This window comes from Calypte anna, chromosome 6, assembly GCF_003957555.1.
Source record: "Calypte anna isolate BGI_N300 chromosome 6, bCalAnn1_v1.p, whole genome shotgun sequence".
Lineage (NCBI taxonomy): Eukaryota > Metazoa > Chordata > Aves > Apodiformes > Trochilidae > Calypte > Calypte anna.
The window spans coordinates 280,248-421,819 of record NC_044252.1 but is presented as its reverse complement, the minus strand read 5'-3'; the positions used below and the strand labels follow the sequence as shown (position 1 = coordinate 421,819).

Here is a 141,572-nt window from a genome sequence, read left to right as displayed (position 1 = left end):
TTGACTAAACAGAATGAAGTAATTTTAAAAGCACTGTGAACATTTCACTTTGGCACAATCGAGAGGGGATGATTCTGAGAGCTTTCTGTATCCTGACCTTTTACAAACAGAAGTTAAAGAGAGAATATTTGTAATAAAAGTACAAATATGTGTCAGAAAACAAACTGATAGTTTTTGCTTCCAGATTTTTAGTTTAAACATTCCACTGCCACGGTGAAATTATGAATACTTTATTGATATGGAAGCTGGGGATGGAGGGGGAGTACATGAGCATTTCTTCCAACTTCAGCTGTCTGCATCTGGGCTCTGGTTCCCAACTCACTGCATCTTTACTGCAGCCCTTCTTCAGTGCTTACTGGTCCCTTATAAATATAATAGAAGGTGTGCTCTACTCTCTGCCCCAAAGGTCTTGCAATTTAAATTGGCAGTTCAAAAGAAATATCTCCCTATTTCAGGAACTGGAGCATAGCAGGATCCCTGATTTTTTTTTTTTTTCTCAAGGTGACATGGATAGTATAAGAACCCAACACCAGATCTTCCAATTGTCTGGGTGAGATCTATCCTCAGGGTAACCCCTCATTTTGGGAGCCCACTTGGTAGCCCCAGTGGGCAGGAGTGGAGGTGGCCAGTGGCTGGGGACAGGAGTGGCCATCCAGCCCTGCTGCAGCTGTCACTGTGCTTTGCTGACAGATACTGTAATACATGCTGCCTGCTTTTATGGTGCTAATTAATCTCTTTTAATTAATGGAATCCTTCTACCTCGTGTTCCTCCCCTTCCTTTCCTCTTTGCCTCCCTTCACCTTCCTCAGCTGAAACCTCCAGTGCTCCTTCAGCAGGGGCTGGCACAGCACCCCTGGGTGCTCAGCTCTGCTCCTGGCTCCATCTGCTCTTCTCCCTTGGTGCAGGAGCAGCTTCCTCTCCTGGTGGCATTGCAGCACACTTTATTTCTCAAAAGAAAAACATCTCAGCATTTTAGTGCCTGCTGCTTGCCTTCACAGAGTCACATCTTTATCCCTGGCCTGAGCTGCCTGCACCATGTGTGTAATGGTGCTGCTTTGAGTCAACTGAGGGGCTTGACTGGGACAGCACGGCCAGGTAATGCTGCTTTGCCAACATCTTTGCACTCCAGGACTGCTCATCTTCAGTTCCATCCCTTAACTCTTACTTACAACCTTTTCTCTCTTCTCCTTGGGGCACAAGGTCCAATTCTTGTCTATGTGCAGTTCTGTGATGGGTAAATTGAGGAGCAGAAAAGAGACTTGGGAATTGCAGGACTGGCTGTACCCAACTTCTCCACCCCTATCCCAGGTTATCACTTCAGGTATTCCTGAAGAAGCAAGGGCCAGAGCCCTACACCAGCCATGCACAAAGCAAAACAAAAATATGTCCTGAGGGACGTTCAGTTCATCCCGGGACAAAGAGCCCATCTCTGGAGGCACAGACAAGTTGCTGCTTGGCTGAAGGGTGACAGAAAATTCTGGGGAGCAGAATCATCAGCACTACAAGGGCAGTTTCCATCCTCTGCACATTCAGCTTCAAATCACAGTGTGGTTTTTCCCTTCAGTAACCCTGCCAGATACCTCGTTCTCTTGGCTTCCATTTTTTCCAGCAGTTTCTTCCCCTCTCTCAATACCCAAGTTTCCAGTGCCTCTCCTCCTGCTCTGATTTACATACAAGGGGGTGATCAGCTGTGGGAAGAACAGTCTAGCGGATCAAATACTAAGTGACATTAAGTGGCATCTAAATGACATTACTTCGATTCTCTGCTGAGCTCTGAGTTGCAGTGTGACCATGCACACAGTAATTAATTCCTCTCTCTCAGCTCCCCAGCTGGAGAACAGGCATGGTGCTGGGGTCCTGGAAGTTCTGTGTTAGCTGAGAAGCTCTGGTGGTGGGATCCCCTCAGACATGGCCTTAGGAAGCTGCTAGAAGGGCAGGTAGTGCACGTGGGAAGGATTGTGTTGGGTCTTGTTTGTATGGCAGAGCCAAAAGCTTGGCCTCACTCAGTGCCTCTGCTCAGACTCACTCTGGTGCTCACGTTCCTCATGGTGCTGTAAATCCAGAACTGGGCTGTTAAAGTCCACAGGAATAAGTTTCTTTCCAACTTCTGTTCTCCATGTACTTGGACAAAATGAAGCCATTGGTGTAGCAGCAAGTCCCTGCTGCACTGGAAACCACAAGTGTTCTGTGGCATGGAGAGACCTTGTAGCTTTAGAGGAGCAGATTCTCTCCTGGTTGGGCTGCAGGAATGGCAGATGGTCCTGTTCAGGTCAGGGTGAAAGCTGACAGGCTGAATACAGCCTGACACAGGATGCAGAATTACCTGGAAAAGGAAAGCAGGGAGGCCCCAGAGGCTCAGTGAAGGCTCTTGTCATCCTCTTCCCTCCAGGCTGCACACAAAATATCTACCCCACCTTTGACTCAGTCCCCACCTAAAAACAGACCCCAAGTGTTCCTTTGCCTCTGGACTGGAGGCACTTCCAGCCAAGCAGTGATGTGGACATTCTTGTCCCCAGAGGGCCATCTCCTCCATCCCTGAGAGCAGAGCTGTGGAGCAGCCTGTGCTTCTCAAGTGGGACACGAGTGTCACATGCTGAGGGACCTCTGGTGTCCCCACTGACACCACACATGTCCCTGAGCTGCAATTGGACCTGGGAGAGCTGCTGGACTGGGATCAGGTGTCCAGGAGAAGGGGCAGGAGGTGAGAAGTGCCAGGAATTCTGCTTCCCAGCTGGCTCTGGAAACAGTTCCTGCCTGTCTCTGTCTGCACTCAGATCAGAGCCTCCCTGAATTATTCAGGTGCTCTTTGAACACCCTCACCATGCAGGGGCTGAGGGCAGCTTGGCTGTACCTGCTGGAAAACTGGCACTTGGTGTCAGCTCCAGAGCCAAACCAAGGTTCCTCTGCCCACACCATGACCCCTCTGGCAGGACTCCCCACCCTTACACCTGTAGAGCTGCCCTTTAAGCCACCAATACCTCTCTTTTCTGGGGAGGCAGTCCAGAAGCCCCATGTCACTGGAGCTGTTTGGGTACCACAGGCAGAGGGGGTGCTGGACCCCCTGAAGTCCCTCAGAGCCTCCCCATCCATCATGCTGAGCTGCATCACAGAGCAACTCCCAGTTTCACACTGGGAACCGGTGACCTGTTGCATCCTAGGCTGGGCAGGTGGGTTAGCTCTCAGTCCACAGAGTGGTTTTTATCTTTATTGCCAGCAAAGGTCATCAGCATCTCCCTGAGAAAGCCTGTGCCAAGACACGAGTGAATTTTCTGACTTGATTCATTATTTCATATCTGATTCCTCCTGTCATGTCTGCTCTGTGAAGGCACAGTTTGTTTCTGTCACCAAGTAGGAACATATAAAAATACTTATTTATCTGTTGTTTTCTGGGTTCTATATTGTTAGTGCAACATCTGAGTGACCTCAGCATTAATTGTGGTTTTTAGGCATTTGTGGTTCCTGTCACAAAGTTATGATGTAGAGAAAATTATGTTAATTGAATGTTCCATACCAAATATTAGCTGTAACTTACATAGAATTAGCTGCTAATATGATCCCCATCCTTAATAACAAAACCAGGAGGTTTTGAAGGCTAAAAAATGACGATTCTATACCACAGTTTCACTTTTAAAATTAATTATTTTCCCCATCAGCTTTCTGACAAGGGACAGGAGTTAAATGAGCAGGAGCAGAGGGGATCTCTGGGGTTATCAAGTCTGTGTTTTTTCCCCAGGAAACCAGCTGCTTTTTCTGACTAACACTAAATGGATGGGCTCCAGCAAGTGAAGGGAGTGGTTACTGCTGCTGTGTGTGTGCTGACACTCACGCTGCACTCACACGACACAGGCAGTAACTTCAGAGTCAGTGGTACAGATTACTGCAGCCTCTGTCCTGCAGATCAGCTGAACCCAGCTCTGGCCTCTGCATCACTCAGTACCTGAAATAAAAGATTTTCTTTCTCTCCTCATGTGGAACTAAGGAACAGGGAACATTTTTCATCCGAATTTCTCTATGAAATATTGGTTGCTAGCAAGACACCAATGGCAAAAAGCACACTTGAAGCCTGATGGAGAAAGCACTGCTACTGCTGATCCTGGCAGGGATTTGTGAGGATCCCCTGTGACCTCAGCAGCCCTTTGTCAACCAGGCTCCCATCAGGCTGGTTCTGCCATGGAACAGCCTGAGGTTTATCCAGTACTGGGTAAGCACTGAGAGAGTGGAGTCATCAATAGAGATCTGGATGAACACATAAACACAGATTGCCATTGGCTCAGACGTTTGCTTCCTGCCTTTTGTTGTGCTCCTTAGAAACATTGTTGGGTCTTGAGAAGAGAACTCCTGGGTTGTGTAAAGCATCTTTCTGTTGAGGAAACCAGCACAGTTATTCCAGTTTGTCAGCTGGCCTCTGGTGCTACACGGTGGCTCTGGAATTGTGGTCTTGGAAGACTGCCTCTGGGTTAGGGTTGGGTGTGAGGGAGAAATCCAGGATACCTCTCCCAGGTGTGGTCCAAGCTTTGGGAGGACCTGTCTGATTCCATAAAAATTGCTGTTTTATTATTTGTGTTAACACCACTGGAGGAGCACTTCTCAGAGACCTGATCCTGGCACTGTGGTCACCTGCTGGAGGACAAGGGGCTTGGGCTGAGAGAACTGAGGGTGAGGGGACAGCCAGGGATGGAGGCACCACCTGAGGGGTTGTATCCAGGGATGGAGGGACCACCCTGAGGGTCCTCATCCAGAAGGGCTGGGGTGCTGCTGCTCAGCAGCACCCAGAACCCGTCCCCAGCCTGGCTGCTGTCAGGTTTCTGCAGGCATCGTGGCTAAGGGGAGGGTTTGAAGGAGGATAATGAGGAAGCTCTGCAGATGAAATGTGCAGCTGTGGGCAGCAGCAGCATCAGGGTGATGTTTGCCTCCTGGTCCCCAGGGGTGCAGTGTCCCTGTCCTCACCCTGGGCACTGCTGCTGGCATCCTGGTGGCACGGAGAGGGCCAGGGGAGACCTTGTGCCACTGTCCCACACGCTGTGGGATCTCTTCCAGTGACAAGAAGTAAAGTTGATGAGTCTGTACTGAGACAGTGAAGTGACCCCCGTGCTGCTCCACATAATTAATAAATAAAGCACTGGGGGAGTTTTTGCCATGCTGGCTGCTATGACAGGGCTGTCTACGGTGCACTTAAGCATTAAATGACCAATTTCTGTCAGACTAACTTCCCAAGCCTCTCTCTCTCTCTCTCTCACAAAGCTAGCTTCCTCGCTCCCTGCACTTGGAGTTTTTCAGCAACTGATGGCTCCTGGTTCATTTCTGTGGAATTAATTGGTCCCTGAATGAATTCTGTTGACAGGGCAATTTATCATGTGTTTGGGTTGACAGTGTTGGATACTGGCAAAGGGGGGGAGTGGTGTGTGAGTGGGATGAGGGGAGATGGACAGGGTGGGGGTGGGTGGGAGGAAGAAGAAGAGGAGGAGTAGAAGAAAGGGGAGGTGGAGGAGGAGATAGTTTAAAAAATAAAATGAAAGAGAGAAGAAAAATTCTGCTCCTCTTTGGCTCCCTCCAGTCCAACTGAGAGCCATGAACAAGAGGGAGGGGGAAGAGAAGGAGGGAGGGAGTGACACTTGTCTCCTGATGGGAGTCAGCATGAGCCTTTCCTACAATTTGCATCATGACTGGGGGGGGGGGGGGAGGGAGAGAGGAATAAAACAAAAAAAGAAAAGAAAATTTAAAATCCCAACAGTAAAATCCAGGAGCTGTCTGGTGTCTCTGGGGCTCAGCCAGAAGCCTCCCTGTGTAATGCTCACGTTTTTATTTCTCCACCATGCCAAAGGGAATGGGAGGACAGGGCCAAACTGAGTTAACCCTCAGAATGCTGATTTGTGCCCAAACACTGGGCACATCTCTGGTACTGGGTGGTGTGGTTCTGTGTGCTGGTATCTGCCATGGTGCCTGCTCCTCAGGGACAGCCCAGAAGGAATCACAGAAGTGATCTGGGATCCCAGTGCCAGTTCTGGATGCGTCAGAAAAGGGTGCCTGGTCCCATATGTGCCTTGACAAGCTCAGGTTATGCCATTTCACATCCTCCAAGATTAGGGACAAAGAGGGATTCCCAATCTGATTGAAGTTACCTTGCAGCCAGGTTGTGACCTTGGTGTTCAGGTTCCAGTCAACACAGCCCAGGTGCTCCCCTCAGTCCCTCTGGCTCCCCAGCTCCTGAGCACAGTGTGGGGATCTGTGCCTGGGCTACCCAGTCTGGGTAACTTTAAAACCAGCCAAAGCCAGAAGGAAATTCAGTTTGGATGAAATGAAAGTATTTGGGAAGAGATTAAATAGATTTTTTTTAATTGTATCTTTTCTGGAACTCTGCAGGTGACCTAAGGAGATGGCTAAAGACTTATCCAGAGTGCAGTGTGTCTGAGATGTGGTGTCTGTGTCTGCTGGTGATGCTCTTTCTGTGTGTGGTTTCAGACAACAAACACACCCAGGTTACTGACACACACAAAGTGCTGGCAACAAGAGCTGAGCAGGGAGTTTTGGGCACAGAGTTGAGGCAAAGAGAGCTTACTCAGAAAAGTTGTGAGATGGGTCTGGTGCTGGGGAGGGAGCAGCCTGAGGTGGGGAGTTTGTGAAGGGACAGCCTGGTGGGTTACAGTCCCCAGAACATCCCTGACTGCTGGTGAGAAGGGGCCTGTAGGGGAGCTGAGTTCATAAGGAGAGCCTCCAGACAGGGATATGAAGCCTGAGCACAGGTTATTTATAAAAGTTTTTTTTTTTTACTCATTAAACCCAAGCTTATCAGCATTAAAATTTACAAATCTGACCCAAAGCAGAGACCAGCAGAGACCACCTGGAGTAGGTGAGCAGAGGCTCTGCAGCAGTGTGCACAGATCTGACATACCCACTGCACCTCTGGGTTGGGAGTGGGTAAATCCAACAGAAATAATGTGAATATTTCCAACAGTGCAGGTAATCACCTGCCAAAACGTTTTAGCCAGGGTTCACTGTATTTTCCAGCACTTGAACCTCTACACTTGGTAGCAAAGGTTCCCCAGGAATGGATTCCCCACCTCTTGGACCTGCAGGAGGAATGAATTCCAGGCAGCCCTGTGGGTATCTCCCTCCTATCAGAGGCAGACAAGATGATCACAGAGCACCAGGAGCCTCCTCTGGGGCAGCTGTGGCAATGAACTTGAAAACTGCTATCCTTAAATCCAGAGCCCAGCTCCAGTTTCACTCACACACAGTTTACACGAGTGCAACTCTTTTGACTCCAGACTTGTGATGGGCAGAGGTGGCTGCAGGAGGCAAAGCAAGTCCTGAGAACAATGGGGATGGTCCTGAGCCAGCCAGGTCACGGTGACATGGGGCACCTGATGGAGTAAACCTGTGTATTTTCATTTGTGGCACTGAAACTTGGAGACAGGAACACAAACATCTTTATAAAAAACCAAACAAACAGTAAAAATTGGCAAAAAGAAAAAAAAAAAGGCTAAAACCTGAAGCAATACCAATCTTTCTGTGTACTGAAATGGAAATGAAAAAAAAAAAACAACCTCCTGTGGTTGAAAAGGCAGTGGTTCAAAACTGAGGTGTGCATGAAATAGTGGAGACAAAATAGACCAAAATAACCTCCAGGCAGGCTGCATGCAGGACTAGCCATGACACAACAGGGAGTTAGCTGAGGTGGCAAGACAGATGACTTGGAAATTGTTCAATATGCAGCTCCTGCAGCCCTGGCTGTGATGGGGAATGTGGGCCAGAGCTGCAGGCTGAGTTTCCTCACTTGTAATACTAAACTTGGGATTTAGGAGGATAGGGTTTGTACGAGCAGGGCCAGGCCCATGGGTAGCAGCAGTCCCAGTGTGTCCTGAAGAAGAACTGAGCAATGGGCATCTGGAGTTTGTTGGGACCACAAATAATCAGCAGCTGGGCTTGATCCCAGAAGTGTTCCTGTCTTTCCAGAACGCTTGCTGAATGCTCATAACTCTGGATTTTTTTTTATCAGTCAAACTGTTCAGTCCTTTCTGGAATCTTGGTAACTTCCTGGGGTTACAAACTCAGTTTGTCAAAATACAAACTGTTGAGGAAAAATTTTGATCTGCTTGGAATTTTCTGCTCTGTCACCTAACCAAGTGTCATCTTTTTCTTGTGTTCTTGTGACCTGCAGGGTCTGGTTCTGCTAAGGAAGCCTCTGGATTGCCTTCTGGGAAGTGTTCAGGATCCATTTTGATGAATTCCAATTAAGAATCTTCCTGACACTGCAGGACACAGAGGTCAGAAAATGCCCCGAGCAGCAGAGCACCAGACCACGTGGAGCACAGATAAAGGTAAGAAAATGGCATAATTGTAGAACAGAACAGAAAATTTCTGGAGATGTTAAAGAGATTGGAATATGAAAGCATCTTGGAGCGAATGGTTCAGCCAGGATTTCTGCCTGGAGCCCAGAAGAACTTGTTAAAGATTCTTGTATATGTGGTGGAGAAACTACCAGTGATAATAATGCTTTGTCTTGTTATGGGGTGATAAGGCTGGCGTGGGAAAGCTGTGGACAATCTGGTCAGAAACAAGAGCTTTTGGTAGTCATGTGAGACTTGCAAGGAAAAATCATTGTGATGCTTGGAGAGCTTCCTGAGTGCCCTCTGGGTGGTTGTGGTTCCAGCTGAAGCTGCAGGAATTCTGCTGCTCCTACAGATCCTAACACCTCAGGGTGCTCTGGGACACAGCAGCAGTGCCTGATCACACGGGAAGCAGGATCCAGGGAATGTTGCTGGAGGTCAGCACTGTGTCTTTGATCAGCTCTGTGGCCAGGGAAGGGAAAGCCAGGGACCAGCCTGGAACCCATCTGGCTGTAGGATTGAGAGGAAGGTACCTGGGGCAGGAAGGTGGAATCTCATTGCTTGAGCTGAGGACCATAACTGATTGCATAAACACGTTGATTGCTACCAAAATTGTGTGTTTTCAAGCACTGGAGACCTTGTAGTTCAGAGATGACACAAACCTAGTACCTTTGCTCATTAGAAAGGGCTTCAAAAAGCCTTGCCTCCTTCCCCCCAGTCACCTTTGACTGGAACACAGCAATGATGAAGCCCAGCCCTGTCATGCAGCCACAGAAGCATCTGCCTTCCCCTGCTATACCCTTCCTCATCAGTCCCAGGCTTTCTGGTCTCTGTCTCTTGTGAGAGAACAAGTGATGTCTGTGCTCAGTCTCCCTGGTGAAGGCAAACAGGTTTCTGAGCAAATGAAAACATTATTGACTTTTTGCTTGTGCTGGATCAGCCAGACACAATACGATATGAAAAGGTAAACCACAGGAACAAACAAACAAGGAGAGGTCCAGACAGGCAATCCGCACTCAGACATACAGATGGACACACAGCACAGGGATGTAGATCAAGACTCTGCCAGGTTTCCAGACTCAAAGTCTGTTCTGAGTTGCTTTATTTCCACCCCCTCTCCCCTCCTTTGGGGGGAACTTCTCCCGTGGCACCTTGACCCAGAGCAGGATTTTCTGGGCAGTCAGTGATGGCCTCCAAGGAGCAGAAATCACCAGGAGGTCTCCCAATAGTACTGTGTGGCTTTTCCCCCTTAAAAAGATATATTTTGCTGCTTACAGTGTATTTCGTGTTGGGTCTTTGAGATGTCTGTGGGGGCCAGGAGCCCAGGATGTCACCTGCTGTGCAAAGACAAAGCAGGAGGAGGATTCCTGCTGCAGACAGTGATGATTTCAGTGTAGTGAGAGTGCTCACCTGGCACAGACAGAAGGGGGAGCACAATGAAATAGTTGGAGCAGAGGGAATAATTTAAGTCCCTTCTGATTTACAGTAGAACTCAGAAAGAAGTCAGCTAGTGAACACGTGTCCTAGCTGGCTGAAGAACAGGTGAAGATTTTTCCTAAAAATTAATTTAAAAAAATAAATTCACTAATGAGAGGTCAGGTCTGATGAGACACAGGAAAAATGATGGGTAGATTTTCAGGGATCTTTAGCAATTACTATTATGAAAACTGTTGAAAAGTGTTGCAGTGTGTGCAGTGTACAGCTGAGTGTCCCCAGCACTCCTCACTGTGGAAACATATTTCCATGCCTAGCTGATGGTTGGAGCATTTTGAGGAGCAGGACACAACTGAGCCTTTGCAATATCCTGACAAAGGTGAAACTGAATAACAGGAAGTTTTACAGTTCAGAGCACTGGCCAGGTTCTTATGGATGCTGCCCAGCGAATCCTCAAAGCAGAGTACTGGGATGGGAATAAACCATGGGAGGAAACCTCACTGCACTCCTGAGTACATCTGCAACAAGCTCAGGTGCACGTGGACTGGGAAAGTGCTGGGAGTGGGGAAAGGTGTGGGGTTTGGTGAGAGCCCTGGTGAGGATGCTTTGGGAGTCTTGGCCAAGCCTCTCTCTGTACTAAGAGCTTGATGACCACTCCTTGGGCTGTCAGCACTTTCTGCTATGTAACATCCTGATATTTTTCTCCTGTTTGGTCACTGGCTCAGTCTCTCTGGGTGATGCTGTGATACAGTCCCTTATCACAATACACAGGGAGTGGAGTATTTGTCTCTGTGACCTGGGGCTGTGCTACTTTTTGTACTTGTTCAGTACCCCTCAAGCTGCCCACTATAAGCAATTTTTAGCAGTCTTTTCAAGATTCCAAACACTGATGTACAGATTGTATTCTGACCTTAGCTGTGTAGCCCAGTAAATGTCTATGTGAATGCTGCCTCTCTGCTCAGTGTACCAGACTCATTTCTCACATCAACATCAGTACTTTGTATGCCCAGTTTGCAAGTGTTGAATACTCAGTAAGCAAAAATTGCTTTCCTCCTCCTGCAGGAATAATGACACAGGCTTGAATGCCATAAAGAGCTTTTTGCTGTCTGTTTTTAAGCTCTTTGTCACATCTTTTTGAGCCTGTAATTGAAACTGGGCAGTAGAACCAAGCGAACCCACAACTGGTTTAGAATGGCTGAGGTTTTCATCTTGTGTTGTATATCCTGGCACCTGGGCAAAAGCACAAAACTTCCATGAGACTTGTGAGGCAACTGGGAGGATTCTTCATGTACTGGGAGAGTTCTTCTCTGGCTGTGGGAGGATGCTGGCTGCTGCCCTGCCAGGACAATCACACTGAGAGCTGCAAACCATGTAAGTGACATATGATGGCAGAGCTGTTCTGTGAAAAAAAAGTAGAAAGAGAAAGTGCAGGTGCCTGAGATGAGGTTTGTGATGGGGTGCTTAAGAGGGAACAGAAATCCATCATCGAGCAGCAGCTCTGTGGAAGAGCAAGTTTCTTGAATGGTTCAGTGGCAACCTAATGCAAATATGCAAATGACTGCACTTTGAAAAATTAGGTTAAATTCTCTTTCTGGTTGCAAAAGGAACAATCAATAAAAATTCAGCAGTCTTCTTTGGGGCAGGCAGCAGGGCTCAGAATTTTCCAGTGAAAACTGGGTGAGATGTCCCCTGGAGCCTGATCTCTTGGGGGATCATCCTCACTGCTATCATCAGCCCCTCAGGCTCCATGATGTGACTATTGCTCTTTGCTACCATTTCTCTTCCCCTTTTATGCTTCTGTAAAAAATGCTTCCCTTGACACCCAAGGCCTGGCTCAAGCAGTCTGTGATCCCCTCCTCCTTTCCCCTCTCAGCTTCTCCTCAGTGAGTCACCAGAACAGCAGGGTAGGAGCAGTGGCTTTGGGAAGGGGGTTGGAATGTGTCCTCTATTTCCTCTGTGGCACTGTGGTGAAGTCCTCAGAGCCCCAGGGATGCAGCAGGTCACATTTACAGCTCCTGCTGCATCCTCTGAGGCACCAGAAAACCTGCACGGTGTAAGAAATCAAAGCTTTCACTGAAGATGTTAAAAAAAAAAAAAAACCAAACCCAAAGCAAAACAACACAACACAAGAAAGGTGTCCAGGACAGAAGGTGATGCCAGTTCCTTGCCTCTCCTCAGAGCAGTGAGGAAGGGGACAAGCTGCAGATTGTGCTGTGAGCAAGGAGGGTGCAACCCCTCCTCCCTCCTCTCCCATCCCAGAGCCACCCCAGCCCCCCAGAAGCTTCATCTCCCTGTGACTGAGTCCCTGTGAGCAGGGGCTGAGCCAGAGGAGTGACAGGTGCCTCCTGATATGCCTAAATGAGAGGAGCCAATGGGAGCAGCCTGCCCAGCTTTTGTTGTCATCTGGCTTTGCTCACCAAAGATGAGTTTGATTGACAGATGCATCAAGGTTCACAGTTTATTGGTTTTTGCAAAAGAGCCAGATCTGCCAATTTAGACAGGGGAGTGACACAAAACTTTCCATCTAAATGGACTAATTTTACCACAGGGAATTCCCAGGCAGAGCGCGCCAAGGCAGGCGCAGTCCTGTTTTATTTTTTAACAAGGACTGAATGACAAATATAAACGACAGTTCTGGGCTGACGGAACATCAGCGTTTGACACTTCACAGGGGAGTGCTGAAATAAACAATAGGCAGAGAAATTGAATTAGAATCAGATGAGAGCCAGCTAGAGAGGGAGAGGAGGGCCTGATTCTCCACCAAATAATTTATAAAAGAGCAAACTGAATGCTAAGTGGGTGCAGCACGCTCGCCTCCTGGTTTTTATTTAGATGTGACCTGCTGCTGTGTTAGACTCGTGTGATGTAAAGAGGTTGCTGGACAAAGGTGGGTGGTGGGGGAGACCAGAGCACAGGGAGGGGGAGTGTACCAGGGGTTTCTGTCCAGGGGATGTGAACCTCTTGTGAGACTCTTACTCTGTGATGTGATGGGATCTGTGAAGTTAGAGAGCAAAGGGCACAGCAAGGCTGGGCAGTTTGGCTCCTCTGCCTGCAGAGTTCTGTCTGGTCTTCCTGCATTCTGCCTGGGGGTAACTTTTGGGTACCCAGCTCTATTCTTTTACTACTTTTTTTTTTTTTCCCCTCTGGGACTTTTCAGTTTAAAACTGGCAATCTGTGGCATTTAAGGATTACTCTGTGCAAAGTCTGTCTGGGACTTCTGGATGTGCACTGTGCCTGCTGGAGATAAAGTCTCAGCTGATCTTGTCCTGCCTCTGCCCAGCTGCAGCAGGGGATAGGATGTATAAACTTAACAGCCACATAGCTCTTTGTTGGCTAGGTGTTGCTTGGTAGAGCTTCAGATACCTAAATCTTATGTCATGCTCTGAGATTTGAAGCGTATTTAGGGAAGTGGCTTTCAATCTTTTCCAGTTAGCAAAGAATAAGAACAAGACCCAGCCATTACTTTGCCAGTGTGGTGCAGACCTGTGCCAATGGAGCAGTGTGGGCTCCATAGATCTCCCTTCCTGGTTAGATTGAGACCAGTTTCCTTAGAAATAAATTAATGATTTTAGAAACCTAAGTTAAACACTGCTGGTCTTTATGTTAGGGAAAGAGGCATGAAAACAAGAGACTTTGGACTGATGGCTTGTTAATGATGGTTTGACTTCCATCTGTGAAAAGTATGGATGTGGAAGCTGCCTTGTTATCCAGGTGCTGCCACGAAGCATTGCTGGGGTGTGAGGAGGTGCCAAGTGCAGGTCTGGAGTTAAAACTGCCTTCTGAGGGAGGCTGGCATGGAGGAAAAATGCTCATTTCTGCTGAAGACAGAGGTACTATAGCTGTGTGAAATCTCACGTGTTCAGTCGTATGCCCTGTGGGTTTTCTGTGGAGGTTTTGTTTCTCTTCCTCCCCTCAGTGTTCAACAGGGTGTGCTGGAAATTGGTCTCAGGCTGCAGGTCATTATGTTGGTAATATTTCACTGTCGGTGTGTCTCTTTAAAACAGAATTATTCATCTCCTTTTGAACAGGCACAGGAGCAAAGCCAGTGTAATTCTGATGCAAATAATACGTTTTGAAAGCAGACCACTTAGAAGTGAAGGCAATTCTGTTGTGTTTCATAGCAGAAAGCCTGTCCTGCAGAAAAGAGGGGGAAACCACCTTGAACCATGCCTCCAGGGGATGGAACCCACTGGTGGCTTCAGGTCCAGCTGCTCAGTGCTTCCTTACCCACTGTGTCAGCAGAAAGTGAGGCTGCCTGGGAGAGGGGATGCTGGCCTGAAACCCATCTCCTGCCAGAGCAGGAGGGGACCTGCTTTTCACTGAAATACACGGATTTCTGGCTCTTGCAGTGGAAGAGGCACAGTTAATAACATGCCTACAGGTGTCTTGAGAACACTAAAGTTAGAAGTCAAATCAAAGTTGTTTTGGTTTTATTTTATATACATGTATATAACTATACACATATACAAAGTGGTAGCTGGTATTATATACAACTTACATGATTTCCAGGTGGTTTTTGTGTGTACCTGGCTCTTGGTGTCCAAGTACAAGGGGCTGGCAGCTCAGGGTCTGACAAGCTTCCCTGCAGACACCTCCTGAATCAGGGAGGTTACCTGTCCTCAGGATATTCCCAGCTTTTTTCTCTAGAGCAGACAAGGATTTATGTACAGACTGTTTCCTGTGTGTATTTTCATTAGCCACACTTGTTTAGTGAGCTGATCCTTCCCTTAGTATTTTAAAGTGGTTTTCCTTGGGATCCCAGCACCACAGTGTAGAAACACCACATGATAGTTTTCAGGATCAGTTTTTTTCCCTTTCAAACGTTGGTGCCATGTTTACTGTTCTTCCATTTTTGCCATTCCCCAGCTCTTTAAAACTCCCCAGTACTGACTGCATGTCCTGTAAATTCATTCTCCAGCTCAATTCATACCTTCAGATGTATATTATCAAGATAGATTGTCTGGCACCCTGAGTGCTTAACTGGTCCAGCTGTTTCCTTGCCTACACCTCATGGAAAAACATACTTATTTTTAAAGAAGGTTTTCATCATCTCAGAATGTTCAAACTTTCTTTATCTTTTTTTTAATTATAAAGAGGATTTATGTACTTACTGTGGCATAATCTCTTACAACATCATTTTCCTGATCAGGAGACAGGCTGTGGTGCTCCTTTTAGCTTTATCACACACCATTTTCACACTGAGAACTCCCACTGATAATGCAGGATTATTAAAGGAACACAATACAGGTTGGGATGGCAGAAGTAGTTCTTTCATGCAAGTATTTCTTTTGGCAAGATATGGAAGTTCTTGGAAGTCACAGAAGTTTTGCTGCAGTTCAGCAATGTCAGTGTGCAGCTCTTTGATCTGTGCTAGGTAAAACACAAATGAAATGGTCATCCCAGCTGATGACTCTTTCTCCTGAGATTATTTTTCACCAGAATGAATTTTGAAAACCCATTGTGCTTTCTTCTGGCTCGTCTGGCTCTTGGTTCTTTGCCTTTCACCTCTGGCAGCAAAGCTTCATCAGTCCTTTCTGTGGATTCATCAGTCTCTCCTGTGGATTCCAGCGAGTTTAACACCCAGGATCTCATCTACCAATCCACTGTTTGCTTCTTGTCACCTAAATTGGGCAGAGAAAGATAATTCTGATGTGTAAAGGATTTCAGAAGTTGGGGATCCAGTTTTGTCCCAGTTCCCTGCATGCCATGGGGGGTCTCCCACTGCAGGACAGTCCCAGGCATTTTCCTGCAGTGCTGTGAGGACTGGATTGCTTTTACAGCCCGGGAGGATTGGAACTGGATGACTTCTGCTTATGGAAAACACCTTGCTGGGGGATTTCAGCCTGTCCTGTTAACACTGCAGGGGAAAAGTAGGAACCGAAACAAAAGGAAATTTTTTGAGTCTGTGATGAGCAAAAGCCTCAGGAAAGCATTTGATTTCACGACACCGTGCCTGCACGAGCCTTCCTCAGGATACACATCACCAGCAGAAGATGAGGCCCCACTGGCTTGCACGAGCTGTTGTGAGAATATTTTTAAATGAGTGAAAACTGCAGAAGAAAACTGAATTAGCCTACCCTGACTCCTTGCTACATTTTTACTCCACCTGTGACCTTAAACTGCATCTGACTTCCTGGAAAATTAATGCCTGGTTGAGGAGAAATTGAGTGAGTAGCTCAGTATTTGCTGTGTTTCTGGCATACCTGATTCTAATGCCTGGCTCCCTGTGAGGAAGCCAATGGAGAGCTGGAGACTGGGTTATTAATGACCCTGCATTTGGGTTTGCCCCTCGGATGACCAAGACAGATAGAGATAAAGAGGGAGCAAGCTCTAATAAAACCTCATCCGAGCAGAATTCCTCTGGGGAAAGCAACACCAGGTAGCAGAGGAGTGGGGGTGAGACCTGGGAGCTGTCACCCACCTTCTCTGCACTGGGACCCTGCACACAGCCCCCCCAGGGCTCTGCTGGAGCACCAGGGCTCCTTCTGGGAGGCTCCAAATCCTCCTGGATGCACCTGGAGCAGGTGATGCTCATCCCCAGCTGGGGCTGGAGAGGGGAAGGAGACTCAGGGTCACCCCACATCTTCCTGATGTCCAGGCTGCCCAGCAGCTTTGTCATTTTCTGAGCTGCCTGGGGACACCTGATGTGTCCTGGATCTTTTGGAGCCAACTGAGCAAGAGGAGCACGAGGAGGGATCCTGCTGGCAGGGAAGAGGAGGGGGCTGGGGGCTGGTGAGGGGCTGGGATACCCTGGGGGTGGCTGTGAGCCTGTACATTGCCTTCCCTTGGGCACTGGGGTGCTTGGTAGCAATCCCAGTGGTGTTTACAGTGTGCCTGGAGGGTGCTGGGTGGAAGACATTTAACATCCTGGAGAACTCAGTCTGCTGGGGAGAGAAGTGCTGATGGGGAGAGAGGAAGAGAAGAGGGAAAGAGAAACCACAAAAATGGCATTCTGACATCCCCCCCCCAAAACAAATTATTTCTCATGTGCACAAAAAGAGAGGAGTCAAACAGAACTGAAAGGATGAGGAAAAGCCAAGAGTGGCTGCAGTAGTCTAGGATGGATATAACCCTGCTCTTGGCACTGCCCCTGCCACCTCCATGGCTCCCCCATGGCTTATCCAGGGGAGCATCAGCAGAGGTGCTTGTGGTTGGGTTTGTGGTCAGTTCTGTGTCACTCTTTGTTCCCTCCTTCCTCCTTTGCCATTTTGCCACCATCCTGGGCCCAGCCAAGGAGCACACTGGGGTGTTTGTGGGGTCCCTCAGGAGCTCTCAGTCACTGAGTGCCAAAGGGGGCTGCTAGGATTCTCATTTCTTTTCCCAGAGAGGAAAAGGCTTTTTACTAGGAACAGAAGGGTGAGGGGTTTTCCAACAGTTCAGCAAACCAAAAATTCCTTTAGAGAATTGCTTTTGTGCATATGTGACTAAATACTCCAGAGGAGAAGGAAGGAGGTGCAGGGCTTTTTGTTTTCCTGTTGTTTGTTTACCATTGTCAGGTCGATGTTGTGGTTAATGCTGAAGTCTCCCTGGGTTTGAGCCATCGGTACCAATGGGTCAGAAAGCCTGCAGGGTTCTCCCTGTGTGCCCCAGCCCTCCCCAGCAGTGACAGATCCCAGGGATGTCAGCTGTAAGGCACCCACCCTGCACACACCTCCCTCCTTCTGCCCCACATCCCACCAGGACAGAGCAGGACCTGGGAGTGCTGCCCGGCATTAAACGTGTGGTCCCTGGTGCTTCTGGCCAAGCACAGCATTGGATAACTCAGGAGATTCCCCACCAGAAAAAACATCCTGGCAGAAGGAGCTCCAGACACTCGTGCAGCAAAGGCAGCAGCAGAGCCACGAATGAGAGGAGAGGAAAGAAGGGAAGGGAGAGCTCAGGAGAGGGAAAAGGAAACGAGAAATGGTTTGTGAGAAAAAGGAAGAGAGAGAAATGAAATGGAAACATTCATTATTATTCAGAATAATACTTAACACTTTGATAGAATTTTCTTTCCAGGATCTCAAAGCACTGAGCCGGTGCTAATTAATTCAGCTGCACAATCCCCCTGTGAGCGAGGAACTATTGTTATCCCCTCCTGCAGAAGATTGGAACTGAGGCAGAGGGGAAAATTCGACTTGACAAAGGTTCTCTAGAGCCACGAGGAGAGCTGGGGAGTTTGAGTTCCCAAATACCTGCTCTCCTACTGGTAACGCTGCTCCCTCTCTGGATAGGAAAGTGTGTTGGGAATGAAGAACAATGAGGGAATGAGCAAGGAGTGGAATGGGAAGAGGGTGTGGGAAAGAAATGCATAAAAGGGAAGAAACAGCAGACTGGAGAAAGATGTGAATCTCAGACTTCACTGGATTTTGCATAGTGATCTCTTCCTCCAATTATTTTTCTTTTTGTTTCCTGCAAAACTTTTTAAAGAAAAAAAGAAAAAGAAAAAGAAAATCCACCTATAACAAAGCAACTGTTGACCTGTTGGGGAAGGGGTCCTTTCAAAGTTTGGTTGTTCCCTCAGGTTCTGGATTTGTGCTGTGCTTTATTGAACACATTGTTTTGTTTTCAGTGAGCACGAGACTTGCACAGTACAGACAGAGTGTTCCTTATCTACAGGATGAGACGAGGCTGTTTTAATAACTACCATGATGAAGATGGAGATGAACTTATATACAAGAGGAATTGCCTTCACATTACACACATTATCTTCCTACAAAGCAGCAATTGTTTTTGCAAATAACATAATATTAAATAATTGGTAGAATTTCTGCGTTTCCTGCATAGTCCAGTCTAATGGAATCTATATGAATATTGATGGTTTTCTTCTGCATAATATCACCACATAAATCCCTGTGTCAGCTACTAGACTTTAGCTATAATACTGCTTTACAATGCATCCACCGACTGTAAATCAAAACAACCAACACAAGAAACTCTTTGGCAAATGTAATTCAGTACATTCGCGTGGGGGTCTACAGATGGTGGTGGAAGAGGATTAGACTGCCCAGTCCTTTGCATAATTCTGCTTTCCTTTTAATTTTTCCTGGTCAAACTACGTGCCGTAATTCCAAGCTTTCCAGACCAATCCAGTGCCTGGTGGAAATCCTCTTTTATCAGTGGAGTTACACCAACAGTGGACTTGGCACTCCGAGGGTCAATCAACCAAATCCTGCTTTCGTACCCCAGCTCGTGTCTCAAGTTTAGTGAAATGCCATTCAAGAGCCACAGGGCTTTCTGAGCTGCTGGCTTCTCGTGAGGTGTGTGAGGGGTGGCAGTCTCCTGGTCTCTGGCCTCCTCAGGAGGTTCTCCTTGCTGCTCCTGGGATTTCCTGCCCCATCCCCAGCCACCCGCCGGGTGAAGCTGGGGTGCTGCAGGAGCGGAGCACTCAGGGACTGAGAGGGAGACTTTGCTAACAGGGTCCAGCATCTACCTGGTGTCTGTGGAGGAAAACAGAAGGAGTAGGGAAAGGAAAGTTTTCTAAACCACTCAGAATTTTCTTCTCGGGTAGAGTCAGGTGAAATAATGGGCCAGATTCTGGTCTTGGTGACAGCGTAACAGCTCTGCTGTTTGCAGCAGGTTACTCAGAGGTAAGACGTGTAGAATGACACTTTTAAGAGATCAGGAGTAACCTCTTTGATTTTATTCTGTACAGGAACAGATTTTAGCTCTATATCTTCTATGTAAACACCCCCCCTCCCCCAGAAAAAAGGAAAAAAAAAATACCCTTATCATTTGGGCATCCCGTGAAAGAAGACACAGACCTATAATCAGCTAGAGCCATGCAAGGGCTAGAAGTGTGAGGTGAAAGGGGCCTTTGGGATCAACACAGCTGTTTACTGATGATGGATTTCATACATACAAGTTAAACTTGGAGACAGAATACCGAGTCCACAACCACATCTCCTCTGAGGCTGGGAACTTTGGGTTTTATACATCATGTTGGCTGTACAGATTGCTCCACTGTTCACTTCTATGCCCTCCGGGTGTTTGGTTCTCAGTCCTGTCTTTGTCCGTGGACAGTAGCCCACAAGCTTTATCTGAAACCTCTCTAAAACAGCAAGGATCTACTTTGGCAGACTCGATGCCCTGGGGACAGGCTATAGCTGCCTTTGTGTTTTCTTTGAGTATTTTTTAGGAAGTGTCAGTGCAAGGAACAGTTGATGAGTTTGCTGACGATACAGGAGTAATAAGCACTTCTATTGACAGTTAGCCTTTTGCACAACAGTGTTTGCCAGTCACTTGGGAGCCCAAAAAAAGAGCAGAGAATCCCTAGAGAATCATCAGGTGAGCCTTTGGGATAAGGGGTAAATATTAGGGTGCACAATATAGGATTGAAGATGGAAAGATGGGGCTGTATGTTGGGACTGGCCGGTAGAATGCAAGCACATGGGTTTGAATGGAGGACCTGGAATTAGGAGGTGTCTGAGCGGAGGGACTGGGACTCAGAGGGGTCCCGTAGAGCTACAGTGGTTAGGAAATGGGGTGGTGTTGGGCAGAGATGGTGAGGCTGTTGTCACCAGCTGTCTGTGGGGATCTGGAGAAGGGGCGTGGGGCATAGCTAAAATTGCAAGAGTTGGGTCTGGGTCAACTGAAGTCGTGCCGGGCAGAGGGGTTCAGGTAAGAGGAGCGGCAGCTAAGGGCAAGGGAACCCAGCAATAAATCCCAGACAATCCTGAATTTGTCCATCTCAGTCTCAGCTGTCCAGAGGGCAGTCAGAGGGCCCACACGAAGCCCCAGCCTTTGCAGCGCAATGAGAGCGCAGCTGGGCTCGGTGTCTTTGTTTGCCAAGCAGTGACATGGAAAACGTTTGTTGACTCAGAGTGCTCTTTTTTTTTTTTGTTTTTTGTTTTTTTGGTTTTTTTTTTTTTTTTTTTTTGCCGACTGATGTGTTTGGTAACTTTGTCAGATGTGACTTGTCCACACTGCTCCCCAGAGACAGGATTTGGGAAAGGGGGAGGAGGCGCCTGGGGTGGAGCTGGCATCCAATCCTCTCCAATACCACCATCCCATTGTAGTGCAAAACAGAAAAGAAACAAAACCCGAGAGTGAAAGAGGAGCGTCAAACGTCAGAGGAACTTGTCTGCCATTCGGGTGGTGGGGAGGGATGGGATTGGAGTTTTATTTTTGTAGGGTTTTTTAACTATTATTTTGGTTTTTTTGTTGTTTTTGTTTGCTTGGGTTTTTTAGAAAATTGGGGATTGGTTCTTTTTTTTTTTTTTTTTTTTCTCTTTTTACAGACCTTCATGACAAAGCATAAAAACACAGTTATATTTATATATCTATTTATATATTTCTTCATTGCGTCGGTTGGTTTGTAAGTGTTGCTCCATCCTCCTGTCTGAGCTGATTGTGTGTCACAGAAACTGTGGGTGTAGGTGTGAGGTTCCTCCCAACTCTGGCCTGCAAAGTCACCAAAGTCACCCCCAGCGAGGTGCAGCCAGCTCTGGGGGAAGCCACGCCGGAGAGCGGGGATGAGGTGCACAGAGAAACCCCTGCTGGGCTGCAGAGAGTTACTTGGTCCTTTTTCTTCGTCGCCAGCTGGGCCGGGTCTGGGTGCTGCCAGCTCTGCTCCGTCCAGCCTCTTCCCTGTCCTAGGAAGCGGGGCTGAGCATCCCAGGGATCGAGGAGTCCACCAGCGAGGAGCGGATCCTTGGGGAAGGGTGATGGATGGGCGGCGTGCTCCCCTGCACCCCCGCACCGTCCCGCTCCCAGGGGGGGTCCTGTCAGGCAGTGGGTGCCATCTGCACTGCTCCCCTGTCCCCCCGGAGTCCTGGAAGCCACAGGGACTTGGCCTGGCACAGGGCAGGGCAGGGGGGGTCTGGGTCTGGGTCCGGTCGTGGCGAGGGAGCGCTGGGTCCGGCGCCTCGGCGGCGGAGAGGAAGGAACCGGAGTGTGGGGAGGAACGGAGAAGGTCTCTTCAGCCTTCCCAGGGATGGAGGGAGGTGATCAGACAGGTACAATGTGGAGGCCTAAGCTGTCGCCCTGCAGTTTCATGTGGTTTCCATGGTAACTAGTGGCGGTCATAGGCAGCGGCAGCAGTGGGAGGTGCGGAGCCCCGGGATGTGGCACTATAATAATAAGGGGAACCTGAAAGTTAACACAGGAGAAGAATGGACTGGTTGAAAGGACAAACAGTAAAAAAAAAAAAAAAAAATAAATAAAAAAAATAACTAGAAATAAAACAATCAAACAAATACAATAAAACAAAAAAATGAAGGAGAACTGAAAAGGAAAGGAAGAACTGAAAGGAAAGGAACCAAAAGAACAAAGGTGAGGACTCGGCAGTCAGTGGAAGCCAGCGGAGGGATTGACACCAGCAAGAGGGGAGGCTCTGAGCCTGGCAGCAGGGATGTGCCACACCTGATCCCTGGGCACAGGGAAGGCGTCAGGCCCAGATGTTCTGAACACACCTGGCAAAGTCTGACGGGTCACTTTCAAAACCAGGACAGCAGAAATGGAACAAAATTACGCTTTTATTCCTTGGGATTTTGGTCACACTTGCCACGGAAGCACTCTAAGATGGTTATTGAGCCTGTGTTAAATAGTGATTGATTATTAAGATCACATTTACTGTGAAGATTTAACAGTACTGGAATAAAATGTGCCTCTATTATCCAGTTGTTAAACCTCAGTAAATACATAGGCAATAATCACACCTGATTTATTTTACATATAATAAATCTCTTCCTATTCCCTTGAAAAAAAAAGTTGTGTTAGAAGAATGATCCTGTAGGAGCTTTTTTTTTTCCTCCTCTGAAAAAAAGACTATTTCTGGGCATATTGGTTACTAGAGATGGACATGGCCCTGCAAGGAAACTCAGATGGCAGCCTCTCCCCCACTTTGGACACAATTTTTCACCTGGCTTGATAGGAAAAACTTTGGTGGGAATTCCAGATCCCCAGGAACTCACTCTGGGTTTAGTTTGGGAGGGGTGTGAAACCTCCTGGATTTTTAATCAGACCTTGGATGGATGCTGATTGCAGCCTGAGAGAGTAGCAGCACCTGAGTTTAACTTCTGATCTAACCTGGGATCAACTGTGGATGCAGCCCATGGAGGAGCAGGAGCTAAGCTGGAATTCTGAACCATCTCAGGAGAGAAGAAGGGGCCTCAGGATAGGTACAGAACACATGCGTGAGGTGTGCTTGAAAGCCCTCTTCAGAAACAGACACCAAAACCAAAAAAACTAAAAAAAAAAGCCAAAAAAACGAAAAAAAAAAAAAAAAAGCAAAAAAAAAGCAAAATCAAACAAAGAGACAAACAGAAGGAGCTGGGGTGCTGAGGGACAGGTACTCACTTAGTAGCGCGGGGTTGCTGAACCTCCAGGCCTCGTTGTAGGTTGTGTACTGAGGGTGGCTGTAGGGGTTCCCTGAGAACTCGCTCCCTGCAAGGAACCAAGAGTGGGGTGGAAGAGTTAGGGATGGAGCTTTAGTTCTGCTGGGCCAGCCAGGCAGTCTCCCTGCTGGAGACTGGAAAAGCAGAGGGGATGGAGCTGCCTTGGGGGGAAGGAAGACTGCGCCCTCCAGGACTCTGTAGGGTTTGTTCAGTGAGATGTTGCTTACCCACACAATTAAACATTGTCAGTGACCTCTTCAGAATCAAGAAATGAATTTAAAATAATGAAATTCAATTATATAAATAATTCAACCAGGTTATTTTTCGTTGCCTTCTGATTCTCAGGTTGCAGTAGGGTTGCAGGTGCAAGCTTTTTCTGCAGTTAACTCTTAGCTTTCTTTTAAATAAAATCTAAGGTTCTCCTGTGGCATCAATTCAGCAGGCACGGGAACTTGTTCATAATTGGGACAAGTTCACAATTAGCAGTGCTCTTGGTGGCTGCTAAGTTTGGTTCGTGGAGCTCTGAGGGTGATGATCTATTTGTGGAAAAAAGTATAATTTGGTTTTGGAAATGTTCTCAGGAAAGGGTGGGCTTAAATATAAAACCAAATGGGAAGCATATGAAGCACACTTTCTTTCTTACTCAGTGTGATGGTGTTAGGAAAGTAACTTATGCTTAGCTAATGAATTACAGAGAAAACTTACTGTATTCCAGTTCTGGAAGACAGTTTTCTAATGATTAGAGCAAAATAGTTGTGAGCTTTGTGGTCTAACAAGACTCTGACCCAAGATGTGAATGTTGTAGAGGCTTCTCAAATATTCAGTTTTATTGTGCATGAGGAGCTGAACCTGCTTGCTTACAGAAGGCTGTGCAGGGCTAAGGGAATGACACTTGATAACTGAGGAGGAATGGTGCTGCATTCACAATAAATAAATCTCCCCAAAATTAAAAATGTACAGTTCTGTAAAGTGACAACATGCTCTTATCTGAGCACAACTGCACCTGCAGGCAGTACCAGCAGCCTGGGGACAGTCAGTGCCACCTGAAAAGCACTGTGCACTTAGAAGTCAGGGGAAGAGCAGTGACTATTGGCTTCTGGTCTGCCTTAAGGCAGGGGGGAGTTGTTACACCAGAAGCATTTGGAAAGCATCTGGGGTTCCTGCTGGATAGCAGGGATCAAGGGAAGAAGGCAGTGCAAGGTGTGATGGATGCCTGTGGCACAGTTACCAAAGAAATGTCAATTAATTATAGTGTAATCTCTGCAAATCTCTCCTCAACAGAGAGTTAAAGTCCAACCCATGGGTTTTCTAATGGTGGAAATGAAGTCTGTTGGAATCAGGGGATTTACACTGGTTTGAAGCCACTGAGCACAGGAGTAGGTATGAAACTTCGTGTGGTGACAAAACAATCACCACCCAAAGGTATTTTAGTCTCAGTAGTTTTTAGTCTCAGCAGAAAACCTCGTTTTCTGAGGTGGAGCTTGCTAACTGCTGTTTCAATGGTAATAACTCAGCATATTTCCCTGTCCTGAAACATCCTGCACTGAAAATCCTGGCAGGTGTCTGGGGAGGGATTGATGAAACCTGCTAAGGAGACCAAGGTGCTGTGGGACAGGATGCAACAGCAAAAAGCAGTTCTTAGCCCAGGTTTATTTCCTCTGAAATGCCTTTGCTGTGCGATCTACTGGAATGAAGGTTCCCCTGAAAGAAGGAGCACAACTAAGCAGATGAGAATTTCTGCTTTGAAACACCTCCTGTAAACATCACTGCATGGAGACATCTCTCTGGTGTCTCCAGGCTTCTCTCCCACCCAGAGTTCTCACCCTGAGAGGTTTTGGTGCTCCTAAAGCTCGGGTTAAGCAGAGGAGAAAGAGCCCGGGCTCTGGAGAGCTGGGAAGGAGGGAGAGCAGCCACTGGAACCAGTGTTTATTGACGAGGAGTGAAAGCATGCATGCAGCAGGATAATGAGCTTTGGAGCTCAACTGTGACCAAGAGGAACTGAGCTATCGCCTTCCCCGATCGCTAATGAAACAAGTGTAATTTCCTCATCAACATCGGATTCTGTTTAACGACTCCCTGCTGCTCCCAGCCCCAGCCCTCTGCGGGATCCTCCCTGCCCTCTGCTAACTCCGCTTCCCTTCAGAGGATGCTCACTTCACCACTGGGTTCTGCAGGGACTCGGGGGCCTTTCTGGGCAGGGGAAGGGTGGAGGCAGGGATCAGAGATGCTCTGTGAGCTGTGCAGGTAACATCTCTCAGGAGCTGGGACATCCCTCTTGGGGTGACCAACCCTGCCTTGCCAAGTGTCTGCTCAGGGACTGCTGGCTCCCAGACACCTCTGCAGCCTGGGGCAGATGCAGGAGAAGTTTCTCCCCACCAACATCCCGGGTTGCTTGCAGGACTCAAGCTCTTCCTTAGGCTACACAAGCAGAGTTCTGCTGAAAAGTTGTCATGGATAGACCAGAGCAGCTTTGGTCAGCACTGGTCAAAGAATCTTCTCAGGAACAGTTTTCCACTGGGAAATGCTGTTTCCCGGCGATGGAAATGTGTTCGGGGGCTTGTCAGCTTCTATGGAGTTTAGGAAAGAAAAGTTCTGAAATGACTGCAAATTGAAACAAAGTATTATGTTTCCACTTTCTTGTTTTGATTCATGTTGGCTTTCTCATCTCATTTAATTTCCTTTCAACTCTTATTATTTTAACATGTCTTGACATCTAGAACATGTTGATGTTATTGAAATGTTTTATCCTGATGTCTGCAAATTGAACTATTTCAAGATTCTGACTCCTCATCCCAATGCAGGATGAAAACAAATGTCAAAAAATCAAGAGTTTTGCAGGGGTTGGAAATTCTGCTTTCTGCATAGCTCTATTTTTAGCTCTTTACTTACAGAGGACAGAGCCTCTTTCCCCCACCCTCTCCCAGCTGGCCAGCAGTGTTTGTTTGCTGGCAGGACCTTTCCTAAGGTGCTCTCTCCATGCTCATCTTGCTGGCTCCTTGCTCCCCAGGCAGCTGGAGCTCTGGCCCCTCATCTCCTTTGGCCAAGGGGCAGGAAACAAACCATTGGCAACATCATCTTTGTTTTCTCTGTTTAACCTGGACTCTTTGGAGAGGTTGCAGGCAGGCACAGAGGATCGATCCCGTGAGGCCTATATTCTGTGCAATCTGTGCTCTGGGAACCTTTACTAACAGTATTTCTTGGTATCTGTATTTAAATCTTGGCACATTCAGTCTTCTCATACAGAAACCATGAGGCATGAAGTGAGCCTAGCAGGTGGCAAGCTCAGAACAAATAAGGGAGGTAGTTTTCACACAATATGTAGTGCAGCTGCAGAACTTCTTGTCAAAGGTTACTACAGATGTTAAAGACTGATACAGGCTCAAGAAAAACTGCTTAAGTTTGTGGAGGGGAAACCTGTCGAGGGTGTTTAACGTTAAATAGAAAGACTCTGAGCCTGGCTTAGGAGGTCTCTGAGCTTCAAGGTGTCAGAGGCTGGGACATCTTTTCAAGAAGTACTGATATGTGCTTGCTCTGCTCCTCCCCTTCCCCAGGCACTTGGAAGCAGTGGGATCATCCATCTGCCAAGAGAACATATTGCTCCAAAGGCATAGCAAAGGGACAGTTTGCCTTTGGACATAGGGTTAGGTAGCTAGTTTCTTGGTCTGCAGGCACTATCTTACAAACAGGAGGTGGGTAAGTGCTTGGTGGATGAGAGTGAGTGGGCAGTTTCTGCTGAGATGCTGTTAATCATTGCTGAGCTCTTAGCTACAACAAGGGGGTCTCCAAAACCTGCAGGTATTCAGTTACCATGGATGATTTTCAGTTTGGTGCCCTGGGTTTAGACAGGAGGTAAGCTGTTACCCTAAGTTAGTGGACAGCTGAATATCCTGAGCCACGAGCAGTACATAATAATCTGCATGGGTCATTGGAAAATAATTACATTAGTTAATGAATGCTAAGGTTAATTAATTACCAATTAATTGCCACAGGTTATAGATAGCCTGTTGCCCATAGCAGCAGTGAATGAGTTACTAGGGGGAAGGAGATCCCAGCAAGGGCTGTTAGCTGTTAGGTTACAGCACCTCTCAGGAAGGCACCTCACTATCAGCAGAGCAGGAGCTGAGGCAGCTGTGAGAGCTCTGAGTGCTGCTCTCCTGATCAAACCTGTGTGTGCACGGGGACTGAAGGCTGAGGCTGACTTACCAGGAACCATTCCTGCAAGGGTTGAGGTGGGGTAGCTGCCTTGCCCAGTCGGAGGAACATGGGGTGGGTAGCCAGGCAAGGTGGTGCTTGCCATGTCACGACCTGGGGAGGGACAGAACCAGGAGAGGTGATCAGGAGGGGTAAGATCTTTCACTCTTGCTTTGTTGTCACCTTTTGTCCCACTGTCACACGACCAGCAGCTTAATATTCAAGTGATGTGCAGCCTTCTCTGCACTAAGTGCTGTCCAGCCATGGAGGATTTCTGTGGGAAGACTGTGGCACTTTTGATCTCCCACTGTAAGGCTGGGTGTTAACACTTAGCTTTGTGAGAGCCAAGAGAATTTTTGTTCAACGTAGCTTTTGGGTCTGTTTTAAGTAAATCACAATGTCCCTAAGCTGCACAGAGCATGGCAGCATATTCATTGCCAGGGTAGCTGAGGTCTCATCTAGAGGCAGTGGATGCAGGTACAGAACTGTGGTGATGTTCATGTAGGGCATGAGCAGCGTGCAAGGCCCTGCAAAGTGATCCAAGAGTTTTCTGTGCCTGTCTCTCTTCCCACCTCTGCCATTCGCCTGCTGATGATTTGGGGCAAGTCACTTCACCTCTCTGGGCTTCTTTTTATGCTGCAAACTCTTTGGTGCAAGGGCACACTTTGCATAGTGCTTAGCATGGAATCAATACTGGTTGGGCTCCTTCCAGGTGCTGATGTAATCTATATAACAATAGGATCATGCAAATTAGTTGGACTCCACTTCCAGTATATCACAGGTATGTTTTGGTTAGTAACACCTAGAGCCATGATATCTTTTCTCCACCAAAGAAGTAGAGAGGGGTGTGGACTAGGTGGATGACTGTAGTTTATGTTTCATCTCTTAGGAAGTGCAGCTGGAGGCTTCTTGGTTGATGCCAGAGGCATTTCCTCATTTGGACTGGTTAGCCTGAAAATGGGCCAGCCAGAAGGGCATTTTGCTGTTAGTGCTTATTGCATTTAAATGAACTAAAATCATCTCAGAAGCTGCTGGGAGTTTCAAGCCAAAACAAAAACAAAACAAAACAAAAAAACCCCAAACAAACAAAAAGCCAACAAACCCCCCAAACAAAACAAAACAAAACAAAAAAAAGCAACCAACCAAAAAGAAAAAAAATGGGGCTAAATAAATTAAGATAATGTTTCCCACACAGCTGCTGGGAGATTTGAGCTCAGCCTCCTGTGCTGCCTCCTGAGATCTCAGCCTGCACCAGGCATCCAAAGCCTTGCACATTCCCCAGGTGAGCTGCAGCTCAGCAAGAAGTTTGTGCCATTTCTTGTTCCTTTGCTGGTTTTGCCTCTCCTGCCTGTTCTAACTGGAGGGCTGGGCTCTGATTCACCTTTGGAAGTGACAGGTCAGGTATGGCCCATTAACACCAGTGCAGTGACTGGAGGTGTGCTGGGCTGTGTCAGGGAAGGAAGAATAAGAGTGGGTTTAGTTCTACTGGTGGCAGAATGCTGATGGATAAAGCAAGCCCTGGAAGAAGCATGAACCTTGGCTGGGCAATCAGAAATAAATAACAGTTACACAGCAAAGCAAAAACTAATCAACAGGGAGCATTAACCCGAAGGGAAGAAGTTTCTCTGGGGTGAGGCAGGCTAAGCCAGTGCCATTGCTTTCAGATGTCTTGACTAAAATTGCTGAGGCCATTTCCTCAAGGCAAAGCAGATGCAAATGCTCATTCTGTCTCCCTGCAGAGGTTCCTGCTCCGTGGTGATGCTCCCAGCTCACCTCCTCTTAGCACACAGAACTACCAGGCAGCAGCTGAGCCATTGTGCAGCCACTCCCCAGTATTGATAAAAATAAATACAGAATGCCTCAGGGACTGGTATTATACACACTTCTGCTCTTTTCTCCCCGTCATTCTGTTAGTGATCAGCAGCTGTGTGCTGAGCTGTGTGATTGACACCTACTAGATGGAGTTGGTGGGGTTTTTGCCTCATGTTCCTTTAAGGCAAGAAAGTTTTATGCTAAAAATTCCTGTCCTTTTGGTTTCATAGCTTGGCTAGCCTGAGAAATAACAACAGGTGATGCCTGAGAAGACAGTGGCACTGAAAAGTTAGCGAGAACATTATGTAGCAGCAGGCAAAATTAATTCATTTTGACACTTCCATTCAGGTGGGAATGCATCCACATTCACTCTGCTACTCAGTCTATCCACATATGCCCCGGGTTTTTTATTCAGACATGAGCACACAAAGCCTGATGTTCAAAACTCAGTGTGGAAAACTCGTGGGGAGGTGATCACCTGTCAACACCCCAACCTTGAAAATGAAGATAACAAACAAGCACAGCATCAGCAACATGAAGTAGGAGCCCTGCAGAGAGGGACTTCAGGCAGCCCCTTCCATCACCTCCTCTCATCACCAGCAGTAGACAGGGTTATTAAATCCTTGTACTTGTGGGCTGTGGCACCTCTCCTGCTCATCCCAGGCTTCCAGCTCCAGCCATCCTCCCCTCCTCAAGGGCTTTATGAGAGAGGATGCCACCTTCACCCCTGTGACATTGGTTGGGCTTTTGAGCACTCTCTCCCATGTCTGATTCTCCACAAGGTCCTAAGGCAGGTGCCCCTCCTGAGCCACAGTGCCTTCTAGGCTGGAGGGTGCTCACGTCTGGCTGTGTCCCCAGAGCACTGGATTGTTGGACAGAGTCTGTCAGGAGACTCCTTGGCTTAGGAAGTGTTCAGAGGTTCTTCCTGGTTCCTGCCAGACCGGACCAAGGCAGTCTTATAAACACAAAAATCATCTCTGCTACTACCTGGTGCTTTTCTACAGAGAGGTTTAATGCAAATCTCAGCTGACAAGACAAAGGGAGGATGTTAGGTCAAAAGAGGAAAATAATACGTGGACCTTCAACAGCCCCAGTGGTCACCTAACCTGATAGCCACTAACCCAAGCCACCTCTGATCCTCTGCAGCAACGTTCCCTCAGTTACATCATGTGGGGACTTTCTCCTAGCACCTACCTAAAACTTTTCCCTCCTCGATATCCTCCCCTCCATCCTGCTTCTCCCAAGCTCTGCCACCTCCTCCACCCTATTTCCTCACTCCTGTCTTTCCCTTAGAGCCCACCTACCTCTGGTTTGTATTCCCCTGCCAGTCAGACATTACATTCTCTCAGCCTCCCTTCCTGGTCCTGACATCCAGGGATGATTCCCTGTTTCTGAGCTGAGTGGGGACACCCTGGCACCCCCAAACCAGGTGTCTCCAGTGCTGCTCACAGCAGAGCTCTGGCAGTGCTCACAAGCTGCCTCTGCGTTTACCTAACTTTATCCTGTACCAAGCCAGTCTCTCCTAAGGATGCACAGCTTCCTCTCCCTGCTTTAGCCTAGAAAATGAAGGGTGGGCATGAAATGTTTGTGTGGCTCCCCGTGAGAGCTGAGAAGAGGTGCTGCACGGACAGAGCTGGGGGTGGGTGGGTGGGTGGTTGGTTGCTCTGTTTCCCACTTGCACTCAAAGAGGTTGCAGCATTTCCTGGTGACCCCATCTCCATCGGAGGGGGACTGAACCCCTCTCCTGCAGCATCCCCCCTGAGCGTGTGGCCGGTTACCTGCTATCAGAGGCTGGCTGCTGGGCTGCCCAAAGTGGGCACCATGGTGGAGGAAGGCACTGTAGCAAGGCGTGGAGGCATCGTCTGAAAGGGCCATGTGGAAGGGCTGAAGATCAGCCTGCCCAGAGCCGACCGGCGTGGTGGGGGTGAAAGGGGTGAGAGAGGCTCCATGAGGCTCTTGCTTTATACTGAGGGGAGAGGAGAGGTTTTCTGTGGTAGGGTAAGGGATGGACACAGACAGACAAAGGGAACAGGGGGAGGAAGAGGAAGGGTGGGGAAGGGAGGAGAGGAAGAACAAAATGGGTAAATGAAAATGGAGTGGTTAAAATCTACAGGGAAATAAATTTTAAAACAAAAATAAAATACAAAACGTAAAAAAGTCAGGAGTAGGTCAGAGGAGCCAGTGCTGAGACAGCAGCAGTCAATGCACCGGGGGAGGCTCTGGCTGCAGGGCTGCAGGGGTGGCTTGGGATGCAGGGATGGCTCTGCAGGGGCAGTGATGGCTCTGGCTGCAGGGGTGGCTTGGGATGCAGTGATGGCTCTGGCTGCAGGGATGCAGGGATGGCTCTGAGTGCAGGTATGGCTCTGGCTGCAGGGGTGGCTAGGGATGCAGGGATGGCTCTGGCTGCAGGGATGGCTCTGCAGGGGCAGCAGGAGCTGAAGGGATGGAGTGCAGTGGCGGTGGGAGGAGTGGGGTGCAGGAGAAGGAAGGTGAGGGAGGGAGGGAGCATGCAGGAGAGGGGGGGCAGGGAGAAGCATAGGGCTGGGAAGGAGAAGAGTGCTCTGAAGCTCTGTGCTCCCTGTCCTGCTGCTTCCTCTCACTGGCTGAGGGCATGAGGAGCTGCTACACTCACACAGCTTGGCCCAGGGAGTTTCTCCACTCTGTCTCTTCAAACCCCAGGAACCTTCCCCAGGAGGAGGATGGTTGTGAGCATCTGATAAATGGGATGCTTGGTCTAATGGCCAAAGTCTGTATAAGCTCTGGGGAAAAAGGTGCAGCTGACGTTTGAGGTGGTTAAAGTGAAAAATGAGACTGTGCAACTAATAGATAGATGGATAGATAGATCAATAGATAGACAGACTGATAGATCCATTGATCTTATCCACAGTGGCACACTTTGGAGCTTTGCCCATAAAAGCTGTCAGTATTGACTCTGGTTGTTCCCAGAGCATGGTGTTGCCAGACAGATACCTTGACAGAGAGATACAATGGAGGAGGGGAAATGTGGGGGTCTCATAAAAGGTCTCATTATGAACACCTGAAAGAGAAGTATGGATGATGTGATCAGATCCAATCCAAATCATCTAGCAAACCATCCACCCTCAGGTAAACAAATTAAAGCAAATAAATGAAAGCCATCTCTCTGCTGTGATAGCAAGTGTTGCCAATGGCCTATGAAATAAGTTAGTTCTGGTGGTTTTGATTTATACAGAGAAATATAAATGTGACATATAATTAGGTCATAAATCTGAGTTTATTAATGTAGAACTGGCTTAATTAACTCTAGGCACCTTATTGTGAGGCTGCAATCCTCACCTAGACAATAAAGGGTTGGGCAGTTTCTAGCTGTGAATGCTGTTTATCCTGAGGCATTTGTTTCCTAAAGGTTTGCTACCTGGAAAAAATGATAGTTTGCCATCTGTGCCCTCCTCCAAGTACCTCTAACCTGGATGAGCATCAAAGGTCTCTGATCACTGAGACTCCTTTGTGGCAAAGACATATGTTCATGGGTCAGTTGACTGGGCAGGATCAGCCCTGGCCAAAAGGTGCACAGTTTCTCTTGATTTAGGTTGCTCGTGTGGAGTCTCTGAGACACTCAGTGAGGATTCTCAGTTCTCCTCCCTTTTTTGCTGTAGGAAGCTTTCTTTGGCAGGGACCTTTTGCGGAGGGTATGGGGAATAGAATCTGGAGTCTCTGATGCACAGTTATTCACCAGAGCAGGCAGTGCATCGGTGCCCAGCTTCTGCTTTTTACATCTCCATGCTGTCCTGCAGTCCTGCCAGGGACAGTCTCTGTGGGTGGAGAACCCCAAAAGCTGTTTTTCTCCTGCATCTGCTGTCATCAGATGGCAAAGAGCGCACAGATTTCCCTTCAGGCCAGGCAGGCAGAGTCACCACCAGCAGTCTGAGAGTGCTGCATCCCCTACCCCAAGGATGGTGGGCCTGGATAATGTGGATGGATGGATGGATTTATCTGCAGGCAGAGGGACAGAAGTTCCCCTGGTCTGCAGGGGTGGCCACTTGAAGGGTTATTTTTCGAGGAGGCCATTTGTCAGTCATACCTGAATAAACCAGGGACACTTTGGTCCCGGGTGTTTCCTTGGCTCCTTTTTGAGCTCTGTGCTGTGCAGGTGTGTGGAGCTGCTGGGGAGGAGATGCAGCCGGGAAGTGTGGGTGGGCAGCAGCAAGAGGTGCTGTGGGCAGAGGTTAATCCTGTTTACACAGCCCCCAGGCACCTTGGGTTTCCTAGTTCCTCCCCTGTTTTATTTCTCTTTTAAAGCGTGGAATTTTCAGCTATAATCCCTCCTAAACCGCAGCATTTTTCAGGCGCTCTGTGTAAGTGAAACCATAATCTCTGTAAAACAGAGCAGAGATAACTGCTTAAGCTGCAGCAGCCCTGGGCCCATCTGCTCCAGCCCCTGGATTTCCTCTCTGCCCGGACACCACCGGGGGGGATTGCAGCCCCAAAGTCTGCCTAAAGCCCCTGCGATGGGAAGGACAGTGCCAAGCCTTGCCTTGCAAAGCTGGACAGGGTTAGGGGTTATTTGTCCTCCTGTCACAGCCCCTGTCAGCCTCCCAGCAGAGCTGAGCCCAGACCTCCCTTCAACACACCCAAGGCTTAGGAAGAAAAATTCCTGACACCTTCCAGAGGCAGCAGCACTCAGTCAGAGCAGGGGATAAAGCAGGGAGATGGGCAGAGCCTGGGACACAGCCAGGCTGAGCTCTCTGCTCCCTGAGAGCAGTGCAGGGAAGGTGAGGATGAGGCCAGGCAGGGAGTGATTGCACAGCCACATTCCAGGCTTTTCTGTGCCTGTTTATCTGCCTGCCCATCTTTGCCACTGCACACAGGTAACTCACACCCCATGTATCTTTGCTGGTGGATGCCATTTACCAATTTTTACTCCTTTGTTGTCCAACTCTCTCCTGACTAAAAGCACCTGAATTCTCTCTCGGGTATAACTCCTGCCACTGCTCTGCTGGAATAATTGCCCCAGCAGTGAATTATAGCTCCAAAGTGTGTCCGTGTAGACGAGATCAATTGATTGATCCATCTATCCAGCTGTGAATGGCACACTCCCATTTCTCATTTTAACCACCTCAAACTTCAGCAGCACCTTTTTTTTTTTTTTTTTTTTTTTGGTTTCACTTCTGATTTTCTCCATTCTCTAATGCTTTCATAGTCCTGATGGAGAACTTGCCCCTTCCTATCCCAATGGCAGCAAGCTGTGGGGCTTGTCCCTCCAAACCCCTGCTCGGGTGAACCTCAAGGTATCTCCCAGAGTCTTTACTCCTAAGGCTGGAATACGGACCTGTAGTCCAGTAAGGGGTGGAATGAGTTTTCAACTCCCCAGAGCAGCAGAAATCTGTTCCTGTCCCCATCTCCTTTCCTCCTCTAAATGGCAAACAATATCTTCTTATAAGCAACCAAAAAATACCACTCAGTGTTGTGATGGGGAAATCTGAAAGGGTCAGCAGGGTGGGGGTAGAGCTGGAAACATGGCAGAGGACTAAGTATTTTCTGCATCTCCTGTGCCTCTCTCTCTGACTGGACTTTCTGAGTTATGGCTGTTTTCCTTCCTTTCTAGACCTCTCCTCCGTTACTCTGGCGGAGAGCTAGAACCAGGGATCTCTGGCCTAAATTCCCCCAGCAAATGAAGGGATTTTGGCCAGACAGGGTGAGAGGAAGATTCACAGCTCTGGGTTCCTACAGAGACTCATCTCAGCTTTTATCGTGCTCTCTGCTGCTGAGGGGAAGGGCAGAAGGGGGGTCTGCAGGACAAGATAAGCTGCTTGGGTTTCATTGCTGGCTTCCTGGAGGATAAGTTACCTGCAGACCCTGCTCCCTCTCAGCAAATGAATAAAAAGATGGCACATCCCTTGTGCACACCCACTGAGCCACACTGCTCCCTGTCCTCACCCTGTTCAGCGTTTCTCATCTTTTTTTTGAGGTCTCCATCAAATATTTCTCTGACCCCAGTGCCTCACTCTTCAGAACACACACCCTTACAGCATCCCTCAGGGATCACTGATTTATCTGAGCTGAGCCCAGGGAAGACATGCCCATGTCCATCTAGGAGCCCTGTGCCAAAGCTGAACCTTATCTCAGGTGTTCTGAATCCTGTGCTTGCACCCACCACTGAAGCATCTGTTTCCATAGTCGTGTTCTGCATTCCTTGGAAAGGTTTCATTCTGGCAAACAGAATGGGACTGGGTCCTCTGTGCTCATACCCTGCTGAGGTTACAGCCACTGGAATCACATCCATTTATCCCTTGGGAGAGTCCTGCCTCAGAAATTCTGGAAGTCATGCAAGAGACCAAACTAGACCAACACAGCATCTCTTTCACTCCTGCTTTCTATCATGTTAGAAGAACCATCTATGTGGTTATTTTTAAATTATTATTATATCTTGGTTTCTTTTGCAAGAGCATTATTCAAGTTGCATGGGATATAAAGATTATTCTATTTTTTCCCCTTCTCTGTGATCATAACAGACCTTTCCTAGAGCAACTGAAAAGTACCTGAAGACTCGTGTGCTTCTCCTTGTGCCTTCCTTATCTGCTCGTTGTGTTCCTGCTGGCTGCAGAGCAAGCCTTGCACATTCAGGTTTATTTTCTGTTTCTGTACACATCCATCCATGTTCTTAGCCCAGTACTTTACTGGTAGGTTGTTGAAATACATGTTTTAAGCATTGGGATTTCTTTCCTCTGAGAGTCAGAACTGTTACGACATCGCTGATGTTAAGTTCTGAAATCCATTTGCCCCATTTTTTATAGAACTGAATTTCATAAATGTAGTTTTTGTGTCTGATCTGATTAACTGCTGCTCTGCAAGTAAACTGAACAGATAACTTCTCTTGAAAACTCCACTGCAGTGAGCTTCATGTAGCCCTGTGTACAACTGTTTACAGATGGAGCTGATGAAGGAAGTTGTGCTGCGAAGTCTTGGGGGGGTGGAAGATGTGCAACTTGTGCACTTGGCAAACAGAGAAGTTCAGTGAAGTTTGTACTGTCCCTTTGCTTGAGTCCCAGCCCATGAGGTTGGGCAATTACCTTCCTGCCTTAAAGTGCAGCATGTGCTTATTCCTTGGTGGGCTGAGACTTGGTTATTACCTCTTAAACAAGATGCTTTTGAAACATATGCTGGGAAATGTAATTAGAGCACATTAGGTTTTCACACAGTCCTCATTATTGGTATCTCCAAGGTTTCATCACAATGATATTTGACTGATCATGAGATAGGACAGATCTTCCTGGGTAGCCCACAGCAATCCTAAACATACAAGGAAGGACCAAAGATTGCTGGAAGCTCCCCATTTCTCTGAAAGACTGCAGAGGGCAATTGCAATTGGGCAAGCAGCTGGTCTGGTGAAATCCAGCAGAGCTGATGGAGACCAGCAGTTATTAACACCTGCTGACAGGGGCTGCTTCACCCAGAAAGCACATCTTTGTTGGCAGTGGGCAAATATCTACATCACAGAGGATTTCATCATAGCCATGCTTATTGGATCCTCCCTTTAGCCTCAGGAGAAATGGCAAAAGCTGAATTTTGGGGAAGTCAATGTAATTGTTTTCTTTTTCAAAGCCCCTTTTTGTCTGGCAGCATAAACTGTGACAGCCTTTGGTGCTGTCCCCTTGCTGAGGGGGCTGGGACTGGGGATGGCAGTTCCCTGCTGCTGCCAGTTCACAACCTTATGGTCACTCACTGCTGTTGTTTACCTACAGCTAATGTAAGGAAGGTGAGGGCATTGTTTCTTTCAGCCCACCCATTTCTGGGTTCCTCCCCTCGATGTGCCTTTCAGGCCCATGAGGCACCTCTTCCAGCATCATGGGGGCACGGCAGTGAAACTCCCACTGGATGCCCAGAAATGGTTCCTGTCATTCCTTCTCCCCCTGCTTTTCCTGCCTGGCCCAGGGATCATCCCTCTGCCCATCTATCACCCTCAGCCATTTGGTCCTGGAGAGGAGCACTGACACCTTTTGCCTTTCCAAATTCCTTGCCTAGATAAGAAGATGCTATCTCTTCTTAGGGATGGGAAGCAGTGGGTGGCATTTGGAGGTCCTGTGGGCTGCTGCTCTGGATGATTCCTCACCTTACCCAGAGGAGAGATCTGCTCACAGAAACTCCTTCCTTTAAGAGGAGCAGCCCTGGAGCAGCCACCTGAGCAATGATGCTGCTCCATCCTCAGGGCATGGGGGCATCCTGAGATGTGTCCCCCAGGCTGCTCCATTTGCACTATGAAAGGTTGAGTTTTATGGGTGGTAACAAGCATTTTGACAAATACAAAACTTAGACTGAACGTGGCTATTTCAATGTTTTGCTAAGTAGGTGAACTGCATCTGTGCACATTTATTTAAACAATTATGTTGTTTAATCTAATTTGTCTTTACGTGTTATTATATGAGGAAATAGTGAACGATGAGTCCGTGTTATTATTTTATTAGATTACTAACTTCTTACTTGTGATCTGTGTCAAGTTATATTTAGATGGAAATTAGAACTAAATTAAAAGCAGTATTTGTAATTATTCATGCTAATTAAATAGAATGACCACAAGTACCCTGACTTCCTAAATATGCTGCAACAGAAAAAGCAAGCTTTTCTAAGCAGGTTTTACATTAAAACTGACTTATTAGATGGAGGAAAGGTTATATATATGTGAGGAGGAAATGGAACTGATTTTAGAACCCAATTTTAGAACTCATAAATCTCATCCTTTCACACCAAGCTTGACTCAGTCACTGACAGAGGAAAAAAAAACACTCCTTCTTTTTCAAATCCTAGTTTGTTTCCTAGTTTGGAATGACCTGGCTATTGAACTGAGCAAAGTTCTCTTCAGTCCACTCACTAAGCTGAAGTGAAGGAGATAAGATCTTTTCACCTTTCAGGAGGCTAAAGTTCTCAAAGGATTGTTTATCATTTTAGAAGAACTTTGGATCCAGGTGTCCAGCCAGTGATTTCTTCAGGCTTAGCACCACAACTTTCTTGAAAACTTTCAAACAAATCAGTCACTGTTTCAGTACTATTTCTGTTTGCCTTCCAACCCTCGTAAGTAGCCAGGATGTCTGTAAGTCCAACTTACAAAATTCATGGATGAATTTTAAAGAAATAAATTAAACTAAAAAAAATCTCTGACCCTGTGCCAGAGAGGAGAGATCTGGAGGGAAGTGAGATGGATGGGGACTGTGCTTTTTTGATGCCTTTGTTTGACACTTCATGGGTTGTCATCAGGATTTATCACCCTGGATGATACTTGTTGCTTCAGGGAAAAAGTCATTTCCCAGAGAGAAGGGAACATTTTCTACAGGGGCCTGGCAGCTGTTTTGTTGGGTGAGGAGAATTTTAGAAGTTAGCTGCTCCTGTCAATAGGTGCTAACCATAGCCCAGGAGAAGGGGACACACACTCCCATTTCAGTCAGGGGTAGAAGTTGCTGAAGTGTTCCACGTGGGCTTTTTTACCTTTCCTTTTCACTGTACATCTCCCTGGCTGTGGTGGGCTGACACACAAGGTCTGCTCAGTTGAAACTGCCAGGATTTAATTAAGGGAAGGCCTTTCTTTACCTCTGCTGTAATTTTATGATCTACCCAGTACTTTAGTAGCCTCTCAATAAGCAAGTTGCAAGCCTTACAGGTAAAGTGCTTTGTGTTTTATTTCCCATTGTGCTGCCTCTCTGTTGGGTGACTTCTGAAGTCTTTAGAAATGGCAGGAACCCAGCACCTGGGAGCTCTGGTTTGGAAAGAGCTGGTGGTACTTTTTCTGCCTGGGCAGACTGAGCTGGGGAGACTTTCCTGGAGGCTGAAGGTAAATCTCACACCCTGAAGTGACTGCACCCAGAGCTTGTACCCTGCATGGGTGGGTGGGTGTGTTTCACCTTTATTTCAAGTGTCACCCAGGCTCACCCTGGGACAAGAGCAAAGAGGAATGTCAAAGATGACACTACAGCCAGCAGCTCAGTTCTCTCTGTTGCTCTCCTGTCCCTTCTTGGAGAGGCATCTCTGTGATACCAAAGCAATCTGCCTCCTCCCAGCCTCTACCTCTCTGCTCCTTCCTGAAAGCATCGCCCAGCCCCATAGCAAACATGACATGAATCATTCATCTTTAATAGATTATGCAAATCGAGGACATCAGATCAATGAAGATCAATAATTGCAACCATTTAATTGCCAGCAAAAACATTTTAAGAATGAGCATTATCTGAAGTCCTTTCTTGGGTAATGGCACCATTAATCCAAACATTGGATCTTGGCCTAAGTGTAGAGGAAAAATTCTCCACCCCTCTCCCCCTGCTGCCTTTCAGGGTGTTGGGGGGTTGTTTTTCCCTTTTCATTTCCAGTTTCCAAGTTTCCCCATCATTACCACCAGCGAACAGCTCCCAAAGCTAATAGTTCTGCTTTTGTTACTCTGTGCTGATTGAAATGTCGCATACAGATTGAGATGTTAGTGCTAAGTTGCCACCTGGGAGTGTCAAGCTGGGTCTGAAATGAACTTTTCTCACTCTTGGATCCAGATGGATCAGATGGGGATGTTCTCGAGTTGAGCTGGGAGTGGTGCAGGGAGCAGAGTGGGGATGGCACAGGGTAGGGGGGACATGAAGGAGATTTTCTGCCTCAGCCCACAGCCCCCTCTGTGTGGCCACATCTGCCTCCTGCTGTCCCCGTGTGAGAGTCATGTCCACAGCTGGTGCTGTGTCCCCAGCCTTCAGGAATTCTGCTCTCCTGCTAACAGGCTGGAAGGCACCAGCTTCACTTAGGCAGAAGGACCATTATTTTAATGGCCCCTTTGAATCTTGGAGTCTGATTTCAAGCCTCTTGTTTACATCCAGCCAGGGGGATCTGCGTTCCGTGAAGGAAGGGCAGCATTGCTCTCCTGCTGGCCTTGCTCCCCACACACACAGGGAAGTCTGTCCTGGGAGGGATGGAGATCTGCTAAGTGGTGGATGGACACCAGCTTACTTTTGTCTTGCGTATGCAACTACAGGGAAAGCTGGAACAGCTTTGACACAGCTGAGACTTTTTTTCTTCTTTTTTTTCTGGTTGGCTGAGAAACTGCACGGGTACAAGGGTGCTGGATCAAGTCTGGTAGCAGTGACAGAGTCTGGGGATGTCACACATTCTGGGCACTCCCTAAATATGCAGTTGACCTCCCCATCATTCTGCGTGGCATTGTGCAAACCTCAGGCCATGCACAAGGCAGGCATTGGGATGGTGTGGCCCGGGGCCCCAGCACAGCCCTGGGCTGCTCAGGTTCTGCACGTGCCACCAGCAAAAAAAGAAGTTTCTGTGGAGCACCTGCTGTAGAAACCGTTCAGTTATTGTATCTCCCCAAGAAAACCAAGTGCAGATCATGCATAGGCCACAGCCCCCTTGTTCTCAGACACAAAGGAAAGAAAACAGCAGAGGGTGTTTGGACACAACTGTCCCTCACCACCAGCCATCCCTGCACCAGGCACACGAGTTCTGGATTCACACCTGGGTTTGCCTGTCTGGCACCTCTTTGCCACATGGGCACCTCTACGTGTACCCAAACCTGCCAGTACTCTTCCATTTCACACTTCCCTTGAGCCCTTACATCCTCCACAGTCTCTCTCTCTCTCTCTCCACGTTTGCCACAGAGGGATTTCTTGCATTAGCAGAAAAAGCAGAAGCTAATGGTGATGAGGGAAATAAATAAAAAGCTTGGTTCTACTGGTTGGTCAAGCAGCTTACCGGTCACCACGGGGTACGTCTGGGGTCCTGACACATTTGTCCCCAGGTCTGGGTTAGCAGAGGTGGATAGACTTGATTTGACTTCATCGAGCCCAGGGGTCAGAGCTGGGAGGGAGTACTCATTTCCCTGGGGAAGAGAGGAGAAAGACAGCTCGCTATTGATGTGCCTGGAGAAGGGTGTGCAGATGGGAGGGAGGAAGAGGAGGGATGCAAACCCCTGCACAGATGGCAGAGGAGGAGGAAAGGGAGAGGATGAAGTGACAAGAGGGGTGCAGGGGGGGTGTCCCTATCTGTCCCACCCCTGCCAGGCGTGGGGCTGGGGTGGGCTGTGTTCTACCCCCCAGGGTAGGACTGAGCCTTCCCTCAGCCTGTGTCCCCCCAGGGGAGAAGGAAGGGGGGGACCCATGTCCCCTCCTCTTGGCTGCAGGGAGGCGGGAGGCGTTTGCCCTGGTGACAAGGACAGCTGGGGCAGGGGGCTGTCGTGCCATGGCTGAGCCGGGTGGGCTGTAGCCAGCCAGCAGCCCGTGCTGGCCCACTGCTCCCTCCCTCCCTTGCCCTCACCTCTGTCCTAGCTCTTTAAAAACAAACAAAGGAGCCTCATCCCCTGCCTCTGTCACTCTGTGCATTGGGGTATGAAATTGGGGAGGGGGGAGCCACATGGCTAACAGAAGGGTGGGAGGGGGAGAGCCATTGAATCTGAAAGGGTGTCCTGTCCGAGAGGCTCTGGTAATTGCCTTTTTATTGTGGTAGCCTCCGGACCAGACGCGGGAGCTGGAGAAACCGGGAAGGCTACAAAACGGCAGGAAAAGTTGCTCTGATTAATATTAGGTTAAATTAAAACTGATTTTCTGCTCTTTCTGCTCTGTTTTTTTCCATGTGCTTCCCCAGCCCCCTCCCCACGTCTCCCCCTCCTCCAGCGGGCTCCCTGCTCGCTGCCCCCTCCCTGCCCCTGTCCCTGCTTGCCTAGGACTGCCTAGTCATTTCCAATCCCTTCTCGTATTGATCTTCCTGTAGAAATCAGTTTTGTAATTAGCTGCAAATTAGGCCTTCTACTGGGGGTGAGCCTGCCCCCTGATTTATCACCAGAGTAATTCGCTGTGATCGGAGAGAAATTAAAATGAACTCAATTAGGCTTCGGATTTGCTTTATGGGCCCTGCTCAGAGTTTCAGGGGGAAAAATGACTGTGCTGGTGCTTAATAGTCTAATGAAAGTAAATAAAGGTTATTCATTGTAATAAACCCAGGGACTCTGGGATGAAGGGAGTCCACAGCCAGCCTCTCCTTCTCTTCCTTTGTTGGTTTATGGCTTGGGGCGGTTTAAAAGGACTTTTGATTTTCATTTTATTAAGACAAACAGCTTTTGGGATAAAAGGCCAGGGGAGTGGGGGAGTCGGGGAAAGGGGGGCCAGGGCTGCAGAAGTGCAGAAAACTAGGTTGGAGATGGGAGTAAAGTCTCAGCTCCGGGCCAGGGAGGGAAATTCTCCGTCCAAGCCCATCCCCGTCTTGCTGATCACGGGTGTGATCTGAGTGCAGCTCTGCCTGGCTGAGAACCTGCCCAGTGTGCTGGGTGCTGGTGCCAAAATCCTGACCCCCAGCCTGCAGGGTGTGTGCAGAGGGGGGGATGTAGGGAGAGCAGCACTCAGCAAGCTCAGGAGAGGAGGCAGAGCTGGCGTGCATCATCAAGCAGACAGTGCTGTAAAACCCCGGGGTGATGTACGGACAGGGGCAGGGGGGGGAGAGGGGTTTCGTCCAGGGAGTCTCCCTGCCATCATCCTATGTGTGGGTGCCTGCAGGTCCCCGGTGCCAGGCCGGACCCTCACCTGCTCAGATTTGATGTGCTCTGATGTCTGAAAGACGTCGGGGTAAGAAGGACGCTCAAAAACTCGATCTAAAGCCTCCAGCTGCTGCTGGGTGAAAGTGTCCCCACGAAGGTGCTTCCGCAAACTGTCCACGCTGCTCTGGGAATCTCCATTGGGAACTGAGCCCTCGGATACATCTGCGGGGCACAGACAGAGAAAACAGGGAGTTAGCACCACCCTGGCTCAGATCAGCAAAGGATGCGGGACAAGGAAAGAGGGGGAAAGAGCAGGGCCCTCTGCCTCCACCCCGGGAGCTCAGCCCCTCCCGTGGGATGGGGAGGCTGCAGGGGGCTGGGGGAAGCCCCCTTCTCCCTGCTGGAGTGGCCAGGCTGCTCCCATGGGCTCCACGGGACCCTCCTGCCCCTGGGTGAGTGAGGCTGTGGAGAATGGGGCTCGGCTCAGAGATGAGTTTCGGTTCCGCTGATTCTCAGTGTTAAAAATTGCCAAATCTCCATTGCTGAGCATAAAATGGGAGCAAAGCAGAGCGATTAGCATCGCTGGGAGCCTTCTGGAGAGGCAGGGAAAGCAGAGGGCAGAGGATGGACCTGCACTGGGGAGGGCTGGGGAAGCCTGGCGTGGAGAAAGGGCTCTCTTACAGCTTGGAAGGGAGTCAGTCTCTGGTGTAGCTCCCCTGCCCCAATAGAAGTTATGTCTCTTAAGTTACAATTTCCTTCTCATCTGATCTTGTCCTGTTGTACCACAGGCGAGTCTTTCATCCCCCTCAGACAACAGGAATGACCCCGTTTCTGACTCCATGTTTTACCAGAGTCAAGTCTCTCCCTGAGGATTTTCTGTCCCATCCAACATGCGTTGGTTTCTGTTACAATCCCTGTTCCATTCATCCATGTGGAGCTCCTGATTTATCACGATCTATATCTCTGTTATAAAACTCCCTCCAAAATGAGATGAATCTTTATCTGTGTTGGCCCCCCCTTCCTATCCACAATGAATTATTGTATTACAAACCCGAGTCCTACTCAGTGGGCATCAGTCTTCCTGGTATTCCTTTGTTCTGACTAGGAGAAAAAGCCTTTTTTTGGCAGAAGCATCACCAGAAGTGCCTCCCTGTCCCTGTGGCAGCCCTCTGACACAGCCCAATCTCACTCTGGTGCCTCCTGCCATGTTCTGGGTGTCTCTATCTGCCTTGTGCCACCCCACATCTCTTACAGCCCACTGGCCCTCCTGGGTGAGTCCATTATTAATGCCCTGCCCCATCCAGAGTGAATCTTTCTGTGTGATAAACCATCTTATCACCCACCTGTTTGGGCTTTTTTTTTCCCCCCCCTGTTATCCCCCTACTCAAATGAGGTGCATTTATCTCGGTTATAACCCCTTTTTATCTGAACTGAGTGAGTCTCCTACTATTAGCATCTGTCACATCCAAGGTGAGTCTGTCTGTTATAACCTCCTGTCCCAGCTGAAGTGAATCTCCCTTTGTCATAATCCCTCATCTCATCAGAGGCAGGTCTGCTCATTATAATCTTCTCCAACTGTGCTGAGTATCTTTCTGCTGTCACCTCTCAGCCTAACTTTGGTGACACTAGCTGTAATCCCCTGTCTCATCCCTGCTGGTACACCTTCATGTCCCCCGTGCTGAACCCCTTCCCGCTGTGCTCCTGAGGCCACGAGCCCAATGGTCTCAGCACCCCATCTAACCTCAGATCAGGTTCTCTCACACTGTTATTTCCACCCAGCTTTTTCACTCTGAGTTATTCCTCATACTTCAGGCTCTCTTGGTGGCTTCCAGTCTGGCAAACCTTGGCTCTCTGTCAGGAAAGTGGTTGTGGCATCTCCATAGCCCTTTTCCCTCCTCGTGGGCAGAGGTGCTCCCAGGGGCAGCACCATGCCACTCCACTGCTTCATCTTTGGGCTCCTGGGTGGTGCCAAGATGGGTATTTTCCTGGCACAGTTAATACCCAAGTGGTGGCCCAGAGTTAAAAGTGAGCCTGCTGCCTTCTGGCTATGAGGTATATCCGTTTATAGGTGATTATACGATATGATATAATCAATAGTACATTATATACAGTAACGTAGTACAGTACCACTCACAAGACCATAGAAAATATTACATATTGATTTGTCCTGCCAGCAGCCTTCCCTCCTGCAGCCCTTTGCTCGCTCTCTTTTCCACCACTAGCCAGAGCAGAGCTGTTCACTGCCACCCATCCCTGGCATTTTCTCCTCTCCTCGGGCTTGATCACACAAGGGAAAAATTCTCAGGTTCCCAAAAGCTGGAGTTCATCACAGGTTTGACTAAGAGGAAACAAAGCAAAGCCCGGGCTTGGTGGACTGCAATGTGTGTGTGTGTGTCAGTGGTCTGCCTGTTTCTGATGGACTGGGCTGTTACTGCAGGAGGTGGCTTTCAGGGAAACGAGGTCCTCCCTGCAGAAAGCTGGCACAGAAGTCTTGGGTCCAAGCTTAAAAAAAACCAAGAAAAGGTGTGTGTCTGTACCAGTTCTTGTCTCAGCCTGCCTGCAGCCCGTGAAGCTGTTTGCCTTTGAGGAATTTTGCAGTGTCAGTCAGTGGTGCTGGAGCACAGGGGTGTTTTTGTTGCAGATGGTTATTCTGGGGGTTCTGCACCCCCACCCCTGCCCGAGCAGCCCCTCTCCTGCATCCCTGCCTTGGGCTGTGCTCCATTTCCCAGCTGTCAGCCCCGGCTCTGCCCGGTGTGGGTGTTCACACGGGCGGTACAACTCCCACTGCCTGCCATCAGACCGGATTTTCCCTGGATTTTCCCCGCAGGGAGTGTCCCTGGGTGGTGACACAGGTTGGTGCTGGGGGATCTGCAGCTCCCCCCTGGCAGCAGAGCCCTGTGCAGAGCCTTTGTGTGGAGGAGCTGAGACCACAGCTTCCCCCAGCCGCTGCAGGAGCCTCTTTTCCTTCATTTATTCAGGGGCCCTTCAGATCTTGACAAATCTGTCACTCTAAATTTGCGAGAGATTATGGTGCTCTCTCCCTAGCACCGGGAGAGGTGATATATGATATCTGCTGCCCCTATTGATTGCCTGATCTGGTGGCAGAGGGCTGGCGAAATGAACTTGAAATGAACATCATGCCTCAACTCATTGTGCGTATAATACACTACTTAATCCCACATTTTTCAGCCGCTATGGAATTCAATTGATCAATCATGTCCCTCTGATAGTACTGTTTTAGGGGTTATTGCTGCTCTGCTCACTGACCTTTTTATTTATTTATTTATTTGTGGCAGGGGGGTGTGCCTGTGCGTGCACCCATGTGTGTGTGTGCATTTGGGGAACTCGGGACCTGGGCATGTACAGTCAGTGGGAAATGGAAGAAAAGCATGCAGGGAGGAGGAAGGAAAGGAATGGGACTAGATAAGAAATCATAATGACCAAAGCAAACAAACAGGTAGGGAGAGGTGGAAGAGTTGTAAGGAGAAAGGAGATGCTTTAGTTCAGGTGGGAGTTCTGGACACGGGGAGGCAGGGGCACTCTGCCATGGCTTAGACTTTAAGATCTGCAAAAGACAAAGAAGTTCTGACAGAGGACTGTAGGAGGTGAGCAGAGGTCTCGAGGTGAACCTCACCTCACCAGTTTGCAGTACTATTTGACTTAATAATGGGAAGGCACACAAATCCCAGCCTTCTCAGAGCAACGGTATGAGCTGTGCATATGGATTTTACTTATGAAGAGGAGAAAGTTTCATAGAGATGGTCTTGAAAGAGAGCTTTGTATGCCCTGTGTTGCTAACACTGAGACATTCACAGTCACAGATCATTATATTTTCCTCAAAACAAAGGACTGTAAATCCCCTGTGTTTGTTTTCTGGTGTCAAAACCTACAGAGGATGTGTTTTCATTTTTTTCCCTGAAACTGCAAGGGACAGCCACTTATCTCAGGTTTTAAATCAAAGTTGCAGTTCTCATCTCAGGATATGACTCTGTCAGCTGGACTATCAGAAAGAGCTTCAAATACTGTAATACACAAGTTATGGGAGCTGACAGTGGGCTGGGGATGAGCAAATGTGGCAGTAAGAGGCAGAAAGGACTTCAGGGAAGAGATGGGGTCCATCAAAAGTGAGAGCAAAGGGAGGGCTCATTGGGAAAGACTGGAATATCCCATGAGGAACAGCTCTGTGGTTGGCAGCAGTCACTTCAGCTGATCAGGAACAGTGCTGGGAGTAAAAACTTCAGGGATTTGCCAAGAAAACAGCTCTTGGAGAGGAGAGCTGTGGTGGAGCAAGGCTTCATCTGCTGGAGGAGTCTGCGGCTGCCACCTGGGTCACTGCACTAGGAACATTCTGTGGCACTGTGACACAGGGACACCTCTCTCTTAAATCAGGAGGACCTCAAACAGCTGGAGAGGTGAATCATGGCCTTGGTCACAGCATCCCCCACAAGAGCACGGTCAGCTGCTGTCAGTGTGTCAGAACTGGCCCTGTGTGTGTGACAAGAAGCACCTCTCCCCCCGAGGGACTGCCAGGGGAGTGTGCACAGCCAGTGTTCAGCATCAGCCCTCGACACGAGGCACAGAAATGCTCCATGGGTGTCACAGAGGTGTCCTGACAGATAACATGGAAATCCTGAGCCAGAGGACACAGGAACAGCCTCAGCTACATCCAACACAGGGAATATGGTCACTGAAGAGCTCCAAAAGAGAAAGATGTTCCTGGGTCTGGAGGCCACAAAGAAGCCATAATGTACAAGGAGAACAGAGCAGCATAACAGAGTTACTTCCCTGGCTACAGGTGACAGAGAGCACCCTTGCTCAGGGTGGGATGTGGCCATCTCAATAAATAATTCATAGAATGATAGAATTGTGGAGTTGTTTTGGCTGGGAAAGACCTTTGAGATCATCAAGTCCAACCATTAACCCAGCACTGCCAAGTCCATTTGGAAGCCTCGCTGACATGGGAAGACTTCTGTGTCACGGGAACATTCTATGGCACAGGAGGGTCAGGAGAAGCTGTGCAGCTGCCACACAGACATGGGGACACGGTCCTTTTGGGGAGCAGGGGCATGTCTGCCTGCTGCCTCCTGGGGCCCCGATCTCAGCTGGGGACTCACAGCAATGCTGATAAAAACCACAGTCATAATAAAGGGGAATGTGACCGGCATGAGAAGTGCCAGCCAGGTGACACAGCAGAACCCATCTAATTGTCAGAGCCTCCCAGGGAAACGCATCCGTCTGATGCAGCGGCTGCCGCGGTGCCAGCCCCCGGCTCCATCCCTCTCCTCTCCCGCAGCCTGTCCTTGTCACTGCCCTGCTCCCCGCACACCGGGGCTCTGTGCTGCCCTTCCCCAGCTCACCCTTTGTCTGAGGACAGCCCCGTGCCCCCTGTCCCTTCTCTTTCCCCCCCGAGGGGCTCCGTGTCCCCGCACAGCCCGTGCGTGTCAGGCAGCTCCCCGGGGGCCACTCCCCGGTGTTGCCGTTTCAGACTCAATTGTTCTCCCCGGGACTGAGGCAAATGGAGTCATTAATTACCTTCCATCGGCTGGGCCCGGCTCGGCACCCGATCGATAGCCAACCCTTGTCATTCAGGGAAGGAGCCTCAGAGCCTGGCATGGAGCTCCTGCCCCAGGGATGGCAGCCCCCCCGCCGACCCCCGGGGAGGGCAGAGATGAGCGGCTGGGAGCGGCTCACACGGTTTCACATTTCTAAACAACCTCAGTGATGATTAAAGTAACTGTGCTACCCGTGGCTGGGATGAGGGCAGGGACAGGCAGCACAGACATCTGGCAGTCTGTCCGCTTTCTGTGACTTCTACTCAGTCGGGTTTGGGAAAGGAAGGCTGTAAGACTCCATTTACATTTCCTTCCAGAAGAATTTCTGCAGCCTTTTGGGCAGCAGGGAGGAAGGGATGGTCTCCAGATGGGTCAGCTCTCTGCTGCAGCCTGTAGTAGTGCTGTCACCACAACCATCAGAGCTGTGATGGTGATAACCAGTATGGAGAAGGATGAATGAGCCTCAAGTTCAGCTGGGAAGGACCCCGAATGAGTTTGGGAGAGAGAGAGCAGAGCAGGGAAGGAGCTGCAGGGTTTCAGCAGTGCCAAGAGAAGGAACATTATCAGGGGTCTGATGTGGGAGAAGAGAGGACACAAGCTCAGGTGATGTGCAGCATCTTGCAGAAGCTGGGCTAGGGGCAGGTGAGTGCTGGAGCAACATCCCCTCAAGGCAGCGTTTCAGCCTTCGTGAACTCTGCTGCTGTTCAGATTCCTGTGTCCATTTGCCCCAAGGAAACCCCCAGACCCTAAATCTGAGCACACAAATTGCTGGTCCACGCGGCTCTGTGTAAGTTAAGCGTGTCAGCCATACGTAAACAGTGTGTACTTGTTACTCACATGCTCAGGCTCTGAGCAGAAAGGCTGAGAAACAAAGGGATTACCTGTTTTGAAATGAAGGTACAGCTCAGAGGAGGAAGTGGTGGGTAAGGAAGGGTGCTCGTGCCTGATGGAGGAAGGGTGGGGTGTGTGCTGTCAGCGGGGGTCTCGGGGCTGTGCATGGCAGGGACAGGCAGGGCAGCCTGAACTCAGGGCTTACATCAGCAAAATGGCAATGCTCAATGAGAACGTAAATGAAACGAATTGTGTGTGCAAATGTGTAATGAAGTGTGTACTCAGATCTGTCTTGGATTATCACAGGAGCATGCAAATGGGCATTTAGGGAAGCCAGTGTGTGTGTGTGTGTGTGTATGAAAATCATACGTGTTTACTCCTGCATCTAAGTGTGTGATTGCAGAGTCAGCCCAGAGCACCTGGGAAACCCAGTCAGCACAGCCTTAGGTTTGTGCTTTAGGCAGTGGTAATGAGCAGGTCCAGCCTTGCTGAGCACACCAGCAAAGGCCTCTCCAGACATGTGCTACAGCCTGTGTGGGAGCAGGGGTGAGGCATGGGACAGATCCTCTGCCAGCATCACTGCAGCTTGGTGACCTTTGGGAAAGCTGGAGGTGAGGGGACATATTCTGCTCTCAGTCACTGTAAAACTCCCTGACCTCAGAAAAGGCACTGGGGATTTATAGCACTGTGCTGAGGGGCAGAGTGTGGTCCCAGCATCTCTTACTGGCACTGCTGGGCTTGCCTGTCAGCCAGAGAGAAGTGCAGCTTCCCCCAGCACCCACACCTTGATTGTGCTGACTGAGGACCAGCAGTGCCAGACCCTCTGGTTAGTGTAAAGCTGTCAGTCTCTTGCCCTGCCTGGTTATTGGGATTTACACATCCTGGAAGCTCTCAGCAGGGTTATCCTGCCTGGTGCTGTGGTGGTGCCCTTGGGGAGATCAGGGCATGGGAGCTGTGCTTCTCTTCCTGCCAGGGCAGAAGATGTTCTTGGAATCATTAGCACAACTTAGCTCCCTCCTCTCCTCTTCCCGAGCCCGTTTGTTGGGGAGCTACTTCTTGGCAGGATCCCCCTTGGTGAGCACACAAAAAAGGGTGGCTTTTGTTAGCTCCAAAGGACAGAAGCCACGCAAAAAATTACATCGCATGCAGCCCTAACTATGCTTGTTTAGAGAAACTGCTTGCATTTATGAAGTCTTTGGTGCGGAAAGCAGGGTTGCAAATGACTGCATCAGAGCGACAGTAAAGGCCATTAATTTCCTGTTATGTTTTCCTGTGTTGGGGGCTTTATTAATTTAATTTTACACTGTCGAACAACAGCGAGCGCTGACACTGCCACACTCAGAGGGGTTTTTTTTTTTCTCAAGCAGTGCTTTGCCTGACATGCAAATCAACATTGCTATCAGGACTCCTGGTGACAGGGGAGGGAGAAGAGAGCTGGCTGTCCCCATCTACCTACAACCCTGAGATTCCAGAGGAGCAATCTGGCACCTGAGAGGCCACCAGCACTGGGGCTCAGCAGGTCTGGATCAGGCCACGGGCACCTCTAGTACACAGCCTTGAAAATATTAATTCCTCTTTAGTCTGCTGTGTTTCATGGGCTTGGTCCCCCAGCAACATGCCTCCTAACACCTCCTTTCCTTCTATTTGTCTTGTTCTAAACTCTTCCTCCCTTTATTCCACCTTGTTTTCCCCTGATGCAGGCTTCTACCTTAACCTGGCAAAGGCTGTGCCTGCCCCTGAGCCAGATGCTGGTGAATCACGTTATTGGAAGCTCTTCTGAGTCAGCACTAAACCAGTGCTCAAGCAGAGTGTTTTTAGGGCTGCCATTTTTTGACGTGCCATAAAACAAAGGCTCCAATCACTCAGAGTCATTAAAATTCCCATGGCATTTTTTGCAAGAGTACAGACATTAACCTGGCTGTCCTGAACAAAATCCAGCCTGAGTGATTACCCACAGCGTCTCTTAACTCTCTTGTGGTTTCCTTTGAACATGGCACAGCAAAATTTCACTGTTGATGCTCTGACTTGTTCAACATCTGCTATGGTCCACCCAAGAGTCAGCCACATTTCAGTAGTAAAAGAGATCTCCAGAATGGGAAGGTTAATAAACGATGTATTATACAGGGCTGGTAATTGCAAAATGCTGTGCAATGGAAGAGCTACAGCCTTGTGATATGCTGCAATCTGCTTGGACTGTCCCCATGCAAACTCTTTTTTTGAGTGCTTGTGCTTGTAATAACTGTAAATTGCTAGTAGAGGAATTTGGAATCTTTCTGCATGAACTCATGTAGAGGCCCATACTGATCCATGAAGGATCCTAAGATGATACGACCTCTGTAAATTGTATGTCAGAGATATTTCCCAAACTGCAAGAAGTCCCCAAACTAGAGGGGGGCCAGCCATGGGTAGCAAGGATTTTCACATACAAGAGAGGGCTGTGCAGAGAAAAGCCATAAGTATCTTTGAGATTTAGTTAGTAGGATATTTTTTAATTTGCTGGGATTTAGTAAAGTTGTTCCAAACTGTAGGATAGTTCTGATCTGTTTGCAAGGACAACTCTTGTGTTCGAGGCCCATCTCATCCCACACTAGACACCAAAAGCCAAACCAAGAACCAATAGCTCCTTCAGGAAACCAGACATGGAAGTGTACCTGACCTGTAGAACAATCTTTGCTGAAGCATCTGAGAGAGGACTTGATGTCACTTAAGACTTCATGGGCATTTCATACACAATAACCACCTCATTCAGCATTCATCAGACACCTACAAACCTATTCCAATGCAGGTCCCCTAGCTTAAAAGCAGAATAACACCTCTGAGCTCCCTAAAAAAGGCAGAGCCAGTGAGAGAAAGATGCCATGACCTACATCCAAATGGGAACGGTGGTACCCATGTCCCAGCTCCTGCTCTGGCACTGTGCTCCTGTGTGTTTTCCTGTGGATGTTGACCTGTCTAAGAAGAGGGTGGAGGACCTTGACCCTGAAGGAATGTAGGCAGTAGGATTTTTGGGTGGATGAGGGAAATGCAAAGGAGAAGGCATTATTTTTAGGCCCCTTGACAATACTCTGACTGTTTAAAGGGCCTTAAAATGAGCATGAATTGCACTTGACACCTATTCAGAGTGTCCCTTATTTCATCTGATCCATGCATGGGAAAATCGCCTTCAGAGAATTATGGGTTGAGACACAGACAGACAGACAGGCAGACAGACAGACCTGCTGTGTCTCCATAGATCAGTATCTGTAGCTGCTGCTTTCAGGCCATACTGTGCTCCATAGGCAAGGTCTTAGAGCCTAACCTGGCCTCTGCAGGCCAACCCAAAATGCTGTTCCTTTCAGGTCTTGCTTGGCAGCCCCAGAGCTAGCTGCAGGAAATCCAGTATTCCCTGGAATGTTCACAAGCTGTGTTGTGGGTTTTTTAAGGCAAGTTCTTGTGGCAAAACAACACACACTGTTGCTTCTCTCTCTTCCTCCTCTCCACTCTCACCACCTCCCTGCCCCTCACCTGTGCAGGTGGAATTCTCATGGACTGATCACTCGGTGAGGTCTTGTTGCTTCCCCCTGGGATGCTCTGAAACAAGGCTGGAGGATCTGATGCTATCACTTAGGGAAGCAAAGAGCTCCTACTTTCCTCCCAAACAGCAGCAGCCCCCATCTGGGAGAAGAGGAGGGGTTTCCCTCCGGCCCTGGCTGAGAACAAGGTGCTCAGTGTTTCCTTCTGGCACAAGGCACCTCTCTGGAGGGAGGATTTCCATCCAGGATGCTTAGAGGGGAGCGGGGCGTGCAGCCGCGGGCAAAGGAGAGGCAGGGAGGGAGGGAGCTGGAGCCATCCTCCTCTCTGAAGGTTGGGATTCCTGCAGCCGCGGCTGCCTGGTGCTGTCAAGGTCAGCAGGTTCGGGTTCACTGCTCGGTCAGGAGGGTTTGAATTACTGGCACTGCTGCGGTGCCGAGCGCCATCCGTCTCCCGGCTCCGGCTGCGGGATGCTGCTCTGCGGGGCACAGGGGCTGCCAGGGAGGCTCTGGGGAGAGGGTGCTGAGTTTTTAGGAAAGGTTTAAGGAGCCAAGGTAATGCTGAGGATGTGGGGACCGGGCTTGCAGAAGCGGCAGCTCTGATCTGGTTTTCTTTTACCCAGAGAGCGTCTGCCTCTGATGGCAGCCAGGAGAAGGGCTTGCACGGGGCCCAGCACACCCTCACAGGGTGAAAACCCGTGGGTGACATTTCTGTCTGGTTCTACGTAGGCAGCATGCACAGTGAGCAAGGACTAGCACCCCAGTCTCTATGTCAGGCAGGATGCTGGGAGGTTTTCTGCCCAGGCAGAGGCAGCCGGGTCTGTGCCTGCCAGGCTGTCTGCAGAAGGTGCTGGGAGCCACCCAAAGGGACCTCATGGGGTGGGTGGCACGAAGCCATGGCTGTAGGGGGGTGTGAGTGTGCAGGGCAGGCTGCTGGTGTCACAGACGTGTGTCACATCAGTGTGCACCTGGAAGCCTCTGTCTGCTCTCCACATGTGCTGGCCCAGCAGCAGGGATGTCAGGAGTAAGCACCTGAGGAGAATGGCAGGAGAGAGCAGCAAAAGGGAACTGGGAGAAAACTGGGGGTTGGACTCCATCTTCCAAGGCCCCTTCCAACCCATAACGTTGTGTATTTTGTGTGTTCTGTGATTCTGTGACTGGGGGCTGTGTGGAAGTAGTGTCCAGCGTTTGTCTTTTGACAAGAGCATCTCCACCACTGGCTTTCCGTGGAGATCTCTCAGTCCATAAACCAGAGTGCTTATTTTTGCTCCTTATTCTGAGGTTTGTCGTGTCCCTCTGGGTCACTTAACTCCTGGGTGCAGTCAGCTGCATCTGCCTATAGCATTGTATACGTAGCTTTCATACTCACACCTCTGCACCTGCCTGCTGTTCCTACACATTTCTGCACCTGGGGGACACTCAGGGTAATGCTGAGAGTGGAGCTTCAGGGGGCTGCCCATACCTGTTGCCTACATGAGGCCTCTCGTGCAGCATTCTCAGTGCTCACCAGGACTCAGAGGGGATCAGGATGAACCCCAGCCAAGCCCTCACCTCCTCCTAGCTCAGGACAGGTATTCTGAGAAGGTTTTCTGTGTGACCCTACACATTAGGAGGTACACTGTGCCTACCATCACCTCTGCTCTTGACTCCTCTCCCAGTTTTCTCTTCCCCTCGGAGCAATGGGCTCCAGCAAGAAGGGTCAGGGACAGTGCCCAGTACCATGCTGGTTTACATTAATGAGATACACTCAGTGTAATCCAGCAATGGAGTCAGCTCTACAAAAGGAGGTAATAGCAGGCTGCCATGAACAGAGCAGCTCAGGTAATTGGTTTATCTATCTAGAAGCAGTAGTAGCAATCTCTGCACAGACAGAGTAGCAGTAAAGTCTCTTCCTTAAGGCTATTTCTTTTGTCTTTTCAATTGCTTGCACATCCATGTGAGAGAGAGAGAGGGGGGAAGAGAGAGAGAGCTAGAGAGAGAGAGGGAGAAATGTTAATTTGTGAATTAATGGCTTTTCTCAGCGGAATTGTAAATTCAAATGTCACCTCACAGGGTGACACTACGCCAGGCTGCTGAAGAAGCAATGATAAGATCCCCCCATCCCCATCCCGACATATCCCCATGCCCCTCCCCTCCCTGAAGGATAGCTACGGAGTGGAACATGCTACTTTTAATTTGCAATAACACCACAGCAGAAGGATGCAAGAATGACTGCTTTCTGGCCCTCCCTTCCACAACAAGCCAGGCCACATCTTTCCCTTTCCACCTCTACCTCCTTCCACTCCCTCTTCAACCCCTCCCATTTTAACCTGGCTCCAAAGCAACACATTATCTCAGCTCCCCCCACCCCAAACTAATCAAAGGATGAGCTAAGGGAGGGCTTTTTAGAACGGATGCCTCTGCAACCCTCTCCTCTCCTGCAATAATCAGGTGAATTAATGACCCTGAAGTTAAAGTGAGTGCTGATACTCGGGCGTTGTGCAGCGTAGGGGAGAAAGCCTTCATTGTTTTCGAGCAGGAGGCGGGCAGCAGCGAGGGAGATTCATGGATGGAGATTGAATATGCAATTTTCTTTCACCTTGCCAAGAGCTGCCCCTGGGCTGTGCCTGGCCTAAATTTTTTTTTTTTTCCCTCTTGCCATCTCTGCCTTATCTGACCCTCCCACCTCCCTTCCATTCTTTCCAGAAAATTACCTTCAAAATTGATTTCCACTTTTACAAACAAATATAATGGGAACATGAGGGGGAAAAAAAAAATCTTGGGCTGTGATGAATTAGGGCTGTCAGGTGCTTCCAAGTCTCCTTTGTTTTTGTTTTACTGCCTGTTAGGTTCTTTGTTTTTCCAGCAACTGGGAATAGTGCCCCTGCCCGCACAGTCCCTGTGGTCCATGGCTACCGTCACAGGGGATGTCCATCACCTGATCTCATCACTCTGCTCTCCATCACTGGGATGCAAACAGGCTCTGCTAACAGGCTGCCCCTTCACACCAGGATGCAACTGATCCCCTGGTGGGGATGCTGTCTGTCCCACTCTGTTTGTCACCTGGCTCCTGCAGCCCTAACACAGCTCCGCTGAGTCGCCTCGGATCTTCCTCACCCTGCTCCTCCTGTTCTCTTTCTCCCTGTCCAACTTATTCTTGATGGAGGTTTCCCAGCCTCCCTGTTCTGATAGGTCAGCCTGGATCATCATCATCACCATCATGTCACCTTGATCCCTGGTGTGCCTCAGTGCCACGTCACCGGGATTCCAGAGCAGCATTGCCCTCACGTCTCAGTGCTGTGCTGCTTGACCCCGAAACAGGGTCATCCCTATCTCCTGCTGTCATGGCACCCTGATCTACTGTCACTCCAGCCTCACGTCCCACAGCCACATCACCAACAATCCCCTAAAAACACCACCTGCCTGCACATTGCCACCTATTCCTGAGCCCTCCTGCAGTTTGTTCTGTTCAGCGCTGCGTTATCCTGGGATCCTCGCAGATCCAGCACTGTGCTCCCTCTGACTCCCATGCTCCTGACAGCCATGAAAAAGTGTAACCTTCACCTTGCTGAGTGCAGGCAGAAACAGGGTACAGCTCATCCAGAGTCAGCAAGGAGATGCAGAGATAGATAGGCACCAGCACAGCCAGGGAGCAGCCAGAGATACGGGGAGGAGCTGGAGCTGCTGACACATCAGCTGCAACAACCCCTCCCAGGAGGGAGGCAAAGAAAGGGGAAGATCCAACCACAAACTGAATACCCATGAACAGACAGACAAGTACACATTCACAGCACTCACACAAATAAACTTAGAGAGAAGCTCTGACCATAGGTAAAACTCATAAAGTGTAGCCAATAGGTTTAAAGAGACAAGAATGCAGACTGGGACACAGGGAGTACCGCTGCAGGTGCAAGTTAGTTAAATGTGATTTCTGAATAAGCAAGCAACTTACAACAGTGTACATACACTAACTAAACAAAAACCTGGAGCTCAAAATAATGTCCTTAACGTATGCAGGGTTAAATCATGTAGACAAATACAAACTACTTATGTAAACAAACTTCACACAGGCAAAACAACCAATGTATATATACAGCTTACACACCAGTGTGTAACCCTGTTGCAAATGCAGCTCTGTACAGACTGTGTACAGAAGGGTACAGCACTAACAGGCTCCATCTTCCTATCCACACCCCAAAGATCCAGTGATACTCCCAAGTAATGGAACAACACACACACAGGATGTACGTGCAGATATACAACAGTCACATAGGTGCTCAGAACATGAATACAAATACCTGGCACTGATAGAAGCACACAGCACTAATGCTGAGCTGAACATGCCCAGACAGCTCCTACCAGGCAATATCACACACAGCTGAACACAGATGTTTTCCAGCTCTCCGTAGGCACACACAGAAACCCAGGTCCAGCCTGCCACTCACCCCAGGGCACAAGCACAAAGAGGCAGAAAGCAGAAATCCTAACACAGAAGCACAAGACCCAGACAGGCAGGCATTCCTAGGGACACAAATAACCAGCAGCAGAGGTGCAGACAAACACAGCTGCAGCCAGACCAGAGCAGCTTCTCTGCAGAGAGTTGCAGACCCTGCCAAAGGGAGAGCTGAGCAGCTCCAGGAGCAGAGCTGTCTGCCCAAAGTGCTCTCTGTGATGTAAGCTGTTAATGCTCCCTTACCTGAAGTCCTCCCGGGTGACGTGTGCCCCCCAGACTCTTGGGGATGTGCAGACCCCCCCACACACACACCAATGCTGCCTCTCTGACTTACAGGCTGACCTCCAGGTTTCTGGTGCAGCAGCCCACATTCCTGTGAGTGCTGTGCTGCTTATTCTGTGCCTTCTCCTTATTCCAGTTCTCCCCTCCTCTCTCTATCCATACATGCTCTCCCTCATCTGACCATCCTCCTACAGTTTATTTAGAGAGGTGCAGGACGAGGAGCAGATGTCTTTCTTACATCCTCCCCGGAGTTTCAGCAGCCAAAGCCCCTCAGGAGGGAGAGGTGGGTGGGTGCTGAGAACTCCCTCTTCAGTTTACATTTTTATCTCTAATGGCAGGTGGGGAGTGCTACCTATGTTTGTGTGCATGGACACAGGAACTGGATGTCTCCCCAGTATCACTGAGACTACTCCTGACCTGCAGTAAAGCAGTCCTGTAGAGTAATGCAGACACATCAGCTGTGGTGACAAGAAATCACAGTATGAAACAACACAGCCAGAGCACAGACAGGAGTGCTGGTGGGTCACTTGCCAAGGTCCAAATACAGAACTTGCCCAGAGATGAACATACACCAGCTGCCATGAGCCAGTCAAGTGGAAGGACTCACACATCCTCCTTGCAAGTAGCACAGGGAAACCAATGTGTTTGTCCCCAGGGCAGTGAGGGGCTGGACCTCTCTGCACTGGTGCAAGGACAGCACTGCTGGAGCATCAGCATGTGCAGGTGACAGCATGAGCAGGCTCTGTGTCCTGAAGCAACCCCAGGATGCTGTGGAACAGCATGGCCATGTTCTGTGAAAACATCGTGTCGTGAAGGCAGCACCAGAGTGACTTCAGTCCCCTGGCCAGGTGACAGCCTGTTGTCACCCAGCAGCTGCAGTAACAACTGTGTGAATCTCAGTGGCAGTACAGAGGTCTGCAGCAGGGTACCAGCAATTACCACATGGGAACAGCCTCACTGCATGCAGACCTAACACCAGAAACAATTCACAGCCACCTCTGTGGAGAGTGTAATGGCCCTGAGTGTAATGGGGCAGCACAGCAAGCAGGGATACAGTTAATCTCATCATTAGTGTCACAAACCCACAACTTGCAGTGATACAGCTGCAACAGTGAGGTAACCACAGCCATGCTGCCTGCAAACACATAGGTATGACTATGACACCAAGTCACCTGGAGTGTCACAACCACATCTCCCAAATTATATTATCATTGCCACCATGAACACACAAATGGGATCATACAGTGGCACACGCTCAGCTGCTGTGTAGCTGCCAAAAATTCAGACCTCCTTAAACACATCTCTCCTCTCAGCTCTACTTTGCACTTAAACAACTGAGTTCAACATCTTCTTCATGACAATCAGTATCTAAAAAACCCCAAGTGTCAGGACTGGGGCTGTTGCAGATCTCCCTGGCTCACAGCCCAGCTGAAGGAGGCATTTCTCCCTTCCCTGCAGGAAAATGAGATCATGGCCAGAGAGGAAAATCCCCAAGCTGAACACTGTGAAAACCCTGCCCTGCAGTTAGAATTCTCCCTTTTGGAGTAAGAGGAGAGAGAGGCACCTATAACAAGAGCAGTGCTTCTCAATAGGGGTGTCAGAGTAGTAAGAGTCAGGAAATTATGCAAACTCTTCAGAAAACACCACCAGCTCTGCCCAAACTGATTGCTGATCAGTTGCTGATCCTTTACTGTCCCCCTGCATCCCTCACTTCAGTGTAAATCACTCTGATGATCAAAACAACAGGTGAAGAAAGGAGAAACTTCTGCCTTCTCAGCTTTGCTCCCTGATCTCCTTTGGGGATTCCTGTACTGCAAACAGCCTGAGTATTATTGCTGTTCAGAGCAGCAATCACTCCATCCCCTCCTCTCCCACAAACCTACTGCTGATATTAGCACTGATCATACTAACAAGCCTGTGGGGTTTATTATTACTGATACTAATAGTACTGGACACATTACATCTGCTCCTGCCAATAGCAGACTGCAGATATGATCCCTGCTAATGCCAATAATACTGGGGGATATTATCTCTGCCATTGTCAGCACTGCAGATGTTATTGCCAGTAATGCTGTCAAATACTCCTGATATTGTCAGGGACCAAGACTGATAATTCTGAGGTTGTTACGGCACCAGCTTCACTGGAACACAAATCCCAAACGAGAATTTGGGTCTATAGAGGAAATCTGTTTGTGGCCTGCTATGGAGAGAAAGCTGTTTCTAATAGGAGTGGTTTCATACAGATCCCAAAAGTTTCACCCAGCTGGAGATGCTGTGGTATGCAGGGAACCGTTTGAAATATTGTTTTTATATTATCTATTTATATATTTATATATATTTATTTCATATTATCTATTTATTTGTCCACCTGTCCATTCATCTATCTATCTATCTATCTATCCATCTATCCATTCATCTATTCATCCTTTCCTTTTTTCTTTATGCAGTGTGTAAGCCTACAGAACGAGTGTTACTTATTTTTTTATTAGTGCCCCTGAGTCACCCCAATTCTCATCCTTTTGGCTGTCAAGCAGGGGGTTATGATCCAACAGAAATACTCTGATTATTTTTCCTCTTTGTCCTCCTGTGCTTCTTATTGACACTTCATAGTCTGACAATGACTGTAGGCGACCAACTCTCTGCTTTGTCTAATCTGTCCCTGAAGTCAGAGGGTTTACAATCACTGGTCATACATGATCCTAAGGGGCCAAATCCTGACCATCCTTCCTAGGCGCTCACATCAGGAGGAGACACTGAGTTTTAGGGACAGACTCGAGGTCTGACAGCTCCTTGTTGTGATGTAGACTGGCTAGCTGGCTCTCCTGGCAGAGTCTTCCCTTCCCAGGCCACCCTTGCAGTTGCATCCCCCACGTTTGGTAGGTTGGGCTCTCCCCTCTTCCCTGTGGGAACACCCCTGGCTGTCAGCGTCCATCGCTGAGCCCACCTCATGCATCCGTCTGGCTCCTTCTGTCCAACTTGGGAGTTCTGCTACATCATCTTGACACATAATTATCTCTCCTCTTCTTAATCATCTGTGCCACTGTCTAATGTAGGCACCAGCTGCAGCAAGGGGGACCTGGGGGAGGGGGTCTGCTCAGATAGAGGCTCCTCTGCCTTGCTCCCACCCTGCTTCCCCCCAGCCATCACAGAAGTTGCTAACAAGGTTTTCAGAGCTGGGGACTCAGGAGCAGCCTGGCTCTTCCCCCCTTTATGCTGAACTGCATTCCTCATGGAGGAATCCTTGCAGCAAAGCTGATCCAACAGAGTGGAGGGAGAGAGCAGTGCCCCTAAGGGAAGAACCACCTCTAAGATGTTGGGAAAGTAGGTGTGCATTGGGACCTTACCAGGGCTCTTCAATATAAGAGTAAACCCTGCAATTAAGAAACTGTAACAAAACAGTTCTGAGAATCTCTGGGAAGCACTGAGAAGGTGTGCACCTCCTGCATCAGCATGGAGGAAATAGCTGGGTCAGATTTCTTGCCTGGCTTTGCTGACTCCTGTCTCAGCTGGGAGCAGTCGGAGCCCTCAGAGCCAGAGGGGGATTGCCCAGGAGTGAGGGCAGCTCACAGGCTGTGCAAAACCTCCCCTTGGTTGGACCCTGAGGACCCAACCCTCTGAAGGGATGATGTCTTTCAGCATTTCTTGAGGCCAGATAACTCTGGGCTAAGGGTGCTGAGGGGGTCCCAGGGGGGGTTCCCCTGGGTCAGGAGTGCAGGGTCTGCCCACAGCAGCTCTGGCATGGCAGGAGGAAGGCTGCTCCCTAAGGCAGCTGTGCCTGCTGCCTGCCACCTCAGCTCTGGAGGCTTAAAGCCTTCAGACATCTCCAGGATTCTTTGGTACCCTCCTGATTCCCAGTGGGATACATGGGCGCTCGGCCAGCAGCAGGGAGTTGTGTTGCTTGCCCTTCATAAATTAACTCTGGGATGAATTAAGGGCAGGCACAGAGAGTTGTTCTTACTGTCAATATATCACTGTGAAGTGAAGTCTCTCAGTATTGGGTGGCTGCTTGGTTGTTTCAGTGTTTCCTCTTCCTGCTCCCAACAGCTGAGGTTCTGAGGCTGGGAGTGGTGGGTGGGTGCACCCACAGGGGATGAGTTTCTCAGGTGTTTGGGGAGAAGAGCTACTAAAGCCAGACTGAACTGATTCATTGCAAAGAGAGGGCTGGAGGCACCATGTTGAGTGCTGGTCATCACCACCCTGGACTGCATGAGAACAGGGGTTCAGAAATCCCCAAACCACTGCCAAGAGATTCACACATCTCTTACAGAGATTGAAGTTTCCCTCGAAGTGTGAAGCGTGGCTATTTCCTGCAGGTGTCATGATGGGAAATGCTGGAGGGCTTTGCAATGTTTACAGTCTCTTATTCCTGACATGTTTTGACTTTGAGGCGTTGACTCAGCCCTTCCATTGCTATACTTTTCTCTTAGCTGGGCCCTACTGCCATCTAGCTGGGAAATGGATCTTCCTCTGGGGCCTGATCCAATTTCCAATGACATCAGCAAAAATCTTCCCATTTGCTTGCACAGGAGCTGGATCGGGCCCTTGCCTCAGGTTTTACTTTGCATTAAGGAGAAAGGGTCGTGACAACTGCCTTCTTTTCCTTGGGATTGTTTGGGTCAAAAGCCTACAGATGTGAACCTCACCAGAACCAACCGAGAACAATTTCTTGCAGAACCCCAGAATGCAGCAGCTCTCTCAGGAGAGCTTTCTCTGCCCCCCACATCTGAAGGGAACCCTGGTGCTCTCCTGCACCACCAGCCCTGGGCTCACAGCACACTGAGCCACCTCTGCTGCCAAGGAGTTCACCCACACAACAGCAGCAGTGGAAAACAGCAGGGACGAACCGCACAAACTGCTCAGGCACTACTGCTAGAAACGTTCACCTCCTGACCCTCTGTTTTTGGATGTATCAAATGAGAAGAGCAAGATTTAAGAGAAAAAAAGACCACCAAGACCTTAGCCACCTCTCCTGACTGTCTAGGTCTGAAGCTCCAGCTTTGGGCTTATTTCAGCATTCACTTTGTCCTGAGTCCTTCCCAGCAGGTAGGAAGGAAAAGGAGGTAGCTGAATCCTAATTCCTTAGAGCCCCAGTGAAAGGCTTCAGCAGCAGCCCTGGGGCCACAGCACTCGGCAGCCCTCCTGTCCTGCTCTGAGCAGTTCTGCTGTGGAAGGTTCTGCCCACTGATGAATGGGCCCTTCTCATCACCAACTCATACAGCTCAGGGCAGAAACATGTTTGTAAGGGGAGTGAAGCCACATTGCTGGTGCTTCTCGGGGATGGCACTTTGTTTGGGAATGAGGGAGTCAGAGAAGCGGCGCTTACCCGCGGTTCAAGGTCTGGGCACCTGCTGGCACCTGGGGAGTTCATTTCCAGCCCTTTCCAGCAGTGAATGAACTTGGGATCAGCTCCAGCAATGGAGACAGCTCTCTGCCTGCCCAGCAGATGTCTGGAGACACAGCCTGTCATGAAAGGGCCTGGGAAGAAGAGCATTCCAAGCCAGCAGGGCAGTGGCAGGGACCCGGTCTCTGTTGCTAAAGCTGATCTAGCCCCTGGAGCAGCTGCAAACCTTGGCCTGAAATTGGAGCCTGTACACAGGGACAAAGAATATAAAAGGGAGGATGAGCTTCTCCCCTCCCCCTACCTTCATCACGTTTCCTCTTCTCGCCATTCGACCGAGGAATCCCCAGGATCCCGTTAATGGAGTAAGAGCCCACTGGATCATTGGAGGCACTGGAGACGGGAGGGGATGCTGTGCTGGGCACTGGACAAAAGGAAAAGGGAAAAAGGGCCATGAGGAGAGCAGCACAGCACTCGGGGATCCCCCCAGCTGATCCATGCCACCAGTCTCACAGGAAAGCCTCAGACTGCAGAACTCATTCTGGCTCTGCTGCTGGTGTTGCTGCAGCCCAGCCCAGCCCTGCCCCACGGCTCCACAGCCTTCCAGTACTAGGCCATGATACACAAGCAAGTGTATTCCACCAAGAACCTAAACCCTGGTGTTCTGTCCCTGTTCAGAGCAGGCTTCCCAGTGCATCCATGGTAAATGCATAGCCTCCAGTGACTGCCTTACCCAGCTCTGTTTTAACAGATCAGTTTCTCTCAGCACTTTTCCACCAGGAGTGCCCATGTTCTGTCTTTGCCAGACCAGCCTCTAACCTATCCACTCAAAACACTTCTTGAAAAATTCCCTTCTTAGCATAGGTTAGAAGCACTTTGGTGTTGGGGCAATAAATTCATTTCCCTGCCTACTAGAACAAATGGTGAGCTGGTGATTCAGATTGCAACCCAGATTAATAAAAATCTAATGTCTTCCCTGTGCACTGAGTAGTGTCAACAGGCAGACTCCTCCTGCCACTCAAGATGTCTAAGATGGCTCACGAGTTCACAGTGTATCAGAAATGAAGCTGTCCAGGTTAGAAATTATCTCTTCATGATAATTAGGGCTTTACAGTACAGAACAAGTAGAGCTATGAGTCCACCAGGGATGCCCGTTATGTCCCAGTGTGTCCCAGTAACAGAGACAACATCCCAGTTCTCTTACGGGCCCCTACCCCTCATTCAGCTTGCAAGGCACTGACCTGAAGCAATCAGCACCTCCACTACAAGCCTTCCAGGATGGAGCAGAACTTGTCATCACTATCTGATGTAGGCCAACTCTTTGCAGCAGAACCCAGAACACTGAGAGACTCCAGTAGCAGCACTCACAGTCCCAGTCCCAGCTCAGCCAAAGCATTCCCTAGACATTGCACTACTTTTTCAAGAAGGAAAAATATCTGCCAAGTCCATCTGTTGTGCTCAGTGATTCCCAGACCGGGGAGCAAGTCCAGATTAAAAGGTCATCCAGAAATGCTCTTCCATCCTGGCCCATTAATTCCATTGTGCTCCTGAACACAGTCCATGTGCAGGACTATTTCTGCCAGCTCTTTCCCAGGTAGACCATCACTTCCCAGTAAATCCTTGTGTAGGAGCTGACTCTCAGTAACCAACAATATCTAAGGCAGTGTCTTACGCCACAAATAATCCATTGTGTTTCATGATATCCCAAAATCCTGCAGGGTTTTCCCTCGTCTGAGTTGTTACTGGATAAAGCTGTGCTATCATCAGCAAAGCATGCAGCCCACAGAGAGCTCAGGTACCTCATCACACATCTGGCACAGTAGTACCCACACACACACAACAGGCCAGGAAACACCCAGGCACTGTAGTACAGCCTCCATCTTCTGCTCACATGGACAAACCCAGCAGAAAATGCCTTTTCCCAGTGAAATACCCCCCTGGCATACCTAACTGCAGAGCTAGGGCAATAGAGAACTTGGCTGTGAGGCACCAGAAATACCTTACTGTGTGTTACTAGCTCTAAGAAATAGACCAGATCCAGCAAAGGGAGAGAAGAGAAACTGAGAGAGAGGAACTCAGAGGGAGAAGGAGACACAAGTGAAGCCTTTGGTGCTTAGACAGGAGAGTGGTAAATACTTTTCTCTAGAGAGGCAAAGGAGAGAGAGTGAACGTGAAATGGATGTTAAGGCAGAATTGCTTTGGTCAAATCCCCACCTTGGGCTTTATTTTTCTGCCATCATTCCCTTCTCTGCAATGCAACCAGAGAAACAAAGAACAAGAACCTCTGATTTCCATCAAGGTTCCTTACCCCCTGCCCCCTCCTTCCTTTCTCTCTGCTTAGCATCTGCTTGTCAGACTTTGTTCCATCCCCTGAGCTTCCTCCCCATTTCCCCTCACAGCCCCCATGCCAGTCTCCTTACCAATAGTATGTCCTGGTGCAGTCACCCCTGTCCCACTCCCGTCTGGTGTTGGGTGAAAAGGTTGCTGAACTTTGGTTCTGATGATCCTGGAAAAGAGCAAAACATGGTCAGAACTCAGCTGTAACTTCCTGGTGCCTTTGCAGACCTGTGATCCCAGCTGACAAAACCCAAAGCCTGGTCTGAGTGGTGAGGATTTCGTTTTGTTGTGTACCAAAAAAATACCTTTCTGTCACAGAACTGAATGCTTTGAACCGATGGAAGCCTTGCCCAAAGCCTTTGCATTTCATAAATGAGAAGGTGGCAGCACTTCTGTAGGAAGTGCTGATGTACATCACCAGGGGGAAGAAAAAAAAACCCCAAAAATGAAAAAACCCACCTCCAGCAAAGAGGGCAAAAATGGTGTTTGTCAGGTGGTGCATGGACACAGCATGGGGACACAAGAAGATGTCCCAGTGAATGCCACCAAGCTCATAATGCAGCTTGGAATGAAAATAAACTGAACTGTAATTGCCAGTGCTCCGTTTCTTGTTACATGAAATCTTTCACCTCTGGGTCACTGGTTTAAATCCAGCTGAGGTCAGTGGTGAAAGAAAATCACTAGCACCTAGTGCTTGACTGGCATGTGCTGCAGATCTGGGACTGAGTAGCAACTGTCTCACCAAGGAACTGGGAAAATAAGCCATGACCTGAGGAGGCCATGGAGACAAAATTCCTTTCTGAGATTAAAACGAGCCTCTCCAATTAGGGTGAAGGCTCCAGATGCTCTTTGGCCTGAGCTTCTGGATCTCTCAGCCCTGCGTTATATTAGCTGTAACTTCTCCTCAAAATTCTCTCCAGAAAGTGAAACCAATAACACATTCTCCCATCCCACCTTAGATCTTCCCTTAAAGATTAATTTTAAAGAACAAGTTGGCAAAACTTTGAAGGGTAAATACATGGTTAGTGGGTGGTGTGACGTGGATAGAGATAGGTAGGGGTGGTGAGGGGGCAGTACTAAAAAAGAACAACTGCTGAGAGTGAAACCTTCTCGGGAAAAGAGAGGTCTTGCAGAGCTTATCACCTCAGCATGTCAGGAAACTCTGATACACAGGTGATGGAGCCTGGGCATTAGCTGGAGTGGCAGAGAGGCACCTGGGATGTAACTGGAGACAGGGAATGTCAGGGTTCTGGCTGGGGATGGAGAATCAGATCCTCACCCCATGTAAGTCAGTAGTAGCAGGAACCCTCATCTGTAGGTGCTGAGAACCTGTCCTGAAGGTGTCTGAGGGTCTCAGGGACAGGTTCTGAGGTCATGCTGATCGACACTAACTGGGGACCTGATCTGAGAAGTCTGGGCTAGGACAAGTAATGTAACTTCTTTCTTCTTTTCTGTTTGTTTCTTCACTTTTCTCTTCTCTCACATTCCCCCTAAAGCCCCCTGAAGTGCCACTCTGGTTGTGTGAGTTTATTGATTTCCCTCAGCCCTGAGAAACAGAAAGAGGGGATGGGGTGCAGGCAAAGGGATGGAAATAGAAAGCTATAAATTATTTGTGACAGGAAAGCAATAGTGCCAGAGTGCTGAGCACAAGTCCCGTGTCACTATTAGATTCCTTTTAGCCTGATGACACTGTAAAAGAGGTTAAGTGTCTGATGGAATCGTACACCTTGGGGGCAGGGGCAGTCCAGGAGCAGAACAAGGCACAGAGAGCGGGTATATCAATTCTCCAGGCCAATAATATTCCCCTCATTGATTGGAACACAAAGTTCAAAAATCTCATTATAGCCAGGAAGACCTGGAACTTTTTAAAAATCAATAGAGTGATATAATGTATGTATACTTTGTATAAATGTATCTATCCATCCATCCATCTATCTATCCAAAATCTGCCTGAGAGTGTCTGAGGTAGCACACACGTGGCACCCTGTTACCCTCTGGTGTCATCTAGCAGAGAGAGGGGATGAGAAGGCTTTCCCTGCAGCCTGAGGTGACACATCATAGAATGTCCTCTGAGCTCTGAGGTGACATCAGATCCTTCCACTGGTACTGAGATATGACATCATGTTTGCCGTTTGTACTGGGAAGTGGCATCAGACAGCTCAGCATCTGCTGAGCCTAATGATGCTGAGATGGCCCATCAAGCTGTGCTGAGTCGTGCTGCACGCAACTTGGAAAGTTGCAAACAGCCATTTAGAGTAAAAACAGCCTGAGGAATGATGCCTGTCCATCACGCTTCAAATACCCTGCCAGGGGATGGAGAGGAAGTTTCCTTCCCTGTTCAGCTGGTGGTCTCTGGGCTGAGAATGCCACTTAGTGCCAGCTGTGGCTGTGTCCATCAGGAGCTGGGCTGGGACTCACCAGCTCCTTGCACCAAGTGCTGGCAACGATTTTCAGTCACTGCAGAGCAGGGACAGATCTAAGCTGGTGACCTGGAGGTGAAAGGCTCCATTCAAAACCATTCCCCTCCTGAAAACCAAACTGGTGTTCTGTCAAGAGAAAGCATCTGGCAGCAGTGAGTGAGCAGGAGCCCTTCCCAAACCCCTCTGGCTCTGCAGTGATCTGGGGCCAGAGCACTGCACGTCCCATCTGATGAGGTCTCGGGTAGAAGGGATTTCTCCTGTGGCCAGAAGCAGCAGCAGGTCATGAAGAGGCTCTCCCCAGCTCCTTTGCCCTACACTCACAACCAGACCCTGGTGCTGCAAGAAAAGAGGGGAAATTTCAGGAGCCCAAGGCTCAGTGCATGCAGGAACTGTCACCTTGGACTAATTCATCCCCACGCTAATTCCATCCCTCAGCGACTCCAGTAACAGCATTTGTGTCTAATTAGGGCCATGAACTGGTACCTACTGTAAATTCCCATTTTTCATTTTACAGTGGGAGGTTTTTGCACAAGTTGTCTACTTTTGTTTCGGAGAATATGCCCAGACTTAATACATAACCCTCTGGAGTTTCCTCAACAGGACATTTATAGATCTTTGATTGCAGTAAAGCAACTGAACTTCATTGCACAATCTGAATTTAATATGTGATATTATCTTAAGTAATGGTGTACAATGCCATTACAGTGCAGAGTCTCATACTGTGAATTATACATCCATTCCTGGAATTCATGAGTTACCATAGTTGGCTTGTACTAACTCTTTCTAGGGTTAATACTGCACACAGCTGAAACCAACTGCCTGTTTCCAAGTGCCTCTGACTTTCTTAAATATTCAGCATTAGATCATGAACTCCCAACGTTCGATTTCTGTTTGGTTATTTTCATCAGTTTTAAGGCAATTTATTTTGCTGATTCTGAATACAGATGGGCAGGGAAAAATAATCTCTCCTAGTATGACAGCTGTAAAGAATCCTAATCAAATTTAGTCAAGACTGTAGAAAGAAATATTAGAAGCTGAAAGTAGCTGGGCCATAGTCCTTTCTGAGAAGCAGAACTTTCTTCCACTTCTTGTAAATAAGGGAGTGAAAAATCACTTCTAAACCTGAAATTGTTTGCTAAAGGAATGGCAGACTGTAGGAAATGTCCCTTGCTTCTGACATTTCCATCCAAGCTCTCCCATAGCCTCTGTGGTTTCTTCTCTCTTAAGGAGCCTTTGGGCAGTATCTCAAATACCAAATCATAGCAGAGCTGCTGAGAGGGTGCAGAGGTAGGTCTGAATCACCTGGAGTCCAAATCCTACTGTGGTTTTGATCCTGTAAGAAGGGAGTGCAGTTGCACTGAGGGGAAGCGTGGTGTGTCCTGCTGCCCCGAGGAGACCCTGCCACAGTTCAGAGAGCTCTGCTGGCCTCACTCTGCTCAGATGCCTCTGTCATGGGTTATTTTTCAGAGCAAAAGGATACAGCCAGCAGAGCACCAAACTCCTTGTAATTGTTTTGGAGTATTCATATTTTAAATGCTCCATATTAGAAGCACATTACAAGCCCCCAGGGTGTGCATTACTGAGCAATTAAAGCGGCTCTTGGAAGGCTGGCGTGGTGAAGCTTCAGCCTCCTCTCTGCAGCCCGTCCAAGGGAGGCTGTGGTGGCCAAGCACACACACCCTGCTGGGCTCCACCGATTCATCAGGGTGGGCTCTGCCACCCTGGGGACAGGACAGCCTGGGGACCCTTCCTACGAGAGGGACTGTGAGCATCCTGCTGAGGCTGGCACCAAAAATGGGGAGAAGGTGGGATGGGCAGAGGCAGCTTTGGGGACAGCCCCCATGGAGCCAGCAATTACCCTGGAGCCACAATCCCAGCACTAACAGATTGGTGCTGGGCAGAGCAAGAGCTCTGGATGTGGCTTGGGTTCAGTGAGACAAGAATCTTATGGTTCTGTGCGAGATACAGCTGAATTCACAGCGGAGAAAAATAAAGGGTGGGGGGAAAAAAAAAATTGCACAAAGTTCAGAATGGAAAGCAAGCTTCATAGCATGGTGAGGAGAAACAACCAAGGGATTTGTGGGGGTGAAGGAAGGGAAATGGAAAGCCTGATAGCTGCAGCCTAATCCGACTTAGAGAAAGGGCTTCACTTCCTTGCTCCGTCACAGACCTCTCATCAAGACTTTGGACAAATGGCATCTCTCTCTGTGCTCTGTTTCCTGCCTGAAGTGTGAAGATAGGAGCATTGTGGTGCCACCTGGGGCACCGGGAGGACAGCTGGAAGGAGGAGTGAAGGGCTCAGGCTCTCGGAACAGGGGCCAAGTCAGTGCTTCAGCGAGCTGTAGCAGAGGGTTGGCATCATTCCCCTGCTTGAAGCAGAAGTGCCACGGACCCTGCTGACAGTGCCTGGACAGGGAGGCAGGCAAAGGCAACAGGGCCTGCAGCTCAGCTGCCCTGCCTTTGCTGGTCACATTTGGATTTGTAGCAGATGTAATTGGAAAGATCAGAGCTGCACTTGCCCCCACAAACCACGACATAATTCCCCCCCCCGGCACCAAACTGGGGGACAGTAGCTTCTTCTACTGCTCTCAGAATCCACCAGCACCACTTGCAGCCCTCAGAACAACAGCTGACATTGGCAGGAGCAGCAGACTCAGCTCTCTGGCTCGCTGGCCCCAGGCTCTGGTGCTCCCTGCCAAGGCAGCAGAATGCCTTCAAACCCTGCCATCTTCGGGGGCCACCACCAATATTCACACAGTCAAGCTCTCTTCTGTCATGGAAATTACATTTCTTTCTCCCTTCCCTTTTGGAGAGGGAGGAAAGGGTGATCATGTACTGTGTTAGTATGTAAGCACAAGTATGGCAGATTAATTAGATTGTGTAGATGGATACACTGATAGTCCTAGAAGGTGCCTGAAGAGGGATTATCTGTTTTCCTGAAGCATCCACACAGATGAGATGTTGAAGTGGAGATACCTGAGATATCTCAAAACACAATCCCAGCCCTTCCTTAGAAGGTTTGACTCCTTATCTGCTGCTCATCCCTGTAGGGCCATCAGCTGGAGCTAGGCTGTCACCATGCCCAAAGACTTTGTCCCAGCTTAGCCTGCTCACTCCAAGCACCAGAGAAAGCCCAGTCCTGCCCTGTTCCCTCACTCTGTTTCTTGGCCACACTCTGGGGAGAGGCAGAATCCACAGCAGCAGTTCTGCCTTCTGAAAGGCTTTGAGAAGAGCTAGGATTTTTTGTTGTTGTTTTAAATCAGTGACCCATGGTGACACCATATGCTTTTATTTCATTTAATTTGAGCCAGGCATTAATGTTCAGCTTCCAGCAGATCTCTGCTCATCCCAGTTCTCCTGTGCTATATGGTACAAGTCCAGCCCTAAGGAAGAGGGGCAGAAGGAAAGGAAGGGGAAGGTGCCTGCCTCCTGGGAGGGGGAGATTTGGGGCTCCTGCTGAGCAGGAACACGGACGGCTTCATGCCACTGGTCCTGCCAGCAGCCAGCCCTATGGGTACAGCCTTGTCTAGCCTGACCTCCCCAAATACATTGCTGCATTAGGCTTTAAGAGACATTTTCCCACTGTTCCTCCACGTGGGTTTGTGTTGGGGTGTGAAGCCCCCCCAGGAGAGAGAAGGTGCTCTTGGGGAGCTGCTGGCTGCTGCAGAGCTGAGGCTGCAGAGCCATCAGGACACGGGCTGGCTGGCTCAGAGCTGGCTGGAGTCTACCTACACGAGCTGCAGTCAAGCACTGACTGCAGCATAGAAATGTCCTCAGGCAGGTGTTCCTACTTTTATTACACTCAGTTCACGTTTGGAAGGCTTTCTTTGCAGTTGAGAAAGCCAGAAATTCATTAAAATCCAAACATCCAGAAGATATTGTGCAGTCTGCAAAATATCGGAGGCAAACTTGATCCTGACTGTTTGACATCCTGGGTTTAAGGTGAATGAAGGAAATCCTAAGGGACAAAAAGGGCTCTGCTGGTCTTGGACATAGAAACAGAGGCATGGGAGGAACCACCCAGGTCATCAAGCACAAATTCTGATATCAGAGGTAACCACCACGTTCAACGCAGAGTGCTCTCAGGAGCATCCATCCCTGCAGCTACACACATACCACTCCCCCCCCAAATAAATTCACAATCTCTGCAACAAAAGACCAAAAGCCTCAAAAGCAGGCAGCCTCAGGCAGGGAGCAGGAGAGCAGCCCTGCTGGTGGGGAGCTCCCCTGAACCAGCTGCAGATTCCTGCCGTGAAGGTGCCCAGAAATTTCCGAGCTCTTAGGAGCACGGCGTCTTCCACAGCTCTTAGGAGCACGGCATTTCCCAAGAGCAGACCTCACCTGCCATGGCTGCAGTTCAAAGCAACATCTTCTGTTCCCTAGGGAGTGGCCAGCTCGGGTCCTGCTCTCAGCCTGGCTGCAGCAGGATGGAGCTGGCAGAGGCCAGAGCCCCAGGAGCTGCCAGCACACTGGGGGCTGCCACGACAGAGGCTCTGCCAGCAGGTGACTTAAGGAGACCCAGAGAAACACATGGGCTTGCCAAGGTTAAATATCTTAATCTGGAGCACGGGAAGTTTTAATTGAAAGCTTTGCTTTGAGCCCGTTTCCAGTTATTAAAATTCAGGAGCCTGTGCTGAATTCCTCGTGGACATTCATTTTGATTAACAGAAGACACGTGTGTGCTAGGGAAGGAGTCTTGAACGGGGAGGAATCAGATAAATGTAGATAACATTCTCAACTCTCTTGCAAGTTACTGTGTGATGCCATGCCTGGCATTTTGTGTAAAGCCTCAGATACTGAAGATAAGACATTATTTCTGCTTTTACTTAATACCGAGGTATTTCTGGCTTTCCTGGCTGCACAGACAGGGTGGAAGTGGGACTGACTGCCTCCCACTGGGACAAAACTGGAGGCAAAAGAAGAAAAAAACCCAAATACATGCTTAAGTACAGCCTTGTGAAGTTTGTGCGTGTCTCTCAGGTTTGGGGGGCATTGGCTGAGGAGTTTTTACCTTTGGGGCATGGCAGCAGTGTGTGTCAGCTGTGTGCTACCTGTGTCCTCTGCAGTGTCTGTTCCTGTGTGTTGTCCAGGGAAATGATCCCCTGGATGGGGGATCAGTCTTTCCCTTCCTGTCCTAGTCCTGACTGCTCCTGGTATTACTTATTCCTTGCTGTATCCTGCTCTCATGTTTGAGGATGTTTGAATGTGCCCCACAAGGTGCACGCTGGTTTGGCTTTACCTATAGGTCTACACTGATACCTGTGGCTAGATGGAGTCAGACATTTGGGTCAGATTTTCTAAATTCAGAATTAATAAGCCTTTATTCAGCCATTACAGGTTTTAACAGTTTAACAGGCAAATGGGCTGCCCAGCTCCATGGCTTGTACCCATCCCCAGCTGGCTGCATGGGTGCAGCACCAAGCAGTTACTACAAATATCAAGCCCGTCATTTCTACCCTTTTCTGCTACAGTCCTGGTGGCTAGGAGAGATTTTTAGGGCCCCTAATCCTGGCCCATGTCTGAATCCAGTCTCTGCCCATAGGAGTTATCAGTCCAAGGGCTTACCTACGAGTGGCTGTGCAAAAGAACTAATTTGAATTAACTGAATGTGTGAAATTATTGTGGTCTACTTAAACGATGTGACACCTCTGACTCCCTTCTTTAGAATTAAGGCAGCTTTAATTTAGTTTAGCTTCATTCACTTTGGAAATGAAGTAAACTAAATTCAATTTAGGACACTCAGATTTTGAATGAGTATCTGAACAATCTTCTAATGCTTTTAACCGATGCACTCGCAAAGTTAATTCAGATTAATTTTCTCCTCTTGCCCTGTGTAAACAAGCCCATTGCCTGTTCCCTGTCAATGAAACCATCTCATCTGGGTCAGGCTCCTTCAGCAGCCCCCCTGACAAACAGCATCCCAGGAGCAGCAGTTCAAAGGATGCTCCCCCAGACACACACACGTTTTCCCTCATCCCTGCATCCCTGTGCAGGCAGCTTTCCTCCCCAGGAGCTTTGGGGATCTCCATTTTTCCAGAGCTGAGCACACTTATCCAGGCACAACCTGGGGTAAACACAGAGGAGGAGCAATTGTTTAGCACTGTGTGAAGACCCAAGGTATAAATATTTAACTGGTCGTATTTTACTGCTTGGGCTTTTGCAGTGCAAGGCTGTGCTGCAAATCACAGGAGATGCTTTCTGAAAATCACAGTATTCCAGACAATGTTAGTAATTGTATCCAGATCTATTATTTCAAAAGATGCCCCCCTTAATCTGAATTAAGTATCGTTCACCTAATGAATCGGAATACCTGCAGCTGTAAATTACCACGTATTCCATTTTTTAATCTGACTGAAATTGGACAAAATCAGCTGCAGTCAGGACTCATAGGAAGAGGAGTACAGAGGAACGTGGGTGATGGCATTTAAAAAACTACCCTGCTTGTACATGTTTTCTTGAACATGCTGAAGTCTAAGAAGACAGGAGCTTGGATAAGGTGGCATAAATCATGAACAAAATAATCTTAGAAATAACACATATGCATATTCCTCATGCAGAAATATTAATCTTATTAAAACATGATTATGGAAATTTCAAACTTTTCATTACTTTGCTTAATTTTAAAGCCATGCTGTGTAGTTGGCCAGAAGACGTCTTAGGAGGAAAATTAATCAAACATTATTTTTCATCACAATGCAAAAAGGCCCTTGAGAAATGGCCTGCTGCAGAACCTCAGTTCAGAGGAATCACCTGCCCTAAATCTTTGCTAAAAAGTCAACTAGACAAAAAAAAAAAAAAATCAAAGAAAGGCCATTGGAGTATCCCAAGCCATCACGTGCTGTTTGATGAGATGGTTTGGTACCTGGGCATCCAGCTGGGTAGCTCCAGAGATCCCAGTGTGGGAGCAGGATGTGGATACACAGCTGGAATGCCCAGTGCCAGGGGCTCTGCCTGGATCAGCCAGGACCCTGGATCCTGGGATGCTGTGTCCCTGCCTTGCAGTAATCCCCATCCCTGCACACAGCTGCCTCCCTCTCTGGGTGCTTGGGTGCCCATCTGTGCTGGCTGTGTCTGGCTATTTGCAGTTTTGTTGAAGAGTTCATCTCCCCCATGTCCACACAGAGCAGGGGGAGGTGGAAGGGAAGGAGTTATTAAATGCCAAGCGGATATGCAATAAATCCTATTGATTTTACAAACTCCAACTTGTCTTCAATCTCTTTCCACTCTTTATCCTGGGGGCATTGCAACAAAACCCTATTTTAAATACCTTTTCCTTCCCTTCCCCCCTTTCCCCTCCTCCCACTCCCCAAAAAAGTGTCAATATTTTATTTGGATTTTTAACTTCGCTCCATAACAGTTGTTTGACCTCCTGACTCATGTGAGTCACATAAATTCTGGGACTTTATTCAGGAGCCATGTTCCTGCTATTGAATAAGCAATTTGGGAGGGTGAATTAATGACTTGTGCTGTTGCTGGAAAGTCCCTGAAGAAATATTAAAATTGCTTGCAGACTGAATCAATACTCACTGAACACCCAGCATGAGGACCTGGGCTTTTTAATGGCTAGGAGCAGCAGCACGGGGTGGAGAGGAAGGGGAATTCCTGTGGACAGAAGGCACACACAGCTGTGCAGCCAGTCCTCCCCTGCCTTGCTGGCAGATAAATCCCTGGGACTTGGTGCTGTGGCTCTGGGTGCTGAGCAGCCCTGGCAGCAGCTCACAGCCCTCCTGTGTTGCCTCCCTGACACTCAGGGGCTTTGCTGCCTGCTGCTCAGCCTTTTGCTTGTGTCAGGACTGTCTGCATGATGCCTTTGGTCCCTGAACAAAGGTGTCACTGCCTACGGGTGCCACTCTGCATGGTACTGAGTGCCCTGGGGCTCCACCAGCCTCTTCTTCTTGAGCCTTTTAGTGGTTTTTTACTCAGTTTTTTCACAACAGCCAGATTTTGCCCCCGCCCTAAGTGTTGCTCTGAGCCCCCCTGGCAAGGGTGGGTTTTGTTGCCGGAGTTTCCAAGCCCCCTGTGAGGAGGTTTGGCCACCAAGGTGGTGGTGAAAGGCTGTTTTGTGTCTGGTTGTAGGGCAGCTGTGGTTGTGCATGAACCCCGGGCGGGTGTGCTTTGTATGACCGCATGGCTGTCTCATTGATTCCATCAGTATTATTTTGTAATCGTGTGTCTCTGTGATTGAGTTAGTGTGAATTTCAGGGCTCCTGTGTATTGAATAATGATGTCAGGGATGGGGTTGTTTGACTGGGTAATGGCCTCTTTTCAGTCTTGTAAGTGAATGTGTCCTTCTCCTGTTTCCCTGTCTCGGCTGGGGCAGGATCATTTACACTGGGTGATTCCTTAAGATGCTCACACGTGCTAAAAAAAAAAAATCTCCCTTTGGCTCCTGAGCAAACCCTGCCAGGGGATGTGCTGAGGGAACACAAGGACCTGTCTGTGGCTGCTTGTGAGGGACCACAGGGATGTGTCAGCACACTGCTGGGGCTGTCTGGATGTGCTCACACATGTGTGCACCTCCAGTGCACCCGGGGGGGTTGCTCAGGCTTGTCAGTTTTGGTTTTAGGGGTGTACCCATAAAGCCATGAATTTCTGCGAGGCTGGGGTGTGTGGTTTGGGGTAGATTGGAGTGGAGCTGTGGAGGGATCTGTAGATGCCTATAGTGAAGGGCAGGCTCACCTTTGCAGGGGTCTGATAGGATCATAGGATGGTTTGGGTTGGAAGGGACCTCTAAGGGTCATCTAGTCCCACCCCCTGCAGTAAGCTGGGTGTCAGGTCCTCTTGTGTGACTGTATTCACCCACAGAAGGGCACCCGTGTCAGCTAGCAGATGCCTCTGATCTCTGCCTGATGCTGTTCCCCTGCCCTCACATACGTAGGGAAGAATGGGATTCTGTGTCAGCAGAGTTTAGCAGTGAATAATGTGAATAAGTGAATATGTGTTAAAGAAATGTTTAAAGTGCAGTGAATCTCTGTGTGTCTGCAGTGGCTTCTGGCTCGTGCGGATGCTGTGCACTGGTGCCCTGGGAGCGTGGCCATGGCTGCTCCCCTGGAAATGCACGGGAGAGCTCAGTTATTTTTCAGCTGATGATTATGTGTTGTTGCTGCCTGGATTGATCTGCTCTGTGCAGGAAACGTGTCTGGCAATGGGCACACTGCCCTGTGCCTCTGCAGCCACCAGGATGTGGCCCAGCAGCAGGCACATGAAAAAGGCTATGAAAGTCTATAAAAAAAGGCTGTGAAAGATGCAGAAAACTTGCAGGGAAAAACTCCCCAGCACACCCTCTCACCAGGTGACAGACACCCCAGGTCACAGACCTGCTGGGGTGGGATTTAGTGAGTTTAACATCTATTTGCCAGCCAGGTGGCTACCAGGTGGCTCCTTACCTCTCCCTGCTTGTGCTCAAGCCTTGTTCCTTCCCTCGCCTCCTTGCTGCTGCTCTCCCACCTTTTTGCCCTTCCTCCTTTGCATTCCTGCCTGCATTTGACCTTGAGCAAACGAGACCCCCCAGCTCCCACCCCTCACACTGGGGCAGCAGCATCGGGGGGACAGGGGGAGGGGAAAAATGAGTAAGGGAGAGTGGGGGAGAGAGAGACCTGTTTGAAAATAATTGGAGGCTGTTAAACAGAGGAGCCCAGCATATCACTCTAGTAATGGAAATAAATTCCATTGTATTTGCATTTTAATTTTCCACATAAACAAAGGCCCGGAGTGTGCTGGCTTTGCCAGAATCACCGGCCAGAATTTAATTAGAAATGAAAAGTTTATAGGGTCCTCTTTAATGCGATTAATGCACAGTTAACATTTATCACATACATATGCTGGAATCGCCTTTTTTAAGCAACCACCGGCCATGAAATGAATTTCTTTTCAACTTTTTTAGCCTGTGTGAGGAAGGCTGTCTCTAGTGAGGCGGTCCAGTGAGCACACTCCTGACAGCTTGGTAAACTGCAGCCCACAGAGGCTTAGTAGCCCCCATCCTCACTGAGGAAAGTTCAAGGTGGCTTAGAGGGAAGCATGGTCTGGTGGTTAAAGCCTGAGGTTGGGAGTCAGGGGATCTGGGTTGTATTCCCAACTCTGCCACATGCTCGCTGCATGACTGACTTGCTCTCAGCATCTGTTCTCTGGGTGTTAAAAATAAAAGAGAAATCAGCTGGAAGAAGATATCTTGGACCCGGACCCCTCTGTGTCTCAGGCTCTCCAGAAACTTACCCAACCCTGTTGTATGGGATCTGGGCTGGATCCTGCTCCGGGCTGACCTCCCAGCTCCTCTCCCCGTGTCCCAGCATCCCTACTCTGGCCGTGGGGACAGGGCAGCTCCTTCAGTGTGCCCGGGCTCCCAGGGGGACTCCTCCAGGCTGCCCCAGCTGCCTGCAGCATTCATGTGGACCTCACATTCCTGGTGTGAGACACACATCCCGCTGCCCAGGGGCAGGAGGCAGGAGTGGAGCAAAGTCTGGGAGCCCTGGTGGCTTCTGCAGCTCCGTGGTTCTTAAGGGGATCCTATCAGGCTGGTTTGGTCCAAACAATTTTTGAGACTGGCTTGTGAGATACTGGGGCTGCCCAGCCCCAACCTCAAATCCTAACCCCCCCCAGGAGCAGCCCCCATCCCTCCCCGTGGCAGGGGAAGTTGCACCTCCCCTGCCCTGAGGAGGCTGCACTTATAAAAATCTTCCATCTCGCCTGCACGGGGACACCAGGAAAAGCAACTCTAAATCTTGACAAATTATCAGTGTAACCCTTCCCTCGCAGAGCACGATGCTGAGATAAAAGGCCAAAGGTGAACACCTCCCCTGTGAGCCCCTGCCCCTGCCAGAGCCAGGAGGGCATCAGGCTTGTCACCTCCCTGCCTCCTCCCCATCCCAGAGGGGACCATATTGCTGCCTGTCCCCATTGTCTCCTCCTGATGCCCCCTCCCCTGCTGTGGCTGTGTGACAGCCGGGGGCTGCAGCCCCCCTGCCTCCCTTGCTTTTCCTTTCCAGGCTTGCAGACAAGCAGAGCAAATAAACCAAGCCCATGGACACCGAGTGTTAGCGTGTTAGGGACACAGCAGGGGAAGGAGGAACATGAAACCTCTATTGATCCCTTGAGGAATGATGTCCCTTCCTTATCTTATCAGATTCTCTTCACTCTTCAATTATAGTCTGTTGAAATTGGCCTCTTAACCCAAACAAGATAACCTGGGTAATGAGGAGAAGAGTGTGCGGGGAAGGTTGGGGAGAGGAGTGGAGGGCAGAGTCCAGTGCATTAAACTCTGCCTGCCATTAGAAATATCTCCTTTAGCACAGCCCCCTCTGCCCCCAGCATCCCCAGGTGCCCCCTCCTGCCACTGAATGGCAGGTGAACCAGCACACATCCCTCTGACAAATGGCCCCTGGGATGTGCTGGGTACCCCCAGCAGACACACATCCCCCCCAAGCCAGGCAGGCTTCCTAGGACAGGGATCCCCAGCTCCTGCTCATCCCTGTGGCTCCCAGCATGGGACTGCAGGGTGACAAGGCTGTTTCCATGGACAAAGCTATTCCTGGTTCTGACACAGACCCATTTGCTACAAGTCTCTGCTCCCAGCTGGAGATGTTGCCCTAGTGCTATGCCCACACTCCTCCTCCTACACGTGTTGTGGGGTCTCAGGCATGTCTCACCCAAATATCCATTACCCTAAAGCTTGTCTGGTGGAACAATGGAGCCTCAACAGCCTGGCTGCACAAGTGCACCTGGGTTTCCATGCTCAAATTGCTTGGCTGTGCACTGGATGAATCAGGAGCACATTCAGATTGTGCAGAAGGTGCTTTCATTTTGGAGAGGTGGTGCCCTGAGCAGTGGAAAGGCTCTGTTGACACGGCCAGCACCCTCCTCTTGCACTCCTCTATGGACTGGATTCCCAGGATCACTTCATCCTCTGCCTTTCACTGTGCCAGGGACATTTCCTCACATACACCTGGAATGGGCCACACTCCCTTCCAGTTCATGTCTGCCTGTGCCAGCAGCTCTGCCAGTTCTGCTCCCTGGGCACCAACACCCATGGTGGGGTCACCCACAGGCACGTGGCTTTCTGAAACTCTCTGAAGGCCCCAAAAAAATCACCTGGTGCACAAAATGGGGTCAGAATTGTGGCAGCCACCTTTTCACAAACTGGCAGAGGCTGTCCCACACCTGAGCACTCCTGTGCATTTCCTTCCTGATCTCCAGCTCGTGCACCTCACACCTTTCAAAACTCTAAACTTGCTGTTTATCCCACAGGGACAGGGAATTTGTGACATTTTTAAATATACTTCCCCTATGCACTCGATATGCAAACACCACCTCCTTCTCTTCAGAGATATTATTCCTCCCTTTTCTCCTCTACATCTCCTCCCTTCCCTATTGATTTTGTAAATGAGTGAATATGTATTTTTGTAGATGCATCATTTATGTATAAATATATCATTTTCAGGCTCAAAAGTCTGAATTTAAACCACCAAGACAGGGCCTAAATGTAGGCAAACATTAATAGCATAGCTACCTTGTGCTGCAGGCTTTTTTTGTAAAGACAGATGACAAAAAAATTGTTCTTAAAAGAATTTTTTAGAGAAACGTGAGTAAAGGCAATAGACCCTTTCAGAAGTGCCCAAACCTTTGTGCCTGGATTCTCTCTCACAATTTTCATGTCAGAGCTTGAAAATGGGTGGTGGGGCAATGAAGTTGCCCTCAGATTTCATCCCAGCTTGAGGAAAATGAGGACTGGTCCTGGGAGCCAAGGGTACAGAGGATGAACCCTCTCTGACCAGAGGATGGGCAGTGTTAGGGCTGCCAGAACCAGCCAAACTGCCCTGGAATGAGGGGTGGGACCCTGCCTGGCAGATATGTTAGGGTTTCTTTCATGACCTTATTGTCTGGTTCAGTCTCTGCTTTGCCTTTTCATACGTGGACAACCTGGGATCCATCTGCCTTCCGAGACACGGGCACCACGACCCCCTCAACCCAAACACAGTGCTGGGCATCCTGAGCAGGGCTGGCAGCTATTGGTGATGCAGTTTGCCTCCCAACCAGAGATGGAGGTGTAACCCTGTGCCTTGGACCCTGCAAAGGTGGGAGGGTGCTTATCTTGGAAAGAAGAGGAACAGTTTTGACATGGAGTCAAAGGAATAAAAACTAAATTGGCCCCCAAGAGAGAGCAATTAATAGAGGCAAGCTCCAGCGTATCTGTGTGTGTGTGCATGGCTGTGTTCCCCCCATGCCCCCCAGAAGCCTGGGGAACAATATGCTGTGCAGATTTTAGAAATGCTCCAGGAGCTGCAGAGCTGGGGGATGACAGCAGTGAGAGAAATGCCCGACTTGTGTTTCTCCTAGAGCAGAGACAAGGCACCAGAACCTCCCTGGCTGCACACCGAGGTGTGGGCAACTGTCTCATGCACAGCCTTTTCTGGGGAGCGTATCTGTGAGCTCACTCACAGTCTGTTAGCTCAGGCCTTTTGGCACATCACTCTTTCTCCTCTCTGTCAAAACTGGTACACACATAAATCCCAAGCCAGACAGAGGACAAAGGAATATCCTTCCATCCTTCCATCCTTCCCTGGCCGCAGCAAACTCCTGCGTGTGCTTCCTCCAGCCCACCAGCATTTGGCGTCAGTGTCTACGTGCCTGCCCAGAGATCCATGCTCCCTGCCACATCCTGATCAGCTCACATGGAGTGTCCAGCCACCAGCCCATTTTGATAGGGGTACCTATCTGCATTCTGCTCACAGGCCCCATATAAACGTCCCATAAAACACCTGCAGTATAACTCAGCGTTTTCCTTCCCCATACCCACCTCTGAACACACAACTTCTCAGCTTTGCCAGCTGTAGGTGTAAACACACCCCCTACACCACTCCTGCCTCATGACTGCTCAGTATCTCCATGGACAGGGGAATTCTGTCCATCTCTCCCACCCCCTTAGTGCATAGGTTCTGCCATCCCCTCTCCTGGGGCTCCAGGATTGAGCCATTGTGTTGTACATTTCCCAGCGACAAGGGGTCTAGTTACAGGGTTATTGATTGGTTTTCATGCAGACAGATGGATCTGCCTTTGGTCTCCCCACCAAAATCCACCTCTGTATGGGCTGATTGTCACTGTTCCAGGGATAGGATTTCACCAGGAGACCACCCTCCATGCAAACATCCTTCACCCAGGCCACGGATGGTAATAAATGGAGTCAGGCTGAGCCATAATAAAAGCAATTGAGTGGGTTACCTGTGCAGACATGAGATTTATACCTCCTCATATTTGATGTGATTGTTTTATTGAGTTCTCAGTGCAGTTAGGATGCCGTTTATTTATTTATTTATATGCCTACTTATCGGGGGAAGGGGGGAAGCTGTCACAGCCCAGCTGGTGTTCAGCCTCTGTCTTGTCAGACGGGAGCCCCAAGAAGAGGGCTCTCCACTTTTGCTCTGCCTTTTACCCAGACTTGGGCTCAGTGGGCAAGCCCTGAACCAGACATCTCCTTCCCTCCAGCAGACAAAGATGTTTGTTTTGGGATCCCTGAAACCTTGAGGATGGTCTGAATTATGAGCCCAGCCAAAGCTGAGGGGATGGCATGAAGAGAGACGTGTGTCTCTCCTGGGCTTTCTGAAATAACCTCCCGAAAGGAATCCCTGTTTGCACAAACCGTGCCTGGTTTGTGCTGCCATCCAGGCACAGAGCCTCTTTATGCTGCTGCAGGAGACACAGGGAGCACCCGCACCACTCCTGGCTCTGTCATCACGTGGAAGCGTTCAGAAATATTAGCAGGTGCAAATTGATTGGAAATGAATATTTCCAAGTGCACTCTGAGGAGTTTGGAAACCGAGCGATTAGATTTGTGATTTTCAGCTGAGTAGATAGCCCTGTAAGTGCTTCAAAATCAGCTCTCAGTTACTGGCACTAGAGAAAATAGGAGGCTGGTGCTGAGTATCATGCTGCCTGGTATTTCATCACGAGCCTAACGGTGTTTGTTGTGGGTTCTCCAGCTCCTCTAGTCAAGTGATAGCATGAGAATTTCAGTTCTCATTTAATTAAGTATGTTTCCAGTGCTTGTGGGGCTTGAAAGGGGGCCTGTTGGCTCTCTGAAGACTCAAAGGACTGCATTGTTTAGGTGTTTTTAAAGTCATTTAATGGGAGTCAGATATCCAAATCCCTTTAAAAATTTAGAGGAGGAAAGAGACAACAAGTAAAAACAAACCCACGTTGTATCACAAGTGCTGATGATTTTTATGCCCATTGCATGAGTTAGGCTCTGCCTTGGCATTTTGAAGCAGTGGGGACTGGCAAATGTGGCCGTGTGTCTATCAGCTCCAGCCCATTAATTGGGATTACGGTGGGAAAAAATCCTTATTCCTTTCCAGTTTAAAGAATGGTTGCTTGGGAGAAAAATTCAAACCTTCCTGACACTTTCAGGAGTAGTCATCATCATCATCATCAGAGCCATCTCCAGGCAGATGGGATTTCCTAAAGCATCTGATGTTAGCTGCACGGACATCAGGCTGATGTCAGATGCTTGTAAGCATCGAGATCCCTCAGTATTTTGCTGATTTTAAGCAGTGAGCCTAAACTTCATTTAAATTTCAACCTGCTTTAATTAAAGAGAACGACAAGTTCACCTAAGTGAAGCTCAGCCTTATTCAAGTGTTCTGAAGCATACCTTTTTATTTGGGTAATATGGGAATCCTCTGTCTGACTGGGCTTTAGAATTAGAGTCAGGTTTTGTGGGATATTTTGTACACTGCTGAAGGCATGACTTTGTTTTGTGCCCTCATACCATAAAGGACCTGTCTGACCTGCTAGAACATTCTCTATCTTTTTAGCCAACACAAAATTATTTCTTGCTGTATATTTGATTGTTCTGAATACCACCCAGTTACATATATTCCAAGAAACCAGGAACTCCTACAAGATGCAGTTCCACAACTTAATGGACCTCCCTATCAGGAGATTACTTCTGCTACCACTTAAATGTTTCCTTTCTTATTTCCCTCCCTTCATTTCTGGGTGTACTGCTTTGTTTAAACATGAATAATTCCTCTCCTCTTGGAGGGACTGTGCCCTTCAGAACACTGCATTGTTCTCGCCACTTCGTCACTGCTTGGCCAAGCCACTTATATTTTCTCCTCTTTTCTCCCAAAGTCAAATGAGTTTTTTCACATAATAGTGATTACGGTAAATGAGGTTTAGCTCTATAAGACTCATTCACCCAGCACTGAAATTAAGCTACCTCTATAGCAGAATGCAGCCATCAGTCACTAGATGCAAAAGCTTGAAAATGTTTAACTTCCAACTAAAAAAATCAAGCTTTCTGTACGTCTGTACAAAAAGGAAGGGCTGGGATTTTTAGGTGATGAAGAGACCAATGTGGTTCTGAACTTTGAGGTTCACAGAACAAGGAGCTCAAAACTTCCCAGGCACAACCAATTTGACTTGCTAACTGCAGCTGCTGAGCTCATATCTCTGCAATATGAAAATCAGAAAAAATGTGGCTAGCTCATTGTAGCTCCCACCACGCAACCTTTCTGTGGCCAGATATGAGGAATAAGACAAAGAGAAATGCTGTGAGCATTCATTTACTCTTTCAGCTGCAGTAACATTGTCTGTAACCTCTGCTTTATGAGCCTGTCCTTTATTTGTGATGATAAAAAGAAGATAATGCTAGGTTAGTGTCTGATGGAAAAGGATCTGAATTTAAAGGAGTGTATTCCTTGTAATGAAGCCCTGAGTGACCCGACCACATTCGTTACTCCTCTGACAGCAGCTGACAGTAGAAGTCCTCTACCTTGAGAGCAACCCCTGATGCAGGACACTGCATCCAAACCTTAGATTCAGCATCGGCAAAGTCAGAGGGTCCCTGTTAGGATCCCAGGTTCCTTCTGTGGGCAGCAGAAGTGCCAGGTTACCAGAGCTGGTGGGTTACCAGACCCAGCTGGGCTGGGTGCTGTCGGACAAGTGTCCTTTGCACCAAGGCATTGTCAAGGCTAATCCGGCCCACACAGACACTCTAATCCTTGGCCCCTCCACTGGGAGGACTGCCACGTGGCTCCTGCACACTGGTGGTGGCAGTGGGTCTGTGTGACACACACCCTTGCCAGTTAGACCCTGCCATTCCCCCTCTGGACACTGCAGACCCTGCAGTACTCGGGGTGGCTATGCACAAGCTGCCATTACAGATCCTCTGTGCTCTTCCACCTTCTCCCTAGACTCATTACCATGCCAGCTTGGTTCGGAGGGAAAGACAGGGAGAGTTTCACCACCAGTGACTTTGGCCAGGGTGTCCTTTGGGGAAATTCTCAAGCGAAGCCAGCAAGAGTGACTCAGAAAGCGCTGTTTGCATAACATTGATTTCTTCCGCCTGTGACACAGCCCCTGCCCGAGCACGGCTGCCTTTGGCCAGGCTCAGGTCTTTGTCTGGAGATGTTATGTTTGCCTCCATGGAGATTCAGTTCGATCCTATCTCCCTCGTGTGGGCTAAAGCCCCTGCTGATGTTAAGCGGTCTAGCACCGGTTTTGAACCTTTTCCTTTCCTAGGTCTTGAACTCCATGGGAATTTTTTTGTGAGAAATCACACTGAGCTCACAAAGGTAGCTAAATGCTGTTTGTTTCATTTCACAGACAGTACAGCAGCCTCCTAAGGAGTCCGTGTGACCTGCCCAAGATCAACCAGACAGTTCATGGCAGATCTGGTAAGAGAATCTCATCTCATGATACACTGTTCTTTGCTCTAAACCACAGGCCTGCCCCTGGCTGCTGAAATTGGCCACGTGCTCAATAATGTTTCGATGAACAAGTATATTTCACTGGTCACTATAGCCTTGAATCAACGTTTGTGTCTTTTCACATGTATTTTTAAAAGCACGTTGTTATTTGGGGCTTTAGGTAGGAATCATTAGGCAGTTGTTCTGTAATGAAACAGAAATCATCTGCCCCAACCCAGCGCTTAACGCTGGAAATCAGTGTACACCCAGTACCTAAGAGAAGGTTGGAAAAAACCTCTAGTGTCTGGAGTGAGATAATATATCCCCTGAGCTCTGTTCTCTGCCTTGGGGCAATGGTCAGGTCTGCTCTGGGGAGCCCAAGGTCCAAAGTGTATCCCAAATGCCGAGTGAACTTGGCGCCGCTTTGGCTTTGGTTTGCCTTGGAGATGAAATAACTGGGAGCCCCTAGTACTGAACTCAGCCACGGGAGAGCTGGGGCAGAGGGACAAATTGTGGGGAGGTTGTTTTGCTTTGCCTTCCTGGAGCTGTGAGGAATTCATTAACCCGAGAGGAGCAGTAAATAATGCTTAAACTACAATGTCCATTGCATCACCTGCTGCGCAACTGCGGGTGTGTGTCCGTGATGTGCTCCGTCCTGTTCCTGCTAAAGTACATTGTCTAATTTAAAACATTTTTCTGGGGTGATTATTATCTCATGAAACCTGTGTTCTTAGGCTAACTGTACGTGCCGCAAAACAAAAGAAAAATGCTCATTAACATCTGCCCCCAAGTTCAGACTTGGGAGGCTGCTGGGAGGCTCATGGCAGAGCCTCGGTCTCGTTGAAATATTCTAACTTGAGTGACCAAAGATAACTCATTTATAGTCATATGACGGATGGAAAAATTCGGGGCTGGTGGGGTGCTCAAGAAGCAAGGAGCTCAAGTGATTTAAAGTGAGCATTAATTGCTTGCTGAGGAATTAAAAGCCTGCGTCTCCGTTGCATGCACGGTGTACATGTGTGTTTTCACACGTGTGTGTGGAGGTATCTGTATGTATGTGCACTGCACACATGCAGTGGGTTTACCCCAGGGAGTACCTGATGTGTGAAGCAGGAGCAGGAAAGCTCCCAGTATAGAGAGAACTGCTCTGTCTCCCCCCTGTCAGTTCTGGTGCGCCTGGCTTACCAACTAGCATGCTCTCTAGACTTCTTTTTTAATCATAAATAAAGGAAAACTACCAGATAGCAGAAGACTTAATTTTTTTCCTGAATCCTGAAGAGGTACTTAAGTCACATATTTCACCAGTTTGCGTCTTGCTTTTATCTGCATGAGTTTGGTCTGGACAAGGTCCTGATAAACCTCAGCACTGAGTAACGCGTTGTCCCGAACTCCTCCTGGTACTCTCAGAACAGTGCTGAGAGATCAGTGCAACCCAGCATTCAGATATCACAAAAAATAATTACTGGAAAACAGATTTCTTTAAAGGGTTTTAGGGGGACTCTAAAAATGGAATTGAAGACGCGTTGGTTTGTAGTCCCTCACCTGAAAGCCTTTTTTTTAATGTTAAACTAATCCCCGGAAAGAAAGAAAATAGAATGTAATTAAAACATTTTCAGAAAATCTTAGAAAACTAAAATTAGGGTTTTTTTCCCCACATACAAGGAGATGTCCATTTTGAAGTGCAGTATTCACAGTCTTTCTGGGGATATAGATAACTTCTCCTATTTCTGTAAACGCCTCATTTATAGTCTCAGGATGTTAAACCTCTCCTGGATGTCCCTCTCATAGTTCTAGACATTGGGCCAGCGCAGATTTTGCTTTGAAAACTCCCCATTTTGCAAAAATACAATGAAAGGTATTTCTAGAAGGTTGGTCTTAAAAACTGCATCTGTCTGAATCTGCTGGGAGTGTTAGAACAGCCCCAGTTTGTGAGCGTACCGCAGGTCAGGGATGTGCTGTGTGTAAGGGACTGACCCAGTTCTCTGCCTGTATTTTGACAACGAGGGAGAGAAAAATGTGTATTTAAATTGTAAACTCAATCCTCTCTTTGTGCTGTGTGAGTTCTGTGAGCTGCAGTCACTAAAGCCACGGGGCTGATGAAGCTCACCCTCATCTCCGCGGCACCAGGATCAGGCCCTTATGTTCTCACTATTTCCTCCTATTCTGCTGCAATTCTTTTTATTCCCAGTTGTCTGTCCTATTCTTCCAAATTTCATGACCTCTGATATGATGGGCTCACTTCCTCACAGATGTGAGTGTTGGAGAGCCCCGTACGAAGGTGAACGGTGAGAAGTTGGAGCTGAATTTTTAAAAGAAATGGGGGAAAGACTTGATCATATGAAGCCCAAATGCTCTGGTGCCTTGGTGGCTCTGCACTAAAATGCTGTTGCAGTAGGAATCAAATGTGGTGGGGCACAGCTGAGCCTCTTTAATACAATAATACTTAGATGATTCTTATTATTATAATACTTAAATCTACGTGGCAGTGGTCCTTCCCAAAGCCTCTTAGAGGGACAATCTAACCAACATGGGTTCCCACCTCCTTCTGAGGAGGATCAGTCTTCATCTCCAGGGTGAGGAAACTGAGGTACCAACCCTCCCAAAGCCCTGCTGCTGCAAACTGGTAGCAAGGTGGGAGCCAAACCCGGTGCCAAACATCCTTCTGCCCGGGACATTGCACCTGGGGCAGGCCTGGGGCTGAGCCCACGGGGAGGTTTGGTTTGGGTCTGACACCCCTCGAGCTGTCTGGGGGGTGCATATGTGTGGGGTGCCTGGGTGCTGTTCCTCCAGAGAGCCCCCTCCTCTCAGGTCCTGCACCAGGAGCTGGATTCCTCCCAGGGAGAGCTGGCTGTCCTTCTGCAGCTGCCTTTGTGAGGTGTCTGAATGTCAAACTGTTATTATTTCAGTACCTGACTGAGAGAGTAACAGAGACCTGGAGGTTTTTTAGGAGGGTGTATAATTAGCCGATCAGTATTATGTTACCCTGTTCATAACTTAATAACCATTTTAATACAGATGGCACACACAGGGATAATTTCCTAGGGTAGCCTAGCAGTATATTACAGAGACAGTGTGTCTGAGGGAATCTTTCTTAGCCAAGGTACATTCCAGTAGCTAATTCTACCTGCTGTTTTCAAGATGATTTGGGATAATTCCATATCATTTGCAAAATATTAAAACCCATTTATATAGAATGCCAGATTTAGAAATACACAGGCTGAGTTATTGGACATGTTTTGATAAATCTGCCATGAAAAGCGCAAGACAAAAAAGACCACTGCCTTCTCCCTGCTCTTTATTTTTTGATTCCCTTGCTATAAAAACGAAAGCAAAGCAAAAACAAACAAACAACAACAAAAAAACCACAAAACAAGCAAACAAAAAATACCTGGCTAAACTTGCTATATATCAAAAGAGCCAATATACTGACTGGTGGGGTTTGGGCTATGAGGACAGTACAGGAGCCTGCAGGTATATTTACATTTATTCGTGTGGGCAATGCTGTATATTTTGGATTGCCTGCAAAATTCCATGGGGTCTTACTCTGTCACTGAGGTGTTCTGTGCCTGCCTATGTCCCCTTGGCAAATACCCCCGGGTTTCCCAGTTCCTAGAGACTGTGTTTCTGTGGGCAGAGCCGAGCTGTCTGCACACAGATGACACTGAAACAGCCTGGTTACTTTTCCCTCGGTGTCTGAGGGTGCTGTGCCCTGCCGAAGTGTGAAGGGGGAGATCTGGTGTGTTGCGCTGGGATGTGAACAGTACAAGGGCTTTGCAGTGTGTTAGTACTTGATTACACCTATCACCGGCCTTTTTCTCCTGCATCGATCCTTTTTCTTTCTTTTTTTTTTTTTTTTTTTTTTTTCCCTGTCATACAGTTATTTTTGCCACCTCCAACCTCAGACCAAACCCGACTCCCTCTATCAACAAAAGTCGCACCCTAGCATCTGGGGGCGGAGATGATAGGAGGAGGGGGGAACGGTTCGATCCTGCTGCCCCCCAGCCCCTGCTGCCCCCCAGCCCCTGCCGCAGAGGGTCCGGGACAGCGCTCCCCAGCCATGGGCAGGCAGAGGCTGAGCCTTTCCTGCGGGATGCGCGATGCGGAGCTGCCCGGGGAGCGGAGCGGAGGGAAGGGCATCCCTGCCCGGCACTGCGCGGAGCCCGCCTCGCCCGCGGACGCGGCAGCTTTTCGTCTCAGAGCCCCGATAGACCCCGGGGAAGCTTGGCGGTCATGTACACCCCGCGAAGGGGATCGGAGGGAGAGGGGAAATCACCCCTGGGCCCCAGCATCCCACAAACCTTGCAGCACCGCTCGGCATCTGCTCAGCGGCAGCCCCGGGGTTGGGCTCGGGGGATCCCGGCTGTGGGCCGTGGGCTGCGGCAGGCTGGGTCTGACCCGGCCCGAGAAGGATCGGGACATTTGTGGGGTTCAGTGGGGCCGGACAGAGGCGATGGGGCCGCGAGGTTGCTCTTACCTGTTTATGGAGGAGACGCTGGGAACCGTGTCATTGTCGCAGATGCCCTCGGCCAGTAGCCTGTCCCGGATCTCCCAGGCGAACATGGTCGGGTTTTGTCTCTTGTACTCGGCGATTTTATCCACTACTTTGGGGGTCGCCACTTTGGGTTTGGAGCCGCCGATCACGCCGGGTTTGATGCTCCCCGTCTCATAATACCTGCACAAAGGAGGGTCAGTGTCCTGCCGCGGTGCCCGGCACAGCCCCCAGCCCCTCATCACCCTGCAGCCCCCCGCGGGCCCCGGCCCGCTGCAGCGGTTCGGCTGCGGCATGGATCGGCTCGGTGGGGCGCCCTTTCTCGCTCACGCTCTGCTTTTGTTTTTGTTTTTTTTTTCCTTTTCCTTTTCCCCCCCCCCCCTTTTTTTTTTCTCCTTTCTTTTTCCCTTTTTTTGTTTTGTTTTGGGTTTTTGTGTGTGTGTGTGTGAGAAGCGAGGGGCTCTGGGCTCTTCGCTGCCTCCCCCATGCCCCCCTCCACACACTCTCCCGGCCGGCGCTGCGGGACTGGGGGTTCGGGAGGGCAGGGGCACCCCCCACCTGACCTCTGGGGGTATTTCACACCGCGTTTGGCCGCTATCGGCTACCCGGGGTATTTATTTATTTCCCCCTCCGTTTGTTTATTTACCCGGATTGTTGCGAGTCGGGGGGTTATTTCTGGTTGTTTGGGGGGTTTGCTGTTTTGGTTTTGTTGTTTTTGCGTTTTTGGTGTTGTTTTTTGTTTTGGGGTTGTTTGTTTTTTTTTCCTGTTGTTGTCGTTGTTGGGTTTGGGTTTTTTTTGTTTTGTTTTGTTTTTCTCTTTCCCGCCCCCCTCCACCCTCGCAAATCGTTTGTCTTCCCAGGAGTTTGGAAACACGGCCGGGGGGCTGGGGGGAGCCGGCTGGAGGAGGGGGCTCGGCTGGGTTGCACGGGGAGAGCCCGGTTCGAGCGGGAGCTGACACTGGAGCGGGACAGGGGGATGCACCGTGACCACCCCAGGGGAGAGGGAAGGAGCTATCCCTTTCCTTACCTGCCCAGGATCTTGCTGACACAACCGTGGCTGACCCGCAGCTGCCTGGAAATGTCACAGGGTCGCACCCCCTGGTGAGCCAGCTCCACTATCCTTTGTCTCACCACGTCAGGTAGGGGCCTGCCGTTCACAAACACCCCCCCGAGCTGGTTCACACCCCCGTGCCCTGCTGGGGAAAGAGAAATAAAAAAAAAAAAAAAGAAACACAACCCACGCACACCAGAAAGACACCGTTAGTCGCGGGTTCTTGGCCACTCGTACAGCAGCAACATCTCCAGTCATTACAGATGGATGGAGGGGATGGCGAGGGGTCGGGAGGGGGGCAAGGCGTGGGAGAGAGAAGAGGAAAAAAGGAGAAAGAGAAAAAGAAAGGGGGGGGGGGGGAGGAATGAAAACGAGTGAGGGGGAAAAAAAAGATAACGAGGGAAAGGAAAAGGAAAAAAAAATATAACGAGAGAAAGAAAAAAAGAGACAAGGAAAGATACAGAGAGAATAAAAGATAAAGATAGAAAAGGAAAGAAAGGTGAAAAAGATCAGGAGAGAGAAGAAGAAATAAAGAAGGAAAAAATAAAGAAAGATAAGGAAACGGAAGAAAGAAAGAGACAGGAGGAGAGGCAGGGAGGAAGGCGAAGGCAGAGTGGATTTTCCCGAGGCGGAGGCTCGCCGAGGACTGTCCCCCTCGATCTCCGTCTCCCTCCCCGGGCCGGGGAGCACATCTCCCTCCCGCCCTCCCCTCCCGACACGCCGACCCGGCGGGTCCTCGGGGCCATTGTGGTGGGTGGGTGGGCGAGGATGAATGCGAAGCCCGCTCCGGCCCCTCTGCCCGGAGTTGGGGAGAGATGCGCTCCCGAACTCCCGAGCTCGGCTGCCGAGCAGCTCCGGGCCGACCCTGCCGCAGTTCTCCTTCTCTCTGCTCTTGGGTTTTTCCTCTTTCCTTTAATTTTCCTTCCACGATTTTCTATCACATTGTCAATTACGGTTCCTGGCCAACCCCGCCCTCCCTCACCCCGCGGCGTGTCCCCCATGCAATGCGTCCGCTCCCGTTATTTTCGGATGCGAGCTGAAGGGGATTCAGAGAGGAAAAAGAGAAAGGGAAAGAAATGCAGTGAGGAAAAGGGGGGGGGGGAGAAAGAAATAAAATATTTTATGTCCCGCGGTCAGTGTTCGTTTACAGACAGACTCTCTCTCTCCTCAGATTTCGATCTTTGAAGGAAAAATCCTCCGGTAAGGGGGGAAATATATATATATATATATATATATATATATATATATATATATCTAACCGGCTTGTACAGTTCTGTTTTTTTCCCCACACCAGTGTAATTCAGAGGGAACTTAAAACGCTCCGTTTTCCTCTGTTCCCCCTTTCCACGCCGTCTCTCGGATAAGATTGCTAGGATGGCTTTTTCCCTATCTTTCTCCCTTTCGAGGAATAACTTGGAATAAAAATAAACATGCACCTGCTAAGGAGGGGCAGGAGACACAGAGTGACGGGAAATAATCTCAGCAAGACAGGCGGTGGTCAGCCGCCTGCTCCCGGGGTGGGCTGCCCGGAGCCGGGAGCGGTTCCCTCTGGCTGCCGGGGCAGAGCTCTGCTACCTGCGTGTCTCTATCTCCGGAATACCCAGTGATAGAGCTGTGGAGTGCACACTGTATTAAACCTTTCCTTTAGCAAAGCCCTAACCTCCTGTATCTTCCTCGCCGAGAGATCTTAGTTCGTTTTGCAGTTTACTGAAAAATGATCTGTTTGTGTTTTCGCTGGGGTTTTTTTTGTTGTTGTTGTGGTTCTTTTTTATTATTATTATTTTTTTTTCCCCTGCTTCTGACACTGACTTATTGGCTCTGAACTTAGTGGAAACTCTCATTGCCCTGCGATCGATCCAAGTCCTTTCGCACAAATAGAGTTTTTTCCATCTCCCCCACCCCTTCACTAACACCTCCACATCCCTCCCCGCCGCCTCGGCCAGGGCGCCGGCTGGCTTCCCCGGCCCTTCCCCGAGGAGACGGGCTTGTTTGTTGCATTCTTTTGTTAGCCTTCCTCGAAAAATATTTCGGGGTTCAGAGGGGAGGGGCGGTGTATTTATCTTCCCCAATAAACCCCGCGGGTCTCTGTTGCCGTGTGTTTTCTTCAATTGTTCAGCATCCCTCCCGCACATGTTGCCTCTAAAGTTACAAGACAGCAATTTCTTCGGCAACTCCATGATAAATAATTCAAGGCACCTTTTATAACTCGCATTACCGAGTATTAAAAGGCAACAGATGCAAAAAAGATTAAAAATTAATAATTCAAATTATCGCGGACGGGTATTTTTTTCACGAGTTTGTTTTGCCTCTGCCCCTGCTTTTGTAAGGTGATTTCTCTCGGAGCAGGGAGATATTTACGTGTATTTATCCGCAGATAAATGCCGGAGCCTGTGCATTCAATCACCCGGCGAGTCGTGCAGCTTTCGTAAGGATCGTGTTTTGCTGTCTCTGTGCGGCAGCAGCCCGTGCCCGTGGCTGTTCATGGCTTACACGTATCTAGGTCTGTAGCTCTAGAAATACATTTTAGGCAACAAACCAAATGCTGATTTTTAAAAAAAAAAAATTTCCTAATTTTGCAAAACTCACTGGAGGGAGGTTTTTTTTCTTAGGAAAAAAAAAAAAAAATTCATGGGCAGCGAAATGTCTCTGCGGGCTGCGGGCATGCTCCGTGCCGTACCGCGGGCACAGCCGCTGCCATCGCCTCTCGGAGACGTTCGCAGCGTTGAAGAATTAAAATAATAATTATATATATATATATATAACGCCCAAGACACGGACTATTTACAGTTAAAGGCGTTCGAAAATTTAACCCTGCATTTTAAGCCAATGCATCTTCGAAATCATTCCAGTGGAAGCAGGCAGGAAGCTACCTACATCCCCGTTTGGGGCTCTCCTCATGCTCATGGGACTGTGTTTCTGCGCCCTCGTTCTCAACGCAAAATTGGGGTTTTAATAATTTATTTTTTTTTTTAACTCTGAGTGTTTCTATTTTGTCTCTTTTGGGTTTGTTTATATGCAGCGGGCAGGGCGTGTCCTCAAAAGTTTCGGTGTCAAAAGTTACAAATTGCTCTTAATTATTCATTTCCTGACTCGAGATGCTCTCAATCCAGGCTTCCTATTCGTATTATTTTTTTTCTTTCTTTCTTTCTTTGGAATCTCTTAATTATTTTCCCTTCGCGCAGTGAAATTAAAATCCCTGAAAATACCTTCTGACAGTCCCTGGTAAAAGGCTCTTTTGGCTTTCCTCCGTCCCCCCTCTTCTAAAGAGGCTCTTTAAAGTGAAAATACATCGCTAAGGCACTCTCCTCCATGCCAGAGATGCATTTAAAATAAACACCGGGGATCTAGTAAATAAACCAGGAATGATCGCGACTTCTTGGGAGCCTTCGAAGCTGCCAGATCTGCCGGCCATACAGATTGTCCTATTTTATTTTATTCTTTTCCCGCAGTCCAACCTTTCACCAAAACGAACAAAAACCAAAACACAGAACTGCCACCGACCAAACAGCCATCAGTTTGAAACTGGCGTCTCCCCTCTCTTGCAGCTGAAATCCCAAATCAAAGCAAACAAGATCAGGTGGCGGGGGGAACTGGGGGAACTGGGGGGCAGGGACAGGGACAGGGCCCGGCCTGGGGAGCTGAGATGAGTCGGAATAAACTCACGTTCGCCTGCGGGGCGATGGGGCAAGTGGAGGGGAGGTCTGGTTCGGGGTGTGCGCGCACAGCAAGCGGCACAGGCACAGCCGCACGGAGCCCCCAGCCCCCCGGGACGGGGGTCCTGGCCCCCGCCCCGCCACCAGCAACTATCTCTGAGCCCCTCCGGGCCCAGGGCTGCCCGGAACCCTCGCTCCGGTGTCCGTCCTGCCTTCGGAACGCTGCTCTGAGCAAGGTTTTGTCCAGGGGAGGGGAGGCTGGCGGTGAAAGGATGTAGCCGGAGGGGGATCAGGTGAGGAGGAATGGTTGGGGAAGGAGGAATGGAAGGATGAGAAAGAGAGAGAGCATCGGGAGGAGCCGGGCTCCAGTACTCACGGTGCATTGCTGAGAAGGGGTCTGCCTTGCAGTGCATATCCATGGGGAGGCAAAGGAAGGGGAAGAAATCGGCTGAAGCCGCCGTGTCGCCTCTAAAACTCAACTTCAGGACTTAGGGGAGAAAAAAAATAACAAAAAAAAAAAAAGAAAAAAAGAAAAAAAAAAAAAAAAAAACCAACCAAAACACGAAAACAAAAAAACCAAAGCAAACAAACATAAAAATTAAAAATAAAATTTCAAAATTAAAAAAAAAAAAAAAAAAAAAAAAGCGGAGAGGAGGGGATCGGCGGGGTGCGCTGGCCCCCCTGCCCGACCGAGTGGGGTGCGAAGTACTTTCCGGGGGGCTGTGGGGGGCCGGTGCGGCGGAGTCAGCAGCGCCGGTGTGAGCGGGGGGCTGGCGGCGCCGGGGGGCAGGCGGGTGTCATGGCTGGGGGGCTCCGAGCATCCCCGGGATGCGGCGAGGAGGGGGTGCCGGAGCAAGGTGCGACCAGGCGGCAGAAGGCGCAGGAGGACGCGGCTCTCCCTCCTCCTCCTCCTCCTCCGGCGGTCCGGGGTTAGTTCATTTAAGTTCAAAGCGGAGTAGCAATCCCCGGGAAAGCTGCGGGCGGGCGCGCCCCCTCCTCTCTCTCTCTCGGCCGGGCGGAGGATCCGGCACCCGGCGGACTTTTCGCCCGAGGTGGGAAGTGGTTGCGAGGAGCCGGGGCCGGAGACTGGAGCCTCCGCTCCCGGTGTGTGTCTCTCTAAAAGCCGCAGCGCCCTCAGCCCCCCGCCCGCCTCCCCGGAGATGGATGACTTGTCAGACAAAGGCAATAGATTCCGACACTCTCTGATTCGCCAGCGCGCCGAGCCGAGCGCGGCCAGGAGAGGAGAGAGGGGAGAGGAGAGGAGAGAGGAGAGGAAAAGAGAAGAGGAGGGTCGGGCCGGCCAGCAGCAGGGGGGGGGCTGCAGCCTGTGGGACCCGGCACAGGGGGAGCCCCGGCCCTGCTCTCCGGAGCGCCCCGGGACTGGCCCTGGGGGGGGAGGACACCCCAGCCCTGCTTTGTTGTCACTTGCGGCTCTGGGTCCTCAACTCCCGTATTTATTTGAGACAGGCACGCACACGGGGGTTGGTGGTTTCGTCTCCCTTCTCACGCCCAACGCGGGGTTTTTTTGTGGTGGTTTGTTTTTTGTTTTTTTTTTTCTTTTTTCCAGGGGAGTTTATTCGGGGTGAAGCAGGCCGGGGGGGGTGGGGGTTCGGTACACACCAGGGCTGGACTGGGGGGTGGCTGGGGGCGGGATAATAAGAGAGAAAGGAGGTGAGGAAAGAAAGATAAAGGGAGCAGGAGAGCGATCAAGAGAGCAGAGAGATACAGAGGGAAAGATGTAAGCAAGAAAAGGAAAAAAAAAAAAATGAAGTGAGGGAGACTGAAAGAAAGAAGGAAATAGCTTCCTGCTCCTCTCCGAGCCAGGAGGCTGGGCCCACTTCAGGCACTGAAAAGTTTCCCCTCACCGCATTTGGGGAAATACCAGCAAAGCACATCCCGCTCCCCACACTGCCTCCGCGCCTTTCTTTTTAGTGCTCGTATGGGATGTCAGAATTATTTCAGAAACAAGTCTACGGCTAAAAGAGACGTGGCTTTGACCTAGCCGAGCAACAACAGAGGGCAAGGGAGAAACTCCTTCCCGGAGTAATAACTGGGGGTAAAAATGCAAGGTAGAGATTGCCATGAGCTCAGTTTTCATTTTCAGACATTATCGTTACCTGAATATATACTTCCTGCAGCCGCTCTTTTCCTCCTTCATCCTGCCCCATCCCTCACGAAGCATCCTCTTTGTTTTCTAACTGCTTTAAGTAAAGAATCTCCGAGAGATCTTTATGAAATATTTTCCACTGTCTCATAAATCATTTTGGCACTTCAGCTGATGTTTTATCTTTCTCTCCCCCCCCTACCCTCCCCACTCTCTCTCTGTTTCCCTTGTGTGCAAAAAGAGTGGCTTGGAAAAAAGAATTTTTTTTTCTTTTCTTTTTTTTCTTTCTCCTTTTTTTGCCACCACCGCCTCTTTCCCACAGAGCCAGCGCTCGGCCCCCGGGGCTGCGCTGCGGGGGTCGCGGTGGGCACAGCTGGCGGGCAGCCCCCCGCACGGGATGCGTGTCCCGACGGAGGGTCGGGGGGGGACTCCGCGCTGCCCGCTCCGCACCCGCGGCCACTGCCCCGGCCTAGGGGTGAAGCTCCCCCTCCTCCTCCTCCTCTCCGCACGGGGAACTCCCGAAGTTTCTGAGCGTCGGGCAGCCCCTCCGCCGGGCCGGGAGTGTCCCCCTCGCCGCCCCATGCCCACCCTCCGCATCCCTTTATCAGCCGCTCCCCCCGCCCGCCCCGGGGGGAGGAGGGGGCTGCAGGCGCAGGTGCGGGGGGCGGCAGCGCTCCCCGCCGCGGCCCCTAGATGGTGCCCGCCGGTCGGCTTGGTGGCTGCGGGAGGGGCGGCGGGAGCGGGTCGGACCGGAGCGGTCCCCGGACCCAAACACGCACCCGCTGGCGGGGGACCGGAGGTTACGGATCCCCCTACTCCCCCCTCCCAGCGCCTCCGCTCTCCGGGAACTTCCTGGTCTCCTCCCTTCATTATCGCTTGGGGAGTTCATTTTTTCTCTCCCAGAGATGCTCTGGGCCTTTATCACTGTGATAACAGCTTGGTGGAGGGGCCGGGGCGTCGGGACCCCAATGCTACCAAGAATAATGTATTTTGTAGTAATTTCTCCACTCTCCTATTGCTGCTCCCCCATCTCAGAGAGGAGAAAGACGGTAATAAGAGACTGGAGAAAGAGATCCTGAGCCCTCTGCAAAACGGAGCCTGGGTCCCACGGCCGGGAGGTGGCCCGTGTGGAGGGACCTGATACTGTCAAAATAAAGCTGCCTGATCGGAAAGGAGAGGAGGGAAGGGAAAAGAGAAGGAAAAAAATGTAAAACAGAAGAAACTATAAAAGAAAATAATAAGAAGGAAAAATTTCCCCGCCTGCTGTCCCCTTCCCCCACCACACATACCACAATGTCACCTGGTGCCCCTTCCCACACCAGACTTCCTGGAAGAATTGCTTTGTCAACAATTAAATCCAACCAACAATTTCTGTCTGCCCAGATAGAAAACACCGGCCTGTCCCCGGGACTGGGCACGGCATGTGTCCTCAGGGGCCGAGACCACTGCTCTCTCCCCACTCCCACGGCTCGGCACGCATTTCCCCAGCCTGATGCCCCCTCACCAGCCCTGGGGGCTTTTTCTCCCCGTCCCACTTCAAATGAGCCTTTCCTTTCCTTTCCTTTCCTTTCCTTTCCTTTCCTTTCCTTTCCTTTCCTTTCCTTTCCTTTCCTTTCCTTTCCTTTCCTTTCTTTCCTTCCTTTCCTTTCCTTTCCTTTCCTTTCCTTTCCTTTCCTTTCCTTTCCTTTCCTTTCCTTTCCTTTCCTTTCCTTTCCTTTCCTTTCCTTTCCTTTCCTTGTCTCGCATCCTTTCTTCCTCCCTTTTCTTTTATTTCTTTTTCTCAAAGAGGATCTCAAAGAGGATCTGAGGATCTCTTCCTACTTCGTCAACCCACCCGCCCTCCACCCCTCAGCTAGAAACATTTACACTTCAAAAGAGGCGCCCGCCTCTCTGCGGAAATTTCAAGAAAAATAAACTTTTGGGGGGAGCTGCGGTGATGCCTATCTTTCGATCTGCTTCATTAGCCGCCTGTCCCCAGCTGATCAGCCAGAAATCTTCTCCATCGATCCTATTTCCCACCTCCAACCCCAATACACATGACGGCGAGGGGCCGGTCAGCCGCCTCCGGACTTGTTTCTCCTTCTCCCTTGGCTTCGCCAGCTCCTCAGCCTTGTTTGCAGAGCCAGGATTTGCGCCCACCTCGTCTCCCAGTTCCTACACTGGAAACCAGTGAGAGGCGACCCATGATTGGCGGGACAGCCGGCTCTGGGGGACACAAATTCAGTGTTTGCACTGCCTTGGGATGCTGCCCGCTCCTCGCCGCCCGTTTCCTCCCATAGCCAAGGGATTTCAACAAACGCCTTGGTATTCTGGAGGTGGTGCTGCCCAGCATCAGGTCGATTCATCTAGAGGCTAAATCTGCGCTGCCCTTCTATATCGTTTTTGGGGGCTGTTTTTTTGGGAGGGCTTTTTTTTGGAGTTGTTTTTTTTTCCTTACCTGCCACAACTAGTTTAATCTCGCCCTGGAAAGCCGGAGGTGAAATCTCTGTTGTTCTGATAATGAACACCACCACCAGAAAACGCGGGGATGTGAACATCTGAGGGGCAGAGTCAGCGTGTGTATGAGAGGGGGTTTAAGAGAAGGGATGCTTTGATTGAGAAAAACCTTTCCCGGTGACTTTTGGGGTGCCTTTGTCTGAGGACAGTGTGATTTCTGTTCTGAGGAGACATCCCTCTGCGTCTCCCCGGGAAGCACTCGGGGGAAAGGGCTCTCCAGCCCAGGGACACCCGCAGCCCTTCTCTGTAGGGGTTCTGGGGTCCCATCTTCCCCAGGACGCGGGGGGGAAAGGGCGATGGGGCAGCAGCGTGGAGAGGTGGGAGAGGGTTCAAAGCTGCCTGAGAGGTTATCCCCGGGCCAAGCAGGGCAAGGGATGCACAGAGGAGGCCTTGCTGCCCTTCTCTGCTCTCCCAGGCGCTAGAGAGGTTGCTCTTGCTGGCCGAGTTTAACAAATAAAGGCAAAGTTAGGTTTTTAAAGGAACAATTAATAAGAAAGAGGGAGTGAAAAGAATAAAAGACCCTCATCCTTCCCCTCCCCCTGTGTCTCCGAGCCCCTCTCCCCCTCTCTCTCCCTCTAAGCACCTCTGGTCACGTTGGAGGATGAGTTTTTGGAGAGCTTCTGGTACAATATGGAGCACCACGGGCTGCAATTTCACACTCCACAGCACATTTCCCCTAAAGCTACTTTCTTTTTTTTTTTTTTTTTTCTTTTTTTTTCCCCTCATCTAAGACCCCCTCATGTCTCCCCCTCTCTCTTTCTCTCGCTCTTTTGTGAGCCATGGGTGGGTTGCATGTCTGGGGGGCGCCGGGGCCGCTCGGACGGGCCCTGCCAGCGGGGCGGGTGCGTGTGTGCGCCGGGGGGCCGCGCTCCCCCCCTTCGCCCTGCCTGCTGCTGGCTTTTCCCTTCTCTGCATTTGTTTGCCCTGAATGGTAATAGCCCACGTGTGCTGCTCTTTATTCAGTCACCGCCACTTTAACCTCTCCTCTTTACAAGAGAGCGTTTGCCACAAAAACGAGACAAGCCGGAGACCTTTTACAGCCTCATTGAGGGAAAAAAAAAAAAAAAAAAAAAAAAAAAGTAGAAAAAGGAAAAAAAAAAGAGGGAAGAAAGGGAAAAAGAAAAGAAAAAAAAAAAGAAAGAGTTGGTGGGGGGGAAGCCAACAATATGAAGAGACACTTCTGCAACAAAGCGCACCGGGCCGGCCGGAGCTGGGGCGAGTCTCCAAGCCTCTCGGGCCACAGATATAGGGGGAGGGGGGCGGCCTGGCTGCCTGCAGCCCCCTCCTGTCCCCCTCCCCAGGCAGGAGCGGGCGCACGGCTCCCGGACCGCCCCTTCCCGGGGTTCCCCAGCCACGCACCCGGCTGCGGGTGGGGACCCCGGGTCTGGCTCCTGCCGAACCCCTCGCCACAAGCCCCTGCTGCTCCGTCTCCCGGAGCCCCTCTGCTCCTCTGCTTGCTGCTCTGTCTCTGCCTGGGGGTGGGGGTTAGGCCGGGGGGTCCGTGCTGCCCCTCTGACCCAAAGGAGCTGGCCCAGATGTGAACCCTCCTGTCCCTCCTCGTGGCACTGCCGAGGCTCAGCTGCCTCTTCTCTTCGCCCTGGGCTGCTGCTGGGGGAGAGGCGTGGGAGCCCCCCTCTGCTACCTCCTCCCCCCACACTGGAGATGTCTTTTTTTTTTTTTTTTTTTTTTTTTTTTTTTTTGTCCTCCTCTAATTTCTCCATAAAACTCCCGATGAGTGAATTAGACGCTTATTAAAGTCTCCTTTTAATCAGCAGTAATGGGAGACCCTCCCTCCCTCTCGCTGCCCGTCCAAGGTTAGTTTGCCTCCGGGCCATTTGCAAATGTTAGGATTTACAGTTATCACACGCAAAAACATTTATATAACCCCTAACTATAATACACCCATAAAAACGGGGAGGGAGAGAAAACTGCTGCGGATCAGCGAAAAAACCCTATGGCTTGCCCATTAAAGTCCCCAGAAAGGGTAATTCCAGCAGTCAGAGGGGCCAAAGTGTGGTAATGAGTGCCTGGGATTCGCAGCTCCAAAAACGAAGGCACAAAGAGACCTGCGGGGCAGAGAGGGGCGGCCGCAGCGCTCGGCTCCCTCGGCGGGGAAGTTCTGAGTTCTTCGCACATGCATTAGACAGTGATAGATACCCCTCGAGACTTTACTTCTTCTTTCCTTTCTCCCCCCGTCTCTCCTCCCCTATTTCACTATTTCTTCCTGTCTTCTATTCCGTCTCTTTTTCTCTCTTTCTTTCTTTCTTCCATTTATTTTCTTTCTCTTTCTTCTTTCTTTCTTTCTTTTCTTTCTTCTTTCTTTCTTTCTTTCTTTCTTTCTTTCTTTCTTTCTTTCTTTTCTTTCTTTCTTTCTTTCTTTCTTTCTTTCTTTCTTTCTTTCTTTCTTTCTTTCTTTCTTTCTTCTCTTTCTCTCTTTCTCTCTTTCTTCTTTCTTCTTTCTCTCTTTCTCTCTTTCTTCTTCTCTTTCTTTCTTTCTCTCTTTCTCTCTTTCTCTCTTTCTCTCTTTCTCTCTTTCTCTCTTTCTCTTTCTCTCTTTCTCTCTTTCTCTCTCTCTCTCTTTCTCTCTCTCTCTCTCTCTCTCTCTTTTTCTTCCTTTCTCTCTCTCTTTCTCTCTTTTCTCTTCTCTTCTCTTCTCTTCTCTTCTCTTCTCTTTCTCTTCTCTTCTCTTCTCTTCTCTTTCTCTCCCTTTCCTTCCCTTTCCCTTTCCTTTCCTTTCCTTTCCTTTCCTTTCCTTTCCTTTCCTTTCCTTCCTTTCCTTTCCTTTCCTTTCCTTTCCTTTCCTTTCCTTTCCTTTCCTTTCCTTTCCTTTCCTTTCCTTTCCTTTCCTTTCCTTTCCTTTCCTTTCCTTTCCTTTCCTTTTCCTTTTCCTTTCCTTTCCTTTCTTTTCCTTTTCCTTTTCCTTTCTCATTTTCTTCCTTTCTCTCCCATACTCTCTCCCTTTCTCCCCCTTCCCTCTCCGTCTTCCTTTCCCTCTCCCGTCTCCTTCTCCTCCCCAGCCAAGCTCACCCCGCACAATTTCCCTGCACACCCGCACTCCCCTCCCCACAGAAAGTTCCCCACTCGCGTTCCTGGCGGTGCCTCCCCAGGCCCCGGGTGAGCTCGGCCTCTGCCACCGCTTCCTTCCTTTCCAGGGGGCTGCAGGAGGAGCTGGCCCGGGCGGGCAGGCGGCTTTCCAGCTCTTCACAAAGGCTGGGAAAGCACCAACAAAGGGCCTGGCGCGGGCTCTCCGCCCGGTGCGGGAGCCGCAGGTGAGGGACGGGTCATTCCCGGCCGGGCACAGGGGGTCCCGGCGGCGTTCTCCGGGGTTGAGGGAAAAACTAGTGCTGAGTTGGTGGGAAAACTTTCTCCTTCTCATTCCCTCTTTCTGGGGACACCGGACGGTTTCAACTCTGTCCTCCGCCGGTCCCCTTGGCTCAGGGGATCTGGGTCCCTGCCCTCCGCCACAGCCCAAGTTCGGCGGCTCATTAAAAAGAGTGGCAGGAGCGTCATTCCTCTTTAACACCAGCTGTTAATGGCCTCGGAGCTGGGTGCGACTGAGCAGGGAGACAGAGCGAGAGGCAGGGGAATGAAGTGTGCAGAGGCTGAGGGAAGGGGGGTCTGAGTGCGGTGGAAGGAGAGAAGAGAGTAAAAGAGGGAGAGAAAGGGAGGGAGAGGAGAACAGGAAAGAGAGAAAGGGAGGAAAAGAATAGAAGAGAGAGAGAAAGGGAGTGAGAGAAAAAGAGAATAAAAGAGGGAGTGAAAGGGAGAATTTCAACTTAAAAAGAGGAGCTGGAAGGTGGAGGGGGCGGGGAAGGACTGGACTGTGAGCCGATACCAGCTCTCCCCTCCAGCTCCCCTGGCAGGCTCGGGAGTGGACGGAGCAGCCGTGCGGGAGCGAGCGGAGCCGGTTCGGAGGGACAAAAACTCTCCCTAGCTGCTGAGTGCTTTTCCTAGCTGCCTGTTTTGCCTTCTCCGCTCCCTTCTCTCCTGCCTCTCCGCTCTGAGGTTTGCAGCCCAAACGTCACCAATCAATACGAGCCCGGCTGCGGGGGTGCGTGTGTGCGTGTGCGTGTGCGTGTGTGAGCGCGTTGATTTGATCCCGACCTGCTGGACTTCCAAAATCTGCCGCTTCCGACTCCCTCCTAGCCTGTAAGTTCAGAATTACAACCTTCTACATCTATGCAAACTTTTGTTTATCGGAGAATTCCTTTTCTCTAGGAGAAAGAGGGATTGTCGCCATGTGGCCAGCTAATTTCTGACACACGGGGGGTTTTACCCCACCCCCAGCGTGTGTGTGGGGGGGAATATCTCCCGTTGATCTCTTGGAACTGTGCACAATCCATACCTTTGCAAATGTATAGGCAGTGTGATTTCTGCGAGGCAGTTTTCCAGAGTTAGGAGAGGTGGTTGCATTCTGCTAAATGGATCCTTTGTGGTGAGTGCAGATTTATGCCCAGTTTTGATTTATAATTAAATTAGCTTCTAATTTGCAATATGTGTGCCTGTGTTTAAGATGTATCTAATCTGTGAAACTGAGGACGGGGGGCACTTTAAATGAAAATCTACCTTTCGCCTCGAGGGTTTCTTTCTGAAGAGATAGCCGGGAGGGCAGCGTGCAGCAGGAAAACGGGGCTGTAATTTCCATTAGGAGATGTCAATCAATCCTTCTTTTCAATACATCAATTAATAAATCCGATTGGAGCTGCGGGCTGCTCCCCCCCCCCCCCACACACACACACACCCCGGGCACTCTTTCTGTCCGGATGGGGAAGTGTGAGGGGAAGACAAACTTTGGCATCAGGGAAGTCCCCGCAGGCAGCGTCCGGCCCGGCCCGGCCCGCCCCCCCCTCATCCTTCCACACCCCCTCCGCCTCCTCCGGCCCAGCTCTGGGTTCGGGAACGGGTCCAACCCCGGTCCGGACCGGCCTGGCGCTGTGCGATTCTCTGCCCATCGGTTCTGGGGGTCTGGCAGAGCGACAGAAGCACAAGCTGGGGAGACATGGGCTATGTTTTCACCCCGGGGGTGTGCACAAGCGATTAGAGCCGGGCCCGAGACCCCCCGTCTGAGCTGATTTATATTTAGGCTTCACTTATTTAAACGACACCCCCGCCCCCTCCGTCCCACCCCACGCAGATCCAGCCCGGACTATGAACATCATCAGGGTTTTTTTTTGTTGGTTTGGTTTTTTGTTTGTTTTGTTCGGTTATGTTCCACCGGCACCGCCACACCGAGCTTTCATTTTTCACAATTAAAAAGGGGCCGGGATGGTGGGGAACTCCTCCAGCCTGACAGCTTGTCCTAACTCTGCTGTTAGCGTGTGCTTTGCACCTGCAAATTAGCGAGGAAATGAGGGGGGGGGAAGGGGATTTCTTTATTACTATTGTTTGTTTTAAACGGGCAAATATAGGAATTCCACCGTCTCTGCCTAGTTCAGTAATGACACCGATTCTCCTTTTTTTCCAGTGGCGCTGGTAGGTGGCCGGGGGGGCCCAGGGAGCCCGTGTCCGCCCAGGTAGGGGCGGACAGGGATGTGGAGCGGGCCGGCTTCGGGACAGGGCGGCACCGAGGTCTTCCCGTTGCCCTTAGAGCTCCACTGGGTCAGCAAACCCGGACCAAGAGCACGAGTTCCGTGTGCCGCCCGTCCCCGCCAGCGCACACACCGGGTGGTATGGAAACCCGGCTAAAGAAAGGGGTGATCTCCCTCACCCCCCCGAGCGGTGTGAGAAAAGAAGCTTAGAGGAAGGGAGAACACCCCCAAACGACTGCGTAGCCATCGCCACCACCAAGCCTGTCCGTTTGATTTGAAAACAGCACCATAAGGAGCACACTGACACTGAACGCCGTCTCCTCAGCTTCCCTTTTTTCACACCCACCCCAACCACGCGGGTTTTTACCCTGCTGTCGGTGTGGATTGCAGGGCACAAGTAGCTTTTGCATGTCCCCAGCCATCGGAATAAAGCTGGGTAAAGAGAGGGAGCGGGACCCCGGGCAGCCGGGTCTGGGCTTGGGGAAGGGAAGGAAAGAAGTGAAGAGAGAGAAATTGAGAGAGAGTCTCCCAGGCAGCTTGATCCCATTAGCTCCGTCCTTGGGTTGCATATTTATACGGTCTAGGAGGTGAACAGATGGACTATCAATTTAATTCCATCTTCAACACCATCAGAGATTGATTTTCTACTCGCTTTTAATTTTGCCATAATTAATTAGATCATTACAACTGTTTTCTATTGATCTCCCTATTTAAACCTCAGATGCAAAGGGACTTGGGCAGATCCTTTAAAAACACAGAAGGGAAAAGAAACAGAGGGCTTGCAAACTTTCTGGAGGTTTGTTTTTTTGTTGTTTGGTTTGCTTTTGTTTGGTTGGGATTTTTTGGTGGTTTTTTTTTTTCCAGCTTCGATTTAGAGGATTTTTGGTGCAGAACAGCGAAAAAACAAATACAAAAACCCAAAACACAATGTTGTGGCCTTTTTTTTTTAGGGAGCTTTTTTCGTTGCCTTGATATTTGTTCTTTATGTTTTGGTGAACCCGTGTCTTGTCGGTATTAAATATACAAACATATATAATAGATTTAATTGGTTCGATGATGAAAATACACGCTCGCACGTCTGTGTCTGTGCGTATTTGCGCGCACACAACGTGTTTAATCTTAGGCTGCGCGGAGGTGATGCACAAACGATGCACAAACATTTGTACACGGGCAGATCTCTCGGCAGAAAAGAGATGAGGGTTTCTGCAGAGCGGGTGTTTTTCATTGCCCGGATTACGCGTCTCGGCTTCTGCACCTGCCTCCCTCTCTGGACAGGGGATATTTCACCCTGCGGCTGCCCCAGAAATCACAAAAGGGGACCCGGAGCTGGCAGCCCCACTCCCCACCGCCCTCCGGAACCTTTTCTCCCGAGCCTCCCCCGGCAGCAGCTCGGCTCTGCGCTGCCAGCCGGCGAGGTTTGCATTTTAAACCTCCCTTTAGGTTTCTGTCCTTTTTTTTTTTTTTTGTCCTCTTTCCTTCCTTTCTCCCCTCCCCCCCTTCCATTAAAAAAAAAAAAAAAATCCCTAAATTAAAAGCTGGGTTTCTCTACCCAATTTGAAGGAATCAAACCGCCTTAATTTCTGTGCTTTTGCCGCGAGCGGCAGCGCCGGGGATAACCCGGCTCCTCTCTTCTGGGCTGTGTTTGAAGCTTTGTTTGCAAATCATAAAATTGACGGCGGGGGAAAAGAGAGGGGTGATCCGGAGACCTGTCCGCCGGCGGGGCAGGTTTCGGGGGGCGCACATCCCCCGTCCCCGTCCCCGGGGGGGACCCGCCGAGCCCTCGGGGGGGGCCCGAGGCGGGGACAGTGCCGGTCCAGAGGTACCACAGAGAGCCAAGTTTCACGGGGTGAGAGGGAGAGTCTGTCGGGGGGAGAGTTTAGGCGATGCCCTGAACTTTCTAGGGACAGAAGAGAACTCCGGGAATGGGGGGCGTCGCCCAAACCGGCGGTAAAATGGGCCGGGGGCTGAGAGGGGGCGGCGGGGGCTTGTCCGGCCGGGGGGATGGAATCTACTCGCGTTAGGGAAAGGAGAGGGTGAGGAGGTGAGATGTTAGTAAAGAGGGGATCTGTGGAGGAGAGGCGGGGTGTGTGTGGAGCAGAGCAGAGGCAGGCTGCCTCCTGCCAAAGGAGGGAGTTGGGGGTGACGGTCTCATCCCTCCCTGCTGAATATTCAGCGCCCCCCCGCCCCCCTTACCTGCTCTCCCTGAGCTCTGAGCCATGGCTCCGCTGCCTAATGGCCCGTCTCCCCGGGACGGCTGCAAACCAGCAGATCCGCCGCGGCCTTTTCTTCGCTTCTCTCCTCCCCGCTTGGGTGTCTTGCTTTCCCCCGCTGACTTTCGAGATCTAGGCGCAACCACCCAAAACTAAACGGTTTAGATAACAACACACACACACACACACACACACCAGAGCACCACCACCACCACCAAAAAAAAAAAAAAAAAAAAAAAAAAAAAAATGCAGCCACAGAGAAAGAAACGCCGCTCTACTGAGCCGGGACAGGCTAAAAGGAGGGGAAAATAAATAACAACCAAAGCAAACGCAGCTCTGCTGCTGCTGCTGCTGCTGCTCCTGCGTATAAAAGTGGAGAGGGACTCACCTGCTCTAGTGTAGCAGGGCTGTGCAGCCGGGGAGGAAAGGAAAGGGGCTGGGGGAGCCCGGGGGGTATTTCTCCTACGGGGGGAGCAGCTCCTGGACTTTGAATATGCTTCCCCGTGCCCCCCTTCCGCAAACTGGCTACCTGTAGGGAAGTCTTGTTGGAACAGCAGATTAATTTGTTGTCTTATTACCATAAAAATGTGCTGGGAAAGGGGCTGGCAGGGAGAGGGGGGACGCGGGACAGAGGAGGAACTTCCTTCAAGTTGCAAGGGAGGCGGTGGGCTCTGCCTGCGGGGGTCGGGGCAGGTGGGGAGACCCTTGCGGTGCCACAGCCCCCCAGGAGCTGCCCACGCTCAGCCTGGGGGCTCGGGCAGCTCCAGGTGGGGTCGAGGGTGGTGGTGGGGGAGAGACAGGGACTCCGCTGTGTAGATTTTGGAGGCGGCAGGAGGCAGAGCGGTGGGGACTGCCCTTGGGAGCGCCTGGCTTTGTGTCTGTTTGCCCGTTCGACCCGCCAGCTAGCCCTCCAGAGAGTTGTCTGCCCACTCGTCTTTCCCTTCCTCCCACCGCCGTGTTTTGGTAAAGATTTCATGACTGAAAATAAATAATAAATAAAACAAAGCTGCAAAGGAAAGAAGAAAAATCCCCAGTGCTAAAGACATCACTGAGCGAATATTTTTCTCTCTCTCTTTCTACCCCCCTCTTCCATCTCCCCATTGATTGAAAGTCTCTCTCAGCTCCAACAAGGAGTCCCAGGAAAAATGAACCATTCTGCTATCGATTCTTCATTAAAATTGCATTTCTGCATTTGCTAAATTGGTTTTAAAAAGCTTCTCCTGTTATTATTGTCTTGTCAGAGCCGGTGGTGCTGGGCAAACAGTATTTAAAAGCTTGGGACCTCTCCAAGATGAGGCTGCTGGGGGTTTTGTGTGTCTATGTGTCTCTTTTTCCAAAGTGTTTAGCAAAATGTTAACAACAGGGGCTGGGGAAAGGCATGCCCCAGACGAAAGTGGATCATTGTGAAAATGAAGAAGGTGGAGGCAGCACTTTTTCTTCATAACACTTAAAAAATAATCGATTGCCTCTTCGAGCAAGGGAAGGAAAAAACTAATAATTAAAAAAAGTTTAATTTTAGATATTGAAATGGGATGCCCAAAGTCAATAATGGCAGAAGGGGTTTTTTTCGTCTGCAGCAGCCGCCAGGTCTGTCTGGAGCGGTTCCTCGCCTCGCTGCAGCCCGAGCCCTGCTCGCAGCCGCTCTGAAACGTGATTCCAGGGAGCGATGTTTAAATGAGTCCAGCTCACCCTCACACCCGCACCACATCCCTCCGACCGAGCCCCACCAAACCCCACGGAATCCCCCTCTCCTCCCTCCCCAAACCGGTGTGGGAAAAACCCAGGAGGGGACTCCGGGAGATTTACTTTGAATTCTGCAAATCTCTCTCGAAAGAGCAGGGAAGCAGAAATGTCTTCCTGATGTGTTTATCCCCTAATCAGTTCATTAGTTATAAACAACATGACATTAGAAGTTAGGAGGCAGTTGATATTAATTTTTATTTAACTAGTTGATGTTTAATCCGTCACGCCAGGCTGCTTAGAGAGAGCTGCCTGACACAAACCAGTTAGAACTTCATACACCGCGATGATCGGCCGGGCACCGGGACAAACAAACGGCAGCGGGGGCGGGAGGGGGACAGGGGGGGTCAGGGGGTGGGGAGGAGACGACACAGGACGGGGAGAGCGAAGGGAGAGCGGCAAACCAGGGAAAGGGGGGACAGCAGGAAAAGGGGGTGGAAAATTCCCCCCTCCCCCGAATAAAGAGGGGGACAATAAGTACGTGACTCGGCAGAGAAAGGGAGGGGGGGGAAGTGGCATGAAAATATCCCCGGGAAGCTGAGCTAACCGGGCCGGGGGGGAAGGTGCCCGTGCCAGGCACCCCTCCGGGCCTGCGGGGCGGCCTGGGGGCACAGGGGGGCCCGGGTAACCGGGCCGGGGCTGCCTGAGACAGCCCGAGGGTCCCGGCCGGGCGGGGGGCGGCGGAGCGGGGGTCGCCGTCGAGTGAGTCCTTTTTTTAATTAAAAGAGGCGCCGGTTAATTGAGACGGGGCTGGCGGAGGGAGAAGATCTCTGCTCTTTAGCGACCTTGCTAGCCTGTGGGACCCCCGCTTTTTGACTCCAGGGTTTATTCCAACACCTCCCTCCTCCGCAGCGGGACCCCCTGCGCTTCTCCCCCCTGTACCCACCCCGGGTGCCGTCCAGACTGTATCCCTGCGATCTGTTATTATGATATACGCCTGTATTTCACAATTGAAGCGTTTCTTGGAGACCCAGGAAAATTCTGGGCAGTCGCTCCGGATGCCAGTTCCTCCGTGCGGCTGTGGCTACCCGGGGAGCGTTCCTGCCTACCACCCATATTTTAATATCAATTTCCATATTAATCAATCACCCCATCTATCTGCTGGATAAAGGAAATAGTTCGCATTCCGAAGAAAATTGCCTGCTTTCCCGCAGTTAATAGTTAACTCCGGAATAGAAAAGTTCCCAGGGAAATGCGGAGGCAGAAGGAGCTCGGCTCTCCCTGCTCTCTCTGCCCCCTCCCTCCCCGCCCAGCTGCACCCCCACACCCCCGAGGATCCCTCGACCTCCTCCGCTGCGAGCCTGGGGCTCCGGAGCGGTTTTAGGAAAGGGAAACCGTGACTGCTGAGTGTCTGAAGGGCTAAACTCCCGATGGGGCGGTGGGATGCAGGAGGGGGCAGGCTGCTTCCCCCTAGACCGGGACATAAAGTGGCTGCAACAGGTATGGGAGAGGTCAGTGGAGGAGGCAAAAGCGGCAGGAGCATCGTTTGGAAACGGAGGCCGAGTCTGCTCTGCCTTTCCTGAGGCAAGATGGGCAGACGGGGTATTCAGGAGGGGACCTGCTGAGGAATATGCCAGGGAGATGCCCAGGGTACCCCTCCCGCGGCCGCTGAGCCCAGGGCAGAACCGGCCCCTTCTCCATAGTTTGGGGGTGAGTTCAGAGCTCCGAGGATGTCCCTGTCACTGTGCCCGCACGGGTTCCTCAGTGTTGGGCTGGCCACCTGGTCGGTGCCTTTGGGCCGTGATGGCGGAGCTGGGGAGTACATGGGGAGAGAGGAAGAGAGTAGGGAGGGAGCCTCCGCTCCGGGTCGGGACTCTGCAGGGGCTGTGGGATGAGCACTTTGAGCTTCCAAAGTTGTACGGCTGCTGCCGGCAAGGGGAGCGGCTGCCCCTCAGGGGGGCGGTGGCAGAGCAGTGGGGTGGGAAGGGATTTTCCAGAGGTGGGGATGAGTGCCCGGGAGGCGTTGGGTCCGGGCTGCCGTGAGGCGGGACCCGCCCGGCCGGGGCTCCCGCTGCCCCCGGCTCTGTCGTCGGGAGCCGGGGTGCTGCCGGGGGGGCGGGCAGGCGGCAGCCGTCCCAGATACTTGGCTTGAAGTTGTCAGGGAGCCGTGGGGGTGCCCCCCGCTGGCTCGGGGTTCCCGCTGGCCCCGTTCCCCGGCGGGGCTGCCGGTCCCGCCAGAGGGGGCAGTGCAGATCGACGGCAGCTCCGCGACCCGCCGGGCTCCGGGCTCGGCCCTGCCAGGGGAAAGGGGCTTCCAGCCCCGGCGGGGGACGGGGGCTTTTACCCCCTCCCACCCCCCCCACACACACCTCGCCCCGCTGCGCTGCGGTAAGGCTGAGATTCAAGGGTGCTTCCCTAAATGTTTCCTCTCGCCCGTCCCGTCCCCGGCTGCCAAACCGGGAAAAGTCTCCCGGGGCCCGGTCTTCCGCACCCCCCTGCCAGCTCCCGGGATTTTGTGAGCTGTGGTTGTGAGGATCGCTTCTCCTGTCCCCAGGTAGTTCAATACAAGTTTGAAGCCCGAGGAGGGATCCCAGCAATCGGGTGGCCCACGGGTTCCCTGTTTTTCGGGACAACCTGGGCGAGCAGGGACTTCCCCGGGGCTCGGGTCAGGGGGCGTAGGGTGGAAGTGAAGGAGAGGGACAGGCAGGCGGGGGACACCTGGTCGTGGTTACCAGAAAGAGAAGAAAAGGAAAGTGGAAGGTGGTGTAAAAAAACCCGAGAGACTGAGGGCACAGAGTGAACCCTGTAGTAATGTGCAAAAGAAGGGGAAATAAAAGAAGGATGGAATTAAGAGAGAAGATGGGAATCAGGATGGATGGATAGACAGAGAGACATTGATTTTTACTGATATTAGAGAAAAAAAGGTCTGGATAAAAGAAGGGGACGTTTAATTTGAAAATGAAAGGAGGATGGATGGATGGATGGATAAAGAGAATAGAAATAACATTTTAATGCGACAAAATAGGAAATATGGGGAAACAGAAAATGAGAGGGGGGAACCCTTTTAGCGTTTGTAGATAGCAAGAAGGGAGTAAGGGGGGAAAGAAGGAAAGGAAAAGAAAAGAAAAAGGAAGGAAAGGAAAGGAAAGGAAAGGAAAGGAAAGGAAAGGAAAGGAAAGGAAAGGAAAGGAAAGGAAAGGAAAGGAAAGGAAAGGAAAGGAAAGGAAAGGAAGGAAAGGAAAGGAAAGGAAAGGAAAGGAAGGAAAGGAAAGGAAAGGAAAGGAAAGGAAAGGAAAAAAAAGATTAGAGAAACTAGCTTTTTAAGAGCCGTCAAACAGTTGTTAGACATCAAAATTGGAACAGAAAAGCAGAAACATTTATGGCAGCCCGCGCCGAAGCCATTTCCCCATTGGCATTTTATGGAGCTCCTAAATCTCAGCCTATAAGAATGATTTCTCCCCTCACTTTTCTTTTTAGGTTCAGTTCCAGCGGGTCCCTGGGAGCGGGGGGAGAAGGCGCACCCCCTCCGCCCACACAGAGAGTGCGTTCCCCCACCCACCCGGGGGTCCCGCAACCCCCGTCCCTCGGCAGCCCCAGGGGCAGGAGCAACAGTTCCCGGCGGGTCGGGGCAGGGGAAGGATCCGCTCTTCCCCGGGGGTCGGCTCTCCGAGGGGGCAGCAGGGGCTGCCGGGCCGCCGGCTCTTGCCGGGGGGGTGCGAGAGCTGCGGAACAGCTTCGGGAGCAACAAAAGCCCTCGGGGTGCGTGATTCTATGATGCTATGAAGTAAGGGAAGCAAGGGGCTCTCCCTTCCCATGCAGCCCGTCCTTACTCTCCGCCTCCACCTCGGTGGAAAACTCCAAAGCTGTGTGGAAAACTCCCAATACCCCGGGTATTAATAATGATAAGAGGCATAGTCATGACAACAATGGTAACGCGTTCCCGTGTGTTAAAATATCAGAGATACACGTCCTCCTACACCCGCTGCCTACTCGGATCCCCGGGACGCGCTGAATTTTCAGAGCGTTTCGGGGGCTGGGATAGGTTTGGGAGAGGAATACTGACGGGAGGAGATGTAACTCGTGTGCCTTTCACCTTATCCCGCGAGCACAACCATTGTCCTTGTGACAAGGATCTCTGTTATGGTCTGGGGGCTGCAGAGAAAGGGGAAGTTTGTGGGTCTGTCTCCAAACTCCTCTGCGGCCCCCTCCTCCCCTTCCTTCCCCCTGCCTGCCCCAAGACCCCCGGCATCCCCCGGGCTCCGAACCAGTTGATATAAAAGTGTGTGCGAGGGGGATGCAAGTTCCAGCCTCTCATGAGGGGAGAAGGCTGCAGGGGCAAAAGCAAGTTAATTTCCAGCCGATTTCTCATTACTCTTCTTAACGCCTATAAGGGAGAGAAAATTAGGCACACAGCACACGTTTTGGCCACTTCATAAAAAATGCAGATTTGAGAGATGATGTGAAATGTGCCCTCGAGTCAATGATTAAAGATAGCTGACTAGATTTTTTTTTTTTTTCCTATTTGGAGTTGAGATGAGGAATGCCCCTGAGCTCTGTAGGTCCAGAAAGGGTCCTTTAATAGCTGATAAATTGGCCCAAGAACTCTTTTGCCCCCATCGCCCTACTCCCTCCCCCATCAGGGGGGAGATGAAGGACCTAGGAAGGACCCTGGGGGGATTACTTCCCCAGGGGTCCTTGGAGGGGGAGACACACAGGGCCGGCGGGTGAGTGCGGAGCCCACGGCCGCTCCCGCCTTCTCCCACTCGTGTCGGGAACTTTCCCTCCTCACCCTCCAACCAGCAGCCCTTGGGTTGTCAGCTTTGCCTGCCAGCCGGCCGAGGGTCGGAGATTGTGCTCCAGCTGCATGAAAAGATCTGAGCTTTAAAAATAATTGCCGGGAGAGGTGGGAAACGAGCGTGTGATTCACGTGTATTTGGGAAGCGGAGGAAGTTGCGGGGGGCGGGTGGCAGCTGCCAGCGTTCCCCTGGGGTCAGGAGTTACTTTTTATCGGAAGTTTCTCCCCCAAAAAAGAACAAAAAGTTTTGTCCTCGGCGTGTGTCGGTGTAAAGGGAAGGGGCCCGCCGCCCCCCTCCGCGGCCACTCGTGAGCATTTCCCCAACCCTGCCAAGGAGAAGTTGAAAGGCACAATGAAGTGTCAGGAGGAGCCCCGGTCCTGACAGATCCCCCGCTGCAAACTTCGGAGGAAGGAAAAACAGAAAGGGAAGGAAAGATAAGAGGAGAGGGGGGGAAATAAAATCAAAGCTTTCCAGCCCGCTGGAAGAAGAAATGTGTATTTCTTTTCTCTAAACACTCCTAATTTTTCAACCCAATTGAAAATAATAAAATGTATAAAGAAAGCAGGGATGCAGTTTTCCAGAGCTCAGCTGCTGAATAACTCCTCATCAACCGCACCGATTTCTTTGATTAATCCCGGGGTCTGAAGCAGAAGCAGTTCCAGTGTGATACCTTACACGCCAAGCTGCTTCTGCTTCCCTACTTTGTTAGACTCGTTTATGCGCATTTTTTTAAAACAATATTTTCAACTCTTTCCCCCCTAATAAATCCGTTTTTTGAAGCGGTACTTGCTTTCTAATTGCCCTGAATAAATGCCTTTCCCCCCCATCTCCGGCTTCCCAAATTCCCCAGCGCCCCGGCGGGGAGGAGGTCGCGGGAAGGGGGACCGGACCACCCCATCTTCTGTCAATTCCCTCTTGCTCTGGTGCTCAGGAACTTAAAATTGTAATTTCGTGTGCGAAACGGCACAGACCTCTCCATCCACTCTCTTGATGGGACTCGGTGTCACTACAGGCTCTCCTCTAAGCAACTAGATAACTAACGAGTTATCTTATTGCCAGACGAGTTGCCAATTCTCAGGTTCCCGCCGCAAATATCAGTATATATGATACATTCACGCGAAATATATTCGCCCGCGGAAGGGGTGGTTATCTATATATGAAAGGAGCAACATGAAGCCGAATCTTTAGATCAAAACGAAGAGACTTTAATTTCTAGGTATTTTATTGCAAATAACCGTCTCTTTGGGGACAGCTCGGGCACATTTAATTTCTGGAGAGATGCACCTGTGCAGAGGTTTGGAAGGGAAGGCTGCCGTGTGCCCGCACAGCCCACGTTTATGCACATGTATCATATGTGTCTCCCTCTCTTCTCCTCCTCTCTTGTGCATGTATAAAATACCAGCGTGGTTTGGGGAAGCTGCGGGCTCTGCACAGCTCTTCACCCTTTTGCCAGATGATGCTGTTGTTTATATAAACCCCTCACACTTCTCTGCCGGGCGGCTTTGCACCCTCCGCACTCATTTACACCATCGAGTCATTTATCCAGCTTTCTGTTCCCCATGAATTACCCGGCTCGGAGTTAACCAGAAGCACCAAATTCCTGCTTTTCTGATGAATGGACAATATTGCCTGCTCCTTGCAGGGCGAGAGAGAAAAATAGCTCGGGCAAACGAGCCTGAAGCCAGGGAGCGCTTGGCGGCGGAACGGGGCCGGGGTCCCCTCCGCCGGGCGTTCGGGCAGCGGCAGAGCCCCCCACGGACTCCCACGGGGGGTGTGTGGGGTGGGAGGGGGTGTGTGGGGCAGCGGGAGGGCAGGGGGATGGCTGCGGCTGGAGCCGGGCAGGGAGGGAGCAGCAGCCGCTGTCTCCTGGTGCGACCGGGACCTTCCTGGGCTGGCTGGGGGCTGCTTGGCGGGAGGCGCTAATTAGAGTGTAACTGCCAGGTCATTGATTTCATGTTACCAGAGTTGTTGTTGTGCTTCTGTCTTTCTTTCTTGCTCTCTCTATTTTTTTTTTTTTTTTTTTTTTTTTTTTTTTTTTTGTGTCACCGAAAACCTCGGCCCGGCTCCGAGGCGGCAGGAGCTGGGGGATGAGGAGGGTCTCCTGCGAGGTCCCCCCAACCCACGAAACCCAATTAACCTCACACACGCACACTGCTGGCTTGGGAGTTGCAACCTCCAGACCCGGGGATCTGCCTGTTTTTCCTTTGTTGCTTTGTTGTAAGACTCCTCTGGAGCCGGGATCTGAATGGAGGGAGCATTATCAATGACTTTTAAATAATAACAAAGGGGGAAAATAAAAATAATTAGCCCCGCCTCTTCTAGTTTCAATTACTCTAATTAAAAACCCGAAAGGCAATTCCTAGGCAATATCTAATAATAGAATTAGCAATCGGATCCATCATTTCACACGGGGATTTACTTGCAGGGGTACTGTGCGAGCTCTATTAATAATAATAAAAAATCCTGCTAACCCTCTTTTTAAAATTAATAACTCTGTAATTATAATAATTTTATGTGCCTTTTTATAAGAAGAGGTTAATGTTGCCACAGTCTGGGGATGGGAAGGATGAAGTGAAGCGAAATACTGCTGCTTAAACTGACACCTTCCTATTTTATTAGGAGACATTATTATTATCAGACATCTGCAGGTAGAGAATTAAAATTAAAATCGCTTTCAACAATTCAATACACTTTTTATCAGCCATCTATCTGAAAATCATGAACATTCATCATCGGAGGCATTCTCCCTGAAAACAAGAACCCATTCAAATTTTATACAAATTATCATATTTATCATAGTCTGAAACTCTGGAGTAACATCTCCACAAACTGTCTGCCGGCTCCCCAGGGAACCGGATTCCACTCCGCAGCCGCTCAGCGCCATCCCCGCTCCCCCGGCCCTTCCACAGCCCCACCGCAGAGGCAGCGGGGGCAGAGGGATGCAAACAGCATTAAAACAACACACAGCGAGCCCAGGTGCCCTCTCGCCTCTTGCCGGGGAAAGGAGTTCGGCCGGGGGCAGACAGACTCGGTAGCCGGCCGGTTCGGAAGGAGGGCACCGGGTCACCTGTCCTTGGGAGGGAACATTGTTATGAGGAGCAGCGATAACAGTAATAATAAGAATAATGACAACGATAGTCATGTCTGATTCCCCCCCCCCCCCCCCCTTTATTTTTTTTTTCTCCTGCCGGTGTTTTTTTGCCTTGCAGAATTCAGCCAGTGCCGGAGGGGGGAAAATTATATATATATATATATATATATATATGTATGTATTGGCTGTTATTTATTTGGGCACTTGGTGCTGGTGACAATGACACGAATCGGTGCTTCCTGTTTGCGGGTTTGGATGAGACAAATCACTTCCCACGCTTTGCTAATGACAAAAAGTTCATCAGCGCTGAAGCAGGGGCTGGAGCCGCGCCGGCTGCGCCTTTATTTATCCCTCTGCGGGTCGCGCTGTTCCCGGGGAGGGGCTGCCCGCCCCGGGGGGCTCTGTGTCCCCCACCCCCAGGAGGGTCTGTCTGTGTGTCTGTGTCCCCCCGGGGGCTCTGCCCCCGGCCCCCCGCACCCTCAGCACACGGCGGAAAGTAGTTCCAATACGATGTTTGTTAACTAGGTTATCTAGGCTGTAGAAGATTTTAATGTTGAATTTTATAGCTTTACCACGCTCTACCGTCCTTGTGAATATTGTAATATTGCATTTTTTACAAGTTACTCTTCTGTTAATGTTCCAGCTAGTAACTTTTATAATCCTCCTCAATGAAATTTTTTTGTATTCTTCCGCACCGTTAACCTCAATGGCGGCACCTCAGCCCCTGGCAGGAGGCAAAGATGAAATGAATTCCTCTTTAATCAGAAATAATAATAATAAAAACACACACAAGGCTCCTTCTGCCTTTTACTTCGGCTCCCTTATTCGGGGCGGGGGTGATGCCTGGGGAGTCTCCAGCCCCCTGCCCCCTGCTGCACCCCTGGGCAGAGCTGTGGTGGGCGAGGGGATGGATGGTGCTTGCCCAGCTTTCCCCGGCCTGCTGCAGAGGGTGGGGGGCACGGCCTGCCCTGCCCATCTCTCTCTGCCCTCCCTGCCCCCCCTGACTGCTGGGCTGTGCTGTGGGGCAGGCGGGAGCTGGGAGCCTGCTCAGAGCTGCAGCAGGGAAAGTTGGGCACTTCTTTTCCTTCTGCTCTGTTCCTGAGTGTGGAGTGATGGAGGTGTTCTGCAGAGCATCCTCAGAGCCAGAGCAGGTCCTGCTGGCTCAGTCTGCTGAGCTGGGCTCACTCTCTGGTTTCTCCTGATCTCAGCTGGGCTGGAAGTACCCAAACCCAAAGTGTTTGTTTTGTTGGGTGGTCCCAGGTGGAGCTCCAAGAGGTGTGTATGCAAGAGATGCACTCAGGTGGGATTTCAATAAAGTATGTCCCTTTTACATGTAAATAAGGGTGGAAATCACACACCCCCCCCCCAACCTGACGTGCTCTCACAGGTGAATGAGGTTTGCAAGCAGCAGCATCCAGCAGCAGCAGGATTCGTGCAGCAGTGATGATCCCAGTGCCCTTTAGACCAGGGAGTTTGCTCTCAGCAAGGACTGGGTGTTGGTATTTCCCTGGTTAGCATTTCAGACCTTGGTGCTCAGGCTCAGCCCTCTGGAGTCTTGTGAGAGAGAAGTAATAGTTGTGGGGTATGGGTGCTGGTTGCAGGGCACAGGAGCCAAGGGATTATATGCAACTCTCAGCTTGTGGGCATTTTGAACAGTGTCTTTTTAGCTTAAGATAGTCACAAGGAGACACTTAGCTCAAACCTTAACAACCAGATGAGAAGAATGCAGAATTCATTGTTAACTTGCTAGTTTCTTAGTCTGTAACTTCTTTCGGATTGATAAAATGCTTGGGGATTTTCTGAATCAAGCCAGATTCCTTTTTTAAAAACACACAACTAGCTTTCTGGTCATTTCAGAGAATAAAGATAATTTTGCTCTCCTAGGAGCCTACAACTGGTACTATTTAGACAAGTGTTAAAATTTCACTGGTATTGCTTCTTGGTGTTTTTTTGTGGGTTTTTTTTTATGCTGTAAGGTGAGCAAGTACAATAGGTGCAAGTTTCTCTTAAAAAAAGTGAAACAGTGGAGGGGGTCAGATTATTTTAACATAAATATTGTTTTTTAAAACTAGTTTATACTTTGCTGTCACCTTGTAAGGCAAAGACATAATGCAGGTTAGTTTTGGCTCAAAACTCTGGAGCTAGGAAAGAATTATTACTGTTCAGAGCCCCTGTCTGAGAACCTCGTGGGATGCTTTTGGGCTGTGAAAAGACAAAGGATTTGACGTTTCCTCAGGAGCAACTCTCCCCTCCCAACAGAGCTGCCAGCAGTCCCTCTCTCAGTGGGGCTGCTTCACACACACCTGGGGCAACGTGACCTCAAGGACTTTTCCTGTGGGTCTGCAGTGTGCGTGGGCTCTTCTGCAGGCATGTCCACATGTGCCTGTCCTGCTGGGAGTAAGTAAATATTAATTTACAGCTCGGTGTGGGACTTGTGTATGGTGTCTGCAGATGTCCAGTGGACACGTGCGGGAGTGTGTGGGGGGCAGGTGGGGATGTGTGGGTCTGCAGGTGTCTGAAGAGGGGTGTGTGGGCAGGGCAGGGTGAGGGGGCTGCAGGTCTCCTCCTGCTGAGACTCAGCACAAAACTGCAGCATCAGAAGGACCCTGGCTGACAGGATGGCAGGACCAGGCGTGCTCGCAGAAGATGTAGCAGAATAGATAGGATGAAAGTTATTTTTGTCTATCAGCTGAAGCATTATAGAGACATCAACAAGCTCTTGTCTCATGCCAGCTTAATTCCTAGTTAATCAGCAGTCTGCTTGGGCAAAGGAAGGAACTCACATCAGGGGCTGATGATGAGCCAAACTTCCCGATGCTGCTTCGGGAGCCTGGGAGGAGCCCTCAGCACTGCTCTGCCTGCCCGTGGCTGCTCTGCTGCCCACCCGGGGATGCTCTGGGAGAGGGGACATCAGCTGGGTCCTGGTGGGAGCCACTCCAGCACAGGGAGTGTGGGCTGGTCCCTTGGCTGTCCTTCCCTGGGCAGTAAGCAGAGGCTTGTTCTGCACCGTGTGTGACCAGGTGCCTTACCCTGGGCAGTTTCAAATGATGTAAATAATTCCAAGGCTTCCATCCTCTCTCCTGGGGCACGTCCACATAACCTGCAAGTGGACTCTTGTTCCACTCCTGCTACCTCTACTGAGACTTTCCTCTGTCTCTGGACTGCCCTTCCTCCCCTCATTCCTGAGCTAAACCCCTCGTGGCCCATGGCACTTGCATACTGCAGCTGAGAGCCAGCTCACTGTCCTTTCTCACCTGACTTTCCCATCTGCTTGCTGAAAAGCCTCTTTCCTCCTTGTTTTTCATCCAGCTACTTTCTCCAGTGCCACCAGAGCCGTATGGGAAGCTACCTGCCTGCTCTGGGACTGGTGTGTGTTTGTTGACCTACAGCCAAGCTAATTAAAGTCTTGATTGCACAGACCATGGCCTGATAGTCACTTTCTGTGAGTGACTGGTGTGGTGTCCCCGTGGACAGATGTCCACAGACAGTAATGGGAAGCAGCAAATTCTCATCTGTGGCTGCTTGGGACTCAAACACGAGGTGAAGGGAGCTTGGGAATGCCTTGAGTGTTTTGCTCCTCTCTTCTAAAACCCCTCACCTTCATTATGAGCAACCCAGGAAGATGTTCTTTACACAGAAGTGGGTGGGGAAGGTAGAATTGGACTTCCTTTGGTGAGAGTGGCAGATGGGAAGTCCCTGGTCTGTCTGCTTGGGTCCTGTCTGTCCTGTCAGGTTGGAGGGGACCTGTAAACACACTCTGCCTTCTCTGGTTGCAGCTGAGTAACCCTGGGCTCTGCTCTGGGGCTTTGTTTGCTGCTGGGGAAGTGGTCTTTCCAGTCCTCACTGCATCCAGATATGGTCCAGGACTCCCTTTCCCCCTGTCAGCACTAGCAGTGATTAATAAGGACACACATTTCCTGGGCTTTGCACCCATTTTTCTTAAAGACTTGTCTGCCAGCAGTGAGGAGGCTGAGGTTATAAACCAGAGCTGCTGTGTGAAGGGCCGGGGGGCAGCAAATCTTGGAGAGGCTCTGATGCAGTTCCAGACATGGAGAGAGCACAGGGGAGCAGCTTGCAGAGACAAATTCTGCTGTCAGCTGTAGGCTCCCTGCAGCTGAAGTGAAACACAGGGATGTGGGGTTCATTGGTACCCACAGCCATGGCTCCTCGGGGGGACAATCCCAGCAGTAGCTGCTGTGGTACATCTGGCTTTTGCAAAGCATTTCTTCACTGTCTCAAAGATCAAGAAAAGTCAACAACTGGGCATCCTGGAATGTTTTCCATCAGGTTCAAGACTTCTTGCCCCTCCCAGAATGGTTTCTGTGAGATGTAACCTGGCTGCTGGGAACCCAGGAGGCTGAGTGGTTGTATTTTTTCTTGTCTTTCTCAAATGGATCGTGGTTTGCCCTGGTAGTCAAAGGGAGTCTGGCCTATGTACAAAGCTCAAGGCCAGTGTCAGCATCCAGAAATCACTGACAGTGGCACAGAGGTGTCTTGGGATTGTTGTTACTGTTTTTGCTGTGATAATGCTGAGTTGCTCTAATGCCACAGTGCAATGATACTGAGGGCTCTGGCTGATCAGAACAGCCATCCTGAAAGCAACCCTGCCCTCAGGAGTCTGAAACAGAATGCATTTCAATTCGAGCACTTTAAGCCTTTCTTAGGAAAACTTTTCCCTGTGACTGCATTCAAAGGAAAAAGAGAAAGAAAAGCAGATGCAGGACCTGTTCTTTTCAGTGGTTTGAAGCACTCTGGAGATTCCCAAGTTCTGTGTTTCAGCCTGTTGCACTCTGTGAGGGCCTGGGGCCCTGGCACAGGGGGGAGCACATCCCCTTCCCATCAGCAGTTGGTCTCCACTCTTGCCTTCCTCCTCCTCCTCTTCCTTCTCCTTGCCCTCCTCCTCCTCCTCCTCTCCTGACACACATGTGCTCTCAGCTGTGACCCCAGCAGGGAGATGCTGCTCCAAAAATGATGAACCAGAGCTCCCTGGTGCTGCCCCAGGTCCTGGTGGGACTCAGCTGATGGGCACATTTTCCAGGGCAGGCGGTGCTCAGCTTTTTGATGGATTCACCCCCAGCTGCTGTGGGGGGAGCACAGGGTGGGTGCAGGGGGTCAGGCAGGGGAGGAGGAGGGGAAGCTCAGTGCTTCTCCCTGTGACTGCAGCAGCCTGCACGTACGGGAGGGAGGGATGGAGGGGAAAAAGGGATGAAGGCAGAGAATGGAGAGGATCCGAGCTGGTCACCTCTGAAACTGGGATTCAGCACCTTCTTCCAACGATGGCCGCATCCTGCCTAGAGTCAGAGTTGTGAGAAGCTGGTGATAGCAGCCAGAATGCACCAGCTCACAAACAAACAAGCAGAGAGTGGAATAAAGGGAGGCAGGAAGACAGGTGCCCCTTGGGCAAACACTTGTTAAATTGACAAACTTGTAGAAAATGATTAAGGCTCTCGCTGTTCCTGGTCCAGAGGGGCCCTGAGCTGCTGCCTCGAGCTAAGATACAAAGGTAGTTCCTTGGGAGCCTGCAGTGGACAGGGCACAGAGGGAGGTGAAACAATTACTGCCTGTCTCTGCGGTGCTGTCTCTTGTCAACTGTTATTTATGTTTCCCCAAATGTTGCAGTCTTCTTACAGGGAAAGCAGGCCCTGCCAATCTATGGCAAAATAATTGCAGCCTCCTTTCTCTCTCTCTCCCTCCCCTCCGCCTCTCTCCCTCCTTCCCTCCCTCTCTCCCTCTCCAATTTCCCTTGGACTCCTTTGATAAAGAATGGGGATGTAACCCCCACATCACTGTGGATGGGTGGGTATGGGTGCTCTCTGGCGCTTTGGACCCTCTTGGAAGCCACCCTAAGACAAGAGCAGCTCCTGCTGAAGGCATTTTGTGCCCTGCTTTGTCTTGCCTCTCTCAGCTTGCAATTGAAGCAGTGTAGAAGTTCTCCCCTGCCTTTTGCAGCTGAAATGTGCTCCCAGGAACCAAGTCAGGAGATGTACGTGTGGAGTTTCAGCTGAACTGACCTTACCAGCGGTGAGGGAGGAAGGAAGGGTGGTTACAAACCTACTTCCCACCCCTCCTGAGGGCTTGCCCATGCTCCTACATCTTGCACTTGATTTTCTTGGGAGGTCTCCATCCAGACAGCAGAGTCAAAACAAGGATCTCAGACTGGGACAGCCTGTGCTAATGGGCAACCTGAAGCAGCCAGGGCTAGTCCAGGGCTGAGGCTGTGATTGCTCAGTACAAAGGTGTGGAACAGGGCTAAATCTGCAGTGAGCCCTCCTGGAGATCACCCTCACCAGGGACCCAGTGCCTTCCACCAGCTGCTGGGGCTCGTGTCACAGAGAAGCCTCTGCTCTTCTCTGCCAGTCACACAACAGCATGGATGGCAACAAGCAGAGACTTTTGCCATCTCTTCTGTACCCTCTGAGAGCAGGGATGCTTTCAAGGAAAGCCATCAGCACTTGGACACGGTTGCAAACTTTGTGCTTCCCCTCCCCTCCTGTTCTGCCTGCCATCCTCCCTGTCCCTTCATTCCAGACGTGCACAGAGCCTGTCAGGAAAGGGTTAAGTGCTGCTTACCCCAGCCAGCTCCGCGTATTTAAAGTGAGTAAAGGTTTAATTACCAAATGATGACAGTGTCATATGGTTTTGGTGATGGCGCGTGGCATTCGATGAATGCAGAAGAGGGGAGGATGTGAGAAAGACACTGAGTGGCAGTGGGGAAGCGAGGAAGCTAAAAATGCCAAAGACAGTAAAACATCTGTAATTTGCAATTCGCTAGTGTTCGCTGATTGCTCATGGATTAAAGATTAAAATCTATTCTCTGGCAGATGGGAGAGAGAGAGAGAGAGAGAGAGGAAATTCTTACGAGCATGTTTTGCATCTGCATTTCATTCTGCTCCTCTTTACAATAATCACGGATGAGGAAATAAACCCAGATCTGGGCTGGCAGGAGGCGGGGAAAACGCACAATATAGGCAGGACCCAGGCTGCTTCTGCTGCTGGGAAAGCTGGGCAGGGAGAGGGGAAGGAGCTGGCACCAGGAGGGCTGCTCAGGGCCGGGGACTCTGCTCTGGTTGCGGGAGGCTGAGTGTTCCCGGGAGGCTCGGAAGTGCCAAGAGCCAGAGCAAAGTCTTTCTTCTGGTCACCCCAGTTCTGCACTGGGGGGTTTCTTTGATGGGAAGGGGACGTTAGCCATCTGTCCTGTCTCAAGGGATGACTGAGCCTGGCTACAGTGTCCATGACGTGATGTTAACGCTCGCAGGCAAACAATACAAGTAGAAATAATGTTTGCAAGTATAAATCATTTTTATAACTTCAGCTAATCAGAATCTGTCCCTTTTATGGGCATGATGAGCTCTCTCTCTCTCTCCCTCTCTCATTCTGACTCTCACACAGGGTTTCTCAAGTGTGCAGGACATTAAAAGAAAAATGGATAATAAAACTGCAAATGCAAGGTCTGCTCCTGAGCGGGACTGGGTCCTCCTGACTCTCTCTGGCTTCCCTGGAGCCAGCATTCCTGCTGGGGCAGGAGGCAGCCCCAGCTCTGCACAGGAGCTCCGTCCCTGCAGCCCCAGCAGTGCTGCTGGCAGACCTGCCTGCTCTGCAGAAATTCTGCTCTCTGCAAGGGAAAAGGATCAGTCAAGTGATCAGGAGAGTGGAAAGGGACTCGCAGCTCCTGGGCCCTGCTCCTGGCACGGTTCTTCGGGTGGTTCTGGTTGCCAGGAAGGGCAATTTCTCCCTGCTGCAGCACGAACCAGAGCAGGAGAGGAACTGCAGCTCATCTCTTGTCCAGCTGCCTCCTGCTTCACAGGGTCCTGCCTGAGCTCCAGCCGCCTGGATAGGGCTTTTTTTTCCTGTGGGAGTAAAATTTTGTTGGGTGTCTTGGGAGATGTTGTTCAAAGCTGAGGATGGTGTGACCTGTCAGTGAGAGCAGTGACTAAAATCAGTGAGCACTGCCATAGCTTTTACTCCAGGAGCATGCACCCAGCTCCACCTGTCTACACACACAGGGACACCCTGACATCCCAGCTCTCACCCAACAACCCCATGTTCCTGTCCCTCCACTGTGATTTTGGGTACATGGAAATGAGAAAGTGAACGTGCCAGAAGGAACCTAGACTGGGCTAGGCCAAGTTCAAATGGATATTTGTGGTGGAGCTGGGAAGGGGAACTGGTCTAAATGTCCTTCAGGTCCTCCATGTCACATCCCTGTTCCAGTTGTCACCTAGCTCCAAGTCCCCCACACTGTGTTCCTGCCTCCATGTCCCCCCTGAAGGAGCTCCAGGTCAACCTCCAGCAATCAGATTGTTTCACATCAGTACCCACACCTGGGTAAGGTGTAAAGGCACAACTGGAGGGGGCAGGAGGGGGAAAGGTAGTTATGGCCTCAGAGATCTTTGTGCACTTAATTGTCCTGACCAGGACAATCTGAGAGCAGCCCCCTCCCTCATTGCTTAATTTGTGTTCTGGGCACAGCCATCTTCAGCCCTCTCTTGGGGAAGGATCTCAGACCAAGATTTCATTTTGCTTTTGGCCCTGTTGCTGGCACCATCACCCTGCTCCTGACTGGGCTCTTGGAAGGACTCTGGACCTACATCCACAACCTGTTTTACCCAGGGATGCTGCTGGACCCTGCCCTGGTGTTCCTCCTTAGGTACTGTGGAACTGCTCTCTGGCTGGGGGTGTTGTCTCTGTTGTGGGTTGCCTTTGGTTCTTGGCTTAGGTCCTGTGTGGTGGAACACTTGGGCTCTGTTGGTGTTTTGGGATGGGAGGAAGGTAAAGCACTGGGCAGTACTGCTGGGGGAATGTTACAGGGCTGTGCCAGACATCAGCTGGAGCTACTAGGAAAAGTTAGCTGAGAGATGGGTTTTGTCTGGGCAGTGCCTGGTGCAGCTTGGCTGCAGCTACAGAGAAACCTCAGGGTTCTGCTGAGAGGAGCAATACACTGAGCTGTAGTGGAGTGGGGCTGGAAAGGTTCTGCTGAAGGGTAGTGCCAAGGTAGGTCATCTGACAGAGGTTTGTGTTGTGTCTGGGGAGCAACTGCAAAGTGTTGGGGTGTTGTTGAAATCTCTACTGAAATGGTAGTTTTATATTTATAGTTGATAAATGGGAAGGTGTCAAAGGGAGAAAATAATGGGCCCAGGAGGAAAAAAAAACAAAAACAAAAGCCAACCCAGTATGTGTGGGCAAAAAAGAGGAACCAGCATTTGATTAAGAAGAGGAAAGTGATCTCTTTGAATTGGGTCGCTGCTGTTGGACCACTGGGAAAGCAGTGTCTCTGTTTGGAAGTGATCTGTTCCACCAAGCGAGAAAGATGAGGCAGAGCAGAAGAAAAGCTGAAGAAAGATCAATGGGAGGAGGGGGACAGCATGGCAGATTTAATTAATTACTGCATATTAAAATGTTTGTTTACAGTAACAAACAGCTACAAGAGGTCTGATGTTAATTAATTTACAGCATTTTTCACCGGTCCCTTTGCCGGTGCTGGCAGTCAAGGAGGTAACACCATGGCAGGTAAGATAATGTCCCTCTGGGCTTCCAGCAGGTAGAGGGGTTCTGCTGGCTGCTTCTGCATGGCACCGGGCTCAGGGGTTCTGATCCAGCTGCTGAAAGGGACATGGAGTGCCAGCCTGGGCACACGGTGCTCCAGCTGGGTACTGCCAGGGAGGCTGTTTGGGTAAGAAAGCCAGGCTTTTGGGGGTGTCACTTCTGTGTTGGCTCTGCTGCAGGGCAGGGGTACTGTGAGAGGGCAGAAAACTTTGTCACTGTGGGCCCTGGGCAGCCTCTGTGGTTCAGGACTGTGCAACATCATCTCTCTGGGGTTGGCATGCAGGGCTTTGCTCTCTCCTGCAAGTGTGAAGGCTTCTGGAGGGGCACGTGTGCTGCCCCAAAGTGGATGTGGTGGGTCTGGAAGCTCTGTTGCTGTGGAGCAGCTGGAGTGCTTAGCAGAGGTCTGAGAAGCCTTTTCACAGGCTGCATAATGTGCTCGTGGATGGGCAGGTAATTAGGCATGGAGAGAGCAAGGCTGAGCTTAAAACCTCTGATCTTGGTTTTGCTGGTGTTAACTGCAAAGCAGCAGTACAGGAGGTCTGGATTTCACACCTGGCTGGTTCCTGGGGCTGATAGAGCTGTGTTCTCTGCTCCCTTTCAGGGAGCCCTTTGTGAACACAGCTGTCTCTTGCTCCTCTTGGTCCTCCCTTACAACCTCTGAGCACCATGGAGAAGAAAAGTCAAATCTTACCCCACTCCTGCCAGCACTGAAGACCTCCAGCTGGAGTAAATCATCCTGAACTTCAGTGAACCTCAGCTGTGCCAGCTGGGGGAGGCTGAGCCTCTGTCTTCCAGCTGCCTTAAGGGGGAAAAGTCTTCTCCCCCTTTTGGAAACCTCTGTTTCTCTGTGAGGCTGAAGGTGGGCTTTGTCCTTAGCTCCTCGTGGGCCTTTGCTGTAATCCCATAATTGATCTTTGCAGTGGCCCTGGTGCTTTCATTGGCAATTAACCCTTGTTGCTGGGCCTCTGCTCCTCTGGCAATTACCTCTTGTCACTGCACTTCAGTTCCATGTCCTTGATACCTGGTGTTAAGAGGTCCCAACATTGGCCTGCCCAAGCAGCCCTGTGCTGGTCACAGTCTGACCTGCTATAACTCTGGACATGTGCCACTCTGCTCCTCCCTGATCTCACCATTAACATTGTCCTCATTCTCCATTTTCCTGACCTCTCCAATCAGTCCCTGTGACAGAACCACAGTGGGAGCTGGATGGTAACCAGAGCAGAGCACCCTGGCAGGGAGATGTGCTGGAGCATGTGGCACAGACAGACTGGGCTAACATTATTATTATTATTATTATTATTATTATTATTATTATTATTATTTACTTATTGATGAAGCACTCAGTTGCCTGTGAGTGCACGTGGGGGCCTCTTCACATCTCTGCCCTTAGCACTGAATAATTCCAAAGAGAGGATGGTGAATTCAGAAATGAGAAAAGGTTTCTTGGTGGCAAGCATGGCAGGCTGAGAGCAAGTTCTTCTCCAAGTACCACATCGTTTGAGATCAGCCTGCAAGGCAGCAAAACCTTTGCTGATGAATGGCTTCTGGAACTGTTAAAGGGCTGAACATCTGGGGAAGACACCGGAGCAGCTGTTGCTGCTCTTTAACTTTCCTTCTGCTTTGCCTTTAACCAGAAAAGTGCTGGCAGAAGGTACAGGTGAGGAAAAGGCCCTGGATGGAGGAGTCCCACAGCCCTGTGGGTGAGATCACAGCTCATAGTGCCAGGGGCTGGTGGTTGCACCTGGCAGCTTCAGTGAGAATGGAACCTGTGGCCCTCCAGGAGTCCTGGCAACAAGAGTGGCTCTTGGGCCACCTGAAAATTTCTGTTTTGTGGCTGTCTGCTGTTTCTGTGGTTAATCCATGCTCCAGGAGCAGGAGTGGGTCACTTGAGTCACTTCAGGTGTCTTACACAGGAAGCTCTTGTGAGGCTGAGTCACTGCAGCAGAGATCAAGCTCATTCCTTGTGCAAGGAATACTTCAGAGCTGTCTTGTAGCAAGCCCTTCCTTTTCAGAGCTCTGAACAGAAAAGGTAAAGGCTGAACTTGTAACAGCTTGTACTTACTATGAAAAATGTCACCAACATTGGTGGCAAAGCAGAACACAGCAAGCTGCTGTTTTAGCATCGTTCTCCTGGTGCTTAGAACTGAACAGAGGATCTGGAGATCCTGGTGTAGTCCTGCTTGTTGTGTGAGCTAAAGCTGCACCGTGCCACCTCTGCATCCTGTTTCCTTGCTTGTTCTCTGCCTTACCTGGCTCTGGTGTGACAAGATAGAGCATGTGGGGTGCTGGGTTCCAGGTACTATTGCAGGGGTTCTGTTCCAGTATCAGGAATGTGCTGATTAGGGAGAGTCACTCATGTCATTTCTGACACAAGGCAGACACATCAGGCTAGGAGGTGGTCAGATCTCCACAGGTGAGCCATGTACCAGTGATTGCTATAGGCTGGTCAGACACTGGAACAGATTTCCCAGAGAGGTTGTGGGGTCTCCATCCCTGGAGATATCTAAAACTTGACTGGACACAGTGCTGTGTTACCTCATCTCATTGACTCTGGATGGAACAGGGTGACTGGATTAGACCAAGAGGTCCAGAGGTCACTTCCCACCTCATCCAGTCTGTGTAAGAGTAAGAGTTACAGTCCTGGAAAGTGGTCCTGAAGGGTCCTTCCTGTGGTACAGATTCTGAGGCTGTCTCCCTATGGAAGCCTTTGATGTGGGGAGCTTGGCAGTGCTACAGAGCTGAAGGTATCTGTAGGACCAGGTGTCTGTGTGGTCCAGGAGGGATGCTGTGCTTCTGAGAGGTCTTTTGGGCTGGTTTCTGACAGCCATGGCTCTCCTCCCCCCTGGCCTGAAGTGCTGTGTGGTCTGGAGGGCCAGTACAGACTCCTGTCCTAGGTTGGTAACTGGATGTGGAGGTAATAGCAGCTGCTGCTCTTTGGGAAGCTTGGGTTTTCTCCCTTGAACTGAAATGCCAGTGTTAAACACCAGCTGGGAACACAGCAGAGCAGGGAGAAGCTGCACGGTTCCTCATGGGGTGCAGTGGGGGGTTTTTCTTCCCAGTGTGTCTTGGTATTTCACTTGGGTCTTTTTCCCTGACAGAGATAAATGATTTCTTTAGATCTGAATAATAAATAAGTAAAATAAATGTGCACGTAGGGTTGGTAATCCTGACTCAAGTTCAGGCACATTGAAAACCCAGCCTGGGAAGCCTGTGTCAATTCTATCCTGCAAGGGTTGCATTTTGTTACCCAGACTTTGCTTCCTAGTGTTGTTTTCTTCAGGCTTCTAGTTCCTTCTAGACTGACTGAGCAGAAATAGGACTGGGCACCAGCCCAGCCAGTGGCTAATGTGCCATGCACTGAGGATGCAGCTGGGAACCAGAGATGGGCAGAAAGACCAGACTGGGGGTCTGCTGTAAGGATGCTCTAGGTAAAAGAGGAGTCTCCCTCTCCAAGAACTCATCAGCCTGGGAGCTGAGGTTTGGAGGAAGATGGGGGCTTGTGTGGGCTCACTCTGTAATTACAGGACTTGGCAGTATTCTCATCACCTGAGAGTGTATCTGGGATTTTCCTGGTTGTGGTCTCCTTTCACTGCAGAGGGCTGAAGCAGGTGCTGTGTGTCACTGCTGATGAGTGCAGAATGTGGTGGGGTGGGGACTTTGGCCTTCCTGGAGCCCCGAGGCACCGGGATCCTGCTCTGTAACGAGGAGCAGCATATGGACCTGGAGCCATCTCAGACAAGGTCTGACTGCCTGCTCCTGCCTCTCTCCTGTCTGTGGGGTTTGGGTACAAAGCCAGGGAACTGCACCGGGGGGATCAGGGTGTGCATTGACCCCAGGAGCAGTGCTCCTGATTTACACCACTGCAGAAGGGACCATAGGCTGCCCAGGTGCACACATTGGATGGAGCTCTCAGCTCTCCCTCAGAGTGCTTCTGGAGTAGCTTGCCAGTGTTTTTGTGCCTGTAAAGCTTCTAATTCCCCTGTGAAGAGCAAAGCAAATGTTATTTCACAGGGGGAATACAATGTCTCTCTTGATGGAGGAGCCTGTACGAATCTGTAGTGATAACGCCAATAATAATTATTATTATTGGGTAATGTCATGTTCAGGATCCTGGCTGCACGGGCAGTTCCTCTGCATTTTGACAGCCTTGTGGCCAGTAAGAAAGCATTAGAAATGGTGCAAGCATTTAGCATTAGTGAACTTAACTCTATAAACTTGATGGAGTGAAGAGAATCTTTTTGTTCTGTGCTGAGCTGAGAAATACTCTGGCACTCTGGACACCTGCCATCTCCCCCCTCCTGCCTCTTTCTTTTATGCCCTGCTGTGAATCTGCAGTATCTTCTGCAGTGGCAGCAGCTGGCAGGACTCTGGTGTCTCTACCTCCCTGACAGCTTCTTCTTTTTTTGTATTTGCACAGCACCTTGCACTGGATGGCCCAAGTTCCTGTGCTGGGGCTCTTAGGGCTCCAGCAGTGAATGTGATAAATAATGACAATAAAATATGTCAACAATGAACAACATGACCCTGTAAATCATTGACAGCTAGAGCAAGTGTTTCCTCTTTGGAAAATAGTCACCCTCACGTCTGTATTATTCTTTCATCTCTTTATTGTCTCTCCTGTGCTAACGTCAGGCAGCAGCCAGACAAATCCACGGGGTGCATGTCCCAGAGCAGATCCAGAGCTGGGATGTGGAGCCACACTGATGCCTGGCACTGCATCCCCGTGGTCCCTGGGACACCCTCCTGCAGAGCTAAGCTGGGTGGAGAATTCCTGTAATCACTCAGTTATTTCTGAGAATGAGACCTGAGCCAAGAACAGAAATCTAACCCAGGATCTCAGATGATCTTTCTTTCTTCTAACTGGTGGCCTTGGGCTCAGAGCACTGACTCACACCAGGAAACCAGTGTGACCTGGGCCCTGGTCCTGCCATGTGTGCATGTAAGGGCACTCCAGTTGGTTGGTATCTGATGAAATCACTGATGACTTTTTGGTGACCTCTGATGGAAAGGTCACACTTGATCAGGAGATTTTCTCAGAGCCGTCTGTCAGGAGCAACAGCACCTCATTTCCACATGCTGGCTCTGCAGGGAACAGCACCAATCCAGCATTTCCAAACCTGCCAACGTAGAAGTTGGGGTCTGAACCTTTAGCTTAAATCAATGTAGTTCCCTGGGAGCTTTACTTGTCTCTACCAGCTGGTTCTTAAATGCAAGGGTGAGCATTGAATACTGTGGGGTGTCCAGATTTCCATCCCACCCCCTGAATGGATGTGATCCTTACACTGACTTTTGACTAGCAGGACACTCTTAGTAGTAGATAATGTGCATTTAGGAGTTGTGGGGTTTTTTGTTTTTGCTTTTTTGTTTTTTTTTTTTCAAGGTTTGAAACTGTTGCTCAGAGTGCAACATATGCATCATCATCATCTCTTGTAGGTTGCTGGAGCTGACACGTGTCTGATTTGTCTGCAATTTACTGTATTTGAGGAAAAGAATTAGCCTTGGTGGGTTTCACTGGTGCTGTAGCCATTGGTGTCAGCAGAGGGTTTGCCTAATCCCATGGTGGTTTTGGGGCAGCATCATCAGTGTGTGTGGCTTCCCAGGAGCTGGCCCTGGCCTGGTGCTGCTTGTCTGCACCTCCCTTGCTGCCCAGGGTGAGATGTGGCTCCTTCCTACCTGGATGCTGTGTGCAATGGGCAATCACAAAGCTCCCCTGGTGAAATGTGTTTTGAAGGACCAGTGAATGGCTCTGAAAGGCCCCTCTCACTTTCTGCACTAACAAATGAAGCTCCTTGTGCCATCAAAGTAAGATTGATAACTGCTCTGACATTTCAGATGCAATATTCTGAATATTGAGAGGTGTGGGCTTCCCTTGAGATGCCAGCCTTTCTGCTCCTCTCCATCTTCAGAGGGACTGCTGGAAGATGGGGGAGGTGGGATGGTGCTCTCTGCAGAGGAAAATAAAAGACTTCTGGTGGGGGGAAAAAGAGAGAAAAATGACAGAGGAGCTTTTACGTTTTTTTGACTTCATCAGCAGCGAGCCTCTCATTTCAGAGCCTGGCAAATGGAATTGTGCTGCTCAGCCACGATGAATGATCCTGCTTCCCTACCCCTAGCAGGGTCACTGACATAGGCTTGGAAACTAAATTAAAATGTTCCTGGTTTTATGGACACTAGAACCTGTGGTCTGCTTCAGCTGAGAACTTCTGAGAGATCAGAGTCAGGAGGAAAGAAAAATAAAGGGAGCTCAGGCCAACATGAAGCAGACTTCTTTTTTTTTCTCTCTCTTTTTTATTTTTCTCTCCATTTGCCATGAGGAGGCAATCCAAGTTTTTGTGTATCCAGATAACCAAGGGTTGCTTAAAGAATGAGAACAGGAAAAAAAATAGTTTCTAACTGCATTTCTCCCCTCCCATGGAGGGCTCCAGATGAAGCTTTGTGGTTCTGTTCTGTGTCCTGTCATGTAGCCTGCATCATGCTGCAGGGTACAGAAGGTTCTCCACACTCCTGAGTGTGGTTCTGTATAGATGGGTCACAAGTGGGTTTGCAATAAGTTGGGGTCAGCTATTCCCCTTAGGACAACAGAAATCCTTGAAATCCGTTTTCCTTGAAAAGGTGTGGATTTCAGCTTCCTGTGCAGGAGAAACCTCTCTCTGCAGGCTGTGGCCTGGGGCTGGCATTCTTTGCTCCTTCACAAGTAATTCCCCATCTCAGGGGACCCATTGAGCTTATTTAACAAAGGTCAGCTAAATTTTCTGGCATCCTGCTGTGGAAGCAGGATTAGTAAATTGGTGTCCATTGGTGTCCATTATTGGTGTCCAACTTGAATGTTCCCTTCAAAGTGCCCCAGCCTGAAATCACTGCAGTTGTGGTGGGGAGGGTCTTAAAGCATCCACCACAAGATGCCTTGCAGGAGGGTGCAGCTGTTCAGAGAGGGCTGGATTTGCTTCCTCACTTTCCCTCCTGTGCTTTTCCATGGCTGGGACTCCCTGGGTTGTGGGTTGGTCGTGGTTTTCATCATTCTGTGTGTGTCTGGGCAGTTCTGAGTTTAGAGGACTTGTGTTCAGAGGCTCTAAAAAGAGTCTTTTGCTCCTGTGAGGCACCTGATTAACCTGTTTCTGTCTCTAATTTTGCTGTTAATTCTGTATATCCCATCTCTGGAGTCTCCCCAGTGAGCAGCATGTGTTTCTGGCTTGTGGTGTGCAACATCCACCCCTCCCTCCCCTAAAGCAGAGGGTGCCCCTTCCCATCACAGCAGTGAGGGTGCAACTCCAGGGGGCTAAAGGGTGCAGGGGGCAAAGCAAAGGGAAGGTGAGGACTGAGGTGAAAGCCTCCCAGCCCTTTGCAGGTGAGGCTGGGGCAGCTCCATCCTTCCTGGGCCCTTCTGCAGCCCCTGAGTGAGTGTAGCTGGAACTGTCAGTTCTGCTGATATGAATTAAAAGCAACATGGCAAGTGGTGTTTTCTAGCTGCTGTAATTATCTCCTGAGAAGGAAACAAGCAGCTGCCTCTGGCACAGCTCTGCTCAGCTGTTTCAGGCAGGGCAATTGCAGCTTCACCTGTTGGGTTTCCCTTTGCTGGTGTACCTGGGTACCCCAAGCCAGTGGTGCTGGGCACTGGGACAGCTTGGTCCTGGCACAGCCAAGGATGGGGAGCAGGCTCCTGCCTTCAGGGAGAGCCTGAGCACTGATCACTTCCAAGGTTAGGTTTCAGCCTTCTCTTCAGCCCTGGGACCAGTTTCAGCTGTAAGCAGACACTGTTGATGTTCCTACAATGGTGGAAAAGGAGTAAAGGTTTTATTCTGAACTTCTGTGTCAAGAGTTAAATAAATCAATTTGTGTACCTTGGTTCCACAGTCCCCAGACTCATCTAGGAGTCATGAAATACCATGTAGAGCCAGATGTGCCTTAGTTTTTGAAGAAAAGGGCTTCGTGGTGGCTATCACCCTTGTGTCATGGCCTGCTGGTATCTCACCCATGCGGTGCCAGGGCTAAATGCAAGAACCTGACTTGCTGTGATTCAGTAGCTCAGTATGATCTGAGCATTTTATTGCTGCCAACCCTTCTCTCACTGTTACTGCTCTCCCATCCTCCCTCTGTACAGATGACTTGTCTTACTGAAGGTCTCGTGTTCAAGCACAGACCTTTCCAAGAGTGTGTGCTACCTGAAGGTGCGGTTTGTCTGACAATAGGATAGTCTGGTTTTACACAATGGAAGTTAGTGCACATTTACACAATGAAAGTTAGTGCTGTTTCTTGGCCATTGGTGCATCAGAGCCATGGTTCCTCCTACCACCTCACAAACCTCCTTCAAAGAGCCACCTACTCTGAAAAACATTTCCCTCAGTGAGAGAAAGAGATGGAGGCAGTACAGCTCTGAAGAATGTAAATACCCACGGGGCTAAAATCCTTGCCAGCCCCATCTCCTCCCTGACCTTCCTGCCTGTTCCAAGCCTCCTTGCCACCAGCATGCTGCAAGAGCAGTGGGGGCTTTAGAGTAGGAGATGTTCATAGCATCAGGGAAGAGTGGAAACCAAAGGAAAAACTGAAAGGCAGGATAGGAGGCAGGAGGAATTAAAATTTTATTTTTTCCCCCTTTCCCTTTTTTTCATTCTTCCTGTGCTCTGCCTGTTCCTGTCAAAGCTGCTGGAAATTGTTACCGACAGATCGAGTGTCTTCCAGTTTCTGTGTCAGGGAGTTTTGCTGATTCCATGAACCATGCAGGAGAGGGGTCAGGCAAGAGAAGGCAAGAGCAAGAGAATGACCAATTCAGCAGAGCTCTGGCTTTATCACTGATCTGGTCAGGTTCACTGGGTTTTAACTCCATGAGCCAGTCAGGCTTAGAAGCTCACACCTTTGTTATCACCTTTCAAGAGGAGGGAGCGGGGCAGTGGGAATTCTCTGGGGTCATCAGGAGAAGCAGCCCAGGGATCACCTCCTCTAGCAAAGACTGCCATGCCCTCCACAGCAGGCCAGACACTTGTTCCCTGTCAAGATTCATCACTGTTTATTAGTGCCCCTGTCAGAGAGGGGACAAAGCCATGCTGGAGGAGGTTTGGGGTCCTGTGGGGTCCCTACCACCATGGCTTAAGGCCCAGAGGATCATGAGGAGATCACAGCTTGCCAGCACCTGGTACCATTCCTGTTGGGATCTAGGTCAGGACTCTGAGGCTGTGGGACCACGTTTGGTTCTGCTGTGCACACAGAGGCTGCACCTGCACAGATGTAAAAACACAAACCCCACAACTGTCCCTGTGAGTGCCTCGTGTGTCACCTGCCTACAGCTTAGTTTGCTCTGCTTGCCCATCAGCTCCTGTCCCTCTTGGACACCCAAGGTTCCTGTGCTCCAAAGGATGTGGTGTAGGCTATGCACAGCCCAGGAGGGACCTTGGGGTGCTGAAGTGGCATTTATCAGTGGAAGAGAGGAGCAGTAAGCCCCTGGGACTTGGTTCCCTTTCTTGGTTGTCAGGGACTGCTGGGATACTTGAGCATCTCTGCTCTGCTCTCCAGAAGGGATCTGCTGTAACCTCTCTGCTCTGGAGATGCTGCCAGAGCTGTTCCCCTGCTCCAGCTCAGGAGGATGGCCACAAGGGGCCCCCCAAAGTGCACACCAAACCCCAACCACCCGAGTTCCCCCAGCACTGCAGTGCTCTGCAAAACTTTTTGGCTGCCTGAGCAGGAAGGCAACAGAGGGCCAGCACTGGGGACAGCCAGATGAGGAAATGATGTTCACATCTTGGTGGTGGCTTTGGCAAGGACTGTGCTGAATGTGGGTATTCCAGAGGATGTGCACAAATAGCAGTGGGGATGGAGCTGCTCTTCAGGCTGATCACTGGCCCATGATGTTCCATCACCCTGTGGAGAGAGAAAGGTGCTGGCTGGGTGTAAGTCAGTAAAAAAATAAAATAAAATTGTTTCTTCAGAAAAAGGTTCCTGGAGTTTGGAAACTGGAGAGAGATGGAGGAGGAGGTTGGCTGAGCCAGCTTTCCCCACCAGCAGAAGGCCCAGGGATGTCAGGCAGCTTTCTGTGGGTGTGCAGGGCTGCTCACAAAGATGTCATTGAATGAGTAGAAGTGTGAGTTGATGCCTCTTGGGCTCTAAAGTATTGCTTGCTAGAGCTGAGCATCTCAGGATCACTTTCTGCAAAGGAGAAGATCTCTGGGGTCTCAGCTCCCTCCTGCACTGTATCTGTGTTGGGTGTGAGAGTCAAGGGGGTGGGGGAACTCCCAAAAGTTCTGGAGCACAGAGGAGTTTGGTGTTAATTGAAGAGCTGGATTTTCCACTTTCCTTGAATAACTTTCTTTTATGGCTACTGATGTGGCAGGGAGGTTTGGAAATGTCAAAGCCCCTGTACAGGATGGAGATTTGTTGCTGTAGCTGAACAGCAGTCTGGGCTGTCGAGCTCTCAGGCAGAAAAGTGTGAAAAGAAAGAGAGCAGAGTGAGTGTGGTAGGGTCCAGGTCAGCAGCAGAGCTTGGAAATGGTCCCAGGCCTCCTGTTTGTTTTGCCTTCACATTCCTTAAGGAACCTGAGAAGGGAACTGACTCGTGTTCCTCACTTAAGGAAAGATTCTGGGGGTGTAGATCTCCTTCTTTTCCTCGGGTATTGCCTGCACTGGTCACTGACAGCAGAAGAAAATGGGTGGCTTCAGTTCTTGAAGTAAAAAGAGCAAGCATTTGAGATGGGCTGTTAGTTACGAGGGTTTGTGACAGACTTGGAGCAATTTCTGGCAGTTTCCTCCTCTTCCTGCATGGGTACCACCCTTGCTGTGGGCTGTTTCCTGCTGCCTTCTGTCCTGCCTTGCTGGTTCCCCATGGTGCTGCAGAGTTGCAGAGGTGTTTGATGCCCTGACTACTGAAAATGTAGGAACAGAGTAGGCAGGTCCTGAATTTGACCAGCTGTGGGCTCTGCTAAGGGTAATATGATGAGTAAAGAGTCTGTTAATTTAACTTCTTGCTTTGGAACAACTGGGATTGTATTTTCTTGATATTTTTTTTCCCTCCACTAAATAAAAGCAGAGAACTGGAGTGTAACAAGGCAACCAGGTGCCACTAATTGCCAGGGAGTGGGCGTGAGCTTGTGTCAAGCCCACCTGTGCCTAATTAGGGCAGGCCCCCACTGAGCATGAGCAGGACCAGGGGGCCAATAAAAGGTGAGTCCTGAAGCACAGGCTCAGCTCAGTCCTGGGCTAGCCAGCAGAGAGGCCAGTTGCTCTTGGAGCAACAGTACTGATCTGGGCTAGTCAACTCTGAGAGCCATGGGCTTAGAGCATTGCTCGTGAGTCTCTGCTGGAACAACTGGTTGGACCTTGAAACGCCGTTCCCTAAGAGAGGTTCGTCTTGCTACAGAGAACAAAAGTTGAGGTGAGCATCTACTCCCTTATCTCCAGTCTCTTCACACTCACTATTGTATGAGATCTGGTAACTGCAGAGAAAAAGACGCCGTGTCAGCAAGCAACCAAAACCAAGCAAGGCTTAGGATGGATGAGGTTCTGTGCAGAGCACACAGATGCCACTTCAGCTCCATTCTGATCAGCTTTGCATTTCATGTGCTTTCTTCTCCGGGGCTGATGCTTGAAGTGTTTTCATGGGACTGCCCAAAACTTTCAACTGGGCTGGACTTCAGGAATGCAGGCTTTGGGTTTCAGAAGATGCTATTGAGCAACACAGGGAGGAAGGAGAGAAGCAGCTTTTTGTGGGGGTCACCCGAGCATGGGTACTGCAGGTGACTTTCAGCCGTGGTGTCCTCTGAGTGTGGGGTCACAAGCACTGGTGACTTGGTCCATGGACAAGGTGCATCTGGAGCATCCCCTGGCAGAACTAGCTCTAGTGGGTCTGGAAGGAGTCTGTTCACAGCAGTCATGAAGAGGAGAGGGTGAGAGGGATGGCATGGCACTTCAGGAGGTAGGGGAACTTTGATTACATGGGCCCTGCAATTAGCATGGGGGGTGCTGGTGCTGAAAGTGCCTGTGGGGAGGGGAAAGAACTGGCGGTGGTGGGAAGGAAGGGAGGGTGCCCTGACCTCTCCTCATAGCCCTGCCTGTGTCCCCATCTGAAGGTCTGGCATATCCACTCTCACTACTTAATGATAGTGACATTACCCATCCGCCCAGCATCGCGGGGCTTTTGTCTTCATTCAGGCAGAAATGAAGTTCTCCTGGGCGCACTTATCAATCACTGCAAAGCTCCAGCTGTTCCGGAGCCTTTGGATCGACTTCAACAGCCGTGCTTACAAATTGTCTCTGAATAGCACCGAGCTGAGACCCCCTTTTTTGTCATTGTCTTCCGACAAATGTTTTTTTTCGGCAGCCTTTCGCAGACGTTGCCGGCTGCCTTCTGCCGCGGTGATTGAAAACAGCCCTGCTTTGCATTCTCCTGCCGGAGCCCTGGGTTCAGGGAGCTGTCCCCCAGTGCCACTCCAGCGAGTGCCGTGCCAAAGACAATTACATGCATAGTTTTGCTGATTGCATTAAAATCATTAGAATGAAAGATTCTGAAATCGTACATTAAGGGGGGAAATTAGAAAAAGCTTCAGAGACAGACAGCAGCGTCCCCAAAGTGAGGGCAATACAATTAGCTCAAATTGTGTTACATACACACAGACTAGGAGTAGCTCCTGTAGCAAATGACCTTATTATTGCTGCCTCCTCTCTCCTTCCGTTCTCTTTTCTCTCCTCCTCATCCCCTCTTTCTTCCTCTCTCCTCTGAAACTTCTCCTTTGCCCAGGACCGCCGTTCTCCTCCTTCCTCGCCTCCCCTTGCCTTCCTCTCCTTTAGCCCTGGGTGAGGTTGGTCCTGGGCTCCCTGGAGTGCAGTGCTCTGCTCTCAGAGCTGCTGTACAGGCCATTTCAGAGGAACTGAGTGAGTGCAACCCCAGAAGTTAATTTTCAGCTGAGCAAGAAACTTTGCTCTCCAGGGACACAAGGAAGTACGTGACTCCAGAGGCTCTGTACACGCAGCAGCCACCAAGATGATCAAAGCCTTCAGCTGTACTCCATGTCCAGTGCCAGGAAAGAGACTTCTAACTATGCCTGAGGTGGGAAATGTTCCTGCCTACAGCAGCACAGTGGGAGGTGCAGAAAGGTTAAATCTTGAGGGGAGAATGAAGCTTCTCCCATCAATTCTAGGTTATGGAAAAAGAAATGATGCCAGGGCTTATGGGCCAGCCCCTTTGTCATCCTGTGACCCTGCTCGGATAGAGCAGGTGACCACGTGCCTTACAGTTTACATCCAGAGTACTTAAGACAGCTGAAGGTAAGAGTGGATTGAAGTCTCATGGGTTTGGTTGAATGGTGATCAGTCTCTGAGGAAAGGGGGAAAGAAGAGAATAACTGAAAATACTACAAAAAGGGAGGACTGGGAGGAAGAAGACTTCCTGGGAAACAACAAAACTTGGGTTGTAGCTTGAGCAAAAACTCCATGGTTTTGGGATCAGGGAAACACCTTATAAAAGCTCAAGGAAGCAATCAGAATGCCTTGTGGAAGGAAGATGTAGACTTTATGTGGATGCTGGAGTCTGGACTTGTCCGTTGTCATTCTGTTTAGACAATGCCAAGAAGCAGGTGAAAGGTGGTGGTCCTGCTTTGCATGAAGAACAGACTCCAAAACGTGTCACATGAATTGACCGAGGTCAGCCAGGGAACCTGTGTCAGGGACTCCTTCCTTGGCTTCTCTCCTGCCCAGTTCTCCCCTTTCTTCCTAGCAACTGTTGAGCTGCAAGGGGGGGGGTGGGCTGGGAAATTCTGCCCCCTTTTCCTATCAGAGATAAAGGCTGCCCTGGGAGCATCAGAGAGTGGTGGGAGGCATTCAGTCCCACCAGCTTCTCCCTGCAAGCTGGAGAGTTTTGTGCAAACAGCCTACATGTAGATGCCGTGCCTACAGATGGGTAGGTTGTGGGATTTGAGCTCTGAGGTGAAGCAGTAGAAAGATCAGATCGTATGGGTCTGAGACTCAGCTTTTAACTTCCAGGCTACATTCATATTCAGCAAATGTTAGCAGAACTTAGAGTGGTGTTGTCAGAAGATGCTCTTTGAGCCCCCTCCACTCTCTGGCCTGTGTCTTCTCTGTGCTCTCATCACAGTGTGCTCTCCAGATCTGCAGGTCCTACCTTGCTCTCACCCAGTGCAGACAGACGTGCACAGATTTTTATCTCAGATAATATACATCTTCTTTACACCAAGGCCAGGGAAGATCTAAGAAGATCTGTCTCCCAGGGCAGAGTCTATCTACTCTGCCAGCTTGTGAGGGGGTCAGGTTTCCACTTTGCTTGGAAGTGAGGGGAAGGTCTGGGAGGGCACAGAGCAGGGCACGTTGGGGCCAACGAGGGCCTGAGTGGATCAGCTTCACCAGGCTTTGGCTCAGGCCTTTAGTGACTGTTTGCATGTGTGCTGGTGTGAGTAGGCAGAGGAGGGATGTGGTCTATGGCAGGATCACTGCAGGGAAAGGATGGTGCTGTACTGGGGGTGGAAAATGGAATTGTCACCGTGGAATGAATGAATTGTACAGTTTCTCTTTTGTAACCCAGGGAATAATTAAGATAGATGGGTAGATGAATTAGCTGTCCTGCAAGGTCAAAAGTGGATTGCCTTATTACTCTATTATTTCACTGTTGTGGAACTATCACCACTAACGCCTTTTTCATGATATTTTGTACATAGCACCAAAAAAAAGAAAAAAAGAAAAAAGGGGGGGAGATACAAATTGATCGTTTGCTGGTGAAATCAGTCTTCGTCATCGCCAGCAGTGCCTGGATTAATGGGATTGAAGGCTGCTGGAGGTTCAGCCAGAGAGACGGGCGGAAAAACAAGAGAAATTGGTTTGCACCCCTGGGAATGGAATTGATGTGACTTGCACGGAGCAGCCACTCCAGTGGTGGCTGTGATGCTGTAGTTTATTTTTTTGTTTGTTTGTTTTCTTTTTAAAAAAAGAAGAGGGGAGGTCAAAATAAATCCCTGGCTAGAGTACTGGGTGGTTACCAACAGGGATGGTGATCTTCCAAGGTGTCTGGGAGGGCCAGAGGTATGGATGTGCCATAAGCCTGTAGGGAACAGTAGAGCTTTGTGAACCAGAGCTGCTTCTGGTGGTCTTCTGCTGTTCTTGGGGGGCTTAAAAGATGAGCTTTCAGAGAAGCATCAATATTGGACATTACTTCTGTTACTGGCAAATCCTCTCCAGTCTGCATAACTGGTCATGGAGACCTTCCAAAGACCATCACATGGATGTAATGGAAGTGGAGGAGAGAAGACCACTGATAGAATGGTTGTAGAATGGGAGAGGCAGGGCCATGTCAGTTTAGGCCATTGTGTCTTTGATCTGACAGTCACAGAAATAAAGATGGGGAGAGGAAAACCTGTAGTTAGTCTTCCCACCTGCAGTGCCAGGAGGTGGCTCAGAAATCCTCACTTCCTCCTGAGTTCCCTGCTTAGGGTCTAGTTAGGTGCTGCTGGTGCTGCTTAGGAGGAAAATCAACTGTGAGACTGAAAGAGTGAAACACAGATTACTTTTGAAACCTCGAAGACTCAAGACACCACCCTGCACAGCTGTGTCCTGTCCATGGGGAGTCCAACTGAGACTTGGAGGTGGCTTCTGACTCCTGACTTGCTCTGGGAGCATTTCCCATGAATCAGACCATCCACAGTGCAATAATAAGGTGCAGGGAAAATTTCCTCTTTGCTTTGCCTCTCCTCCTTTCCTGGCCTATACCTGTGATTGTGAGAGATGATGGTGTTAAGTTGGTGGTGAACTGTAGGCTATGTATGAAAGTCTTCTGCACGTGGAAAGCCCTCCTCTGCTAATGACTAAATCAACTTTTTCTGCTCTTGTAAATCCAGGCTAGCATAAAAGTAGAATGGAGACTATGAACGTATAATCCAGGTATGATCTGCTCATGTTCATCTCAGGCATGTCCAAAACCAGCAATTTTGATCTGAAACAACTAGTGGCTGAAGCTTGGGCAGTGCTTTGGTGGAAAGCTGAGCCTCCCTGCCCCAGATATCTATGGG

General features: G+C 50.0%; 1 protein-coding gene across 5 annotated transcripts; it reads right to left on the bottom strand.

Moving 5' to 3' along the window:
* Positions 1–21,648: 21,648 nt before the first annotated feature.
* Positions 21,649–94,718, bottom strand: PAX2 (paired box 2). 5 transcript variants are annotated; one of them, XM_030452916.1, is made up of 10 exons: positions 94,509–94,718; positions 90,456–90,624; positions 89,414–89,611; positions 64,922–65,007; positions 62,806–62,925; positions 42,604–42,779; positions 40,784–40,910; positions 27,281–27,382; positions 23,040–23,126; positions 21,649–21,811 (listed from the first exon to the last, which is right to left on the bottom strand). In XM_030452916.1, the coding sequence occupies exons 1-10, from the start codon at positions 94,549–94,551 to the stop codon at positions 21,690–21,692; spliced, it is 1,230 nt and encodes a 409-aa protein (XP_030308776.1). In that variant the 5' UTR covers positions 94,552–94,718; the 3' UTR covers positions 21,649–21,689. The 5 variants fall into 5 exon arrangements, with proteins under 5 accessions (XP_030308776.1, XP_030308777.1, XP_030308778.1 ...); XM_030452917.1 differs by having other exon boundaries at positions 21,686–21,830; XM_030452918.1 differs by having other exon boundaries at positions 21,686–21,830; positions 90,456–90,621; positions 94,509–94,551.
* Positions 94,719–141,572: the final 46,854 nt, after the last annotated feature.

Coding starts and splice junctions, on each gene's coding strand:
- PAX2 (XM_030452916.1), bottom strand. CDS start 94,551: ATGGATATGCACTGCAAGGCAGACCCCTTCTCAGCAATGCACC. Junction 89,612..90,455: donor GTCAGCAAGATCCTGGGCAG/GTAAGGAAAGGG, acceptor TCCTTTGTGCAG/GTATTATGAGACGGGGAGCA. Junction 23,127..27,280: donor CCTTGCAGGAATGGTTCCTG/GTAAGTCAGCCT, acceptor GGTTCCTTGCAG/GGAGCGAGTTCTCAGGGAAC.